A 127,457-nucleotide genomic window follows, 5' to 3' on the forward strand; every position below is an offset into this window, starting at 1 on the left:
TTTCCATATGAATTGTAAAAATTTTTATTCTAATTCTGTGAAGAACGCCATTGGTAGTTTGATAGGAATTTCATTGAATCTGTAGATTTCTTTGGGTAGTAGAGTCATTTTCACAATATTGATTCTTGCAATCCAAGAACATGGTATATTTCTCCATCTGTTTATGTCATCTTTGATTTCTTTCATCAGTGTTTTATAGTTTTCTGAGTACAAGTCTTTCTCTCGGGTCCATTTTCAAGGGTGTTCAAGCCATTCATGAGGGCTCCACCCTCATGACCTAAGCACTTCCCAAAGTCCCCACCTCCAAATACCATCAAATTAAGGATTAATATGAATTTGGCAGGTTGGGGATGCGGAGAGACACAAACATTCAGTCTATAGCAACTATCAACTCTTTGAAACCCTTTGTGTGTCTCTCTATCCCATCCCCCTCTCTACCCCAGAAGTAACCATTATTTCAAATTTTGTTTGTCACTTCCTTGATCTTCTTTATCATTTTGAGATAGATTTCTAAGTAATACATAGTTTTGTTTTTCATGTTTCTGCCAAAGAAGTGGTAAAACCTACGTGCCTTTATACCAGGTTGAGCAAAGAGGTGATTGTGGAAAAGTAACTAAACTGTGGAAAGACAGGAATTATTTTAATAAGGTCTGTTTCACAGAATTTTCCAAGTCTTAACTTCCCATCCTTGATGATAAGAATGTTACTTTCCTTCTGGTAGGAGGTGGACACATCTTCCATATGAAGGTCTTATCTCCTGCTTTCAGGAAGAAAAAGGGGAGAGTCAGAGCATCCTTCTTGCACCTACTGGTAAAAATACCTTTAGCGCAAAGTAATTTTTATGTCAAAGAGGCATATTTTGGGGCAACATATTCTGGTTTCCTTCAATAGCAACATCTAGACTGGTGTTTGACCAGACAACTGGGCACACAACCTAGCTAAACTGGCACATAAAATGAACCATCAGAGCCACAAAACCCCAAGAGGGCGGGTGCCCATTTGCTGCGATGGTTTTCATGGCAGCATTCATACCTGGGCCTGTAAAAGGGTTCTTGGACTCCATTGCTATGTATGTGTGTTGCAGGGCGGTCCCCACACTAACAAGGAATTCTTGGGGCACCAGCTGGGAGTCTGAGAATTCAACAAAATTCCACTCAATTCTGACACTATCTACCCAGAGGTAGCATCAGATTACACAGTTTAAGGGCTCAGTCTACAAGACTGCCCCCTCCCCCACTACAGAGACCAGTCAAAGCCCAGGTTAACACCTGTGTTTTTGATCAACTGGCTCTAGATTGGAGGTTCCAACAATCCCCTCCTCGGGTTTGATTAATTTGCTGGAGTGGCTCACAAAACTCTGAGAAAGATTTTGCTTGCTAGATCACTGGTTTATCATAAAAGGATGGCACTCAGGAACAGACAGATGGAAGAGAGGCACAGGGCAAGGTATGGGGAAAGGGCAGTGGAGCTTCCATCCTCTCTCCGAGGGCACAATTCTTCCTGAATCTCCAACCCAGAAGTTCTCCAAATCCCGTCCTTTTGAGTTTTTATGGAGACTTCCTTACAGTCATGACTGATTAAATCATTGACCATTGGTGTAGGAGGTGGGGATGGTGAGACTGAAAGTTCCAACCCCCTAATCCCTTGGTTGGCTCCAATGACAACCAGTCCAGAACCTCAGAGTCACCTCATCAACATAACGAAAGACAACTTTGTTGCTCTCCTCACTTAGGAAACTCTAAGCATTTTAGGAGCTCTGTGCCAGAAATGGGACAAACACCAAATATATATTTCTTATCATAAATCACAGTATCACAGGCTGCACTCCTGGGTAATCCTTCCCACTTTCCCTTTTTTACCCCTGCCCCTACTCAGGAGTATTATGGGATAACTGAGCAAAAGGGAAGGAATGTGCTTTGTAAGAACATATCTTGGGGGAAGCTTGGGGAGCCAGAGGGTAGGAGGCATTTGGGGTCTGGGACCTGGCAGCCTGCAAGCGCCATGTAATGTTGCAGAGTCCACTTCCTTGGTTCTCTGTGGCCAAGAGGGGATCAAGCCTATCTGACCTATGCAGGCTCTCTTAAAGCCCAAGCCACCTCCATTTCTCAAATTAAGTAGTATGTGAAAACCAAAGAGAAGCAAAAGCAGGGTTCCAAAATTGTGGCACGATTGAAATAGATACATTTAACAAATGAATGCTTTTAACAGGGAGACGTTACAAACCTTTATAATTTTGATAGTCATGCAATAATTACAGGGTTTACAAAGTTAATCCCTGAGGCAGAATGCTGTAATGAGACACCGGTTAAACTGTAGGCTGAAAGTCTCCTTCCTTTACAGTGGGCATGTCTCTGGCTGAATATATGACCAACCCCCTTTAGAGGACTGTTCAAAACCTACATTTGAGGCTCTTCGTGAATGAGGCCCAAGAAAAGAATCCCTCTCGCTCTGGCTAGGCTCCAGATACAGCTTTAACATGCCTCAATTTCTAGTTATTCTTATGACCCTAAGGAAGGGGTCCGAGACAGAATTAATAATGTGGTCATGAGTCACATCCTCAGCTCTGGACTCATACTTTTTTTCCACACTCAACTGAATTTATAGTTCCTTCTAGGACTATAAGTTTCCCAGGACTGGAAAGGGTTCATTAATTTATTAAGTTAGCTTAAATCATCTAAGATCCTACAGCAGTCTGCTTTTCCTGTATTTGGAAATACTAAAATTTAGGACAGTGTACTAAGTTCAAAGTTCATAATACTTTGAAGTATTTTTATGCTCTGAATGTTTACATTTTCTTGTCAGTTTCTTGCCATGTGGTAACTATACAACCTGCCTAAAGACGAATATTTTTCTACTGGTATTTCAATTTGTGACCTAAATGTTTAGGCATTCAGAATGAGAAAACTATCCAGAGTTGAGAAATGAGGCTTTATTTATAGAGGTTTTTAGTAACTTATAAAACTAACAGCGTTTGACAAAGTTTGCCAAGCTTTATAGTCAGAGATCAAGGGCTGTCCACAGCAGGGAAGAACAGTTTAGAAAAATTATGAGCTATCCTATTTTTAGGTAGGTTATGAATGTTATCTGTCTGAGTTAATTCTTATGCCTTGGTCAGAGGTAATAGCTATACAAAGGAGTTGCTTACCTTGGCTTTCAAGTCTGACTTTAAAACTGCAAATTTTGACATAGTTTAGTTTATTAGCAGCCTTCTTAGAAGGTTCCAATGTATAATTATTTAGCTAAAATCACTAGCTTTGGGAATTGTTTAATTGATAATGCTGTTCATTGTGATTTTTACCTGTAAGCAGCCTACTTTAAATTATTTGTTATAGCCAAGAGAAATGTCTCTAAAAACAGTTTTATCATTTTTAGTGTACATCTATCCATTGTCTGCCCCTATGCTCTATTTTTCCTCCTGGTTACTTATGGCTAGAATGGGCATTCCTGTGTAACTGGTCCAGTTGATTGCATACGTAATGGATGATCTACCTAACTTATGTTGTCTTAGAAGTTTTGCCCTCGAGGAGAAAGTATGGGTCACTTTCTTTGGCAACAGGGCTTGTAAGGTGAGAGGTTTGGTGGCCTTGTTCTAGGTCCTTTGGTGGAAGCCAGCCTCTGCAGGTAGAGAATGCAGAGCTTGGAGATGGACATCATTTGAGGTTATGTTGTGGAGAGATTTCATGGTGGGAGTTTGGTAAATGAAAGGTCACACGGAAGATTTAACTGAGATGGTGAAATGGCATATCTACAGACTCGTGTTTTCCTATCTATGAAGTGAAGTATTGAAGTGGGTCTGTTTTTCGAATTCTGGATTACAGCCCCTTCAGCGGTTCAGGATCAGCATTAATCACTGACACCTCCCCACACAGAAACTATCGGTGCGTCTTATGAAATTTTTTCTTGGTACTTTTGTTTCAGCAATATATAGGTGCACTGGTGTCACCAGTGTTCGGGGCCTTGTGGATTTGGTAGAAGCAGCATGCATCCTCGCTGCTATGGTTCCACTCAGTCTAATTGTTTGAAAAGTCAATAATGCATCGCTTTAGAACCTACTTGGTGGACCAGGGAAATGAGACGGTAGAACACTGCCATCAGTTGCTGTAGTAAGGGACCTCCTTTTCATCCTGTTCCACCTATCTATGTAGTCCTGTGTAAAGAAAATGTTTATGTCCGCTTCAGTGACTCGGTGAAAAGCTACTAAATTGGGTCCTTATCTCAGGCTTATTTTTAAATTGGCTTGTGCTGTGGTGCTTCTGATTAATTCTAAAATGGAGCTTGTAGTTCTTAAACCTGTTGTGTGCTAGAAATACCTGAGACTAGCTCTGCTCCCACCCTGAACAATACTAAAATTGAAAACTGGGAAATGTGTCTCAGGACACTCTTTTCAAAAGTTCCCCGAGATGCTTCTGACACAGCCTGTCATCACCAGTTGGTGGAAAGTTTAACAACTTTGGACCTACATCTAGTTTCAGTTGTCTTAAAACTTCATGTCATTTTGTATTATCTTTTAACTTGTTCCATTTCTGTTTCAGGCTATACTCTTCAGTGAGGGGAGAGGGTTGTGTATTTCATCACCAGCAGAGGACTTCCATATACTTGAGCATAGCAATGTGACGACTGCTCTCTCTTATCACTGTCTGTAGTCTTTAGACAAGGTTTTGTTGCTGTTGTTTGTTGTTGTTGGTAAAGTTAAAATATATAGGCAGTAATGATGCAAAAAAGTTAATATGCAATGTCTAGTAATATCTTACTAATTTATATGTGGACATGGCATATATGAATTAAATGTATGAAAAGAAGAAGAAGATGATAAGTGCTATGGGAAAAAAGAAAAAGCAAAAGTAGATCAGGGCAAATGGGATCCAGAGTGTGCTACAGTATTAAATAGGGTGGTCATGGTGGGTCTCTCTGAGGAGACATTGAGAAGAGTCGAGTGAAGACCGGAAGGAGGTGAGGAAGTCAGCCTGGAGGAAACCCGGGACAGAGTATCCGCGGCAGAGGTAACATGATGCCAAGGCTTGGTGTGTGCACGGATGTGTGTGCCTGATGTACTGGAGAATCGGCAGAGAGGCCAGTGTGGTTGGAACTTTCTGTGCTCAGGGAGGTAATGGGCCTGATCTCATAGGGGCATATGTAGGAATTTGATTTCTTCCTCTGAATTAGTGGTTGTCAACTTTTTAAAAATTATCATGCCCCTTAGGAAACTTTCTAGACAATTTTATTTTCCTAATGGCTATCCTTTCATAAACTGTTAATACCACAGATATAACATATATTCGTTTACGTACTGTGGCCCTTTGGAGGGCCACTAACCATTGTACAATAATATCCAAGATTCTTTTCACTCCCTGCCCCCCACCCCAAACCATTTTTATCCCCTTGGAGACGATACTGCTCCTGTTGAGAATATATGTTCTGAGTGAAATTTTATATAGTTGGTCCTGCCTGTCACAATTGGGGGACATCCTGGAGTGCTGGGTGATGGCCCTGAATCACTCTGAGAGGCTGCTCAGGACCCTGGCAGGAGCGAAATAAACTTTACTTTCTCACAACCCATAATTCAGACCCACATTTTTTTCGTACATTAAAAAAAATTCGAACGTGGACATGAATTTACCTCTTGCCTCTTTGGTAGGAAAACCCCTCCCACAAATCCCATGCCCGTTGCTCTCATTTTTTGTTTCCTTGTGCTTTATTTCACTCCCCCCCATGACCAAGTGAGTAATTGTGATCCTCGGTGGGGGACCCGTTTCACCTCCTCCCCTTCACACCCACCACGTGGGCACCAGTGCACTTGCACAGAATTCCTAATGCTATTGATCATGCTTTCCTGCCCCAAATGCACTGAGAGCCCAGAGTGGGGAAGGGCAGTAGGGAAAGGAGAGGGAGTAGGGTAGAGAGGAGGGAGAAAAACAAAGGAAGAGACAAGTAAAGCGCGAGTAGGTCAGGGTTGGGAAGTGTTTGGGATGAGAAGATGCTAATTATTCCCACACAGCTGGTACCCTGCAACCCCCTCTCGCCTGATAGGGAGACATCTCAGTGATCCTGTAAGCCCTCTCCCAAGACCACAACAAAAACAAAGCTAGGAAACTCTGAATTCGGTTATAAGTCTGAACTCTCTAGTCAGGTTTAAAAAAATACTTCATGATCTGGCTGTAATCTTCCATTCTGGCTGCATCTTCTGCCTCTGCCTTCCTGGGATTATCCGTTTTTCTCTCTCTGCAGGTGGCACTTCTGTCTGGGATGCTCTTCCCTCCCTCCTCTGCCTATCTGTGAACTATTTCATTCTTTAAAGCCCTCTTCAAACCACCACTTCCTCTGGGAAGACTCTCCTGTGCCCAGAATTAATCGCAGGGTCCTCTGTGCTATTCTAGAAATTACAGCATCATACTGCAGCTACTAGTCTGTAAGCTGGGTTCCCACTTTAGCGCTGAGCTCTTCACAGCATTCTAGCAGCGTGCCTGACCCAGCCGTTGATCTATGTTTGCAGAAGGAATAAATGAAAAGAGGTGGGTAGTTAGAACACTCCCTCACATCATACACAAAAATAAACTCAAAATGGCTTAAAGACTTAAATATAAGACAGGACACCATAAAACTCATAGAAGAGAATGTAGGTAAAACATTCTCTGACATAAATAGCAGCAATACTTTTTGGATCCGTCGCCTAGAGTAATGGAAATAAAAGCAAAAATAAACAAATGGGACCTAATTAAACTTAAATGCTTTTGCACAGCAAAGGAAACCATAAACAAAATGAAAAGACAACCTATAGAATGCGAGAAAATATTTGCAAACAACGTGACTGACAAGAAACTATCGGTGTGTTTCAAACAGCACATATGGCTCAATATCAAAAAAACCCCAAACAACCTGATTAAAAAATGGACAGAACTGAATAGACATTTTCAGAGAGGAAATGCAGATGGCCAACAGGCACATGAAAAAATGCTAAACATTACTAATCATCAGGGAAATGCAAATCAAAACCACAGTGAGATACCAACTCACACCTGTCAGAATGGCTATCATCAAAAGGAACACAAATAACAAATACTGACGAGGATGTAGAGAAAAGGGAACCCTCGTACACTGTTGGTAGCAATGTAAATTGGTGCAGCCACTGTGAAGAACAGTATGGAGGTTCCTTAAAAAAATAAAAATAGAACTACTGTATGATCCAGCAATCCCACTCCTGGGCATATATCTGAAGAAAACCATAGTTTGAAAATATACACACACCCTAATGTTCATAGCTGCACTACTTACAGTAGCCAAGACATGGAAGTAACCTAAATGTCCAGTGACAGATGAATGGATAAAGAAGATGTGGTACATATATAAAATGAAATATTACTCAGCCATAAAAAAGTATGAAATAATGCCATTTGCAGCAATATGGATGGACCTAGAGGTTATCATACTAAGTGAAATAAGTCAGACAGAGAAAGACAAATACCATGCACTATCGCTTATATGTGGATTCTAAAAAAATGATACAAATGAACTTATCTACAGAAATAGAGTCACAGATGTAGAAAACAAACTTATGGTTACCAGGAGGGAAAGTGGGGGAGGGATAAATTGGGAGATTGGGATTGACATATACACACTACCATATATAAAATGGATAACTATTAAGGACCTACTGTATAGCACAGGGAACTCTACTCAATACTCTGTAATGACCTATATGGAAAAAGAATCTAAAAAAGAGTGGATATATGTATATGTATAACTGATTCATTTTGCTGTACAGCAGAAACTAACACAACATTGTAAATCTATACTCCAATAAAAACTATACTCCAATAAAAATTTTAAAAAACAATGCAACAATAAAATTCGTATACATGTGAAAAAAAATAAATTTGTTCATATTATAAAAGACTTAGAAATTAGGAGAAAAGGCACCAACAGTCCCAAGACCTCAACTACAATCACTATTATTATTATTTTTAATTAATTTATTTTTTATTTATTTATTTTTGACTGTGTTGGGTCTTTGTTGCTGCGTGTGGGCTTTCTCTAATTGTGGCGAGCGGGGGCTACTCTTCGTTGTGGTGCGCAGGCTTCTCATTGTGGTGCCTTCTCTTGTGGTGGAGCACGGGCTCTAGGTGCGTGGGCTTCAGCAGTTGTGGCACACAGGCTCAGTAGTTGTGGTGCATGGGCTTAGTTTCTCTGCAGCATATGGGATCTTCCTGGACCAGGGCTCGAACTTGTGTCCCCTGCATTGGCAGGCGGATTCTTAACCACTGCGCCACCAGGGAAGCCCCACTATTGTTATTTTGATGTAGTTTATTTCTCATATTAAAATGTATTTTTAAACATGGAAAAAAAAAAGAAAAGATACATACACCCCAACGTTCATAGCAGCACTGTTCACAATAGCCAAGATGTGGAAGCAACCTAAGTGTCCATCAACAGATGAACGGATAAAGAAGACATATATACATTTATGTATGTATATATACATACATAAATGCAATACTACTCAGCCATAAAAAAAATGAAATAATGCCATTTTCAGCAACACGGATGGACCTAGAGATTATCATACTAAGTGAAGTAAGTCAGAGAAAGACAAATATTATATGACACCACTCATATGTGGAATCAAAAAAATAGTACAAATGAACTTATTTACAAAACAGAAACAGACTCACAGACATAGAAAACAAACTATGGTTACCAAAGGGGAAGGGGGCGGGGAGGGATAAACTGGGAGTATGGGATTAACAGAGGCACACTACCATATATAAAATAAACAACAAGGATTTACTGTATAGCACAGGGAACTATATTCAATATCTTGTAATAAACTATAATGGAAAAGAATTTTAAAAAAGAATATAGATATATACATATATATGTGTAACTGAATCACTTTGCTCTATACTGGAAACTAACACAATATTGTAAATCAACTATACTTCAATTTTTATAAATAAATAAATAAGAAAAGAGATTGGTGAGGAGGGAGAAAGAGGAAAGGAGAAAGAGCAGAAAAGGAAGAAAACCGAACTAGTAATCAAAGGAGGCAGGAAGTAGAAGAATAAGAGGAGGAGAAAAAGAACAAACAATCATGCCTCATCCAGAATTTGTAATGTGCATTTTATGTCTTCAGAGCTTTTGCAGGTTATATTTACCAACTCAACCACTTTGTAATGTAAATAAGGTAGATATGATTAATTTCATTACAGAAGAAACAAGTTAAGCAAGTTATGCAAGATATACAGTAAGTAGCTAGATATTAACAGTGGGTATGACCTGAATCCAGGATTTTTGAGGGGAGTGGTGGAGGTGTATTATGTATTTCTTTGCAGAGATAAGGAAAAAACAGATTGTGAAAGGAGAAGACCACCCCCACCCATCCACCCCTCCCCAAAAAAGGAAGAAGTAAAATATTCAGGAATTTGGAAGGGATGGGGTGGGTTTCATGTCTGTTTTTCTCTTAAGTCAATAGTCACATTTAGCTCCTCAACCATACAACTCTAGAGGATGGATTTGAGGTTATTTGTTTTGGAGAAATGAAGGCAGAGGAGGTAAGAGGGAAAGAAAACAAGTTGAGTCTTGGGGTTAAGGAAAATAGTGACATCTAATTCTTTTGTCATTAGGACTAGATGCAGCTTAGGACAGTGCAGACTGGAGCCCAAAAGGTGCAAAAATGGGAAGTAAAAGAAAGCATGATGGGTTTTGTGTAGGGTCCCTAGATGAATCTGCATCCCTAGGGCAAAGAGATGGAGGAGGTTTGTTGATGAAGGCAGTTAACATTTTAAAATCTATTTTAAAAACCAAACAATACAGAAGAATTGTAGCAACATTAGGAAACATGCATAAGCAAAAAGGTGAAAATAAAAGTTACCCACAATCAGGGCTTCCCTGGTGGCACAGTGGTTAAGAATCCGCCTGCCAATGCAGGGGACACTGGTTCGAGCCCGGGAAGATCCCACATGCTGTGGATCAACTAAGCCCGTGCAGCACAATTACTGAGCCTGCGCTCTAGAGCCTGCGAGCCACAATGACTGAGCCCACGTGCCACAACTACTGAAGCCCGCGCGCCTAGAGCCCATGCTCCGCAACAAGAGAAGCCACCGCAGTGAGAAGCCACCACAATGAGAAGCCCGCGCACCACAACGAAGAGTAGCCCCGGCTCGCTGCAACTAGAGAAAGCCCACGCGCAGCAACAAAGACACAACACAGCCAAAAAAAAAAAAAAAGACTAACAGAAAAGAGAAAACTATCACAGGACTTGTGACTTAGCTCCCATTTAGAAAAGAAAAACAGACACAATATCTATAGCGATTATTTTAAATAAAAGTATATCCCAAGCAGCCAGCATCAAGTACAAGTCTTGAAGGCATCTGAAGAGCAGGAAGGTAAAATAGAAAAGCTAGCCAGTTGTTCAGTGATCATGATCTCTGTGAACTCAACTGTAAAGTTGGCATCAGACTAATTGTAGCACTTGCTTATCATGCTTTTGAGAAAAGTCCAGCTAATTTATCCCTCTCCCCCTTTCCCCTTTAGTAACCATAAGTTTGTTTTCTATGCCTGTGAGTCTATTTCTGTTTTGTAAATAAGTTCATTTGTATTTTTTTGATTCCACATATAAGTGATATCATACAGTATTTGTCTTTCTCTGTCTGACACTTCACTTAGTATGATAATCTCTGGGTCCACCCATGTTACTGCAAATGGCATCATATCATTCTTTTTTTATGGCTGAGTAATATTCCATTACATATATATACCACACCTTCTTTATCCATTTGTCTGTGGATGGACACTCATGATGGCTGCTTTAAAAGTCCTCATCAGATAATTCCAACATCTGAGTAATCTTGGTATTGGCACCGGGTGATTGTCTTTTCTCATTCAAGTTGTGATTGCCCTGGTTCTTGGTATGATGAGTGATTTTCTCTTGTATACTGGACATTTTAGGTATTATATTGTGAGACCCCAGGTCTATTTAGCAGGCAGTCACCCTGTTTAGGTGTAGCATGTAGGTCCAGGTAGGGGGGGGAATGTTCAGCTCCCTTTGGGCTCTGCTGATGCCACCCTGGTGTAAGTGGAGCACCAATTCCCATGGTCTTGTTGCCTCCAGATGAAGGGGGAAGTTCAGGTCCACACTTTGCACTACTGACATTAGGGTGGGGGAGTGCAGTGCCAACCAGCATTTCTTCACTCCATTTTTTCCTGCTGTTTTGCTGCCAGGTGGGAACAGAAGCTCAGATCCCTCCTGGAGTCAATTTTATTTTGATTAGTGTATATGTTACTTTGAATTCTTTATACCCTACAAAGAACCCAGTAGATATCTTGCAAATGGAAATATTCTTTAAGAATATTCAGCAGATGGAATAAATAGTGGAATGAATACCACTTTAGAGCAAATCAGCTAAAGATTTATTTCAGAATTCAGGTTCTCTTCCTCATCGCTACAGTATTCTTTAGAATTCTCTTTACTCTGCTACAGTTAATAATTCTTTATGTTAACTTTCCCTGTTCCAATTAATGTGTGATTTCTTTCTCCTGATTGGACACAGACTGATACACTAGTAGTTCCTAATGAATCCCTTTTTTGACATTTCTCTTTTTTGCAGTAATAAAAATAGCCCTGGAATTTCAGTGGCTGTTTGACACAAAAGTTTATTTTGAACTCACCTGAAGTCCAGCCAGTGTCTGGGAGCAGCCTTCCACACTGCTGTCCTCCAGGCTGCTACTCGAAAAGCCAGGTCCCTTTCATTCTATGTCTCCACTGTCCCCTAGGGCCTCCCCAGAGGTCACTACTCGTCTTCTGCACCCAGCCCACTGATGAGCTGAGACAGAGAGACAGAGACAGAGACAGAGAGAACAAAGGATTGCATGAGATGTTTGATGTCCAGGCATGGAAATGGTATGCATCTTCACTGCCCAAGTTCCAACGACCACAACCTATTCACGGTCCAAACAGGGAATTTGGGAAACACTGTCTTCAGGAAAAGAAAATGCAACTAGCTAGCCCCCACTTCCCATCTTTCTAATGTATTTACATTAATTTTAGACATAGTAATCTGTGTCTAATATATTTTATAATTATATATTTTTATAATTGTATATTTTTCTCGTCATAGTCAAAACTAATACTGTGATTTAGTTTCTTGTATAGTGATTCGTATTTCCTTGTCTCTCTCTTTCTTCCTTCCTCCCTCTTTCCTTCCTTCTTTTCTTTCTTTCTTTTCTTTCTTCCTTTTCTTTCTTTCTTTCTTCCTCTCTCTCTCTTTCTTTTTCTTTTCTTTCTTTCTACTTTTCATCAATAAATATTTATTAAGCACCTGTGATGTCCAGGCAGTGTTCTAGGTTCTAGGAAAATAGCAGTGACCAACAAGAAAAAAAGATTCCTGTTTTGAGGTGCATAAACTCTGGTGAAAAGACTCAGAAACAAGTAACAAAATAAATATACATACGACTCCGAAGAATGAAAACTTTTGTGAGAAAAAGTAACGTGAAAGTTCAAGATGACGATGGGGAGGAAGATGTTTCTGAGGCCGGGTCATGTGGGCTGAGTCCAGAACAATATGGAGCCAGCTCTGTGACCATCTTGGTGATCATCTCTGTCTCATGCAACCCTCTGCCTCTTTTTCCACTACACCTCTGCAGCTGAACATGCTTGGAGAAAAAGTTCAACCACACTGAATGTTCTCACTTTAAAACCTCAAGGGGGCCTAATGCTGCACAATAATCACGGTGGTTCTCAGAATGTGATCCCCAGACCGGCAGCATCAGTATCACCTGGGAGCTTGTTAGACATACAACTTCTCAGGCCCCACCCCAGACCTACTGAATCAGAAATCCTGGGGAGGAGCTCAGTCTGTGTTTCAACAAGCCCTCCAGATGACTCATGCACACTGAAGGTTGAGAGCCACTGCACTCATCCCACCGTATTTCTCTCTCCTGAAACCTTCCTCATCCTCACACTCAGCTGATGACTTAACCTATTTTCTTGGACAAAACGAAGCAAAAACTTTCCATGCTCCCATCTACAACTGGTCCTTCCACTTCAGCCCTAAACCTCATCCCCTCTTGCCTATTCAAGAATATCACTCTTGGGCTTCCCTGGTGGCGCAGTGGTTGAGAATCTGCCTGCCAATGCAAGGGACACGGGTTCGAGCCCTGGTCTGGGAAGATCCCACATGCCGCGGAGCAACTAGACCCGTGAGCCACAACTACTGAGCCTGCGCGTCTGGAGCCTGTGCTCCGCAACAAGAGAGGCCGCGATAGTGAGAGGCCCGCGCAACGCGATGAAGAGTGGCCCCCACTTGCCGCAATTAGAGAAAGCCCTCGCACAGAAACGAAGACCCAACACAGCCATAAATAAATAAATAAAATAAAATAAAATTAAAAATTAAAAAAAAAATCCAACACCCTTTAAAAAAATAGAACATCACTCGACCAATTTTCCCCTCTCCCTCCTAAATCATCTTCCTTCTCAATAGCCTTATTTCCATCACATTCCCATTAGCATAGAGACATGTTACTTTTTACTTTACTTTCACATGCTTAAGTATTTTCAAGTGAATTACAGACATCATGATGTTCCACCCCCAAATATTTCAGTATAAACCTTTAAAAAAAACAGAATATCTTTAAACATAACCAAAAGTAGATTCTTTGCATCTAATACCCAGTTCATAATCAAATTTGCTCAGTTGTCCTTCAAGAGTTTATACAATTGTGTTTTCAAAGCCAAATCCATTCCAGGATCTGGTGTTTTGTCCCTTGATTTTTTTTTTAAATGCAGGCCAGTCCTTTCTTTTCTTGACCCTGATGTATGGAAAAGCCAGGGCCATTTTGTCCTGTTAAATGTTCCACCTCTGGATATTTCTGATTGCTTCCTTATGGTGGCATTTAGTTTGTCCTCTATTTCTTGTATTTCCCATAAACTGGAATTTAGAGTTAAAGGCTTGATAGATTTAACTTAAGCATATGCGTTAAGTGATGTTAAATTCTGTTTGCAGCACATCGGAGGATGCAAAGTATCTGATTGTTTACCATTAGTGATGATAAGAGTGACCCCTGGGTAAGAGGAAAAACGCCTGATCCCTCCACAGTACAGTTATGTTTTCCTCTTGGGGCCAGAAAGGAACCCTGTATTATTTTGGCATTGGAAAAATTCCAGAAATCCTCATTCCCATCCTCCTAATTATTTTAACACAACTTATAATTATTGCATGTGTGTATATATATATATATATATTAATGAGTGCACATAATTTAAAATTTTATTATAAAATAAAACATAGAGCAAATGCATAAAACAATTTAACAAATTGTTATAAAATGGTCACCCATATAACGTCCACCCAAAATAAGAATGAAAACATGACCCTCAGTCCAGAAGCCCTCTGGTACCGTGTCTCTCCACAGTTACAACTCCCTCTCTCTCTCCCATTATTCTAGGTGTACCCATGATTCTAACTTTTATAATATTTATGCCCTCATTTTTCTTTATCATTTTGCCAACTTATTAGGCATTCCTAAACAATTCATGTGAGTTTTGCCTGATTTTCAGCTTCATATAAATGAAAACATACTCTATGAATTCCACTGTGTCTGGCTTCTCTATTCAGTATTATATATTTAAGATTCATCCATATTCTCTCATGTAATTGTAGCTCATCCATTTCCATTGTCATATGGTCTTTCGTTGTATGATTGTATCACACTATATTTTTACATTCTACTGTGGATAAGACTGCTATAAAAATTGCTACTGGGCTTCCCTGGTGACGCAGTGGTTGAGAATCTGCCTGCCAATTCAGGGGACACGGGTTAGAGCCCTGGTCTGGGAAGATCCCACATGCCGAGGAGCGGCTGGGCCCGTGAGCCGCGATGAAGAGTGGCCCCCGCTTGCCCCAACTAGAGAAAGCCCTCGCACAGAAACGAAGACCCAACACAGCCATAAATAAAATAAATAAAATGAAACTTAAAAAAAAAAAATTGCTACCATAGGGGGAATTCCCTGGCAGTCTAGAGGTTAGGACTCTGCTTCCACTGCAGGGGGCATGGGTTCCATCCCTGGTTGGGGAACTAAGATCCCATGAAGTACAGATGGTTTACAATGCTGTGTTAATTTCTGCTGTACAGCAAAGTGACTCAGTTATACATATATATACATTCTTTTTTTTTTTTTTTAATTTTTGGCCATGGTATTCTATTTATTTATTTATTTATTTATTTTTGGCTGTGTTGGGTCTTCGTTTCTGTGTGAGGGCTTTCTCTAGTTGTGGCAAGCGGGGGCCACTCTTCATCGCGGTGCGCGGGCCTCTCACTGTCGCGGCCTCTCTTGTTGCGGAGCACAGGCTCCAGACGCGCAGGCTCAGTAGTTGTGGCTCACAGGCCTAGTTGCTCTGCGGCATGTGGGATCTTCCCAGGCCAGGGCTTGAACCCGTGTCCCCTGCATTAGCAGGCAGATTCTCAACCACTGCGCCACCAGGGAAGCCCCTACATTCTTTTTCATATTCTTTTCCATTATGGTTTATCACAGGATACTGAATATAGTCCCCTGTGCTATATGGTAGGATCTTGTTGTTTATCCATCCTATATATAACAGGTTTGCATGTAACTTTTGAGTCCATATGAGTATGTGTTTCTGTAGGGTGTCATCTGGCAGTGGTTTTGCTGATCAGAAAGTAGGTGTGTCTTTGACTTACTGGATTCTGCCGATTTTTAAAACGTGGTTTTACCTGTTTACTGTTTTACCAGCAGTTTCTTATTGTTCCACATTCTTGCCAGCATTTGATATCAGAATTTTTAAATATTTGGCAAAAATTACGGGTGTGTACTAGTGGCTCACGCGGTTTTAATTTGAATTTCTCTGATTATTTACAAGAGAACACTAATTTTTTAACCTTGGATATTTGGAACCTGATTGAGCTGGCACTGCTGGCTGAGTTCATCCTTTCCCCGTAGCTCTGCTGTGCATCTTTGTCATAAATCAGGTGTCCATATGTCCATCTGCTTGGGGGCTCTCTATTCTGTTTAGTGAATTTGTCTCTACCAGCACCAATACCACCCACCCAGTCTTCATTACTATCATTTTGTAATAATTCTGGATTTCTGGTGGACAAGACCTACATTTTTTAGGTCCTTGACCCATGTTCACTCCACTTTTTTTTTAGAAGGGCTTTGGCAGTTTTTGATCTTTTGTGCTTCCATATGAATCTTTTAATCAATCTGTGGAATTACAAAAAAAGAAATTCCTTTTGGGATTTTAATTGTGATTATATTGAATTTGTAGTTCATTTTGGTTTCAAATTAGATACTATGAACATGATATACCGTTCCATTAATAATATTTTTGTTATTGATTTCTAATGTAATTGCCTTGTGACCAGAGAACACATTTCATATAATTTAAATCTTTTGAGATTTGATGAGACTCACTTTTTGGCCCAGTATACAATCAATTTTGTAAATGTTCCACATGTATATTCTGCAACTGATAGCTTTATTGTCTAAATAGGATGGTTTTTATTTTGGTTCCCGGCCAGGGATCGAACCTACGCCCCCTGCAGTAGAAGCTCAGAGTCTTAACCACTGGACTGCCAGGGAAGTCCCATAAATAGGATGGTTTTTAAATCATGCTGTTCAAATCTCTTACATCATCACTTACTTACATATAACATAATCTTTTGTTTACTTATTTTACCAATTACTGAGAGACATGTATACAAATCTCCCAGAACAACTGTGAATTTATTTCTCTGAGTATGTGCACATTTTGAAGTTCACTTTATTTATTTAATGCCATATTGCTATTTAGAATTATATCAATATAATTATAGCAATATAATAATTATAGCAATATAATAAATGACATATCCCTGGCAAACTGAACTTATTATCATTATGAAGAAACCTTTCTTATTTCTAGAAATGATATTTGCCTTAAGGTCTATACCAACTTTCTTTGTTACTGTTTGCATGGTTTATCTTTTTATACTAGGTTTGTCTGAATCAGGATTCAAATAAGATACACACAATTGCAATTGGTTGAGTTGTTTCCATTTCTTTTAATAATTATGGTGCTATTCAGTTACCTATTGCATATTAGGTGAGTTGTAATAGTTTGTGCTTTTTAATGAATTGGTTTATCCCATTTAAGATGTCAAATTAATGTGCATGGAGCTGTTTGTAGTATTTCCTTATTATACTTTTGATGCTTGCAGAGTCTGTAGTGATAGCCTCTATTTCCTTCCTGGCATTGGTAATTTTTGTCTTCTCTTATTTTTCATTTGATTTTTCTATATTTTCAATCAACTGTGATTAGATATGGAATTTTCAAGAAATTCTTTGGCTTTGTTGGGATCTTTGAAACAATAGATAGATGCCCCTCATTAGATCTTTAATTATTTCTGGGGAATTCTCAGCTACTGTTTCTACAAATGTTTTTTTCTCACTATTTTCTCTAAGTTCAATCAGGTCCCATTTGTTTGTTTTTGCTTTTATTTCATTTACTTTAGGAGATGGATCCAAAAAAACATTGCTGCAATTTATGTCAAAGAGTGTTTTGCCTATGTTTTCCTCTAGGAGTTTTATAAGTGAAAAGACAACCCACTAAATGGGGGAAAATACTTGCAAATGAAATGATTAATATGGGATTAATATCCAACATATTAGCTCATAGAGCTCAACATAAAAAAACACCAAAAAACCCAAACAACCTGATTAAAAAATGGGCAGAACTGAATAGACATTTTTCCAGAGAGGAAATGCAGATGGCCAACAGGCACATGAAAAAATGCTAAACATTACTAATCATCAGGGAAATGCAAATCAAAACCACAATGAGATACCAACTCACACCTGTCAGAATGGCTATCATCAAAAGGAACACAAATAACAAATATTGGTGAGGATGTAGAGAAAAGGGAACCCTCGTACACTGTTGGAACGTAAACTGGTGCAGCCACTGTGGAAAACAGTATGGAGGTTTCTCAAAAACAAACAAACAAACAAACTAAAAATAGAACTACCCTATGACCCAGCAATTCCAATCCTGCATATATATCTGAAAAAAAACTCAAAACACTAATTTAAAAAGATACATGCACCCCTGTGTTCATAGCAGCATTCTTTACAATTGCCAAGATATGGAAGCAGCGTAAGTGTCCATCGACAGATGAATGGATAAAGAAGATGTGGCACATATATACAATGGAATATTACTCAGCCATAAAAAAGAAACGAAATTGAGTTATTTGTAGTGAGGTGGATGGACCTAGAGTCTGCCATACAGAGTGAAGTAAGTCAGAAAGAGAAAAACAAATATCGTATGCTAACACATATATATGGAATAAAAAAAAAAAAAAGGTCATGAAGAACCTAGGGGCAGGACGGGAATAAAGACACAGACCTCTAGAGAATGGACTTGAGGACATGGGGAGGGGGGAGGGTAAGCTGGGACAAAGTGAGAGAATGGCATGGACATATATACACTACCAAACGTAAAATAGATAGCTAGTGGGAAGCAGCAGCATAGCACAGGGAGATCAGCTCAGTGCTTTGTGACCACCTAGAGGGGTGGGATAGGGAGGGTGGGAAGGAGAGAGACGCAAGAGGGAAGAGATATGCGGATATATATATACGTAGAGCTGATTCACTTTGTTATAAAGCAGAAACTAACACACCATTGTAAAGCAATTATACTCCAATAAAGATGTTAAAAAAATAAATAAATAAAATAAATAGAGTTTGCATGTGAACCGCCCCTGCCAAAAGTGGCTGGTGAAAAAGTCACATTTCCCAGACTTTCTTGCAACTAGGGATTGTCATGTGACATACTTCAAGCCAATGACATTTCTGAGTTGGGCTTCAGGAAAATTCTTTAACAGGCAGAGAGACTTGGCTTTTGCCCTTTTCTCTTTCTTTTACTGACCTCCTAAGATGCAGCTCTGGTGCTGGGAGGGAGCAGACATCTTGTGACCATAGGAAACAGAGCAAATGCTAAGTTTGGTTGAAAGGAAAGTTACAGGGAGCCAGCGTTCCTACTGGGATCACAGGTCTGCTGTGCCCCCGCCCCCAGGCTGCCTTCTTCCAGACTTCTCCTTATGTGAGACACACAATTTTTCTCTAATTTGTTTAAGCTCCTGGGTTATGTTTATTTGTTTCTGTACTTCAGAGCTGAATCCATGTCATATTTCACACAATTGTGGATTTTTCAGCTTATTCTAATTCAAACGATTTTTCTTTCACATGATTGAAATCTGTATTATTACATGCATACCAAAAAAAAAATTGACACAAAAGAGCCAACATCAGGGCATCACTTGTAAAATCACTGACCTTTAAAAATAAAGAAAGAATCCTTTGGGCATTTAAGCAAAACAGGTTTAAGTCACCTATAAGAGAAAATTTTAGATTGACTTAGATTAATAAACAACAACATTGAACACTAGAAGACAGTGGAACAATGCTTGCAAAGCCCACAAACTATAAAAAAAAAATAAAATAAAAATAAAAATAAAAAATAAAAAATAAAAATAAAAAAACAAACCAAAAACACCCAAGAATTTTACACTCACATCTTCAAGGAATTCATGGAAAAGACTCTGACAAGTACAGGTTTCTGGTAACTAACTATACTGCTGAACTGAATGAATAAGCATTTTCAGAACTCTAATGGAAAACTGATGAACTCATAAAAGTGCTAACAAAAGATCAAGATGAAAAAAATTAATTACATGGGACTGAGTGAACTGATGAGGATGATTGTAATTTTTGTGACTTTCTGTTTGAATTAAAAAAAAAAAAAATCCCACAAGGACTCAGAGGCAAAAAATATGTAAATCAATTTTCACTGCAAAGTAAAGGAGCTGTTACAGTGGAGGATTACTGGACTGAATGTCAATATTATGACATAGTATGAGGGTGTTTCGTGTTTGGTAATTGCAGTCATTGTTGCTTTTGTTGTGGTCATCCATTTACAATGCTTGGTGTCAGTCTATTTATCTCTTGTAAAAATAAAATACAGTGTGTATGTGTGAAAAAAAAAAATTGTTTAATTCCACCCATGAACTACGCTGAACATTTCCCTGGACTCCCCTGGTCCAGGCATTATGCTATTTGTATTCATTAAAACTGATTACGGTTTTCTTCATATTTATCACCAGTTTGACTTCCATAGCTGAGGCTTACTCTGCTATCAGCAGGATTCCTTGTCTCCTTTGGAAGTTTTCAAAGTGAAAATCCAAGAACACAAATGAATTCTGGCAGCTGGAAGTCCTTAATTTAGTGTGTGGGTTCCAGTGAGATGAGAGGAACTGTATTTTAGGATAAAACAATTAGATAATCCTGAATTAAACTTGTGGTGTACTCATCACATTCTTTTCTTGGATTCACGTGCAATGTACATGTACTTGACGTGATTCAATTATGTCTTAAGTTCCTGATTGCCAAAGCTAATTGAATAATAAAAGTGTAATGTACCAGTCATATTTACAAAAGTTGCATAGAGCCAATGACCCTGGAAAGGGCACCTTACCTCTAATTGTGCATTATGGGCCATGTGGCCCCTACAAATCATAAAGAATAATCATTAAAATGCTAAAACTCAATTATGAGTTCAACAAAAGGTAGGGACTCTCCATTACATTTTATTAATATTGAAGGAGGATGAAGAGCATGAATGGGCATCTTTTTTTTCTGGTCTGTTGTGTGGTTCCAACCTCAGGACACTTACTGTGATCACAAATGCCTGTAATCCCTTGCACATCTGAACAATCTCATTAAAGAGAAAGGTGTCCTGAAAAAAAAAAAAAAGAATTTTACACTCAGCTAAAGTATTACACAGCTATGAAGGCAACAGACCAACATTTCAAATACGTGATAACCCAGGAAATACAGCTGACTTTCTAAAAGAACAACAAAAGTCAAACTTCAGTCAAATAAGAGATTACTGATATGATTCAGCAATTCTACTCCTGGGTATTTACCTGAAGGAAAGGAAAACACTAACTCAAAAAGATCTCACCTCCAGGGCTTCCCTGGTGGCGCAGTGGTTGAGAATCTGCCTGCCAATGCAGGGGACACGGGTTCGAGCCCTGGTCTGGGAAGATCCCACATGCCACGGAGCAACTAGGCCCGTGAGCCACAATTGCTGAGCCTGTGCGTCTGGAGCCTGTGCTCCGCAACAAGAGAGGCCACGATAATGAGAGGCCTGCGCACCGCGATGAAGAGTGGCCCCCACTTGCCGCAACTAGAGAAAGCCCTTGCACAGAAACGAAGACCCAACACAGCCATAAATAAATAAAAAAAAAAAAAAAAAAAAAAATCTCACCTCCAGGGCTTCCCTGGTGGCGCAGTGGTTGAGAATCTGCCTGCTAATGCAGGGGACACGGGTTCAAGCCCTGGCCTGGGAAGATCCCACATGCCGCGGAGCAACTAAGCCCGTGAGCCACAACTACTGAGCCTGCGCGTCTGGAGCCTGTGCTCCGCAACAAGAGAGGCCGCGACAGTGAGAGGCCCGCGCACCGCGATGAAGAGTGGCCCCCGCTCACCGCAACTAGAGAAAGCCCTTGCACAGAAACGAAGACCCAACACACCCAAAAATAAGTTAATTAATTAATTAAAAAAAAAAAAGATCTCACTTCCATGTTCATACAGTACTATTTACAATAGCCAAGATATAGAAACAACCTAAGTGTCCATCAATGGATGAATAAAGAAAATGTGGTGTATATACATAATGGAATATTATTAATCCATAAAACAGAAGGAAATCTTGCTATTTGCAACAACCTGGATGGACTTTGACAGCATTATGCTAAGTGAAATAAGTCAGACAGAGGAAGACAAGTATCGTATGGTCTCACATATATGCAGAACCCCACTCTCCATCCTTGTGCGAGAGAATTCTTTTCCCTTAATAAGGTACAACCTGTCACAGTCACACCCACACCTTCACATCTTGGGTCTTAAATGATGCCTGTGTCAGCTTCAGTTTCTTCCCGATTTCTTTTATAAGAACAAAAGACACTTTAAAAAATTTATTCACAGTTTTTGCCTTTCAACTCAAAAGGCAAAAATGCATATAGTTTTTTGAAACTTGTAAAGTCAAGAAAGTAAATAAATTTTTTTAAAAAAAGTGTCCTCTTCACCTTTTAAAATAATAAATAAATAAATAAATAAAATAAATGTCCTTTGACAGATGAATGGATAAAGAAGACGTGGTGTATATATACAATGGAATGTTACTCAGCCCCAGGAGGGTGATTCCTTTGGACCACGTCACCCAGGTGCCTTTGCCCCCTGGTTTCCTATTGGGACCTGCCAATGGGAGACACCTGCTGATCGAGGGGAGGAGATCCCCTCCTTGCTGAATCACCTTGGGCTGCTGTTTTCCTCTACCAAAGGCCTTCTCCCTACAACTAGGGCTACTTCTTCCAGTTTCTGGTAATTGTTCCCTCTCTTTGCTCCTTCAGGCAAATGGGCAACAAGGACTGCACTCTTGCTAGCCCAAGATGCCCCACCTCCCTTGTCGGCGTCCCATAATCCTCCCCATTCCTTCAGAAATGGTTCCTTTATTAAACTCTCCTCCATTCCCTCAATTTGAGAGTGTCATCTGTCTCCTGCCCTGACTGATACAAATAGAAACTAATCTCCCAGAATTTACTAAAGTTACTTAATTAATTTAAAAAGAGAAATGGCCTGATTGCACGGGCCCATGTGTACCAAAGAAATAAGAGAAACATGTAGATGCATTATAATGAAAGAACATCAAAGACAAAGAAAATCCTAAGAACTTTCCAAGTAAGAGCAAGTCGTGTACAAAGGAACAAGATTCAGATTGTTATTACAATGGTGACAATGAAGTAAAGTGTTGTAGAAAAGAATCTTGAACCGGGAGCCCCCCAAGGGGTCCCTGGAGGTCCGTCTGCAGAGGACCCCAGCCCCGCCGGAGAGAAGAGCATCCTGGGAGACGCTGTGGGGGTCGCGGAAGGAGGACAGAGTTGTGACCCAACCCACGTCCAAGACCCCCAACCCCTTCGTGCTGGGTCCCTCAGCCCCGCCCCCGCCCACTGCAGCTGGCCCAGCAGCCCGGACAGCAGCTGGACCTGAGCTCAACCCTCCCCAGACCGTCCTCAGGACCCTCCCTCCCCCGTGACTATCCCCTCCCCACCCCACTGCGATCCAGCAGGGGGTCGCGAGAACGCGCTCACCCCGTCCTTCTGCCCCTCGGCGACCCCAGAGCCCTCCTTCCCCAGTCCAGCCGCACGCACCCTCGGGCTCGCCCCCTGGCCCGACCCTGACACAGTTCCCAGTCCCCAGCCCGCCGGAGCCCTCTTCCCCACCCCGGGGGGTCCTGCCGCCTGTCCCCGTGGCCTGAAGCTCCCCGCCCGCCACAGCCCAGCGCCCACTCCCAACCCTCCGGGTAGCCCAACGAAGGCCAACAGACACATGAAAAGACGCTCAACATCGCTAACCATCAGGGAAATGCAAATTGAAACCATAATGAACTACCGCCTCACACCTGTCAGAATGGCTGTCATCAAGAAGACAACAAATAACAAGTGTTGGAGGACGTAGAGAAAAGGAAACCCACCGTGCCCTGTTGTTGGGAATGTAAATTGGTGCAGCCACTATGGAAAACAGTATGGAGATGCCTCAAAAAATTAAGAATAGAACTGCCATATGATACAGCAACTTCACTTCTGGGTATTTATCTGAAGAAAACAAAAACACTAATATGAAAAGGTATATGCACCCCTATGTTCATGCAGCATTATTTACAGTACCCAAGATATGGAAGCAACCTAAGTGCCCATCAGTAGATGAATAAAGAAGATGTGGTATATATAAACAATGGAACATTACTCAGGCATAAAAAAAAATGAAATCTTGCCATTTGTGGCAACGTGGGTGCATGTAGAGCGTATTATGCTAAGTGAAATAAGCCAGAGAGAAACTAACACCATATGAACTCACTTATATGTGGAATATAAAAAATAAAACAAACAAAACAAATGAAAACAGACTCACAGAAACAGAGAAGAAATGGGTGGTTATCAGAGGGGAGAAGGTTGGGGATGAGGGCAAAAGAGGTACAGGGGATTAAGATGTACAAATCTACAGTTATAAAGTAAGTCATGGGGATGTAATACACAGCATAAGGAATATGTTCAATAATATTGTAAGAATTTTGTATGAAGACAGATGGTTACTAGACTTATCATGGTGATCATTTCATAATGTATGCAAATGTCAAAACACTATGTGGTACATCTGAAACCAATGTAATATTGTATATAATCTATATTTCTATAAAAATAAATAAAAAGTACAGGAGGATTGTGTAGGTTATATGCAAATACCTATGTCATTTTATGTAAGAGATTTGAGCATCATAGAAATCTGGTATTCACATCCTCGAATAAAAAAGATCATCTACAGACTAGAGAAAATACTTGCAAACACACATCTGATAAAGAACTTGTAACCACAATATGTTAAGATCTCTCGATACTCAATAACAAAAATTCCAACTTTTAAAAATTGGAGGGGCTTGCCTGGTGGTGCAGTGGTTAAGAATCCTCCTGCCAATTCAGGGGACACAGGTTTGAGCCCTGGTCCGGCAAGATCCCACATGCTGCGGAGCAACTAAGCCCGTGTGCCACAACTACTGAGCCTGCGCCCTACAGCCCGTGAGCCACAACTTCTGAGCCCACGAGCCACAACTACTGAGCCTGTGAGCCAAAGCTACTGAGCCCACGAGCCACAACTACTGAAGCCCGCGCACCTAGAGCTGGTGCTCCGCAATGAAGATTAACCCTTGCTCACTGCAACTAGAGAAAGGTTGCGCACAGCAACGAAGACCCAACGCGGCCAAAGATAAATAAATAAATAGATCATTTATTTTAAAAAAATTGTACAAAAGATTTGAACAGATATTTTATCAAAGAAGAGATACAGATGACAAATAATGACATGAAATGAAGTTCAAAATTATTAGTCATTAGGAAAATGCAGATTAAAACCACAATGAGATACCACTACAATACCCAGAATTGGTGAGGATGCAGAGCAACTAAAACTCTCACACTTCACTGATGGGGATGAAAAATAGTATGACCACTTTGAAAAACATTTTGACAATTTCTAATACATGTAAATACATATGTACCATATGACCCAATAATACCACTGCTAGGTATTTACCCCAGAGAAATGAAAGCATGTTCTCACACAAATTTGTACACTAATGTTCATAGCAACTTTATTCATAATTATCCAAAACAGAGGGAAAAATTGTCCCTCAGCTGATCAACTGGTGAGTGGGTCAACAAGTCATGGTACATCCATACAATGAATACTACCCAGCAGTAAAAAGGAATCAGCTACCAATACACATAAAGATGTGGACAAATCTCAAAAGTACTTTGCTAAGTGAAAGAAGCCAAACTCAAAAGGCTACATACTGTACAATTCCATTTACGTGACAATCTGGAGAAGGCAAAAGTATAGGGACAGAATTCAGAGCGGTCATTGCCAAAAGTTGGAAATGGGAGGACAGTATTGACTACAAAGTGGCATGAAAGAACGCAGGGTACTGGAATATTCTTTGTCTTGACTGTAATGGTGGATACACAGCCCTATACCCTTTAAAACTCATTGAGCTGTAATACCTAAAAAGGATAAATTTTACTTTATGTAAATTATGTCACAATAGACCTGAATTAATAAAAAAGATACAATTATCTAAAACAACAAACAATATGCTATTAGGAATAACGTGAATAAATCTAATAAAAGAAATGTAAGACCTTTTTGAAAAAATATAAAACTATTGAAATTATTTTATTTTATGCCATGGTCATGAATAGACTCAATATCATAAGTTAAATATGTCAATTCTCCTCAAATTAGACCATAAAGACATACCAAACCAATAAAAATCCCAACAGGTTTTATCATGGAAATTGGCAAGCAAATTGTAAAATGCAAACAGAAGAGCAAAACACCTAGACTAAATGAGATTTTGAAGAACCAAAATTAGATGAGGGTCTTGCATACCAGGTCTCACATCTTGATACTAATTAAAAAGTTACTGAAATTAAGACACTGGCTTTGGCACCAATAGAGCAATGAGAAGAGAGCATGGAAATATATCCTTGCGCACGTGGAACCTTTATATATTAGAGAGATGGCATTACAATCCTACGGGGAAGGATAGCCAGGACAATTGGCCATCCATCTGGAAAAAACTAAATTCCAACTTCACACCTTACACAAAAACAAATTCCACTGGATATGATTTAAAACTTAAATATGAAAAGCAAACTTTTAGTCTTAAACAGAAAATACAGGAGGCTGTCTTTATGACCTTAGGAGTAGGACAGGATTTCTTAAGTAAGACACACAGAGTTAGATAAACCTGAAAAGATTAGATTTAAATTTCTATAGTTCAAAAGCACAATAAAGTGAAATAACTAGCCTCATACAGAGAGATGATGTTTGCAACATATATAATCAGCAGAGAATTAGAATTCAAAATATCTAATGAACGACAAATCAATTTAAAAGTAGAAAAATACATTACCGAACCTGGTTCATTTGCCCAATGCACAGCAGGCAAACCATGGGACACCAAAGTTTGCAGAGAAAAGGTTTATTCACAAGGCGGCCAAGCGAGGAAACAGGAAATCTGCCTCCCGGAAGGGGTGGGGCTCAGGATATTGATGGGATAAAGATGAGGTTTGGGGAGCTTGGGGAAATGTGATTGGAGGTAAGAAAAGGGTGAGGGAATTGTCCTGCTGTGCAGGTGCAACTAAGCTACAGAACGTTCAAGAAGTCACCTCCTTAACCCAGTGGCAGTGGAAAGGAGGTTGTTATAAATAACAATATACTCATTTCACCTTTATGGCTCTGAAGCAATTTCAAGAACGGAGGATAAGAGACCAAACATTATAACAAAAGATGTTCCTATTGCTCTTATGGCTCAGGAATTTCCAAGCGTTTTGGGAGCTGTGAGTCAGGAACTGTGGAGGAAAACCACATATATATGAGAAATATGTTTTGGTCATCCGAATCACCAAGTATATATATTTCTTATCAATCACAATATCGCAAGAATAAGAGGCAAGTTGCAAATGAGTGTGTCCTGGCAGATACCTTGCATCAATCATCCAGTCCCCAGGGGCCCAAAGGTAAAGCCTGGGCTTTAGCCAGCCTCCAAATCTCTGGTGACAAGAGACAAAGCCCGGGCCAGAGCAGGGTGGAGATCAGACGAGATCTTTGCATAAAGCCAGGACCCCTAAATCACTGACCCTCAGACAGTGAGCCAGAAGAAAAAGAACTGCCATGAAGGGAGAGGTAGTGGAGACTGATTCTTCAGCCATAGCTTTAGAGAAAAGCATGAAAAATATCTTCCCTCAGAGCATCCCTAACCCTCACTCACACTCTCGAGGGTGTAGGCCAAAATTTACAATGCCTGTGAGGCTTGAAAAATATAAGCCAAAAATGTCATTTAAAGTGACCCTCACGCGTAGTATACCTGTACCCAGCAGATGTAAAAACAGATCCCCTCTGGAGGAAGGCCCTTACACCTAGGCCTCAAAGAATTCCCACAGATTAAGTTCCAAGTAAGATGAAATATCAATTAAAAAACCATCAAACAGGACTCCCCTGGTGGCGCAGTGGTTGGGAATGCGGGGGACACGGGTTTGAGCCCTGGTCCGGGAAGATCCCACATGCCACGGAGCAACTAAGCCCGTGTGCCACCACTACTGAGGCTGCACTCTAAAGCCCACGAGCCACAACTACTGAGCCCGTGTGCCACAACTACTGAAGCCCATGTGCCTAGAGCCTGTGCTCTGCAACAAGAGAAGCCACTGCAATGAGAAGCCCATGCACCGCAATGAAGAGTAGCCCCGGCTCGCCACAACTAGAGAAAGCTCGTATGCAGCAACAAAGACCCAACACAGCGAAAAATAAATAAATAAAATAAATAAATTTATTTTTTAAAAAACCATCAAACACAACAAAACAACTGATCATGAGCAAAAGAACTACAGAAACAATTAACTGCAGAGTTAGACCTTCAAAGATTGCTGATATTAGAAGTATCTGACACTGCTCATAAATCAACATGTGTAAAGAAATAAAAGAAGATATTGGAAGTATGATGAAACAAGAGAATGTAAAACTGACCAGGCAGATTTTGGGGAAAAACACAAATAGAAACTCTACAAATGTAAAATATAAAAATTGAAATAAAAGAGTAAATGGGTACATTAAACAGCAAATTAAATACAGCTGGAGATAAAATTTGTGGGTTGGCTTAAGATAGGTCCAAAGACATTGTCAGAATGCAGCATGGATGTACAGAGAGGGAAAATATGAAGGAAAAAAAAGTCAAATATAAAAGACAGAGTTAAAAAATGTCTGACGTGTCTAATAATACAACTTCAGAAAGAGAGACTAGAGAAACTGGGAAATAAGCAGTATTTGATAAGAAAATGAATTTTCCAGTATTGATTCAGGAAGCCCAATAAATTCCAAGCATAGTAAATAAAAAAGTCCACAACCAGAAACATTCTAGTCTAACTGTAAAATACCAAAGACAAAGAGATGTTAATAGTAGGGAAAATTTAAAAAAACAAGTATCTACAGAAGAGCCACAAATAGACAGCTAGGGACTTCCCTGGTGGTCCACTGGTAAAGAATCTGCCTTCCAATGCAGGGGACATGGGTTTGATCCCTGGGCGGGGAACTAAGATCCCACATGCCACAGGGCAACTAAGCCCCCGCACCACAACTACTGAGCTCCCGCGCCTCAACTAGAGAGCCTGCATGCTGCAAACTACAGAGCCCATGTGCCCTGGAGCCTGTGCACCACAACTAGAAAGAGAAAACCCGCACACCACAACTAGAGAGCAGCCCATGTGAGGCAACAAAGAGCCCACGTGCTGCAACGAAAGATCCCGCGTTCCGCAACTAAGACCCAATGCAGCCAAAAATAAATAAAATAAATAAATAAAATAATAAATCTTTTAAAAAATATATACAGCTAACTTCTCACTGGAACCCAAAAGATAGTGCAATGTTATCTTTGAAGTGTTGAGAACAAAACTATGTCAACCTAGAATCATGTAGCCAGATAAGTTATTTTCAAGAATTCTAGCAAAATAAAGACATTTCCAGACAAAATAAAAGTAACAGAAAGAAGTAAGGTCTGAGGTACAAAAGGGAATGGTGAGAAGAAAGAAGCAAGCATGCAGATAAATCAAAAGTAATACTGAGCTTATAAAACAGTAACAATGATGCCTAATTTGTGGGATTGAAAATATCAAGGTAGGAGTCCCAGGCCTGGTTAAGATGAGTAAACACACTCCACACTATCTACCCCCCACTGATTACAACTAAAACCCTGGACGAATACATGAAGCAACAATTGGAAGACCCTGAAAAGTAAGGACTAGCAGACAGATTGGAGAGAGGAATCAAAACTCATGGAAGGGTATGGCAGTGAGTTTATGGTTTGGTTTGGTTTGGTTTGGTTTCCTCCCGTATCTCTCAGCTCAGACTCGGCGCATCCTGAATCCCAGAACTGCGCAGCAGGCACAGGAAGAAAAAGCTCCCACAAAACCCTCTTTTTCTGATCAGAGACCTAGGACAGAGAGAGTAGGAGGAGAATCCTGGTTTTATTTGTAATCCCACCCAACCCTGCCCTGAGGGAAGACCCAAAGATGCACTCTCACGGCAGTAGTGGCAACCCAGAAGCAGCAGCAGCACCCACGCCCACCCTGACAGAGCAACTAGGAGAGAGAAAAAATCCTTCTCTCTGACCGCAGAAACCTTATGTCACTACTACGTATGCTCTCGAGGCTACTGTGCTATTGTATCCTCACGGTGGGAAGGCTGTACAATAACACATGCTGTACATTTCCTCCTGACTCACATTCAGTGATTTCACATTGGTAGTTGTATTATCTGCTCAGGCTGCCAGAGCAAAATAGCACAGACGGAGTGGCTAAAAAAACAGAAATTTATTTCTCACAGTTCTGGAGGGTGGGAAGCCCAAGATCCAGGTGCTGACAAGGTAGGTTTCACCCTGAGGCCTCTTCCCCTTGGCTTGTAGGTGGCCGCCTTCTTGCCCTGTGTTCACAATGGCCTCTGAGCGCAGACTCGTAGAGGAGGCAGAGGGGGCACTCTGGGGTCACTTCTCATGAGGATATTACTCCTATTGGGCCAGGGCCCCCTCCTCATGACCTCATTCAACCTTAAGCATTTCCTTAGGGGCGCATCTCCAGACACAGCCACACTGGGGGTTAGGGCTTCAACATATGGATTTGGGGTGAGGGGGGCACACAAACAGTCAGTCCATACAATAGTTAACTTGACACATGGAAATTGGAAAAGCCTACAAATCAGGACTCCTTTTCTGGGGATGGTTTGGTGAACACTTAGCAGCACACTGCTCTGAGGGGAAGTGCAGAAAATGATCTCCTGGTCCCATTCTTCTGAGTATCCTTCACTTCTCCCAGCCTGGGAGCTCAGCAAGGTTGGGGGTCAGCCTTTGATCCCCAGTTCTCAGCCCTCTACTCTCATCTCCTTAGAAGCCCAATCAGCATTTGTCAGATTGACCAGGAGCTGAAATGCATGCTGGTGGCATGAAAAGGAGGCTGACAAGAGAGGAAGTCTCGGTCCCACAAATATGAAATTTGTGAATATGACAGAAGCAGGAACTACAGACACAGGCTCTGGAGTCGACTGTGGGGCGGATGACTTCCCTTCCCTGAGCTTCGGGTTTCTCATCTGTAAAGTGGGGGTAATAACAGTACCTCGCTTGGAGGGTCCCAGTGAGGACAGGGTGAGGTAACACTGAGGACCCTCCACACGGCCTGGAAAGCTACATGGATCATCACACAGACACCCATCCTTTAAAGACCTCTCCTTCTTCCATAAACATTCAGTCAGCACTGACTGCCCCACTCACTGTGCCACGTGACAAGGACCCAAAGCCCCCTGAGCCAGTGTCCCAGTCAGTCCTCAAGCTTCTCTCTGTGTAGCAGGAAGACAACACAGAAAAGGGAAGCATTGGTTGTTAATGGGACCAGAGAGCTGTTGACCTTCCTCACTGCGTGGGGAAGTGGTAGGGAGCACGGGCTCTGGGCTCAGACCCAACGCTGCAGCGGACATTTACATGTGATGTGACCTCAGTTAAATCTCATAATCTCATTTGGGACCTGAGTTTCTTCCTGCATAAAAATGAGGATCAAAATAAACCCTGCCTACCTCCTGGGGTTGTTGGGAGAGTTAAGAGCTATTTTAAAACATAAGCTGGATTTGGTAAATTGGTGCAGCCACTATGGAAAACAGTATGGGGGTTCCTCAAAAAACTAAAAATAACTACCATGTGATCCAGCAATTCCACTCATGGGTACATATCCATGAAAATGAAAACACTAACTTGAAAAGATACATGCACCCCAATGTTCATAGCAGCAATATTCATAATAGCCAAGACATGGAAGCAACCCAAGTGTCTATCAACAGATGAACAGATAAAGAAGATGTGGTGTGTGTGTGTGTGTGTGTGTGTATAATGGAATATTACTCAGCCATAAAAAGAATGAAATTCTGCCGTTTGCAACAGTGTGGATAGACCTAGGGAGTATTACACTCAATGAAATGTCAGACAGAGAAAGACAAATACTCTGTTATCACTTATATGTGGAATCTTAAAAAAGACACAAACAAATGTATATGATAAAACATAATTAAGACATTCTGCCCTGCCATGCCCTGCTCTCAAGAGACACAAGTCATCTCCCCCAGTAAATGGGCCCGGCCTGCGGAGGAGGGCGCCATGCGGCTCCGCTTTGCCCGGCTTTCAGAGCACGCCACCACTCCGACCAAGGGGTCTGAGCGCGCCGCGGGCTATGACCTGTACAGTGCCTATGATTACACAGTACCACCTACGGAGAAAGCCCCTTTGAAAACAGACATTCCTTCTGGGTGCTATGGGAGAGTAGCTCCACGTTCTGGCTTGGCTGCAAAACACTTCATAGATGTAGGAGCTGGTGTCATAGATGAAGATTACAGAGGAAATGTTGGTGTTGTACTGTTTAATTTTGGCAAAGAAAAGTTTGAAGTCAAAAAGGGTGATCGAATTGCCCAGCTCATTTGTGAACGGATATTTTACCCAGAAATAGAGGAAGTTCAAGTTTTAGATGACACTGAAAGGGGTTCAGGAGGTTTTGGTTCCACTGGAAATAATTAAGATTTATGCCAAGAACAGAAAATGAGAAAATGTACATTTTCCTTGAAAATAAAGACTTTGCTTAAAAAAAAAAAAAACATAATTAAGGGATTAAGAAATATAAACTAGGTATAAAATAGATAAGCAACAAAGATATATATATGGCCTGGATTTGTTTTAATCAAGTATGGTGAGACACACAGACACAAAATTGGCTGTTATGAAGGAAGCAGTTTATATTCACAAAACCATAAAAACAAGATGCCCAGCACTCCACGCAGGGCCATGCAGGGAGGCACCAGGGTCAGTCAGGAGGCAGAGGGAGGGAGGGGGAAACGTGGGCAGGAGCCTTTGTTGTAGGTTCTGTGAGAGGGACAAGGCAAGGGAGAGCAGGCAGGTTTAGGATCAGCTGGTATGAATGATGTCTGCGGGCGCTGGGAATTAGGGGCTGTCCCTAGTTGCCTGGTACCTGGCCCTGGGATGAATACGGCAGAAGAACATGGGCCTCCTGGAGCATGAGAGCCACACAGAGGAGGTGGTGGGGAGTGTGGGCTCTGGACTGGTTGGTTTGCATATGACAGGTGAGCTCCTGGGCACGTCCATTGCTTTTCTAAGAACTGGCAGCCCTGGGAGGGACAGTCTCTCCCTGGTCAGTGAGGCCCCGGATGTCAGAGCATCAAGAATACAGCAAATAAGGAAACATAGCCAACACGAGTGCAAAGCACCCGACACACAGGAAGTGGGAGATGTCATCCCTGCCTGTTTCAACTTTGTGGGGCCTGGGTCTCCCTCTACTTGCTTCACATAGTGAAGCAAGCTGAGAGTCTTCCCTTCCCAGCTGGACTCTAGTTTCTGGAGGGCTCACTGCACGCCTGCACCCAACCAGGGCAGGAGAAGCCTTCTCTGGGCCCCTCCCTGCCTGCAAAACAAGAGGAAGTAAACAGAGTGCTGATGTCAGCAGAGGCCCGTGGACAGCCCATGGGAAAGAGCAGAGACCAAGACCTTGCCCTTCGTCCCTCCCCCTTCCCTGTGCTCTTTCTTTGCCTCGTGTGTCCTGCCTCACCTCAGGGGCCACACTCACATCCCTCCTGCCTTTGTTTCCCCAGACCCTGAGAAGTGGCCAGCTGAATGAAGCACAATGAATGACCCTTCAGGATGGGCTGTGGAAGGAAGGGGAAGTGAGGGAGGTTAACGGGGGTGGTTGGTGGTGCAGGGGCAATCGGGGCAATCTTGGGTAAGCGCCAAGCTCACGAGGCAGACAGACCTGAGTGTGGTCCAGATCCAGACGTGGAGGGAACCAGAGTAAGTGAGGTCACCTCTCTGAGCCTCAGTGCCTTCCTCTGTCAGATGGGAATCAAATTCCTTTATCTCACAGGATTGCTGTGAAAAGTAAATGTAACACACAAAGCAAGTTCCCAGCATCAGTCCTTGCCCCAGGGCAGTGGTTCTCAAACTTCAGCAGGTCAGGCTGGGGCCTGAGAATTGGCATTTCCCACAAGTCCCAGGTTGATGCTGCTCGTCAACACTGTGATACCTGTGAATGGTATGACTATGTCAAACGGTAGATGTATGTTCAACTTTTTAAGGAATGGCCAAAGTAGTTGTACCATTTCACATTCCCACCTGCTGTGGATGAGAGCTCTGGTTGCTCCATGTCCTTGCCAACAGTTAGTATGGTTGGTCTATTAATTTTAGCCATTTAATAGATGTATGGTGTTATCTCATTGTGGTTTTCATTTGCATTTCCCTAATGACTTATGATGTTACACATCCTTTCATGTGCTTATTTGTTACCTATGTATCTTCTTTGATGAAGTATCTATTCACATCTTTAGCTCATGTTTTTTTAAAAAATAAATTTATTTATTTTTATTTTTGGCTGTGATGCGTCTTCATTGCTGCGCGCGGGCTTTCTCTAGTTGCGGCGAGCGGGGCTACTCTTTGTTGCGGTGTGCAGGCTTCTCATTGCGGTGGCTTCTCTTGTTGCAGAGCACAGGCTCTAGGCACGTGGGCTTCAGTAGTTGTGGCATGCAGGCTCAGAAGTTGTGGCTCATGGGCTCTAGAGCTCAGGCTCAGTAGTTGTGGCACACGAGCTTAGTTGCTCCGTGGCATGTGGGATCTTCCCGGACCAGGGCTCGAACCCGTGTCCCCTGCATTGGCAGGCGGATTCTTAACCCTGCGCCACCAGGGAAGCCCTAGCTCATGTTTTTAATTGGAATTTTGTTTTCTTATTAATCTTTGAGAGTTCGTTATATATTCTGGATACAAGTCCGTTGTTAGTTACATGATTTGCAAATATTTTCTCCCTATCTATATCTTGTCTTTCACTTCCTTGACAGTTTCTTTTGAAGAACAGAAGTTGTTAATTTTGATGAACTCCAATTTTTCAATATTTTCTTTTATGTCATGCTTTTGGTGCTGAATCTAAGAAATCTTTGCCTAACCCAAGGTCACAAAGATTCTCTCCTATGTTTTTTTCTTCAGTTATATAATTTTAGGACTTATATTTAGGCCTACAATTCATTTTGAGCTCATTTTTGAATATAGTGTAAGTTCTGTTGTTTTTTGTTTTTTGTTTTTAATTTAATTTTATTTATTTTGGTTGTGCTGGGTCTTATTTGCGGCTTACAGGCTCCTTAGTTGCAGCACGTGTGCTCCTTAGTTGTGGCCGGTGGGGTCCTTAGTTGTGGCATGCATGTTGGATCTAGTTCCCTGACCAGGGATCGAACCCACATCCCCTGCATTGGAAGGCGGATTCTTCACCACTGTGCCACCAGGGAAGCCCCAGTTCTGTTAGTTTTTGTGTTGGGTTTTTTTTGTATATAAATATCAAATTGTTCCAGTACAATTTGTTTAAAAGACTATCATTTCTTCACTGAATTGCCTTTGCATCTTTGTTGGAAATTAATTGATCATACACGTGTGGGTCTATTTATGTACCCTCTGTTCTGTTCCAGTAATCTATTTGTCTTCCTTGATGCCAATACATCTTGATTACAGTAGCTTTGTAATAATAAGTCTTGAAGTCAGGTAGCATAAATCCTCCAAATTTGTTCTTCAACTGCAAAGTTTTTTTTGGCTGTTCTAGGTAGCTAGTTTTCTATAGGAATTTTAGAATTGTCTTGTCAATTTCTACAAAAAAAATCCCAAACCTACTGGGATTTTGACTGAGATTGTGTTAAATCTACATATTATCCGGGGAGAATTGCCGTATAACAGTATTTAGTCCTCTTATGTGTGAAGTCTCCATTTATTTGTCTTCTTTAATTTCTCTCAGCGATACTTTGTAGTTTTCACTGTTCAGATTTTGCACATCTTCCATCATATTTATTCCTAAATATCTGGCATTGTTGATAATATTGTATATAGCATTGTTTTCATCTCAATTTCCAATTATTTGTTGTTAGTATATATAAATAAAATTGATTTCTGTATACTGATCTTGTAAACCTGCTTAACTCACTAATAGTTCTGGTAGTTTTTTTGTAGATTCCATTGGATCTTCTACATAAATAACCAAGTCATCTGTGAATAAAGACAGTTTTACTTCTTCCTTTTCAATCTGGATGGCTTTTGTCTCAATTACTATACCTGCAGGATTTTAATTTATAGAGGTGATTGACTGACAACTCAGAGAGGTCATTGAAAGAAGATTTTTTTTTAAGATTTATTATTTATTTATTTATTTATTTTATTTATTTTTGGCTGCGTCGGATCTTAGTTGCAGCACGCGGGATCTTCATTGAGGCATGCGGGATCTTTCATTGCAGCGCGCGGGTTTCTCTCTAGTTGTGGCATGCTGGTCTTCTCTCTCTAGTTGTGGCACGCAGGCTCCAGGGCGTGTGGGCTCTGTAGTTTGCGGCACGCAGGCTCTCTAGTTGAGGCGCAGGAGCTAGTAGTTGTGGCGCGTGGGCTTAGTTGCCCCGCGGCACGTGGGATCTTATTTCCCTGACCAGGGATCGAACCGGTATCCCCTGCTTTGCAAGGTGGATTCTTTACCACTGGATCCCCAGGGAAGTCCTGAAAGAAGATTTTTATTACTTATATTTCCCAAGGGGAGGGTGTACACCACCCCTTATAGGTGGGGAAGCACCAGAGTCATTCAGGAGGCAGAAACAAGAATGAGGATAGGCACTTCCCTGGTGATGCAGTGGTTAAGACTCTGCGCTCCCAATGCAGGGGGCCCGGGTTCAATCCCCGGTCCGGGAACTAGATCCCACCCATATGCATGCCGCAACTAAGAGTTCGGATGCCCAAACTAAGGAGACCACCTGCAGCAATTAAGACCCACTGCAATCAAATAAATAAATATTTTTTTTAAAAAAGAATGAGGATAAAGAAAACAATCTTTATTATGTTTTCTGCAGGAAAAACAAGGCAGGACAAAAAACAGTTTAAGATTGGCTACTCTGAATAATTCTGGTGGGTGTTGGGCTATAGGTGCTTTCCTTAGTTGTCTGGCAGCTGGCCCTGGGTTGATTTAGGGCAGGGGAAATATCGGGTTGCTGTGTGAGAGTTAGATAAAGGAGGTGGTATAGAGTATGGGGCCGGGAGTGGATAGTTTGTATATGAAAGGTGTGTTCCCAAGAAAGCCCTTTGCTATCTATCTCTAAGAATTAGCTAGATCTGGAAGGAGCAGTAACTCCCTGGTCCGTGAGCAGTAACTCCTGGTCTCCCAGATATCAGAGCTTCAAGAATACAGAAAGTAAGAAAAGAGAGTTAGTACAATTGGCCCTGTGATAAATGGATGCCAAACAGATAAATATAGAATCTAAGAAAATACAGCTAGAAAATTTTTATTTCTGTTTCTTGCCTTATTATATGGGCTAGAACCTTCCAGCACAACGAATGGAGATAGTGAGAACGCACATCTTTGCCTTATCACTAATCTTTGGGGGAAAGCAAGAGTAGGGTGAGGTGCCATGGAAGGGGAAGAGGCTGGGGCAGTGACGGACGTGGCCAATGAGGAAGGGAGGATGGAAACTTGGGAGAAAGTGGGGAAGATCTAAGGCAGTGGTTCTCTCTCTCATGTGGTCCATGGCTCATAGCCCTCACCTGTCCCTGCTGCTATCACACAGTTTCTGACCTCTCCCTCATGTCTCCCTCATGTCTACCTGGGCTAAAGGGCTGCATTTAGGCTCTGCCCATCTTTGAATCACAAAACTCCAGGCCTCCTCCTCCCACAAGCCTCCTCTGTGAGTAGAGCCACAGCACCAGGCTGCATCCCAGGCCCTCCCATGCCTACTGGGGAAGGGAAGATGAACAAACCTAGAGACCACGTGCCATCCCTGAGCAGAAACCACACCTCACAAATCCTACCCTCATGGGGCTCCAACTGGGTCCAGGGGCCTGAACATGATGTGAAATGTGCAACTTGCATCTAGGGAGAACTTCTGTGGAAGCAGCGGGGCCTGAGGGCACCTGGACAGTGGGTGCTTGCAAAGGTTCCCCAGAGCCTGTTTTGTAAAAATTCTGTGCTGCCTAAGAGAATGGGCAGTGGCGCCCCCTGGCGGGGTCCAGCCCCCTCCTCCGGAGGCCAGGCAAGGAGGAGACATTCCAGGTCCCAAGCTAGTGGGGTGAGGCAGGAATAGAACCCAGATGTCTCCCCACACACAGGGCAGGTACCCTCTGAAGGCACTGCCAAGAAGCCGGTGGGTCCCTTTTCCTCTCTTCTGCCCCCCTTTCCAGCTGTTACCAATTCAGCCCAAGCATCTTTCACAGCCCAGAGGACTCCATGATATTAAGACTCTGTGCCTCATTTTCCCCCTGGGTAAAATGGAGATAGGAATACATTCATCACAGAATGTTGTAAAGCTGAAAAAGAGAAAATGGATGTTCAAGGCCCGACTCAGATAAGAGGGCTCCATGAAAGTGCAGAATCACTCTTCTCGGGCCTGGGAGGAGAGGTAAGAAAAATAGATGCAAAGGCAGGGTGGAGGCTGCTTGGCTGGCTATGGGAAAATTATGGAAAAAAACTATTAGAATTGGGGGAAAACTAAGAAAAGGAGAAAGGAAGCTGGTCTGTTTTTTTCCACCTCCAGAGAACTAATGCCACTTCCTAATGAAATCATGTCTTCCCCTGCCCTCCTTCTACCCAGTACCAATGCCAACGTCATCCTGGGGAGGGGGTGAGCAGAGCCTCCATCCCAGCCAGCCCTGGGGGGGGGGGTCACCAAAGTTCCCAGCCCCCAATCTCTCACCCCGCCCACCACCAGTCACAGGCGGGCAGGGCCTCCATCAGAGAGGGTCCCAGGGACTGTCACCAGGATGGCTCATGACTGCTCTGACCTTCATCCCCTCTGTCCAGGGAAGGCTCTGGATGAGCCAGGGTCGCACAGCTGCAGATGGAACCCCCTGAGAAGCGTTATTAAATACAGCCTCCGGGCTCACCTCCAGAGCTCCACACTCACTGGGTGAGGCCCAGAGATTCTGTGGTGCAGCCAGGAGGAAGCATCCAGAAGGGGCAGAAGGCCCGGTGGGCTCAGCAAGACTGGAGTTCAAGTCCTGGACCCGCCACCTCAGAGTCCTGGACGTGGGGCAGGGCGTGTCGGAGCCCCGGTGTCCTCCTTGTAGAGTGTGAGGACAGAGGGCCCTGCAGATCCAGTCTTGCCTCTGTGGGTGGAGGCGTGGCCTCCAGAAGGCCTACCCTCTGGGTAGGTGGGAACCTGCGCCCACCCTCACCTCCTCACCTCAGGGAGGGTGTGAGACTGCACACAGGGAGCAGAGCAGGGCGGGAGGGGCCTGGTGGGCCTTGGTTCTACCTGGGGACTGAAGGGGGGCACTGCAGTGTCCCCTACCTGGAGAGAGAGAGACCACTAGCATGCTGGGTGCCCCTGGTGCCTGGGCTGGGGGCTGAGGCTTGACCACCAGCAGCTCCCTCCTCCTCCTCCTCCTCTCTAAGGGGCTGTAGCTGGGCAGGGACTCAGGGCCGTGGACCTCTCCCTGAAGGAGCCTGAACTGGTCCTGCTGTCGCCCCTTTCCCTGGGAGGAGAGAGACACTCCGAGAAGCAGGGAAAAGAAGAGAGAGACACACAGAGACACAGAGACTGACTCCTAAGGAGATGCCAAGGGGGTGGCAGAGGCAGGGAGCTGAGGGAGAGAGGCGAGGCCCCAGCTGGCCCAGGTCAGGACCAGCCCCTCAGTGCGCAGAGGGGGGCAGGGAGCCCTAGATCATGGTTCCCTTTGCACTGACCAGAGAGGCCCTTTTGCAATATAGGAAAAGAAGCCACATTGATAAAGGAAGTGCCAGTCACAGCAGGGGCGGGCGGGTTTCAGGAAGGCCCCTACCCTCCTCAGTCCTCTGAAGGAGCCTGGTCGTCGCTCTCCTGGTGCTGAGATTCCCCGCAGGCGGCCCCTCCACAGGCCTCTCCTCTGGCCTTGAAGGCTCTGCTTGTCTTCTCATCCCGGGAGGAGGGCAAGGCCATGGGTCTGCCCTTGCTGCTGTCCCTGCTGCTGTCCCTGGCATCTCTGCAGGCAGGTGAGAGGCCGGGACTGTCCTGCCCTGCCCAGGGCCACAGGGACCACCCCCCCAGGGAGGGGCTATGGCTGCGTGTCCGTAGAAGTGTCCCCTGGGGTAGCCGGCCAGGCCTCCCACCCCCAACAAACAAAGAGCTGGTCCCACAGTGCCGGGTCCCCCCAACCCCTCACCCTCCTCCCCGCCCCAAGCCTGGAGAGGGGCTCACCCAGGCCAGAGGGCCAGTCCTACCACCTGTCACACATCCCCTTGTAGGTGAGGGTGGCTGACAGTCTGGGGTCACCTTCAAAGTCTCTCCCTCTCCCTCCCTCCTCTAGGTCACTGGGCAGAACCCAATCCAAACATTGACTTTGGGATGAACCAACCAAAGGAACTCTCAGCCCCCAAGGGTGGCTCCATCCACATCCCCTTCTCCTTCTATTACTCCTGGGCATCAGCCAAGGCTCCCAACGTGAGAATATTCTGGAGATGGAAACACTACTTTGGGGAGTTCATCTACAACACAACCCCGCCGTTCATCCACAAGGATTTCAAGGCCCGGCTCCTCCTGAACTGGACAAAGGGTGGGCACAGCGGCTCCCTCCAGATCTCGAAACTGCGGTGGGAGGATGAGTCCAGGTACTTCTGCCGGGTGGAGGTGGACACGCTGAGAAAAGGCAAGCAGACGTGGCAGTCCATCGAGGGAACCGCACTCACCATCATCCCCAGTGAGTCCCGCTGTCCTGCCTGAGGCTCTTGGAGGCCACTGGGGTCTTGTCTCCCAGGCCTGGCCCAGGCCCCCTCTTCCTCTCTTCTCTCAAACTCCTCTCCTTGCCCCCTCTACTCCTCCCCAGGCCTCTATCAACCCCTTTTCACCTTAATCTTCCCAGCCCTGGGCTGCCTCCCTTGCCCATCCTCCTCTCTGCCCTCCAGATCCAGCCCCCTCCCTCATCCTCAGCCTTCCACCCTCTGGGCTCCCAGCTATTCTCCTTTCTTGCTCCAAGCTGGGGCTGCACCCTCCCCTGCCCTCACCCCATGTCCTCCAGGTGACTTGACATCTTTGGGATGCGGCCGCCTCCCCTTTGTCATGTGTCCATGTGTGGAGGCTCAGCTACCCCATGTCTGTCTCCCCACGGCCATGAGCTCAGCCCACACACACACAGTAGGTGTGTGGTGACCACCAATGGTGGCCCGAGGTGTCCCGTGTCCCCATCACCTGTTTCCCATCTCCCCCTTCCTTCTGCTGCTCTGCTCCCCAGAACACGGCCCTCAACGCTCCCACCCCTACCCCATCTCTTTCCCATCTCCTCTTCCCCCGCTTCCATCCTCTTTACCTCCTTGCCGCCCCCCACCTCTCCCTGTGTGCTTCTCGTCACACTGTCCCCGTTGTCCACCCTGATCTCGCTCCTCTGTCCTGGTCATGACGAGGCAGCAGCAGCGGTAACGGCAGCTCCCGCTGACTGTGCCCTGCGTCCCGGCTGGACACCTTGGCAGCATCAGCCCAGCTAAACCCCAGCTAACCTTCCCCACGACCCCGGTAACAGTCGGCCCTGCTGCCATCCTCCTGTTACAGGAAGGGAGACCGAGGCTCGCACAGCAAACACCTGCCCGAAGTCACTCCTGGTGCAGGTGGGGTTTGACCCCAGTTTAACCCCAGAGCCTCCCTTGTTAACCATGAGTTGCTCGGCCTCACCTACTGACCTCATCACCTTGTTGTCTTGACCTCTTTTTAACCTAATAATGGACACGCTGCATTAACAGATCTCTGTCTGTCACTCAGTGGGGCATTGGAACTTGCACCTCAGTGTAACTATCTCCAGAGCAGGGGGGAGGGGGTTCTCTCTGACAGGCAATGGCAATAAGGGTGTTGTTGTCTGTAATTTTTTAGAAAACTAATAATTGACTAAGACAGTCTGCTCTTTATAATCACTTGTGCTGGCAGTTGTAAACAGTGTCCATGATGGATTACTGCTGTTGGCCGGAAAGACACTCTCCCTGTCTCCCCTCTTGGAAAACCACCGCCCCTTCTTGACCACTATGCTCGTTTAAGAGCAAACAGATAGTGACTCACAATCCGAATTAAGTAAGACAGCCTTGGATTAATATTTCCTGCACCTCCTCCATATTCCCTTAAATCAGGGGTCCGCAGCCTGTTAGGAACCGGGCCGCACAGCAGGAGCTGAGCAGCGGTTGAGCGAGCAAAGCTTCATCTGCCGCTCCCCATCGCTCCCCATCACTCTCATTACCAACAGAACCATCCCTCCCCACTTCCGAGGAAAAACTGTCTTCCACAAAATCGGTCCCTGGTGCCAAAAAGGTTGGGGACCACTGCCTTAAATGACCTTTTCTGACAGATTTTTGGTCTCCTTAGATCCCTCTTCTTTTTTTTCTAATTCCCTAATTTCCTCTCTATTCTTTATTTTTATTATTAACGTACAACATTATCTTTTGAATGTTTACTTTTTATACTTTTCATTGTAAAAGTAAAGCATAAATTCTGGCCAAGATAGAGAGTTATATGCACATGTTTACCTCCACTCCCTCCCAAAATCTACCAAAATGACAGCAAAGGGAATTTTTAAGACAAAAACCAACAAGGACAAAAAAATTGCAAGCTAGGACAAAACCAAAATTTGGGACACTGGAACAGTCAGCTCTACCCACCACCAGAGCCTCCCATCAAGCCTCTTAGATAGCCTCAACCACCAGAGGGCAGACAGCAGAAGCAAGAAAAACTACAATCCTGCAGCCTGTGGAACAAAAACCACATTCACAGAAAGATAGACAAGATGAAAAGGCAGAGGGCTATATACCAGATGAAGGAACAAGATAAAACCCCAGAAAAACAACTAAATGAAGTGGAGATAGGCAACCTTCCAGAAAAAGAATTCAGAATAATGATAGTGAAGATGATCCAGGACCTCGGAATAAGAATGGAGGCAAAGATCGAGAAGATGCAAGAAATATTTAACAAAGACCTAGAAGAATTAAAGAACAAACAAACAGAGATGAACAATACAATAACTGAAATGAAAACTACACTAGAAGGGATCAATAGCAGAATAACTGAGGCAGAAGAACGGATAAGTGACCTGGAAGACAGAATGGTGGAATTCACTGCTGCAGAACAGAATAAAGAAAAAAGAATGAAAAGAAATGAAGACAGCCTAAGAGACCTCTGGGACAACATTAAACGCAACAACATTCGCATTATAGGAGTCCCAGAAGGAGAAGAGAGAGAGAAAGGACCAGAGAAAATATTTGAAGAGATTATAGTCGAAAACTTCCCTAACATGGGAAAGGAAATAGCCACCCAAGTCCAGGAAGCGCAGAGAGTCCCATACAGGATAAACCCAAGGAGAAACACGCTGAGACACACATTAATCAAATTGGCAAAAATTAAAGACAAAGAAAAATTATTGAAAGCAGCAAGGGAAAAATGACAAATAACATACAAGGGAACTCCCATAAGGTTAACAGCTGATTTCTCAGCAGAAACTCTACAAGCCAGAAGGGAGTAGCATGATATACTTAAAGTGATGAAAGGGAAGAACCTACAACCAAGATTACTCTACCCGGCAAGGATCTCATTTAGATTTGATGGAGAAATCAAAAGCTTTACAGACAAGCAAAAGCTAAGAGAATTCAGCACCACCAAACCAGCTCTACAACAAATGCTAAAGGAACTTCTCTAAGTGGGAAACACAAGAGAAGAAAAGGACGTACAAAAACAAACCCAAAACAATTAAGAAAATGGTCATAGGAACATACACATCGATAACTACCTTAAACGTGAATGGATTAAATGCTCCAACCAAAAGACACAGGCTTGCTGAATGGATACAAAAACAAGACTCATATATATGCTGTCTACAAGAGACCCACTTCAGACCTAGGGACACATACAGACTGAAATTGAGGGAATGGAAAAATATATTCCATGCAAATGGAAATCAAAAGAAAGCTGGAGTAGCAATACTCATATCAGATAAAATAGACTTTAAAATAAAGAATGTTACAAGAGACAAGGAAGGACACTACATAATGATCAAGGGATCAATCCAAGAAGAAGATATAACAATTATAAATATATATGCACCCAACATAGGAGCACCTCAATACATAAGGCAACTGCTAACAGCTATAAAAGAGGAAATCGACAGTAACACAATAATAGTGGGGGACTTTAACACCTCACTTACACCAATGGACAGATCATCCAAAATGAAAATAAATAAGGAAACAGAAGCTTTAAATGACACAATAGACCAGATAGATTTAATTGATATTTATAGGACATTCCATCCCAAAACAGCAGATTACACTTCCTTCTCAAGTGCGCACGGAGCATTCTCCAGGATAGATTCCCATATGACCCAGCAATCCCACTACTGGGCATATACCCAGAGAAAACCATAATTCAAAAAGACACATGCACCCCAATGTTCATTGCAGCACTATTTACAATAGCCAGGTCATGGAAGCAACCTAAATGCCCATCGACAGACGAATGGATAAAGAAGTTGTGGTACATATATACAATGGAATATTACTCAGCCATAAAAAGGAACGAAATTGAGTCATTTGTTGAGATGTGGACGGATCTAGAGACTGTCATACATAGTGAAGTAAGTCAGAAAGAGAAAAACAAATATCGTATATTAACGCATGTATGTGGAACCTAGAAAAATGGTACAGATGAACCGGTTTGCAGGGCAGAAGTTGAGACACAGATGTAGAGAACAAATGTACGGACACCAAGGGGGGAAAACCGCGGTAGGGTGGGGATGGTGGTGTGCTGAATTGGGTGAGTGGGATTGACATGTATACGCTGATGTGTATAAAATTGATGACTGTTTAAAAAAAAAAGTCTTCTCTAAATAAGAAAGAAGCAAAAAAAAAAAAAAAAAGCAGCAGCAGCAAGAATCTATAGGAAAGAAAAAAAAAAACCACAATTGGGGCCTTCCCTGGCGGCACAGTGGTTAAGAATCCGCTTGCCAATGCAGGGAACAGGGGTTCGAGCCTGGTCCAGGAAGATCCCATATGCCACAGAGCAACTAAGCCCGTGTGCCACAACTACTGAGCCTGTGCTCTAGATTCTGCATGCCACAACTAAAAAAAATAATAATAAAAATTTAAAAAAAATAAAAAAATAAAAAAACTTTGGGACGCTGGAAACAGATAGATGAATGTAACTGGCTCAGGAGATCAGAGTGGTTAAACACTAAGCCACCAGCGGGGACACCAAGAAGGAAGGTGATTTACACTGGAAAAAGGGTCAGGAATGGCAACCCCTAATATCCCTGAAGGTGGGTATGGAAGCAATCCAGATTATGATTGAGATTAGCATAAGGTTTTTTGTTTTTTGGCTGTGTTGGGTCTTTGTTGCTGTGCGCAGGCTTTCTCTAGTTGAGGTGAGCAGGCTTCTCATTGCGGTGGCTTCTCTTGTTGCGGAGCACGGTCTGTAAGCGCACAGGCTTCAGTAGCTGCGGTGTGTGGGCTCAGTGGTTGTGGCGCATGGGCTTAGTTGCTCCGTGACACGTGGGTTCTTCCTGGACCAGGGATCGAACCCATGTCCCCTGCATTGGCAGGCGGATTCTTAACCACTACGCCACCAGGGAAGTCCCTAGCATAAGGTTTATGTTACTATTTTACAAAATGAATTAGAATTGCATTATTTTCCATATTTCTATGTTCTGGAACCTTCTGTCTGGGAATTATCTACTCCTTAAATTTTCACAAGAATTTATCCATTAAACCTTCTGAGCTTGAAATCTCTATGAAAGGTAGTTCTTTAATACTGTTCTCAATTTCTTCTTTGTCTATCCATTAAAGTTTACTATTTCTTAAATTAATTCTTTTAAATTTTTCTTTGTCTCAGAAAATCATCCACTTCTCAAAGGTTTTTAGATTCTCAACCTATAATTGAGCACACATGCACTCATAATTTCAACAGACTCTTTGTCACTATTAGGTTTGCAAGAGTCTTGTCTGTTTTCTTATTTGTTTTTCCCTAAATAACCACTTCCTGAATTTTTTAATCCTTCTGCTGTTCTGTTTCCTTAAAAATGTATCCTATCTAGGTTTTCATTACTTTCTATGAAAACTATGAGTTTTCTTAGAAACTCCTCTCTGTTTTGGGTACTCTTTTCTTGGATACTGAACCTTTCATTCATTTAAAAAATATCTTCACATTTAAAATAATGAAAGTTTTTAATACTGTGAATTCAACTTTGAATGTAGCTTTAGTTTTGTAGGGTTTTTAACATGCGTTCCTATCACTTTTATTTTATCTGACATGTTAGTATAATTAAGTAATTTTTCTTTGATTAAGTAATTTTTAAATTATAAAATCTTAGTTGAGGGATGGTATTTACACTTTTATTATTAATTTCTAATAAGAGTGGACAGTGAATTTGGTCCACACTAACCCAAAGACTTTATTGGAATTTAGGTTTTTTTCCTTTTGGTTGGGTATTAAGTAATCTTTTAATGGTCTATTAAAAGAGGTGCAATCTGTTTGTAGGACTTAATAAGTTAACCTTAGAAACGCATTCCAATATACATTAGGTGCAGACAAATACTGTTTGATTCGACTTATAGGAGGTACTTAGAACAAGCATATTCACAGAGTCAGAAAGCTGATTGGTGGATGCCAGGCTGGGGGAAAGGTGATGGGGAGTTAGTATTTAAAGGGGACAGAGTCTCAGTTTAGAAAGGTGAAAAATTCGGGAGATGGATGGTGGTGAGAGTTGTACAACAGTGTGAATGTACTTAACGCCACTGAACTGTAGAGTTAAATATGATTAAAATAGTAACTTTCATGTTATGTGTCTTTTACTACAATAAAAAAAAATTTTTTTAATCCTGTGATTTAGTTCACCTATGGGTGGGTGATAAAATGAGGTTCTGAGATCACGGCACTGATCAACGGTAGGGTCAGGATTTACACAGAGTGATGAGGATTCAGAGCTTCCAGCATCTGCCCTTGTTACTCCCCTCCCTGTGGGAGAGCTTCAGAGACTTGCTCCCCACCTCCCCACATTCCCCAAACTAGGGAACAAGATGTGACAGCTTCACCCAGATACCTCCAGCCCTTTAGTGAATAATTTGCATATTTCTCATGTCTTCCCAGCTGCTAAGCCAACCACCCTGGGCTCCACTACACCTAGCATCAGGGTCCCAGATGGCAAAAAGAGTTCAGAGTTGTGGTCCCTAAGTATGGAAACTACAGTTGGGTTGTCATTGGCCAGCGCTATGCTCAAAATCGCGATTTTGGGATGGATCATGTACCTCAGGTGGAAGAGAAGCAAAGGTAAGTGGTCTGGGACCTCCAACCTCTCCCCAGGATTCCCAGCTAGGTGTTTCTCAGAACCCTCCTGCATCAGAATGATCCAGGTGTCCATTAAAAATGCAGATCCCACATAAGACCATAAAAATGAAAACAAAACAAACAAACAAAAGAAAAAAACAAACAAAATGCAGATCCCTGATGGGCCTGAGGTCTGGGCTTGGGAATCTGCATTTTTAATGATCTGCTTCAGGTGGTATTTGTGTGTCATCAAGTTTGGGAACCACCACTCCAGACCAATCCCTCTTCATAAACCTGATCACTTTCCAGTTCTGGATGCTTGACTTAATCATTTCTCAGTCCTCGCTTTTGGTTCATGGGAGGGACACTCTGCCCTGGGAAAAGGAAGGTGAGAGCAGAAGGAACAGGAAGTTGGCTCCTATTTCCCAGGGCCTGGCTTGTAAATGGAGATGCAAAAGTAAATAAAGCACAGGCCCTGCTTTCAAGGAAATGGGGGATAAGAGGATATGGGGAGGACAGTTGCCTCAAGGGCTAACTGACCCACTTAGGAAGAGCTAGGTTGGGAGGGGAAGGAGGGGTAATCAAGGAGGACTTCCCAGAGGAAGCGACTCCTGCAAAAAGTCTCAAAAAATAAGAAAGAATTAGCCAGGCAAGTGGTGAGGGTGCTGTAGAGGTCACTGTCCTTCCAGGGGAAGGAAACCATTCTGGGAATTCTAAGTAGCTCAGGGCTGTGGAGGAGGCAGGAGATGAGAGAAGATGACCTTGGAAATCACACCCCAGAGCCTCTGATCCCAGAGGCAAAGTGAAGCAGCAAAGTGGAAACCTTAGCTTGGCCTTGCAGATACACAGTCTGCGGTAGAGGGGCCGGAGGTGGGCCAGCCTGGGGTCACTCTAATGCCATGGCAGCGTGGATGGAGGGAGAGGGCCAGATCCTGGAAAAGTTTAAGAGGGGAAACCAGTAGGACTTGATGATTGGATTGATAGAAGGATAAGGGAGCAGGGCTTAGTCCCATGTTTCGAACTTGGGTGAGTGAGGCCACGGTGAGCCCAAGTAAAATAGGGGCAGAGGAGGTCAAGGACCATGATTGGGAGAGAAGGATGATTCTTGAGTTTGGAATAGTTTATATTTGTGTGGCATGTGAGTAGAGATGCCCATCAGAAATTTGGATGTATGCATTCACAGCTGAAAGAGACCACAGGGTTAGAGGCATTAATTATTTATGCCACAACACCCACCAAAATTGATTTGAAATAATTTTTTAAAAATGTGCAATGAGAGATGAGCCCTGTGAAATGGTAAAGCTCAGAGGTTGAAAAGCATAGAATCTCGCATGACTGCAGCCAAACCTGCTTCACACCCTGGCTGGGTAAACTCTGGCACTATGATATGACTGCTCTGAGCCTCAACTTACTCATAGGTAAAATGGGAATAAAAATAGTACTTCCCTGGGGTTGTCATGACAAACAAAAGGCATTTAGAATAGATCCTGGTGCAGAATAAGCACTATATGAGGATGAGGACTTATAATTAATAAGTTACAATAATTAAAATGATGTAATTCTGGCATATGATAGATAAACAGATGGAATAAAAGTGAAAAGTCAAATACAAGCAGGATGAAAACAGATCCAAATATATGAGGGAATTTAGCAGGTTAAAAGGAAGCATTTCTAATCTAGGGGGAAGGATGAATAGTTCAATACATGGTCCTGGAACAATGGAGTAGCAGCTGAGAAAGAATAATGTTATCTCCCTACCTCATAATTTGCACCAAAATTGAAGATATAAATGAGGAAAAAATAACCCTAGTACTAGTAGAAAGCATGTGAAACTATTTTACAACCATGGATTGAAGATGACCAGCCTAAGTATGAAAAAGTCATGAATAAAAATATTTATAAATTCAATTACATACAAATTGTTTTTTAATTCTGCAGAGCAAAAACCACAGTGGTTGTGTCCTGGGAGTGAGGATGAGGGTCAGAGACAAAGAGAAAATGTGACGTAGTCACTAAGGAAATGCAAGATGGTATTTGAGGACCAACTCAGATGAGAAGACATAAATCTGTACAAGCATCATTGCACATGATTATGTTTTCCCCCAGCAGTATTCAAGCATGAAGGTTTAGAAACATTTAGGAATTACTGGTTAGAAGTTGTGTTCAGCTGCTAGCACCAAAGTCCAGAAGGAACAGTAAGTTAAATAACACAGAGTTTACTTTTTTCCCCCATATAAAAGGATGTGGAGCCAGAGAGCAGAAGCTACCACCTATAAGCACTCAGGCTTCTACCTTTCTGCTCACTGTCCTGGATCCTGGCTTCTATCCTAAAGGTTACCTCATGGTTCAAGATGGCTGCTAGGATTCCAGCCATTATTTCTGAATCCAATCAGGGATGAAGGAGGAAAGGACAAAAAGACAATTCCCCAGCTGTCTGTCCTCCTTTTAAAGAGCATCTGTGAAGTCCTACCCACAACTTCCCTTTATATCTCACTGGCTATATTTAGTCATAGGTCCCACATCTATCTGTAGGGGGGCATGCTGCCACTCCAAATAAAATCAACGTTCTGTAACTGAATAAGAAGAAGCAAATGGATATTGGGATAAGCAAATAGCATTCCCTGCCTTAGGACACATCCAGGACTGAAGATGTGTCAGCAAGTGTGGCAGAAGGACAGGGGAACACAGGAGGTCAAGGAGCCAGTGAGAGGGCAGAGATGGAGAGTAGAGGGCTCAGCAGGGAGCCTGGATAACCTGAAAGAAAGTGGATCATCAAGAGACAAGAGTTAGTGAGGTTAAGCACAGGTACAGAGGGATGATGACAAAAGAGAGCTGGAAGGAAAGACAGTAGTAGCATAAAAATGATACTAGCATTTACTAGGTCAGAGGTCTCAGCTCGAGTGATTAAAAAAAATAAAAGGCCCAGGGTGTGGCTGAGTGGAGCAGAGGTCACTGGAGCTGGGGGAAGTGGGCAAGTCCAATGTGTTCAGAAGGTGAAGGGGCGCAGGGTGCAGGGAAGAGCTGCTCTCCTGATGGGTGTTGAGGACAAGGCAGGACAGGTGTGGGCAGCCTCAGGGTGCCTGCTGGGTGCAGGCTCAGGTCCCAGCCCTTCCCAGGTGGGTTTCAGCTGAGCTGCTTCGCTGCTCTGGTCTCTCCAAGGATGAGCTCAGGGTGGGACGGGGCAGAGAAGGCAGGCAGGAGACCGGCCTCCATGGATGACACATTGACACACTGTTGGTCCCCCTACAGGTCTGCAGACTAAAGCCAGAACCCCAGCCAGGTGAGCGCTTCTCCTCCAAGGGGCGAGGGGGGTGCTGTTTTGTGAAGCAGGAAGTTTCCTTCTGAGAACAGCACTAGGGAGCCTTTCACAGCCCCTCCCCGACTGGACTCTCCATCCACACCCTCCCAAGTCCCCTAACAGGCCAGGCTCTTCACTTCCGGAGGCTCCAGCTCTTTAAAAAATCGAGAACAGTGGACCAGCACTTTCTCTGATTCTTTCCCGGAACATCTCCCTCTGTCTTTCTCTGGCTCCCCCTTTCCTCCTTCATCCCCAGTTCATCCTGGCTTCTCTCCACCTCATCCTTCCTGAACACACCTACCACCTCCACGTTCTGTCCTCTTTCTTGCTCCTCATCCAATCTGTCCTTTTCCCCTGTGACGCGCGCGACCTCCAGCTGCTCCGCCCTCTGTCTTTTCTCAGAGCAACTTCCCTCCCGGCTCCCAGCCTGGCTCCCTCTCCTGGGGCCCCAGCTCCTCTTCCTTTCCTGAGCTCTCACCCTCCTCATGGCCCCTCTCTTTCCTTTCTCCATCTTTCCTTCCACTTCCACGCTTTTCCTTCTCGCAGCCCCTCCCTCCTTTCTCTCCCTCCTGACTCTTGACAGCTGCCCTCCTCGGACCCATCCCCATGGCGATGGCGTCTCCTCTGGGGACCAAGGCCTGAGCACCGCCCAGGGGACCTGAGATTAGCTTCCTGGTTCTCATGCTCCAGTTTTAACTGAGGCGCTGCGGCAGAGAGGACAGGAGCTCCCCCTCCTGCTTCTCCTCCCTGTGCCCCTGCAGTAAAGCCGCTTCTCCAGAACAATCCACCTCAGTCAGCACTCAGGGACAGGGCTACACCGCAAATGACCCCTCAACCCCATCCAGGCGGCCTCCTTCTGAGAGCCTCAAACCTCTGCCTTCATCTTCCGAGTGCGCCCGGGCAGGTCACAGAGCCCCCACCAAGAGAACCAGCCCGATGCAGGTGGTAACTCTTTTCTGTCCAGCCTCTGACACATCGCCCCCCTCCTGTTCCCACACAGGGGATCCTTCCAAAACCCGGAGGAGAAATACGAGAACATTGGGAATAAAGGTAGATCCTGCCGCCATCATCCCTGCTCTCCACCTGGGCCTTCCTTCCTCCCCACACACCCTCTCCCCACACACGTGCCCTCAGCATCCTCCTCTCTCCCCTGCCTCACCCACCCTCCCCCAGACCCTGTTCCTGACCTAAAGATGACCTCACTACTGGAGCCCCCTGCCCACTTCTCTACCCTTGCTGCCAGGCCACCTAACCCTGGCACATCTTGATTTTTTCTAGGACAACATGCAGGCCCCAAGCCTGTATGTTTTCCAAGCTGGACACCAAGGTAAGCAGCTCAGATTAGGTCCTGAAAGAATTAAAGGGAAGTTTGGAGAAGGTGGGGTGGAAGAACAGAGGGACTGTGGTTTCGGCAGGGCATCAGCTGTGGGATTGCGGCTCTGAGATGGGACAGCTCCCCCTCTGCTGCCTAACCCCCTCCCCTTTCCATTCTCCCCCAGGATGACGACATCTTCTATACCTCCCTCGCCCTCTCCAACTTGACCTCACCAGCAGCGCCTCCCCACCCGCCTCCCCAAGAGGGCCCCCAGGAGGAGACGCTATACTCTGTCTTAAAGGCCTAAGGAGTGGGACTGAGTGAGGACCTGCTTAGAGTCAGCTGCACACAGGGATCTCAGTTCCTCATAATCACCCTGGACAGACACAGACGACTCAGAAGCCAGCAGGTGTTGAAGGCCACCAAGGACCTGAGAGACACACAGCCACCTGCTCCAGTTCCCTCTTCAACTTCCTAGCCCTTGACCACAAAAATAAAAGTCCCTGTACAATTTGCCTGAATGCATCTAAAGAGAAAGCTGACATCATCTTCAACTTCTGTCCTTCTTGCCATAAATGAACCATAATAGATAGCTCACACTCAGATCCCTCCCCTAGTCCTTTTGTTCAGTGACTGCCTCAGGCCAGGGACCAGTAAATCCCCAAACACTGGTAGTCAGTCTGGAACCCAAGGTCTGTCTCCTCATTTAACCATTCTACTTCCCTTATGATAATAATTAGCATGCACTGTTAGTGCTTTGCCTCATTTCAGCATCATCAAGCACCCTATATGGCACTGGAGGTACCATCTGAGGCAGGATAACAAGACCCAGAATGGTTACGGTGCTTTTCCCAAGGCCATGTAGCTAATAGGAGGCTGAGGCAAGATTTGAACCCAGACCTGCCCTTCTCAGTGTCCTTCTCCCAGGACTCTGGTGTCATCACCTTCCCAGTTCCCTATACTGACAGGCCTCCCACCAGAAAGCACCATGGGCCACAGTGACACGGAGGAGGAGGGAGAGAAGCCAAAAGAAAGCAAGTGGTTGAGACGAACCAAACCAACTAAACCAGTAACCTGGTTCATTAACATAAACTGCACAACTCTGACCTTAGCCAACCAACCTCACAGCCAATGAACAAGCCCAACATTTATCGGCTTCTCGGGGCTCCTCTGAGAGGCTCTGCCTCCTGCTCCCACAGAAGGGATGAGAGAGCAGGAAGGCGGAGCGAGCCCACAGCTATTCCTCACAGGAGGCCACGGCGAGCCCCCCCGCGTCGTCTCTGTGCTGTGGCTCCGCCCTCTGCTCCGGCTCTTCTCCAACATCCGCCATGAGCTGCTCCAGGTCCAGGTCGCTGGAGGCTCCATCGTCAGAGGGGACACTTCCAGCCTCCTGAGGCCGCGGCTCCTGGGGTGCAGGCCCTTCTTTCCCCACCATGGGACAGGCCCCGGGAGGAGCTGGTGGGGTCAGGACCTCTGGCACTATTCTAGCTTCTTTTTCCTCAGATGAGTCACTTACTGGGGCCTTGCTTTGGGGAGCTTTAAATTTTTTCTTAGGGCCTAAATGAAAAAGTGACAAAACTGAGAGTCTTTAAGTTTTACATATCAAATTCCTAAATTTCTAATTCCAAAACAATCTCCGGAAAAGATGACATTTTTCAGTAGACAGAAAATGGGCTTTGGAGTCAGAAAGACCTGGATTTAAGCCAGAGAACAGTCACAGGCTAGACACTGGTCTTAAGGAAATTTTAAAACCTTTGAGCCTCAGTCTCCTTACCTTTAAAATGGCAAATATCCAATCATAGAGATAATGAAAGAAGTAAAGGGAAATAAAGGGAACAATCATAGAACTATGTATCTAGCCAGCCCACAGAAATGTCAATAAATGTTAGTTCCCGCCTCCTCACCATTCTCCTGTCCCTGGAACAAATAAAATCACTAACCATTATGTTTCTACAATATGTGCTGCATTCATATAAAATGCTCAATTAAGACCACAAAAGGCAGAAAAAGAGTGTAAGACAAAAACAGCAACAAAGAACAAGGGCAAAAAAACCAGTAAGGAATGTTGTACGTATTAATCTAACTGTATTCGTAATCACTTTGAACGCCAATCACTTTGGTCTAAGTGAACCAATTAAAAGCTAAAGATTGTCAAAGTGGATCAAAAAAACATTGCCCACCTATATGTCGTCTACAAGAAACCCACTTTAAAGATAAAGACACATATATGGGACTTCCCTGGTGGCGCAGTGGTTGAGAATCTGCCTGCCAATGCAGGGGACACGGGTTCGAGCCCTGGTCTGGGAGGATCCCACATGCCGCGGAGCAACTAGGCCCGTGAGCCACAACTACTGAGCCTCCGCGTCTGGAGCCTGTGCTCCACAACAAGAGAGGCTGCGACAGTGAGAGGCCCGCGCACCGCGATGAAGAGTGGCCCCCGCTCGCTGCAACTAGAGAAAGCCCTCACACAGAAACGAAGACCCAACACAGCCAAAAATAAATAAATTAATTAATTAATGAATTAAAAAAAAAATCATGACTGCAGTTTAAACACAAGAGCCAAAATCCATGTTGCTTTAAAAAAAAAAGAATCCGCCTGCCAGTGCAGGGGACACGTGTTCAAACCCTGGTCCGGGAAGATCCCACATGCCGTGGAGCAGCTAAGCCCGTGCGCCACAACTACTGAGCCTTTGCTCTAGAGCCTGTGAGCCACAACTACTGAGCCCGTGTGCCACAACTACTGAAGCCCGTGTGCTCTAGCTCCTTGTGAGTCAGTTTTCACATAATTGTCTAGAAATTTGTCTATTTTGTTTAGTGAAATGTATTGTCACAGACATAACTTTTCATATCTGCACAAGCTCTAGTTATGTCTCCTTTTTCGTTTCTGGTATCGACCCACTCATGCTTTCTCTCTTACTTAATAAATCTTGTTAAAAGTTCATTAATTGTCTGAGTCTTTTCTTTTTTTTAATATTTATTTATTTATTTGGTTGCATTGGGTCTTAGTTGCAGGATCTTCATCACGGCATGTGGGATCTTTCGTTGTGGAGTGCAGGCTCTGCATTGCTGCACACGGGCTCCTCTCTAGTTGTGGCGCTCGGGTTCTAGAGCGCTCAGGCTTAGTTGCCCCGTGGCATGTGGGATCTTAGTTCCTCCACCAGGGATCGAATCAGCGTCCCCTGCACTGGAAGGTGGATTCTTAACCACTGGACCACCAGGGAAGTCTCCTGAGTCTTTTCAAAGAGTCAAATTTTGGCTTTTTCTATGCTTTCTACTTTGTTTGTTTTCTATGAAATTACTCATTTTATCTTTATTATTGACTTCTTTCCACTTTGTTTGGATTATTTTGCTCTTCTTTTTCTAACTTTTTGAAATAGATATATATAGCTCAGTCCATTTCAGCCTTTTTTTCTTTTCAAATAGAAGCATTAAGGCTATAAAACTTCCTACATCCTGCTTTAATTGCATTCCCCAAGTAACTATGTGGTCAGAATGTTATCTCATATCCATTTTTATTTCTTCTTTGATCCATACATTTTTAGAACTGTGTTTCTTGATTTCCCCAAATGACTTTTTCTTGTTTATCTTTCTGTTATTGTTTTCTGCAGGGGAAGTAGAGTTATTTGAAAGCAAGAAGGCCATTCTTGTAAGAAGGCAGAGGTGATACCATTGTTATTTTTTTTTTCTTTTATTTGAAGACATAAACTTCTGCTTCATGAAGAACAGCTGCTACCTTCAAATAAATATGGTGGTGACTCAGACAACAGGCTGATGAGTGACAGCCTGATACAGGTAGGACAGAACTGCTGGGTCCTACCTTGGTGACTGGAAATCTCCTTCCCCTTAGAAAGTGAAGGAAACACAAACCACTGATAGATTCTTCTTTCACTACCCACAGGTCCTCTATTTCAAGATGTCCTGGCCTGACAGTAACATCCCTCAGCCCCTGGGACCCTACTCTGCCTCTAAATCTGCCTCCAAGTTCTCAGAATCTCCCTTGCTCTTGGACTTTCTCCTCCAGGAGCTCTCAGACCTGACCCATCTTCTGTACTAGCCTCCAACCGTGGGCGATGGTGAGGGATTTTTGAGCCTCCACGAGCCCCCAGACCTTCACCTACCACCTAAGGGGTCCTGCTTAGGCCAACTGTGCCCTGGCAGGCTACCTGGAAGCATCCTTGTGACCACAGACCACCAAGAGGGCAGACCCATGACCCACAGTGGAGATCTGCTTTGGGTCCTGCCCTGAAGCCCAGGGTCCCTGGGGATATCCAGGATCTGGAAATGGCACATACCTGCTATCCTTCCCCCTGCTCTGGTGCAAGTGCAGCTGATCTACTCTAACAAAGTAGTTGGTGTTTTGGAGAATATGAAGAAAGCAAAGGACCACAGTAGATTTCATGGGGCATTTCTATGGAATTTGAAAACAAGTTAATTAGAAAACACCAAAACTGACATACAAGAGGAGAGAGAGAAAGAAAGAACAGAGCATGCACGAGCTGTTGGTAAACGTCCAAGGTCTAACATACTGGTAACTGGAATTTCAGAAGAAAAGAGTGAAAAACAATGCAGAAGAAATATTTGAAGAGACAACGTCTAAAGTTTTCCAAAATCAATTAAAAAAAATCAACCCACAGATCCAAGAAGCTCAGAAAACTCCAAGAACACACACACACACACACACACACACACACACACACACACACCCCCCTAAACACATCATATTTAAACTAATGAAAACCAAAGAGAAAAATTCAAGGCAACCAGAGGAAAAATATGGCATCTCATACAAAGAGGAACAAAGATAAGAATTACAACAGGCTTCAGGTCATAAGTTAGAAGAAAATAAAATGACATCTCTGAAGTTCTGAAAGAAAAACTACCAATCCAGAATACTATACCCAGTAAAACTAACTTTCAAAAATGGTGACAAGGGACTTCCCTGGTGGTGCAGTGGTTAAGAATCCATCTGCCAATGCAGGGGACACAGGTTTGAGCCCTGGTCCGGGAAGATCCCACACGCTGCAGAGCAACTAAGCCCGCGAGCCACAATGACTGAGCCCTTGTGCCACAACTACTGAAGCCCCCACGCCTACAGCCAGTGCTCCGCAACAAGAGAAGCCACCGCAATGAGAAGCCCATGCACTGCAACAAAGAGTAGCCCTCGCTCGCCACAACTAGAGAAAGCCCACGCGAAGCAATGAAGACCCAACGCAGACAAAAATTAATTAATTAATTTTAAAAAAACATTCTGGGCTTGCCTGGTGGCACAGTGGCTAAGAATCCACCTGCCAATGCAGGGGACACAGGTTCAAGCCCTGGTCCGGGAAGATCCCACATGCTGCGGAGCAACTAAGCCCGTGCACCACAACTACTGAGCCTGTGCTCGAGAGCCCGCGAGCCACAACTACTGAGCCCACGTGCCACAACTACCGAAGCCCGCACGCCTAGAGCCCGTGCTCTGCAACAACAGAAGCCACCATAATGAGAAGCCCGCGCACCACAACAAAGAGTAGCCCCCGCTCGCCACAACTAGAGAAAGCCCGCGTGCAGCAATGAAGACCCAATGCAGCCAAAAATAAATAAATAAATAAATTTATTTAAAAAAAAAAACACATTCTATCTACTTTAAATAAATAAATAAATAAATGCATTGATAATCTGTCAAATTTTAAAGGAATTATCAGAGGGCAAAATCTAAATGAAACTGGGAACTCAGAGAGTAATACACTAAAGACTGCTTTCCCCTTGAGGGCATTTGCCAAGCTCAAGAAACTTGAGATTTGGTGTGCAGGAAGCCAAGAGCAGGATACAAACCCCGAAGTCTTTGACAATGTGGTGAGTCTAATAGGAAATTGCCCGCCTGGCATAAAGTCAGGGTCTCAAAGTTCTACACCCTCATATTGTGTGACCTGGAGACCACCACCCCACACTCAAGCAGAGGATTTCAAAGAATTTGACTGTCTTCGACCTTGGTCCAGAACAGACAGAGAAAATTCTTTCTGGAGAATTTATACCCACAAGCCAGCCCTTAGGTAGATGTGCAGTCCAAATTCACAGAACCATTGGTCTGAAAAATCTCAACCTGTGTTAATTTAACACACTCTAGGACGTTATTAGCCTAGATTTTTGTCAGAAGCAAAAATTTTCTTTGGAGAAGCCCACTATCAGGTGGGATTCTTCTATGCCTATTTGGTAACCTCTGAATTCAGTACCAAATTAATAGAAAATTCAATGCCAGATTAATGAGCAAGGGATCTTACTTGGATCACATTTAAATTAACCATAAGGTGTTGCTATTAATAGGGGTAACTAACCCAGAGCCAAACATGCTTATGATTTAGATCCATTAACTGTTCCTCACAGTCTCTGTGGCCTTCAAACCAGCTTTCCCATTTGTTACTTTTTGGCCATCTTTCCAATTTCTTCTTTTAGTTTTTTGCTCTTGTTAGCAGCTTTGACTTGAATTTGTCATTCCAATATCTAATATTAAATTAACTGCTTTAAAAATTATTTTTCCCCAGCTTTATTGAGGTAAAACTAATAAAAATTGTATATATTTAGGTTGTACAGCGTGATTTTTTAAGGTGTACAACATGATGGTTTAATATATGTATACATCGTGAATCAAGCTAATTAACACATTCATCACCTCACATTGTTACCTTTTTCTTGTGTATGTGGCAAGAACACCTAAGATCTACTCACTTAGCAAATTTCAGGTATACAATACAGTGTTGAGTATAATCACCATGCTGTACATTAGATCCCCAGAACTTATAACTGAAAGTTTGTACCCTTTGATCAACATCTCCTCATTTCCCCCACTCCCCAGCCCTTGGCAACCATTTTATCCTCTGGTTCTATGAGTTCAACTTTTTAGATTCCACATACAAGTGAGATCATACAGTATTTGCCTTTCTGTGTCTGGCTTATTTCCCTTAGAAAATGTCCTCCAGGTTCACCCATGCTGCCAAAAAATGGCAGGATTTTCTTTTTTAAGGCTGAAAAATATTCCTGTGTGTGTGTGTATACATATGTGTATCTCACATTTTCTTTATCCATTCATCCATTAATGAACACTTATGTTGTTTCCATATCTTGGCTATTGTGGATAATGCTACAGTGAACATGGGAGTACAGATATCTCTTTAACATACTGAGTTCATTTCATTTGGATACCCAGAAGTGGGATTGGGATCATATGGTAATGGTAATTACCATGGTAATTTTATTTTTAATTTTTTGAGGAAACTCCATACTGTTTTCTATAATGGTTATACCCATTTACATTCCCACTAACAGTCAGTACACACAGGTTCCCTTTTCTCCTCAATCTCGCCATCACCTGTTATCTCTTATCTTTTTGATAATAGCCATCCTAAACAGGTGTGAAGTGGTATCTCATTGTGGTTCGGATTTGCATTTCCCTGACGATTAGTGATGCTGAGCACATTTTCATATACCTGTTGGCCATTTGTATGTCTTCTTCGGAAAAATGTCTATTCATGTCCTTTGACAATATTTAAATTGGGTTGCTTCTTTGCAATTGAGTTGTATGAATTCCTTATATATTTTAGACATTAACCAATTATACAGTTTGCAAATATTTTCTCCCATTCTGTAGGTTACCTTTTCATTTTGTTTCCTTTGCTATGAAGAAGCTTTTTAGTTTGAGGTAGTCTCACTCGTTTTTGCATTTGCTGCCTTTGCTTTTGGTGTCATATCCAAAAAAATCACAACCAAGGCCAATGCCAAAGAGCTTTTTCCCTATGTTTTCCTCTAGGAGTCTATTGCTTCAGGTCTTACATTTAAGTCTTCAGTCTGTTCTAAGTTAATTTTTGTGTATGGCATAAGTGTCTAATTTCATTCTTTTGCATGTGGTAACTAGTTTTCCCAACACTACATGGTAATTCACAAAATTGAATACTACGCATGTGAAAATGAATGAATTACAGCTACCCACAATAAATGGGTAAATCACCCCTCTTCTGGAGGTGAGCCTGGGTGCAGATGCAGAGTTTTCTGGTAAGGTGGCTTGAAGCAGAGATAGCAGGGACAATGGTCTTTGCTTTCTCTGTGAAGTAAGTGCTGCCCCCTTCCGGAAGTGAAGAGAGAATGATGTGATGTGATTGACAGGTGCTTTGGGCGATGGGAGAAGGCATAAAAGATTGCATTTAAGAATGTATATAGGGGCTTCCCTGGTGGCACAGTGGTTAAGAATCTCCCTGCCAATGCAAGGGACACAGGTTCGAACCCTGGTCCGGGAAGACCCCACATGCCGCAGAGCAACTAAGCCCCTGCGCCACAACTACTGAGCTTGTGCTCTAGAGCCCGCGAGCCACAACTACTGAGCCCACATGCCACAACTACTGAAGCCTGCGTGCCTAGAGCCCGTGCTCCGCAGCAAGAGAAGCCACTGCAATGAGAAGTCCATGCACCGCAACGAAGAGTAGCCCCCCGCTCGCCCAATTAGAGAAAGCCCACATGCAGCCACGAAGACCCAACATAGCCCAAAATAAATAAATTAAATAAATAAAATTAAAAAAAAAAAAGAATGTATATAACAAAACACGGGAATTCCCTGGCAGTCCAGTGGTTAGGACTTGGCAATTTCACTGTCGGGGCCTGGGTTTGATCCCTGGTCGGAGAAATAAGATCCCACAAGACACGTAGCGCAGCCAAAGGCGGGAAAAGAAAAGGAACGTATACAACAAAACAGAAACAGGCTCACAGATATAGAGAACAAAGTAGTGGTTATCAGTGAGGGAAGGGAAGGGAGAAGGGGCAAAATAGGGGTATGGGATTAAGAGATCCAAACTGCTATGTATAAAATAAATAAGCAACAAGGATGTATTGTACAGCACAGAGAAATACAGCCACTTGTAATAACTTTAAATGGAGTACAATCTATAAAAATATTGAATCACTATGTTGTATACCTGAAACCAATATAATATTATAAATCAACTATACTTCAATTTAAAAAATCAAAAAATAAAAATAGAACCTAGGATAACCACCCCACCCCCCAAAAAAGAAGGGGAACTTTTAGCATCACCAATTCGTGCACTAACCCATTGTGGTATGTTGCAACAGAAAAAATGGCAACAAATTCTTTGCAGCTCCTTCTGTCAAGATGGAGAGGCTATTTCCCCATCCCTGAATCTGGGCTGGCCTGCTTTGGTCAACAGAATGTGATGTAAGTGATATTGTGCAATTTCTGAGCCTAGACCTCAAGTGGCCTTGCAGCTTCTGCTCTCAAGGGGCACAGTGGGGAGAGGACATTTCCAGAAATAATGACCAACACCAGGTATCACCTAATGCTAAGTGAACAATATAGAGAAGGCATAGCTAGACTTTAAAATAAGGTTGGCACATTCAGGGGAGGTTTTCTGTAGGAGATGAGAGAGCTGAGCCTGGGTGTTTGAGATGGTGGAGAAAAGCGAGAGGATGGGGAGTGGGGGGGGGAGTGGGCTCAAAGGCCCGCAGGAGAGGAGGATGTGGGTCTCTGAAAGGCGGTAGGCAGTCAGCCAAACTGGAGCGGAGAGCTGTTCTTGGGGAGAACTGGCCAAGAAAGCCTGGGTTATTCTGCAGCCAATGTCTGCCAGTGACTTGTGAGGAGAGGAAGCTGATCATATAGGTCCAGTTTTCCTAAGAGTTTTCACAAAAAAGAAGTTTGAAAGAAACAATCACTCTGGGCCCAACCTCCTAATATCTTAAGCACTTTTTCCGTCTGCTGTCAGCCCCACGCTGTTGTCCTCACTCCCTGTCTCTAAGGGATCATTTCCATCAGTGTTTGTATCCATTCACAACTCATCTTGTAAACAGCTGAAAACACAGTCAGAACAGCTTAGGCACGAAAGGAGTTGATTAGCCCAGGTGACTGATGAGTTAGCAGCGGATCTGGCTTCCCGTGCTCACACCTGTCATCTGGTCTGTTTCTCTTCACTGCCCACTTCTGCCCCCTACCGTTCAGCTTCATTCTCTCATTCTCAGTCCCTCTTAGGTGGCCCCAGCAGCAGCGGGCTCTTCCAACAAGGGGGCAAGATGACCCATCCTCCCATGTCAGTCTTGCAAGAAAGAACGAGACTTTTTCCCTTAGCTCCAGCAAAACCCCTAAGATTACTAAGGTGACCCGTCCATCCTGGAGACAATCAGTGTGGCCAAAGGGATGTGTTGCTCTGGGTGACCAGCCCTGAGTCAAGGGCAGGATACCCATGTTCTAGAAAGTAAGTCGAGACTGGAACTTTTATCTGTTTAACTTGAGAGTGTACAGCTCTAAATAACCCGTCCCCTCCTCTCTCATCCTCCGTGCAGCCCTGAAGCCAGTGGATCTACACACCACGTATCAGTTGGGTTCTCTGATGGCCGTGGACACTGCTCGGGGCATAGTGCGGCAATGGCACGCACAGCTGGCCCCTGCGCTCCCTCCACACACCAGTGGCCTCATTACAATTGGTGGCCCATGAATTGGGGGTGGCCTGGCTGGGGGCCCCCACACCGTGGTGGTGCCTAGGCACCCACTTCACCACCTTCCCTCCGTCCATCTTTGTGCAACGACTGGCAGGGATCCGGGCCGCCGTGGCTGCACTGCTGGCCTGGGAGCCCCGCACTCTGGTGGTCATCAAACTGGCCAACACCGGCTACAAGTCCACGTACAGCAGCAACTGGTTCTCCCTCCAGGTGAACCGGCTCCTCTGAGCTGCCTCTGCTGACCATGTGGCCTTCGTGGATGCCTGGGAAGTGACCTCCAGCCTGGCCCTGCATGACGGCATCCACCCGGAGAGGCTCATCGTCCACAACAAGGTGGACTTCCTCCTCTCCTTCCTCTCCCCAACCTGAGTGCTTCTGTCCATCCTGGGGCTGTGTGAACAGAGGGCCCAGGCACGGGGACCCAGTTGTGAAGAGGACCACAGCCACAGTAGGACTTCTGGGATAAGGGCAGGTGCCATCAAGCTCTCTCACCTGGAAGACCGCAATGGCTTTCGATCTAGTCCAGCCCATTCTACTGTTGCCCCACTCCAACCCCTTCTCCACTCAGAACAAGAGTGAGTATTTTAAAACATATATGAGACCAGGTCAACGGCCTGGTCTTTTGTATCAGTATAAAGCCAAAGCCTTCTATCTCAGGACAAATCCAAACCCCTCACTATGGTTACCAAGGCCCTGCAAGATGGCGCTGCCTAACTCTGTAGGCTCATTTATTGCCACTCTTCCCCAGCGTCCTGCAACCCAACCCCAAGGTCTTCTTGCTGCTCAAGTAGGTCAAGCCTGCCTCGGGGCCTTTATACCTGCTGTTCCAGCGCCTGGAATGCCCCTCTCCCATACCTCCATGTGGCCAGCTTTTTCTCATTCAGTTCTCTCATCAAACATCACCTAGGAGGCTTTTCCTGACCACTCTCCCACCCCAGTACTCTATACCCTTCTCACCCTGCTTTTTCTGCATATCAGTAACCAGAACCCGTAATTATTTGATTTACTACTATTATTATTTACCTGTCTCCTTGAGTTTGTCTGGCTTGCTCACTGCTGTATCCCCGTGACCTCGAGCCGTGCTTGAGACATTGCAGGTGTGTTAAGCAGCATTCATTGAACGAATTAATAACTTAAAGTCAGATGACTAGAATGATACCTGTCTGCCCTGCACCTTCTCTCAGCAAGCTGCCTCCTCTGAGAAACAGGCGATGTATCGCCAAAGTGTCCCCTTGTTGCACTTGTTGGATTTTATCTGCATGATTATCACTATGAATGCTTCACATTTACATTTAGGGCAGTATGACTTTTTTTCTTTTTTCTTTTTTCTTGGAGAATAGTTGAAGGGCAGTATGATTTTCAATGCAGTTTCTACTTTTATTTTGGAAGACTCTCCCAAGAACATTCTCCCATTTTACTAATGAAGCCCGAGAGGTGGCACACAGCTGAGCCAGTCCTCGGTCCTAGTGATACTGGTGACAGCTGTGGCAAAAGTACTCTGTCCTCGCTGGAAAACTGGCCTCCTGGAAGGGCTGGAAGTGACAACCCATGACTCCTCTCTGACACGTCCTCTCGTGTCCTGGACGTCAGTTCCTTGTCTGGGGGTGGGGGGCTGGGGTCCCTGAAAGGAATCCAGTCAAGACTGGGGTTTATCGGTGCACCGTGGGCTCCTTGTCTCCGATCACGAGATCTGGCCGTCTGTTCCCCAGACTCTCTGTCTCTGGCGCCGAGGCTTCCCTGATCACCCTAAAGGGGGCTCCGTGACCAGGCACGACCACGTCGGCAGTGCCTAGGACCCTCTTCCGGCTGTGCTCCTGGGACACCGGGTCTTCGCTCAGCGCCTGCCACGAGTCCTCGTCCCCATCACGTTCAAACACATCGCCCACTACCATGACGGTACCCAGGGCCGTGCCAGCCACCACCACGCTCACGTCCCGCTGGCCACCATGGCCGGGCGTGGCCCACACCTCGAGTCCCGGCCCCAACCGCAGAGGCTGCTCCTCAGCCAGCCCGTGGGGGAGGTAGCGGCCCCCGGGGAGGCAAAAGTCGTGCGAGACCAGCAGGGCCGCGCCGGGAAACAGCCCCAGGTTCCCGATGTGGTCCGAGTGTCCGTGGGTCCCCACCACCAGAGTCACATCTCCCGGGGCCACGCCCTGCCCCGCCAGGGCCCCCAGGAGCGCCTCTCGAGCCCAGGGCCCCGCGGTGTCCACGAGGATGGGGCCACGGGCCGCCTCCTCCAGGGCGGTCTTCGCCTCGTAGCCCTCGGGCGGGGGGGGCTCTCGGTGGCCGGAGGCCGTGCCCCAGGCCTGGGGCAGAACAAGGGTCACGGAGCCGTCGGCGCGCACGGCGTCGCCGACCCCCTCGGGCTCCGCGTAGCCCTGCAGCAGAACCACCACAGAAAAGGCGTCGCCGGGCATCCGCAGAGGAGGCTCCCCGCGCAGCGGCTCGGTGCGCACTAGACCGCTCATGGCCGGAGAGGGACGGGCTGGGGAAAGGAAGTGGGGCCTTCGGCGACTGTCCGCTCCCTTCGGATTTCCACACTCGCCCAGCCTCCGCGGAGTGAATCTCAGTTCCTTGCCACCCCTCTCACACCCTTAAGTTGGCATCGCCCAACTGAACTTCGGCGAGAATGCACCCGTCCCTCAGCGTCTTCGGCCACCACCCCGCTCGCGTGTGAGGGCCTCAACCGGCACCTTCCGGAGATAACCTTGTTATTTTCTTCATTCTAACCGGAGCCGCTCTCTACCTTGGACCTAGTTTTAGCGCCTCTTAGGTCTTGCCTCACTCTGAGGAAAGAAGAGACACCGGAAAAGCGCGTGGGAGTTTGTCCTCTGCGAGCTCCCGTAACCCAAGTATGGCGGCCCAGGCGTCGCCGCGCACGTAACTTAATTACGGCGCGTTTTCAGGCATGCGCGGACCGCGGCTGCGCAGTCCCAAGCCTGAAACCCGATCTCAGCCCGCTGATCCGTGCCACCCTCCTTGGGCTGGAAAACTACAAAGCACCGTTAGCTTTTAACAGGACGGCGACCAACGGCCCTATTCACTGGGCGCTGCCGTACCGGCCAGCTAAGATGTGTGCACGGCAGTTGTTTGAAATTTGGGGCTCAGCTGATATTTAAAAAAAGTTTACTAGCGTTATAGAAAATTTGGCACCTTTGCTATTACGTGGTGGCCCCGCAGTGAAATTAATATGAAGTAGACCAAGTGTCTACCCCAGCTAACTTATCAGTGTTACTCCTTCCCCATCCAGTGTCCCCTTCCCGTTCACAGATTGTTGGCATGTAGCCTCCTAGACGCCGGCAGCGTGTATAGGTCGTAGAGAATGTCCATTCTGCTTCTTTGTTATGAGTCTAAAAACAGACCCTCGAGGGGCAAAGTGACTTTGCCAAGGTCCACTGCTTCTAAGCCATGTTGACCTCTGGGTCCGGTGGGGAGTAGCGGACATATTTAAATATCTCAATACTGTCACCACACACACCTGACAAGGGGATAAATGGCAGGTAGAGGACTCATCTGTCGGCGCCGGGCTTCCACCTACTGCTCCCACTTTTCTCCCCATAGCTATGCCATGCTGCACCACCAGGATCCTGCCTGAGACTACACGGGAGAGAAGAGCTACAGGCTCTAGGGTGGGGTCACTCACACATACACACACTCTGAAAGCTGTGGGGCAGGGAGCGCTCAGACTTCAGAGGGTTCTTCTCCAAGACCCCTGTCCCTCCTGGGGGCTCAGAGGCAAAGGTCAGAGTTCCTCTGGGTCATGCTTGGGGTGGCCTGGTGTGTTAGTCACCTCCTCCTCCTCCTCCTCCTCCTCTTCCGTCTTCTCTTGCCCATCTGTGAGCTTCTCCTTTCCAGTCCAAGTTTCCTGTAGACATGCTAGGTTGGGTGATAGAAAACAATTTAGACATTGGTCCTGGGGAGAGGGAAGGTTGTGGCCTGGCAAGAAAGGGGCCAGCCCCAAGGCTTACCAGTTTCAGTAGCTCGGAGCACATGACCTTCACAGAGAAAATGCTGAAGGGGCTGCTCCTGATGGTGGAAATACCAGTCTCCCACGACGTCTTCAAACTCCTCCAGCATCGTCTCACACTGGTCAGGTGGAAAGGTCAGAAGGGTAACTGCTCTGCTGGCCTCTGCAGACCCTCCTCTCTGCTCTTCACTCCCTGTCTCCCCACCCCACTTCAGAAAGGCAGGGAACCAGGAGGTTAAACTTGGCTCATTAGATGTGTGATCCTCATTCATTCAACAGACATTTACCAGCACCTACTCTGCCAAGTAAGTTATTATACTCCGAGTCTCAGTTCCTTGCCTGTAAAATGGGAAGTGGTAATAGTACCTACCACATCAGGTTGTTGTGAGGGTAAAATGAGGCAGCAGCTGGAAAGTATGTGGCCCCAAATCGGGCACACAGTAGGTGCTCAGTAAGTGGCAGTATATATCATTAGCCTCCATTATTACTTCTTGATATGCTCCTGGGCCCACTTCAGTCAATGGCAGAGTCCCTGCTCTGCTCAAAGACGGACCTCCTTAGGATCTAGCTCCCCTCTCAGGTTCCCTTCTCACCTCCCTGGGCAGTGCAGTATCCTATCCTACCTGCTTCTTGAGGAACGTGACCTCCACGCTGGGCTCATCCCACAGCTCCAAAGGGATCCCCAGATCCACCTTCACCCCCTTCTGCACCAGGCCTTTCAGCGTTGCCATGGTCTGACTCTGCCCCTGAGAGATGGGAATTTGAGATCAGCCCAGGCCACTGCCCTGCCTCCTCCCCTTTTTGCCATATCAGCTTTGTCAACTACTGGAGACCCCGGTGAGTTCCACAGGGAAGAGACGAGGGAGTCTACGATGGGGAGGGGACACTCCAGAGCTGGGGGGAGCTGGGCAGACATCGTGAGGACCTCGGGGTACAGGTTGTAGTTTCTGAGAGATGGGATCCTGCCCTGGAGAAGAGTCTGACCTTGGCATATCTCAGTGAGCCCTCGCGCTCGGCATGAACACTGTAGTCCAGGATCCGCTCACATAAATTCTCCAAGGCCTCTTCCAGCCTTGTCTCTCTGTGGGAAGAGGGGAAACAAAGACTCCCTGGATGCTGTGGGCGCTCCCAGGGCTCCTTCAGGGATTGGAAGGTGGAAGAACACCAAGAAGAACTCACGAAACACTGTAAGGGATGTGTCTCTTCCTCTTGCCTGTGTCCAGCACCTGCCCCAGCTCCAGCACCTCTCGAGATCGGCCAGTGCGACTCAGCTCTTCCTGTAGCTCCAGGCTCAGCAGTTTACATACTAGATGTCCAAGGGGACGTGAAAGACAAACAAACATACCAGCAACTCATTCGGCAGATAAGCAAAGGCAGCAGAGCACAATGGTTATGGGTGCAGGCTCTGGAGCCAGCCTGGCAAGGCTGGAATCCTGACTCAGCCACTTAGTAGCTGGGTGACAATCCTGCTGTGCCTTGGTTTCTTTACCTCTAAAATGAAGATAATAATAGTACCTCCCTCACAGGGGTGTGGTGAGGATTAAATCAATCAATCTATGTAAAGCCCCAAGAATAGTGCCTGGCACGTGGTGAACACTGCCTAAGTGTTTGCTGTTTTCTGCAGTTATTTATTGAGCCCCTTCTGGATGCACAATAGCAATACAGAGAGCAATAAGACCCATGATCTATCCACAGGACGTTACCAATGTCTCTGGGGATAGATAAAAAGATAATGACAATATTGTGTAATGGACTCTACCAAGAGACTTAATCTCACTAGGAAATGCAAAATTCATTCAGTGGTCATTCATGGACTTCCTACTAGCCTACGATTTCCTCAAGGATGAGCATTGTGTCTCTTCCACCACTGTCTTCCCAGCACCAGTGGGTCCCAAGAAAAGGACAGGCCTATACAGAAGTGCCAAGCAAACTAAACACAGGGGCAAGGAGCCAAAGTGTCCCAAATGTGCCTATGGCACTATGCTAAGGATACACAGGGAGACACAGGTACTCTCCTTCCCTCCAGTGCAGTGGGAGGTGACAGATAAGGAAGGAGGCTTCCAAAGGAGGTGACATTTAAACTGGGTCTTGAAGAACCAAATACAGAAGGGCAAGGATCATTCCAGGAAAAGGAAAACAACAATGTGCAAAGGCAGAGAGGTGTGAGAGGATGAGGCAGCCTCAGTGACCGCTGAGAAGTTCAATATGGCTGAAGCATGGGCACTTTGGGGATGGGAGGTGGGGTATGGAAATGTAAGAAAGATGGAGGCCAGACCACAAACACTTGGATGCTATGCCAAAAACGTTGGCTGTAGTCTAATCACAGCAGGAGGCCTGAAGAGGTGTTAAAGCAAGGACGTACACAATTGAGTCCGTGTTTAGAAAGACTGACAGGTGTAGGGGGTTAAGAGTAGGGACTCTTGAATGAAAGGAGAGGAGAGATGAGGACCAAGTCAGGAGGAACATGGCTACTGAAATGCAGCATGGAGTGAGGTGAAGGGGAAAAGAATCCAGGAAGAAATTAAAGCCAGGGAGGCAACAAACCAGGGAACCAGGGCACTCTGAAGTGCCCCCTCCCAGCTGGGCCCCATAGGTGATACAGCCACAGAAGATGCTGCTCACTGTAAAAGCCATACAGTGCACACACCCTCTGCAAAACCTCACAATTATGGGGAACCTCTCCCAGTTGTGTGGCCTCCTCTTTCTTTTATGAGCTTCAAAGGCTGACATACTCACTCCCAAACCCCCTCAGGAGGGCGTGGGGCCTATAATTTGGGAGCGTCTCCGCCGGGGTGGAGAGAGGATGTCCACAGGTAATGAGCCTGACACCTCACTCCTGCAGGCTCTTCAGATTTAGGTCTGGTGGCATGGAGGAGACGCACACACTCACACACACGATGCTCAGTAAAGTGGTCAGTCCTGGGCCGATAGTCTCTGCACTACAATTCCCACAAACCATTGGGGGGCCCAAACCAGCAAGAAAAAGCGGGCTCCCTCTGGATGTCTCATGGGACTTGTAGTGCCATAGTTTTGGGGTAGCGCTATGTGTTCCCTCCGTTGACCCCATTCGAATTCCACCAGGCTCCATCAGAACCTCCCTCAGGTCCTGAAGGAGGTCAGGTGACCCACCCATCACGGTCCATTTGATCTGGCCCAGACGAAGGTGGGGCAGAGGGATGCGAATAGGGGCTACTCCCTTTAGATACCTTCGCATTTGCTGGGCAAGCGTTCTGTGTTATCGTCCTCCTCCTTCGGCGTCCCAGACACAGTCAAAATGAAAAGCAACATTCCCAACCGCACAGGTCCCATGATCAAGTGCCGTCCACAGCCAACCACCTCCTGCCTTCAAACCAACTTCGGGCAGGCAGCGGGCCCTTTAAATCCCAAGGCTGTCGGCTGCAACTTTAATCCAGCCTGGCATGGGAAGCGCAAGCGCAGTGCCGGCTCGAAGTGGGCGGGGCTTCGCTGCGGGGCGGGCTTCCCCGCCTGGTTTTGTGGCGCCTCCCAAAGGTCCTGGCTGCCGGATAGTGAAGGAATAAACTGAAGTAATTACAGCAAGAGGGTGTGCTCCTTACACTTAGGCACAGAGACAGCATTTTTATATAATTTCAGGCCGTGAGCCTAGGGGGCTTATTCCGGCTCGTGGAAGGGGCAGTGACCTGCTCTCGGTCTCTGCCAGGACCTGTTCCTGGAGGGGGCGGGGCCAACATGGCGCCGAGCGCCGGGTGAGCGGCGCTTTGGCGGCGGTGAGAGGCTTTTCCTGCGTTGGGCGCTCGACTGGCGGGGGCGGGTCTGAGTGGTACCCGGGACTAGACCCTTTGAAGGGCCCGTGTGGGGTCCCGGAGGAGGACGGTTGGTTGTGTGTCCGTGCGCGTGGGGACGGTGCGTGTGCCTTGGAGGGATGTTGGGGGGATGAGGTGGGCTCTCTACGCCTTCTTTCTCGCTGTACCCATTGCCTGGGGACCTTAGACCTGCTTCCCTGCTGGGGAAACTGCTACACGGATCTAGGTCAAGTTAATCTTCTGGGAAGCCTTCCTGCCGACTCCACTGATCTGAGGTTTCCTGAGGCCGTGGCGTGTTATTTGAGCCTTTACTGGCAGAGGGTACCGCGGGGTATTGAAGGATTAGTAGGAGTTCGCCAGGGAACTGGGACATGACCGCCTCCTGTATACCCGGCTCCAGGCACAGAGTATGTTGAATAAATGTGTTCCCTGCAGATAAGGCTTATAAAAGCGGGGGAGGAGACCTGGGATGGTCTGAGAAGAACTAACTTGTATTTCGCCCCCATCTTCCCGCCCCTCCATCAGGCCCACACCCGCCCTCCACATACACCTCGCAGTCAGTTCAAAACACTTTTGACATTAGTCTTCCTAATGCCAGCTTGAAGCGAGCCACTTTCCTTTTGGACACAAAGTAGATTCCAAGCTTGGGCCTATATCTTGTTCATTTGATAACAGTGGTACTGAGGGTTTAGTGAGCATCTAATTCCTAAGCCTTACAGTTCATTCATTTATTCAACAGGTATTTATTGAGTATCTAGTGTGTCTCAGGAGCCAGTCCGGGGTCTCAGAATACATCAGTGAATGTAACAAAGATCTCTGTCCACACAGTGTGGGAAGGGGAGATGTGGTGGTGATAAACAATAAGAAATAATACAATATACATCAACAGATGTTAAATTCCTTGGGAATTTTTTTTTAAAAGCAGAGTGGGGGTGGGGTGCAGTATTAAACGGGGTGATGGGAATAGGCAGCCAGGGAACATCTGGGGAAGAGCATTCCAGGCAGAGGGAATAGAGCAAATGTTTGAACAGCAAGGAGGACAGTGGGGCTGGATCAACGTGGAAGAAGGAAGGAAAGGAGGTCAGAGATGCGATGGGGAGAGAGTAAATCACGAAGGAGCTTGTAGACCATAATAAGGATTTCGAATTTACTCTGTGGCACATTGGGAGCCAGTGCAGGGTTTTGAGCAGAGAAATGACCCAATGTGGTTTACTTTTTGACAGAATCACTCTGGTTGCTATGTTGGGAATAGATGTAGGGAGCAAGGATGGAAGCAGGAAGACCTTATCAGGAGGCTATTGAAGTTCCCCAGGGGCTAGATGCTGGGGAGCTGGCCACACAGTGGGAGTGGCGGATCAGGTTGGATCACCTGGTGGATTTGCTGTGAGGGCTCACATAATGAATGAGCGCCTGGATGAATGGCGTTGCTATGAAGATGAGAAAAGCCGAGGCTGGAGCTGGTGGGGTGGGGGTCATCAGGAGTTCAGTTTAGAAGCGATTCTAAGTAGTCAGTTTGATATACAAGTCTGGAGTTAGGAAGAAAGCTCTGGGCTGGGGATATAAATATGCCATCATCAGCCTATAAGCGATACTGAAAGCTGTGAGAATGGTTGAGGTCACCAAGGGAATAAGTATAGCTCATAGCTGTACAAGGACCAAGCCCAGGGCACTGCAACATCAAGCAGACGAGGAGAAGAGGAAGAACCAGCAGAGGAAACGTAGAGAAAGTGGCCAGTGAAGGAGGAGGAAAACCAAGAGCAGGTGGGGTAGCAGTGGTGTCAAGACAGTGTCTCCACAAGGTAGTAGGCAACTATGCTCTGTGCTGCTGAGAGGTCGAGGAAGATGGGGAAGGAGATGGGACTTTGGATTTGACAATGTAGAGTCACAATGACCTTGATGAGTGGTTTCAGGCACCTGATGGAGTCAAAAGCGTGACTAGAGTAGGTTCAAGAGGAATTAGAGATAAGACAGCTCTTTCAGGGAGTTTTGTTGCAAAGAGGAGCCAAAAAAAACCCCCAGAGTATCGCTAGTAGAGAAAGTGGGATGAAGAAAAGATGTTTTTTTCTTTTTTAAATTATTTATTTATTTATTTATTTATGGCTGCGTTGGGTCTCCATTGCGGTGCGCAGGCTTCTCATTGCGGTGGCTTCTCTTGTTGCGGAGCACGGGCTCTAGGTGTGCGGGCTTCAGTACTTGTGGCACACGGGCTCAGTAGTTGTGGCACGCGTGCTCAGTAGTTGTGGCTTGCGGGCTCTAGAGCGCAGGCTCAGTAGTTGTGGCACACGGGCTCAGTAGTTGTGGCTCGCGGGCTCTAGAGTGCAGGCTCAGTAGTTGTGGCGCATGGGCTTAGTTGCTCTGCGGCCTGTGGCATCTTCCCAAACCAGGGCTCGAACCCGTGTCCCCTGCATTGGCAGGCAGATTCTTAACAGTGCCACCAGGGAAGTCCAAGATTTTTTAAAAATTCTTAATTGTGAGATACACATAACATAAAACGTACCATATTAACTATTTTTAAGTGTACACATTAGGGGCATCAAGTACATTCACACCCATCACCACCATCCATCTCCAGAATGCTTTTCATGTTGTAAAACAGAAACTGTACCTATTAAACAGTAACTCCCCCTTGTCCCCTTCCCAGCTTCTGGCACCCACCACTCTGCTTTCTGTCTCTATGAATTTGACTACTCGAAGAACCTCATATAATTGGAACCATACAGTATTTATCCTTTTGTGACTGGCTTATTTCACTTAGCACAATGTTCTCAAGGTTTATTTGTGTTGTGGCGTGTGTCAGGACTTCCTTCCTTTTTAAGGCTGAAAAATATCCCATGGTATGGGTGGACCACTGTTTTGTATTTTGAAGATGGGAGAAATAAGTGCATTTTGTAGGGCTAACGGGAGTGATCTGGTAGGTCGAGGAATTGACGATGATGCAGGGAGGGTGGGGAATGCTGGAGGGATGCTTGAGTTGGGGAGGGGCATGACCAGAATCTCTACAGTGACAGGGAAGGCAGAGCATGTGGGCGCCGGTGCTGCTCAGTGGGTGGACGTGGTGGTGGGAGCCTGGGGAGGTCTCTTCTCCTGGCCAAAAATCAGGGAGGAGAAGAGGTGTCAGATGAGACAGAGGGAACCTGGCTGCACTGAAATGTAGGACCATCAGGCAGCATTAAGGGCCCGTTTGAAGTTCGTGGCCATGAAAAAAGTGCACATTGGTCAGGATGGTTGTGCATTTTCTCATCACGTTCAACTGTAAGGGCACACAGGCTCAGACAGGGAGAGTTGTTTTTAACCAGTGTTGTCTTTTTGTCAAGTGTGAATAATGATGCATGACGGAGCAAGACACATGAAAGCAGGCACATTAACAACCTTAGGGAAAAAAGATGCTTTCCACATTTTACAGAGAAGAAACCCAAAGCTGGGAGAATTTAAGTAGCTTGCCCAGGTAACATAGCTAGGTAGTGCTGGGGCTGGGATTTAAACTGAGAGCTGAGATCATTCCACTATACCTCACTTGTACTGTGCCTGGCATAGAATCAGCTCGATAAATTGTGTCGAATTGGGTCCAAGTGCTACCTCCTCCTGTTCAGCCCGTGCTGCTCACGTGGGGATGGACAAAGGGCACCCCCCGAGCCCCTTCCCTCCTCACTTCTCCACTGTCCTCCCTTTGTTGTGGCCCCTCCTGAACGGACAGCCCCTCTTCTTGGGATGTCACTCTCACGTTTCCTCTCACCCCCCTGCCAGGGTCTCCATCTCTCCGCCCTGGGGCATCTTCCTTTGGGGGAGGGAAGGAGGGGCTCCAGAATGGCTGAGGAGAAGAAGCTGAAGCTGAGCAACACCGTGCTGCCCTCGGAGTCCATGAAGGTGGTGGCCGAGTCCATGGGCATCGCTCAGATTCAGGAGGAGACCTGCCAGCTGCTGACAGATGAGGTCAGCTACCGCATCAAGGAGATTGCACAGGTACCCTGGCCTCCCCGCACTGTATGGAGGGTGCTGCCCAGGCCGCCTTCCTCCCCAGGGTCTCGGGCTGACGTCTGTCCTCCCACCCCTAGGATGCCTTGAAGTTCATGCACATGGGGAAGCGGCAGAAGCTCACCACCAGTGACATTGACTACGCACTGAAGCTAAAGAACGTCGAGGTGATGGGAATGCACAGGACTGAGGGGGCAGGGTACTGAGACCTCCCAGACGGTACATTTGCCTCAGCCAGACCTGCCTGCTTGGGCTCCCTTCTCATCCCAGCGTCTCTCTCCGTCCTGTTGTAGCCACTGTATGGCTTCCACGCTCAGGAGTTCATTCCTTTCCGTTTCGCCTCTGGTGGCGGCCGGGAGCTTTACTTCTACGAGGAGAAGGAGGTTGATCTGAGCGACATCATCAATACCCCTCTGCCCCGGGTGCCCCTGGATGTCTGCCTCAAAGGTTGGGGAAGGGGAGGGGAGAGCAGGGGATGGGGAGGAGGGGAAGGGGGGAAGGAGCAATGCGTATGGGTGTGAGGAAGCACACGGTGAAGGAGCCCTCAGTGTGAGATCCCTGCTGAGGAACAGGAAGGAAAGCACGCATCCCTTAGTGTGGAGGGCCTTCCTGATGTCTGCGCTCAGCCGTTCACCTTGACGCCTTCCTTCCTTGCAGCTCACTGGCTGAGCATTGAAGGCTGCCAGCCAGCTATTCCAGAGAACCCACCCCCAGGTAACCTCCGTGCCCAGCGTCCAGCACCCACCCCTCTCCCTCCTCCTCCCTTTACATCTCCTACCTTGACCGCTTTCCCACCAGCTCCCAAAGAGCAGCAGAAGGCTGAGGCCACAGAGCCCCTGAAGTCAGCCAAGCCGGGCCAGGAGGAAGACGGCCCCTTGAAAGGCAAAGGTCAGGGGGCCACTCCAGCTGACGGCAAAGGTCAGTACTGCTGGGCCAGGCCCCTTGCCCCAAAGCCAGATGGTCATTTGTGAAGTGGGTGAGGTCAGGGCAGAGGGCGAGACCTCAGGCCAGGAGCCCCAGAGAGGACCAAGAAGCGCAAGGGAAACTGGGTCTCCCTGGGTGGGGGAGGTGAGGGTTGAGGTTTGTCTGGTGCTGAGGCCTCCTCTGGAGCTTTCTTTTCTGAACCTGCCTTCCCACTTCACACAGGGAAAGAGAAGAAGGCGCCACCCCTGCTGGAGGGGGCCCCTCTGCGGCTGAAGCCCCGGAGCATCCACGAGCTGTCTGTGGAGCAACAGCTGTACTACAAGGAGATCACAGAAGCCTGTGTGGGCTCGTGTGAGGCCAAGCGAGCGGTGAGGCCCCGCCCCCGTCCTGGCTTTACCCCTCGGAGGCCCCCCGCCCCGCCCCCCCCAGTGTCGGCCCCTCCTCACTCGCTCCCCTCCCCCCACAGGAGGCTCTGCAGAGCATCGCCACGGATCCGGGGCTCTACCAGATGCTGCCGCGCTTCAGCACCTTCATCTCAGAGGGGGTGAGAGGACGCGGGAGGGGGGCACCTAGGACGAGGTTCCGGGGTGAGGAGGGAGAGGAAGCTCACCGGAAGGGTCCCGCTGCCCCATCGCTTCCCTCCCCGCAACCAGGTGCGCGTGAACGTGGTGCAGAACAACCTGGCCCTGCTCATCTACCTGATGCGCATGGTGAAGGCGCTGATGGACAACCCTACTCTGTATCTAGAGAAATACGTGAGTGGACCTGCCCGCCCACCTCTCATCCCAGGCTCTGGGGACCCTGCCGCCACCCACAGGAGACCACTTGTCAGAATCAGCTGACTCGAGGCTTCTGCCTTAGGTGCACGAGTTGATCCCGGCCGTGATGACCTGCATCGTGAGCAGACAGCTGTGCCTGCGGCCAGACGTGGACAACCACTGGGCGCTGCGGGACTTTGCCGCCCGCCTGGTGGCCCAGATCTGCAAGCACTTCAGCACGACCACGAACAACATCCAGTCCCGCATCACCAAGACCTTCACCAAGGTGAGCCGCTGCCCATCACTACCCGGGGTTGCCACCAGAACAAGGAGAGCTTCACTCAAACCAGTGTGGCCGCAGGAAGTGATGCTGGAAACCAGGGGCAAGAGGGCGGGGGGCGGGGGGGGACTGGGACTTGGGCTGCATCTGTAGTGTCTTTTTTTTTTTTCCTAATTGTGTGATTCCATTTACTTAAAGTTCAAAAACCAGAAAAACTAATCTCTGGTGGTAGAGGTCATAATAGTGGCTACTTTGGGGAGGAGAGGTTGGCTGGGAAGGAGCTGTTATGTCTTAATGGTTTACAAGGAAAATGTGTGTATGAGAGACTTTGGTCCTTAGTAGTTAGCTTTTCACACCCCTTTGTTTGGGTTTATTTTCCATCCCCTTACAGAGCTGGGTGGACGAGAAAACCCCGTGGACAACGCGCTACGGCTCCATCGCAGGCCTGGCAGAGCTGGGACACGACGTTAGGCCCCAGCGCGGGGAGCCCCGGCGGGGGGGGGGATCGTGAGGTCAGAGTGGGCAACGGCCCCCTGATCCGGGAGACCCTGTGGTGACCCCAGGGCCCCGGCTTCTCCCCTTCTCTTCCAACAGGTGATTAAGACTCTGATTCTGCCGCGGCTACAGCAGGAGGGGGAGCGGATCCGCGGGGTCCTGGATGGCCCCGTGCTGAGCAACATCGACCGCATCGGGGCTGACCACGTGCAGAGCCTCCTCCTGGTGACGAAGCCCCAACCCCGCCCTCCCCCACTTCTTCCCGCTGATCCCCCTCTCCACCCCCCACCACACACACACACACACACACACACACACACACACACACACACACAAGGACAATGTTTAGCAAACATACAGCATCTTCCATTCATCTACCCCATCTTCGCCTCTTACGTTCAGGGCACACCTCAGAGTCCCATATTGTTTCGCAGCTGGAAAAACTGAGGCACTAAGGGGTTAAGTAAGAAATAAGAGTCTTAACTCTCAGCCTGTGACTTCAAGCCTGCACTGCCCCTGATGCTTCTGCATCACTCTGGCCCATTCTGTGCAAGGCACATGCCCTGTGGACCGGCTGGCCCTTAGATATCACCAGCGTAATTACTCAGCAAGTTCTCCACTCCCACCAGCTGGTGCCCAAGTTCTCTATGAAGAAAAACCACAGCATTCCTTACACACTGATAACCCAGCACAGCCTGGCTTCCAGCAGGAACACACTGAAATAGTGGGTGACCTCCTTTCTCACCCCTTCCCCCGTCACGATTCTCAGTCACTGCCCTCCCTCTACCTGGCTGCTCTTCTCTGCAGAAACACTGTGCCCCTGTTCTGGCAAAGCTGCGCCCACCGCCTGACAATCAGGATGCCTATCGGGCAGAATTTGGGTCCCTCGGGCCCCTGCTCTGCTCCCACGTTGTCAAGGCCCGGGCCCAGGCTGCTCTGCAGGCTCAGCAGGTCAACAGGACCACCCTGACCATCACCCAGGTCAGTACAGGGTCCGGGGAGGACAGGTGAGCACGCGGTACGGTGAAATGAAGAAAAACACGGCGGTGGTTCCCATCCGGGCGGGACGCACAGACAGACACCACGTACTCGGGCACACACACTGACTTTTGTAAAACACAGGGCCCCCTGAGTCAGCCGTCTTTGGGGGTGTCTAGGCCCCCTTTGTGATGATGCCCCAAACCCAGTGAGACCCACTGAGGAGCAAGAGGAGCCCTTCTTTCCATAGTTGGTAGTTTTCGTAGATGGTGACGTTTTCTTCCTGCTGCTTCTTCCTATAGCCCCGGCCCACGCTGACCCTCTCACAGGCCCCCCAGCCTGGCCCTCGGACCCCTGGCTTGCTGAAGGTCCCTGGCTCCATCGCGCTGCCTGTCCAGACACTGGTGTCCGCTCGAGCTGCTGCCCCACCTCAGCCTTCCCCTCCCCCAACCAAGTTCATCGTCATGTCATCCTCCTCCAGCGCCTCATCCACCCAGCAGGTATGTGGCGCCGTGTGGGACCAGGGGTGGTGGGGGCTGTGTCACCAGGTCACTGATTATTTGGCTGAAGCAAGGGAAGTACCCCCGGCCTTGGGTGTGGGGAGAGTACAAGGCAAGCGGCACTGCCTTTCTTCCCGCCCAGGTCCTGTCCCTCAGCACCTCGGCCCCTGGCTCAGGCTCCACCACTACCTCTCCTGTCACCACCACCGTCCCCAGCGTGCAGCCCATCGTCAAGCTGGTCTCCACCGCCACAAGCGCACCCCCCAGCACTGCCCCCTCTGGTCCCGGCAGTGTCCAGAAGTACATCGTGGTCTCTCTTCCCCCCACAGGGGAGGGCAAAGGAGGCCCCACCTCCCATCCTTCTCCAGCCCCTCCCCCGACCTCAGCCCCCTCCCCGCTTGGGGTCAGCGCCCTATGCGGGGGGAAACCGGAAACTGGGGAGAGCCCCCCTCCCGCTCCAGGGACTCCGAAGGCTAATGGCTCACAGCCCCCCGGATCTGGCTCCCCTCCGCCTGCGCCTTGATGCTGTCACACGTCTGCTGACCTTCTTCTCTCCCCTGTATTCTCTCTCTCTCTCTCTCTCTCTCTCTCTCTCTCTCTCACACACACACACACACACACACACACACACACACACGCACAGACGCTGGGTGGAAGGAAATAGTAGTCAGCTTCCCCCACGTGACTTTCTCTTTCAGTATTGTACAGTCAGTTCCTCAGAATAAAAGCTTGATTTTTAAATTGTGATCCACCTCAGTCCTTCCTGGGTCAGATCCCACGGACGGGCGGTCGGACCCGTGGAGTCCCCCTACTCTCTAGGAGTCAGGACTCTTCCAGCCAGAGCCACAGCCACAGGCCAGGATGCTGGGAGAGGAAACATCGTCCTTCTCCTGATGCACAGATCACCTCCTTTGCCACCTGTGTCGTCGTTTGGGAGCCTCAGATCCGAATGACGTAGGCATCGCTGTGGCTTAGGTGTCGCACCCACTTGTGGGGATTGGCGTTGCCGCATGGTCTGAACGCCAGCCTGAGGAAGCGAACCTGGAGGCCAGAGCATGTATGCCGGGGAAGTTCAAACGAGAGGCTGGCGGGGCCCAGCCCCAGAGGAGGAGCCGAGGTGGCGGGGCCTTGGCCGGGAGGCCCGGGGAGGCCCGGGACGTCCATCTGTGAGGGGCAGAGGCAGGAGGAGGGCGCTGAAGGCCTCAACAGGAAGGAGGGCAGGGGAGCCAAGGGGCCAGGAAGCTGACCGCGCTGACCGACCGCGTTAGGAGGCTATGGGTCAGGGCTGAAAATGGAGGTGGGAGGAGAGGGCCTTCGAGACTCAGCGGCTGATACCTGGAAAAGGCCTGAGAGCTGAGAGCCTCCCTGCACCCGAGGCAGGTCCCAGCGAAGGGCTCCCTCCCCCAGCTCTGCCTTCTGCTCTGGGCTGCTCAGCTCCTGAGACAGGCTGGAGTCGGGAGAGGAAAGGTGCTGGGGTTAGCCCTGCCATCCCACAGCTCCCACTCTCCTCCCCCAGTGCCGTCCTGTTGTCCAGAGAGGCTGGTAAACCCACCCGCGGGCCCACGGTGCGTACATGCTCACCTGACCACCCCCCGTGGCAGGGGAAGGTGCAGCCTGACGTTGAGAGCCTGGCTGCAAGGGAAAAAGGAACAGAGTCACAGCCCCAGGAGGTCGTGACGTGTCCCCTCTTCATTAATGTCACGACTGGAGTTCTGCACAAGTGCCACCCCACCCCCTTCCCAAACTCCAGAGCCTCTAAACGATTCTGAGGCTGGTGGCTGCACCTGAAGGTGGAAACAGCAGGTACCTTGGCCTTGTCTCCTACCCTACGTAGCTGGACTAGGCTTGGCTACCCCCACTTACCTCTTTGGGGGCAGGTCACATCGTAACTTCAGATAAACCTGGAGTCTGGGTGGGAGGGTACAACACCGTTACTCAGGCCCTACCCTACCGGCATCTCACCATCCCTCACACAGGGCCCCCACGTGTGGCTGTGTGGATTTTGCCCCAAGAAGGAGAGAGAAGGGCTGAAATCCACCCAACTCCATGAGCCATTACATTCACGGAGCTGGGTTCACTTGTGGGGGAGGGTGCCTTTACTAACTCGGAGCCAATATCACCACCACCACCGCTCCTTCACAGCCAGTCCGAGAGGTAAACAGATATGTGTATGTATGTGTGCACACACACACGTACATGCGTACACATGTTGGCTTGGGCTCCAGAGAAGTTCTAGAACAGGGAAATGGTCTCACCTGCCTGAGCCTCGGTCCCAGTGCACGGAGGGAAAGAGCCGGAAGGGGAGCGGGGAGGGGAGGTCATCTGAGAGTTGATATCTCATCACGGTCAGCTGAGACCAGAGAGGAACGGAGGTGAGTTTGGTCTCCTCACACCTGAACTGCCTCCCTTCCCCTCGGTAGGTGGAATGTGCTAGGCCAGCCCGATCCTGACCTCACCCTGAGGTGGCTGCAGGCGGAGGACTCGATGAGATTCAAACTCATCCAGATGCACCGAGCTGTGAAATGAGACCTCATCCACCCGAATTCCTGGCCCATAACCTGCAAAGAGAGAAAGACCCCTCTCCTAACCGATATTTTGGGAGGGGGTGGGGATCTGTCTCTAACTTCCCTCCATGAAACCTTTGACAGTGACCTCGACCTAGGAGAGAAAGACCCACTTTCTCCTCACCTCTCAGTTCTGACTTCCCCACACAAAACTCTTCCGTCAAGCCGATGCGCATCTCTGTCAGAGGAAAGAACAGAAGAAGAAGCTGCCAAATACCCCATACATGCCGCCAAGGAGCCTGTCCCAAACCCCACCCTGGTCCAGTCTGCAGGCTGCTCACCAGAGCCGCTGGGCAGAAAGCTCTTGAGTCGGATCTCTCCCTGCACGTCCACCTTCAGCAGCGAGCCCTGAGAGTGACAGGAGGTCAATGCCCAGATGTGACCTCCCCAACACACTTCCCAAAGGCCGCCTGTCCTCAGCCACAGGGCTGGGGGCCCAAACTTACGTTAGAGGCTATCAGGACGGACAATCTCTCGACCACATCCAGAAACACTTCATTCTTTTGGCTCTAAGGAAAGAGGGATTGGGGACTGATCTGTCTGTGTTCTAACGTGGACGGGCAGAAAGGACAGGACAGTGGAGGCTGGAGCCCTGGGGTGGGGACACGGGTAAGGAAAGGGATCATCCACGTCTAGGGGAGGTGGAAAGATATGCTGGGATCTTGGACTCTGGGGGCTGAGAGAAAAATCCGAGGATCTGAACCCATCAATCCCTCCCTCACCTGGTCAGAGCGGCTGGACAGCACCGGGCGGCCGGCTGCACTGCTGGGGGCCACTTTGCTCTGTTGTGTCTCAGCCCCGAACTGAAAATCATCCAAAGCAATCAATCCTCACGTATGACACTTCCCACTAACCCTCCTCAATCCTGGCCTCATCTGTCCCTGGACTGACCAAGCCAACGCTGCTGAGGTCAAAGAGGCTGAAGGGTTTGCTGACCACGGCCTCCGTCTGGATGAAGTTCCTCAGCATCTCCGTGGATGTGGTCTGTACATAGCCATAGTCCTATGGGCAAAGGAAGGGCAGTCTTTGGATGGTCGGGGGGGAAGGGGTGAAAATGAATGGACTCAGCCTCCCAACCATGGGATGCATCTTCAGGGAACGGGGGACAGGGAGGGACATCCTTGGGCCTCACCAGCACTTCATCCAGAAGTTCGTAGACCAGAGCCACGTTGCGGGAGATGGTCCCCTCACCCAGGGAGCCACAGTAATCACCCAGGAGCGAGGCTAGCCTGCAGAACAGGACAGAGTGGGCATACCCTCCTCCTCTCTGACCCCCACGCCCGGGTGCCCAGCCCCGCCCTCCTCACCGGGAGAGCAGCTCTAGGAGGCTGAAGGGAGAAATGTTTTCTGAAGTCGTGGCCACCAAATACAGACCGCTGTGTCTGATGTGAATAAAATGACGGTCATCGTGGTGCTGAGGCAGAGGCAAGGGGAAAAAGCATTAGCAAGAAAGAGTTGTGGTGATTCCTGGCCCATGAGACCTGGGCTGGTATCCTGATTCCTCTACTTACTAGCAGCGTGACTTGTGCCACGTACGAAACCTCCCCAGGGCCCAGCTTCCTAATGTGTAAATGGAGTTAATAATAGTACCTACTCCAGAGTGGCTGAGGATCGAGACGTGCGGGGAGCTGTGCCTGGTGCATTGTGAGCGCTCAATAAACTTCCATTAATATTATTTAGAGGAATGTACCCCCCAACTGGAAGCTCTCAAGGAAACAGCCCTGGGAGGAGGCGCCCCCCACCCAGACACACCAAGCTCATCCCCTCCACCCCACCCCCGCCAGTGGTTACCATGACAACCGGAGACTCGTCTCCAGGCAGTCCCGTCAGCTTCCGGTAGAAGAGCTCGGCCACATCCCGGCCGCCGCTGTCTCCGCGGACTGACCGGGTGGAAGGACAGCTAAGGAGCTGGCGACACTGGCTGGCTGGGGGGCACTAGTCCCACCCAGCCCCTCCCCCCCGCCCCGCTGGCCAAGGATACAGTCCTTGTAGATGAGCGGGTCCCCCATGGAGGACAGAATGAAGAACTGGGAAATCATGGCCGTTCTGGAGAGCAGACCAGGAGACAGCGAAAGTTGGTCCTGCCCCGCCCTGCGGCCCCGGAACAAAAGGACGCGAGTGGGCTGGCCCTTTAAGAGCGATTCTCCTTCGACCGCGGGAAACCCGGCGCCCGCCCAAGCCTCGCCCAGCCTTTCCCTCCTGACCCCCGCGCCGCTCCCCCGTCACTCAGCCCAGGTTGGCCCACTGATTGGTCGTGGCAGGGGCCCGTGGCGAGTGGGAGGGGCGGAGGGCTCTTCTCCGATTGGCCCGCACTCAGCGGCGCTGGTCACGTGGGGAGCGACGTTTCGCGCCAATTTCGGTTGGTCGGCCGCAGTCCGCCGCGCGGACGTTTTTAGCTGTCCGGGGAGTGAGAGCTCAGAGCCCGCCAACTGCTGCCGCACAGCCCTCGGCAGCAATGGCACTTAAGGACTATGCGCTCGAGAAAGGTGAGGGTCTGCAAGTGTGGGAGGGGCGTCCTGCGCGGGAAGTTTCCTGGTCAACACCTGTTTGGGTGAGCTGGGGTCCCGGGGGGCCGAGTTCGGCGCGCGAGGCCCGAGGCAGGGTCGGGAGGTGGCGGGTTAGAGGCACACGGTGCTTGCGATGCGCACGGGGCGCCGAGGTCGGGGGAACGCTGGTAACCGCGTACGGGAAAGAAGTAGGAGTCGTGTTGGGTGGGCGGGCACCCCGGCTCTAAGTTCCAGAAGGAAGGGTCGCGCCAAGGGGAGACCAGGACCTCAGGGGACCCTGTCAAAGGTTCAGGGTCGGCCACCCCTAGTCCCACTTCCTTCCGCGCTCTTAGGCGCTCGGAGCGCCCGAGACGCGCCGAAGCCCGGGGGCTGGGCAGGCCGGCCGCTGCGCTCCGGGATTGGCCGCGTTAGGCCCACCTCCAAGCGGAAGTGAAGGCGGGCGGAAGTTGCGCGACGCCGCTGGAAGGAGTGTCGTGTGTAAACAGTGTCCTTCCGCGCGGTGGCCTCGGAGAGAGCTGCTGAGGGTGGGGGCCTGCCTGGAATTGGGGTGCTTATCAGAGGCAGAGGGAGGAAGTGGTGGGGTGGGACGGTGTGGCCCTTGACGAGCCGGCCAATCGCCGGACGGGCTCCCGCCCTGGGCGGAGGAATCCCGGGCTGTGAGGCGGCGGCATCTGGGCCCATGTGCTTCTTTGTTTACTAAGAGCGGAAGCCGTGGCGGGAGAGGGGGTGGGGCGGAGGACGGGCCTGGTGGCGGAGATCCCAGTGAGAGCAGCGGTTTAGGGGATCGAAAGAAAAGGAGAACAAAACGCGTAGAAGAAACGCTGAGAACCTTGAGACCTGAGTGTGTTGCCGGCTGTGGGAGGCCCTTAGGAAACGGTACTGAGATTTCTAACTAAGGCAGAGAGTGGAATTCCTCTGCGGGGAGGGTATTGGTTAATACTCTAAACTGCCCGGGGCCACTTTTTCTTCCCTAGGCCAAAACAGGCTTGTGAAAAAGAGTTCTGCCCTGTTTGGGGAGAATTAGGTAGGCTTATTTGAATGTTGTTTCGATTGATGAGTTCATCGATCTCATTTTAAATGGAGGTGAGTTTCTTAGATTTCTCTCAGACGGGTTTTGCAGTAAGGTATCTGAAGAAAGGTTGATTCTCACGGTTTTACGCTTTCTTTATAGAAAAGGTGAAGAAGTTCCTACAAGAGTTTTACCAGGATGATGAATTTGGCAAGAAGCAGTTCAAGTATGGGAACCAGTTGGTAAGTTTAAGGTTGGGTAGAGGGAATGGGGCGGTGACTTCAGTTATAAGAGCTGTTAGCAAATGCATTTTTCGGTAAGTGACAAGTTTAGCACCATACCTGATACCTGTGTATCACTAGATTCACAATAATTAAGGTATTTTCAGGAGTTCGGGGGGCTGAGTAATGAGTCTTGTTCTGTCTCACACTGCTGTTTCTCCCACGTGGGGCCTGGGACCTGTGTGCTGAGCTTGTGGTGACAGATTTTTGCTTGTCAACACCGGTAAGGTAAATTTGGCCCCGTGGCTATCTCCTCCCCACCCCAGGTTCGATTGGCTCATCGGGAGCAAGTGGCAGTGTACATAGACCTAGATGATGTAGCTGAGGATGACCCTGAGCTGGTGGATTCAATTTGTGAGAACACCAAGCGCTATGCCAGGCTCTTCGCTGATGCTGTACAAGAGCTGCTGCCTCAGTACAAGGAAAGGGAGGTGAGAAAAATGCAGGGCATGGACCTTAGGTTTTTTTCGAGAAGGTTCTTGGGGGCAGAAAGCTGGCTTTCCAAGCTGGCAGAAAGGGGGCGGTGATTTCTGCCTGGCCCCCTTTATGCGCTCTCCTTTCACCATCCTGATTTTTTCCTATTTTCCTTTCTTTTCCTTTAGGTGGTCAATAAAGATGTTCTGGATGTTTACATTGAGCACCGGTTGATGATGGAGCAGCGGAGCCGGGACCCTGGGGCAGCCCGGAGCCCCCAGAACCAGTATCCTCCTGAACTCATGCGCAGATTGTGAGTGGTCTCGGTGGGGAAGGGTGTGGGGTTTGATCCCCAGAGCCTTGCTAACGACGATTTTTTCCCTCAGTGAGCTGTATTTTCAAGGCCCCAGTAGTAACAAGCCTCGTGTGATCCGGGAAGTACGGGCTGACTCTGTGGGGAAATTGGTAACAGTGCGTGGAATTGTCACTCGCGTCTCTGAAGTCAAACCCAGGATGGTGGTGGCCACTTACACTTGTGACCAGTGTGGGGCAGAGACCTATCAGCCGGTATGTATGGAGCAATGAACAGTGGTTTTTGTAAGAATTAATTTTGTCTGCTGATGTTCACTTGTTATTTTCTCTGATTTTTGTAAAACATGCTGGTGTGTTCACTTTTCATCTTCATTCTAGCGTGGAGTGGTCTTTCTATACATTCTGTGTTTTTTGTGTCTGTTGATATCCACCAGGAATAACTTAAGACATTCTCAAAAGTTCCATGGTTTTTGCGACAAAGAGGAATGTGATTCAAGTGACTGACCCTGAGGAGCTCCTTTCCTTATGATTTCCTTTGGTGCTTCCTTTTTTGCATCCTAGATCCAGTCTCCCACTTTCATGCCTCTGATCATGTGCCCGAGCCAGGAGTGCCAGACCAACCGCTCAGGAGGGCGGCTGTATCTACAGACACGTGGCTCCAAGTTCATCAAATTCCAGGAGATGAAGATGCAAGAACATGTAAGTTTGGGGTGTGTGGTCCAGGACCCAGGGAAGGTGGAGCTTGGGAGTCCACTGGAGTAGAAGGAAGAAAGCAGAACAAGAGAGAGAGGAGCTGAGGCAGAGAAGTCATCAAGAGCAGCAGGGAGGTTTAACTGGAACTTGCTGATTGAGTTGGGAGGAGGTAAAGGAGAGCTCAGCGTCGCTCCTGTCGGCTTCTGTGAGGCTGAGTAGGCCAGGAAGCGGTAGAGCAGCGTGCCTGGGGAGGGGAGGTTAGTCCTTGGAGGTCTCACGTACCCTTCTCCCCCAGAGCGACCAAGTGCCCGTGGGAAATATCCCTCGCAGCATCACGGTGCTGGTAGAAGGAGAGAACACAAGGATTGCCCAGCCCGGGGACCACGTCAGCGTCACCGGTATCTTCTTGCCAGTCCTGCGCGCTGGGTTCCGACAGATGGTCCAGGTGAGAAAGGGAGTTTAAAATGAGGAGGTGGTTTTCCCTGTTTCTCCTCATCCCCTAATTCTTATCCAGCCCCACAGAGAAAAGTGTCAATAGCAGAACACCAAGCAAAGCAGAACGAAAGGTTTTGTCAGGAACTCCTGAGGGAATCATGTGGATGGGCAGGTTAAAGAACTTCATTTATACCCTGGCATCTTCCTGCCCAAGGGTTTACTGTCGGAAACTTACCTGGAAGCCCATCGGATTGTGAAGATGAGTAAGAGTGAGGATGACGAGTCGGGGGCAGGAGAACTGAGCAGGGAGGAACTGAGGCAGATTGCAGGTGAGGGGTCAGGGGAAGCACTGGGAGTGTGAGTTTCATCCTAGCACCTTTTATCCCCCGGGGAACACTCTTACTTTTCCCTCTCCCACAGAGGAGGATTTCTATGAAAAGCTGGCAGCCTCCATCGCCCCAGAGATCTACGGGCACGAAGACGTGAAGAAGGCGCTGCTGCTCCTGCTGGTGGGAGGGGTGGACCAGTCTCCTCGAGGCATGAAGATCAGGGGTGAGTGCAGCGTTCAGGAAGAAAGGATGGGTGACCAGGGCCAGTGTCCCATAGGTCACAGAATAAAAGAGCAGGCGTCTTGGCTTCATGGGCACGGGGTGGGATTAAAAGAAATGGTGCTGGGCATGATGGGGGCAGATCTCGAAAGCACTTTTCTCTGTGTTTGGACAACTTGCATTGAAGGAATAGTCATTCAGGGGCTTCCTTCCCTTCCTCCAGGCAACATCAACATCTGCCTGATGGGGGATCCTGGTGTGGCCAAGTCTCAGCTCCTGTCTTACATTGACCGCCTGGCCCCCCGCAGTGAGTAGTCAGACCCTGGGAGAGGCAAACTGAGGACAGGAGTAGGACCACCACGCTTCCGTGTGTGTCCTCTTCTGGGAGCGTTGGGGAATGGAGATTGGGTCAGCGCCACCACCCACAGCCCTGCAGCTGCCTCGGGAAGGCCTGGCTAGGTCAGAGCAGTTCAGTACAGGCCTTGCCTCACTAGCCCTGTTTCTTCTGTCCTTTGCCCCGTTGTTGCTCCCTTGTTCTCTTCGCTTTTTCTAAACACGTCTATTTTCTTTCTCCCTGGCCCTTTTGTTCAGGCCAGTACACGACAGGCCGCGGCTCCTCCGGAGTGGGGCTCACAGCAGCTGTGCTGAGAGACTCCATGAGTGGAGAGCTGACCTTGGAGGGTGGCGCCCTCGTGCTGGCTGACCAGGGTGTGTGCTGCATTGATGAGTTTGACAAGATGGCAGAGGCTGACCGCACGGCCATCCACGAGGTCATGGAGCAGCAAACCATCTCCATCGCCAAGGCAGGCATTCTCACAACGCTCAATGCCCGCTGCTCCATCCTGGCTGCCGCCAACCCTGCCTACGGGCGCTACAACCCTCGCCGCAGCCTGGAGCAGAACATACAGCTTCCTGCTGCGCTGCTCTCCCGATTTGACCTCCTCTGGCTGATCCAGGACCGGCCCGACCGAGACAATGACCTGAGGTGAATGCAGCTCAGCCCTCAAGGAAGACACCCCTTAGTGACAGTCTCTGGAGAGGGAGGAGAGATTAGAAAACTCTTCATTGTCTGCTCATGGAAACTCCAGAACCTTTCCCTCATACAGCAGGGGCTGGTCGACAGTTGTTAAGAGTGGGTCAGGGTTGAAATGTTGATGGTCTTTTAATGGGAAAGTTTGTCCCTGCCAGGCTTTGAGGTGGAGAGCTGAGGGGCCAAGATGTAGAGTTCGGGTGTGACGTGTAGCACCAAAGAGACAGGGTTCCTACTTGCCTCCCCTCTTCCCAGGTTGGCCCAGCACATCACCTATGTGCACCAGCACAGCCGGCAGCCCCCCGCCCAGTTTGAACCTTTGGACATGAAGCTTATGAGGTAGGAGAGCTGGGCGAGGACTGGTGTACTTGTCCCGGTGCCATGGGTGGCAATGTCTTGGCCTGGGTGTGCGTCTCTTGAAAAGCTTTCACTCCTCCTCCACCATATGTCCTGGGTCTGAGAACAGTGAGTCTAGGTCCCCCCAGCCTGGCCATGGGAGACCATGACGCAGAACCTGCCTTTCATGCTACCTCCACCACCTGCCCATCTCAGGGTTGAGACAGGTTCAGATTTTTGGCAAAGCTGCGTCCTGCTGCACGGATACTTGATAGCACTATTCTCTCCATGGAGTCTGTCCAGGGGCTCCCAAGTTTTTCTTCCTTTTACCTATTCTCTTGAAGTTAACAAAACCGTCATATGGATTTGTCATATTCATGCAAAGGCCATTTTCCTAAAAATTTGGGAATAACTTGAAATGCAGCATTTGGAGAAATCCATCAGTGATATTTAAGCAAGCAAATACTCATCTGCTGACTTTGTTTTTCCTACTTAAAAGTACCCCCTGCCCCGCCGCCAAAGTCTTCTTAAATGGAAAACTCTTAATGCAGAAAAAACATACTCTTTGCACCCCCCCCCCCCCCCCCGCTCCTGCTTTCCCACAGACGTTACATAGCTACGTGCCGGGAGAAGCAGCCCACGGTGCCGGAGTCTCTGGCCGACTACATCACAGCAGCGTACGTGGAGATGAGGCGAGAGGCTTGGGCCAGTAAGGACGCCACCTATACTTCCGCCCGGACTCTGCTGGCTATCCTGCGTCTGTCCACTGCTCTGGTGAGTGCCAGCCTGTCCTGCTGGAGGGTGGTCCGCTTGGGCTCTCCTGGGCAGCCTGCCTTGACGTGGCCCCTCTCTCGCTGCCCCCCCTCCGCTCAGGCCCTGCCGGGGCTAAAGTGCTGACAGTGCAGATAGTGGTCCTGTCCGTGCTACCGCACTGTGGGTACTTGCTGCCCCAGCAGGGCGCGCCCCGCGTCCGTGGAGGGAAGGGCCTTCTCCCTGCTGCTCCGACCTCACCGAGGGGGTGGGTGGGTTAACTGCACTCCCTGTGTCCTAGATCCTGTGCTAGGAACCTTCATTTCTGTCCTCACATCTTGGACCTTAGTCCTGGGGGCTCCAAAGTGCTGTTCGTGCAGGTAGTGTGATTACCTGACCTACTGCTGAGCTAGCACTTCCCGAGCCCCAGGGACACTACCTCTCTGCCAGTTGCTTTCTTGGCTGAGCTCCCCAAGCTCCATCTGTCGTGGTGGGGAGCCCAGTGGAGTTCAGAAGGGTCTGGTCTCCCTCACAGGACAGCTGAACACCGGGACTGGCCAGTGTTGAGAGGCGGAGACTTGGGCAATTGCTGGACGCTGCCCTGGGCATTGCACTTGTCTCGGTCTGACAGTGCCGGCCCCACACTGCGGATGCTTGGCGGGAGGGGAGGGGCCTCTACTCCTTTGTGAGTAGGAACACATGGGTTGCCCAACCTTAGAGCTGGGGGGGGGGGGGGCGCGTCCCTGACTTTGTTCCACCCCCCTCCTCCCGTTCCCATCTCTCCCTACCTTCCCCTTAGGCACGTCTGCGAATGGTGGACACTGTGGAGAAGGAGGATGTGAATGAAGCCATACGGCTAATGGAGATGTCCAAGGACTCACTTCTGGGTGACAAGGGGCAAACAGCCAGGTGAGTGGCTTAGTGAAGGATGTCAGGGGTCACCTTGACCTTCTTGAGCAGAAAACTTATCCTGTGGCTTCTGCGTCCCTGTGTCTGTGATGTTGGCCTCAGAATTCTAACACTGACCATTGCTGTTCTGTTGGTACTGGGTGTTCTTGTTGTACCCCGACCTTACACACCCATGCTTGCACACCCATGCTTGTTTCCTCCAGGACCCAGAGACCAGCAGATGTGATATTTGCCACTGTCCGTGAGTTGGTCTCAGAGGGCCGAAGTGTCCGGTTTTCCGAGGCGGAGCAGCGCTGTGTATCTCGCGGCTTCACACCTGCTCAGTTCCAGGCGGCCCTAGATGAGTATGAGGAGCTGAACGTGTGGCAGGTCAACACTGCCCGGACACGCATCACTTTTGTGTGATTCCAGTCGCTTGAGACGCTGGTATCTACTCTGCATATCGTCCTAATCCCCCTTCCTTTAAAGATCTGGAGATGCCCTTGAGGGGAAAGGAGGATCCCCTCTTTTTCCCAAACTGTACTTGTATTACTCATTCTTTTTGCTAATAAAGTGTTTGTTTGTAGATTTGCTGCCTTCTGTTAAAACAGGGTATTTTGAGTTTTCTAGGTTCCTATCTATCTATCATCATCTTTTCCCTTTACGCTTGTCTCATTCCAGCCACTCGTAAGTCAGTCTACTCGGGGGTTCCTGCTCTGCCTGCCGGGCGCGGATGGCAGAGACTGCACTGGGTCTCCACCCCCACCCCCACTCCAGTTTACAGTCCAAAGTATGGACACGAGTACCTCTGCCTTCTGGGGTTCAGGCACGTACCTCCCTGTGGTAAACACTCAGTGCTGCAGTAACTGAGAAACGCCTCCCCCTCGGCCAGCCACCGAGCCCGTAGGGTCAAGGCTTTAAGATCCAAGAGTGTGGCACCTAACAGAGAGGACAGAGCCACTAGAAGGGGTGCGGAGGGGCTGCTCCCCTTTTATTAGCAACAGGTTTCTCTAAACGGAGTGTAGCGCCCTCCTCTTGACAGCTGTCCGACCCCCGTGCTGCATCCTTTCAAGTATCCTCTCAGAAGAAGAGCCCCCGCATCCGCCTGCCAATGCCTTGTCGGTCATAGAGGACGTTGAACTTGTTCACGAACTGGTTCATGGTGTTGCATGTCTTGGTGATGGTGCCAAGGTAGGCCATGAGCCCCACGTCATTGCATTGCTGCGAGGGAACAGAAAGAGCCAGTTCCCCGGGGCTCTGGGTCCCCCGCTGCATGCCCAGGGAACAGCCAGGTCCCAGGTCCTGCGTGCAGAAATGACGGCGCGAGCCCCACCTCCCTGTCCTGGGCTTTACACTCACGTCGTAAAAGTCTGTCTTGAACTTGTCTGTGCTGAGCACTGGGAGGCAATGACACAGAGCATAGGCCTCGCGCAGGATCTCGTGGTTAAAGGGGACCTCTCCTAAAGGCACAACAAAGGCTGCGTTAGCGTGGATGCTGTCGCTTCCCCAGGAGGGAGAGGAAAAGGGGTTCAAGTGCCAGGGAGACACCTGTCCTACCTGCTTCGGAGGCCTTGACGTACTCCAAGATGAGCTTGACGCGGCTGTGCAGCATCTTGATGGCACTGTGCTGTGCGATCAGGTGTTCGGCCACTGCAGGGGGGCAAGGACAGGCCAAGGTGGAGAAGGAGTGGGGCCACACCTTCCACCCCCCCACTTACGAAGCCCCTGCAGCCTCCCTTACCAGTGGAGTTCTCTCCACTGCCTGTTGCTGTCATTCGCGCCACGTGGTCCACACCAATGCGTTCAGCTTCCTCTGTGGCCAGAGTGTAAGTCAGCTCAGCAAACAGCATTGTGGCCTACAGGGCACACACAGTCAAAAGGAGGAAACGCCAGGAGCAGAATCTGAGGGTTGAAGGGCAGGGCATTACCTACCTCTCCATTGATTATATCTATGACAGACTCAAAAACGCTGACGGGAAGCTGTAAAGAAGAGATGGGAGAACAGCTCTTACATCAAACACACCTGAACCTATATATTAAGTGCCAAAAACTTGGGCCTTGGCCCTTTCACATTACATTTTCTCATCTAATCTTCCCAAGGACCTAGTGAAGTAGGAATTACCCCATTTTACACAACGGGGAAAATGCACTTTAGAGGTTAAATGACTAACCCAAAGTCTCACAGTTGGTAAACTGCAAAAGAGAGATTCAATTCAGTAAAGATGTCATACAGTTTAAGATAGCAGGGGATGAGAATGAAAGATGGCCATAGCGATGGACAAGCAGGAAAAAGTGGGCACGGGGTCAGTTTTACTCACATCTGTGTGCTTGGTCATAGGGTTCAACTTAAGAAACAGAGGGCTCTCAATTATCTCGCACACCTGGAAGAGGGGGAGGATGCACACGAGTGTCAGGGCCCATCTTCTTCCCCTCCCCCTCTAGTCTCTGCCCCAGCATGCACAAGTGTGTGTATACCTGCTTATGGACGTGGATGTCGGAGGGGTCAGGCGGCCCCCCTGTGGTGTACCAACCGAGGAACTCCAGCTCCTTGAATACCTGTTTAACTGCAGAGGAAGGGGCCAGAGTATTTCTTTAAACCATCCTTCCTTAATTTGAAGCTCCTGGTGTATTTTTACCAGCTTCTCCTCTCCCCATGCTGGCTCAATTTAGAATAATTAATCTCAGTCTTCTCTCACTTCTTACCTTCTTTGCAGGGAATAACTGAATGTGTCCTTTTTCTAAGGTCTCTTCAGCTACTCTCTCTTCACTTTTCCTCTGTTCTCGTCCTATCCTGTTTATTTTTTTCCCCAACCCTCTCCATCTTCCCCACTCTGCTTTTTTTCCCCACTCCCACTCCTCTTCCCCACGTCTATTCCCCTCTCACACTGCTCCTCCTTGGTGTAATAATATTCCTTGTCAATGATAATCTTCTCTTCCACGGTGTGGGACAGCAGCTCAAAGGAGTTCATCACCTCGATATTTCGGCCCTCCTGCTTCCCGATCAGAGCCCCAATCACTGGATGAGAGAAGGACACATAAGAGGTGAGGGTAAGGAAACCCCAAACTTCCCTAATCATTATACCTTGAGGGTCTGAGGTCAGTGTGAACCAAATATTAGGGAAACGGTGATCTGCGGAGGAGGAATTGGCTTCAGTAAAGGAAGGGGAAAGACCACCATTTGGGGGAGGTGACCAAGGACAGGAGGCTGGAGAATTACGCCGAACACTCACCCTGCATAGGCCGCCCCTCCTGCGAGCGCATGCGAATCCAATGATCTGAGATGTTGAGAATGACGAGGGGATGAAGAGCGACTGAAACGCTGCCAGTCACTCCGGAGGCCATCACGCTGGGCACGACTAAGGGAAGAGGAAGAGGGGGTGAGAGTCCTCCCGGGAGACGGGAGTGGGAGACGGCAGAGTCGGGCCATACATCCCTCCCGCAAGTTAACCCAGGGAGCTCGCTTTTGACCCGCCCCCCCCGACTTCTCCCGGGAGTCCAGGACGGCCTTGATGTGCCCCCAAGTAAGTCTCCAGAAGCCGCTCCCGCGCGGCCCATTACCTGCTGCATCCACCTCCATCCCGCTGCTCCCTCCGGTCCCGTTCGCCGCAGGCGCCGCCGCCGCCGCCGCCATTTCCCCCGCGCCCGCCAGCGTCGGCCCCGCCCCCTCCCTCCCTCCATCCCACCCTCCCTCCCTCCCTCCCGGCTTCCGTAGGCAGAGGCGCATGCGCAGTGTCGCCGTGGCGCGCGCACGCCCCGAACCTGGGCTGCACCGGCTGTATTTGCCTAGCCTCGGTGGGTGGCGCGGGCGGCCCTGGGGTGGGGAGAGCCGGCAGGTTTTCGTAGCCCCTCTAGCCTTCAGCTGACCTTGAACAAATTACCTAACCACACCCTGATCGTCCTCGTCAGTAAAAGTGGGATTAGACTACCTAGTTCCTAAGGCTGTTGCAGAATGAATGAAACGTCCCGTTGCTGCCCTCAGAATAAAACCCAAACCTCTAACCACGGCCTGCAAAGCCCTGCAAGATCCGGCCCCTGCTGCCAGTCACTCCGGAGGCCATCATGCTGGGCACGACTAAGGGAAGAGGAAGAGGGGGTGAGAGTCGGCCCTGGCCTCTGCTTTTCTGCTTCTCGGTCCCCGTGCTTCAGCCACACCGGCCCTCACGTCTGTTCCTTTCACACGCCTCACTCACCCCCACTTAAGGGCCTTCTGTCGCCTTCATCACTGTAACCCCTGTGACCAAAACTGTACCTGACACATGGGCACCTAAATGATTTTTGAGTGAATGCTTTGGCGGTGGCGCCTGGTATTGAGAGGCTCCATCCACACATCCTATCTTTCCTCCTTCTGTATTACCTAGGGCACTAGGAACACCCCCTAGTGTTCTCTAACCTCTTCCAACCTCCCTCTACCCTCCATCTCCATCATCCTTTCCAAACTCACCTCTGGCAAACCTGGCCTACTCCAGCCCTCTCCCCAACCCTGCACCCAAGCAAGCTGTGTACACTGCGTTTACTCCATCTTGTTGCCCCTACAATTTCGCTGGCTCTTTTAGTGTGCGTCTGCACTGAACCCAAAGTGTTAGCTCTTAGAGAACAGGTAGAGACCTGTATCTTGACCCTACGGAGCCTACTCGTGCCCAGAACCAGCAGGTCCCAGGAGATGTTTTCTGGTGATGATGGTGCCTTCTGTGAATTAAGCAGTCTTTCCTAAATGGAGCCTGAGTGAAGGGAAGTTAAAGGGCAAGCAGCCCTCAAAGGAAGGGGCCTGAGAAATCCTGCAGGGAGAGACGTCTTCTGGCCAAAGGGAAGTTAAGAGTTTCTCTCGTTTTAATCCCCAGCAAGTGAAAAACCTCCCTGTCAACTGAGAGGGTTATGGGAAAACCTCACTTCTCTATATATGCCTCACTTCTCTTAGGAAAAGTGAGGTCAGAAACATGTATCTCTTAAATAATAGGCAGCTTCTGAGGACTTGTAATGCTTCTCAGCTAGATTGAAGACTCAAAAAAAAAAATTATTCTGGTGTTGAAGTTGCTAGTTTGCATTGCTGTTTCAATCATTAGAGAATTCCTTTGTCTTTTTGTTGTTTCAAATGCTTTTGAAACATTGTTCAGATAACTATACAACACATAAAACAGTGGTTATTGTGAAATTTAAAGATGACTTGGAAATTGAATCAGTTGTTTATACATGCTTTGGAAGTAAGCTCAACTGAGCATTTCTTTAAAGTGCATTGTATTTTAAAAAACTACCATCAGGGACTTCCCTGGTGGCGCAGTGGTTAAGAATCCACCTGCCAATGCAGGGGACACGGGTTTGATCCCTGGTCCAGGAAGATCCCACATGCCGCAGAGCAACTAAGCCCCTGCACCACAACTACTGAGCCGGTGCGCCTCAGAGAGCCCGTGCTCTGCAACAAGCGAAGCCACCGCAATGAGAAGCCTGCGCACCACGACGAAAAGTAGCCCCAACTAGAGAAAGCCCGTGCGCAGCAACAAAGACCCAACACAGCCAAAAATATAAATCAAAAAAAAAAAAAAAAAACTACCATCAAAACCTCAGGTTGAAATGATGGTGTTAAAGCAGCTATCCCACTGTTCTTTTTCTCCCTTCCAACAAAACTAAACATACTGTATCACTTTGTTGTTTTGTTAACTTTTCCTTCCGCAGAGTGGAGGTGACTGGGCTGGTGGGGAAGAAAGCAGAGGATCTGCTCAGAGAGCCTGCAAAGGAGGCACATGTGTGAAAGCTGCTAAGAGAGTACAACTTCATTTTTTAATTTTTTTTGGCCACACTAAGCAGCTTGTGGGATCTTAGTTCCCCGACTAGGGATTGAACCCGGGCCCCCGGCAGTGAAAGCACAGAGTCCTAACCACTGGACCACCAGGGAATTCCCGAGAGTTCATCTTAAAAGTTCTCATCACAAAAAAAGTAACTATGGATGGTGGTGGATGTCACATCCCAGTAACTATGGCTTCTCCTTTTCTCCAATTATCCCCTATTTCCAGACCTTTTGTTCAGAAGGGTCAGGTGTGAGTGATGAGGCATTTTTACAAAATTTACAAAGACCCATTACTCTGGCCACCGTGGCACATGTATTTGTTTCCCATCGTTGCTGAAATAAATTACCACAGACTTCGTGGCTTAAAACATCACACATTTATTGTCTTACAGTTCTGGGGGTCAGAGGTCTGAAATAGTTTCCACTGATCTGAAACCAAGTGTCTGCAGGGCCACATTCCTTCTAGGGGAGAATCCCTTTTGATGTCTTTTCCAGCTTCTAGAACTGCATTCCTTACATTTCTTAGTTCATGGCTTCTTCCTCGTCTTCAAATCCAGTATTTTAGCAGTGTCTTCAAATCTCTCTCTTTGTCCTTCTATTCCCATTATCGTATTGCCCTCTGTTGTAAAATCTGTCTCTACCTCACACTTGGGATTACATTTAGTGCCCACTGGGATAATCCAGGATAATCTCCCCATCTGAAGATTCTTAACTTAATCATATCTTCAAAATCCCCTTCACAGGTTCCAAGGATTAGGACCCAGAGATCTTGGGGGCCACTGCCCAGCCTGCCACAGCAAGTGTGAGCCACTATAGGGGGGCTGGAGACAGCAGTGTCCTCAGTCACATGATCTAGAACCACATCAACCCAACAAGAGAATCCTGATGGCTGGGCCAGAATTAAGCTGGAATTCTCTAGGCTCCCTTTTGGCTGGGCTGTACTCAAGACAGTCTACCAGCCAGGCTGGCCTAGGGTAGCTATTAGGGGAAAGAAAAGAAATGCCATACCTACAAGTGGTCAGGGCAGACTCTTTGATTTTCAAAATAAGTCTAGAAAGCCCCCCATCCCTTTCATCCTGATCATTACCCAAGAGATGGCCAACCAAGAAGGGACAGCCACATTCAGTGAGCAGGCTGCCTTACTACAGTGTGTGGACCAGAAGGAAGTGCGGGAAGTAGAGCTGACTTGAAAGAGGTCATTCCAGTGCTTGGTACCCAGATGCTGTGGGTGGTAGGGAGTGTGGAATGTCCATCCAACACCTTGACTATTGGCCCCCGGTGACTGGCTTTTGTAACAGAAGGTGCATCAATATCAGACTGTAGAGGATCTGCAAAGCCTAAAACATGACACAGTTTCAAGGGCTATAATGATGTGGCCTGAGTCAGCCGACTGGACTGGAACAGGGACACCAGCATCAAGAGAGCCCACAGCAGGTGTTCAAGGTTCGATGGAGTCAATTTACCAGGAACAGGAGGGAGCTTCTGGGCGCTGCAGCCTTGATCAACAGCCAGGGAGTCTTATCAGAGACTAGGTCCCCACTCTGGGCATCCACATGAATGACCCATCTGTCAGGTAGGACCAAGGTGTGATTCCATAGTTTACCGCCCCAAGCGTGTGTCTTTAATTCTCCATATCTGTCATCTTCCAAGTGAGCCAAGCAGCCAGGCCATTGGCTAGCAGCCCAAGTCAGTAAAATGTAACAAGGTTCATCAAGGGGAGTGCTGGCCAGACTCAGGATGAGAATGGCCTTGACTTCTGCCCATGGTGACATCCACTTTCGGTTTTACGTATCTGGCCATGAAGCTGGATGGCAGTGGCCTCCCAACGCACCCATCAGGTTTCACCTTGGCTAAGTCATCAGTGAACCAAGGCCGGGCATTTAGGGGAACCTGTGACACTTGAGGGCCCCAGATTCAGGACCTTGTTTCAGGTGGTTTCTCCCAAGGCAGTAGCTGCCACTTTTTCATGTAAAATCTCTCAAGGGCCAGGCTGACTGCGCTTTTAAATATACCATTTCTATTTGACTAGCGAGGCCTTTTAGGCTCTTCCCATCTTGTTAACTGTCAGGTTCGACTTGACTCATCCCAAAATGGGGTATCAGGCTGGAGCGCTACAAAGCATCCTGGGTCTGGAGTTCTTCAGTGGCAGAGGTACCTTGTGGCTGTGTCAGCAGGTGGCGCTGTTGCAGGGAGAGGGGCCTCTCTGAGAGCACAGGCAACAATCCCGTTTTTAAGAAAAGCTGTGATTTCCCTTTCTTGCTTCACAGTCTTTATTGTTTCTGTTGGACCATCGGAGGTGGAAGGAAAGAGGGTTGGGGAGTGATCTCCGTGTTCCACTGTCACCCTCTACATATAGCAGTCCCTGAATGGGAAAATCCCCTCTAACACTTAAGGGACTGGAAAAGTGCAAGCATATAAGCCATCAATTCCTGCTACGTATACAGGTGCAGAAGCATCAGTTGAATTCAGACACCTCTTCCCCTACAGGAACAAGGACCAAGAAATCTAACACCTTTGCCAGGGGCAACAATAACCACCAGCTGGAGACCCCACTAATCCTCCAGCTGAGGCTGCAGCGGGGAAAGCTAGCCTGCAGGGCACGGTGGAGGCGGCAGAGGGGAAACCGAACCCTCAGCCTTCTCCTTCTTGGGCCTCGCACTCCAGGGTCAGCACCCACGATTCACTGCTGTCCCTTCCCTTGCATGGAGGGTTGGTACCTCCTGGCCTCCTGTAAATGCCCCAGCCCAGGGGGCCCCTTTCTTTCTGCACCCATGCATGTTGCTGCATTTCACCCTGCAGTCCTTAGGACCTTGCCCACCCCTGTGCCGAGCACCCTGACCTTACTACCAGGAGCCAGGTACTGCGGCTGGGTTGTGAGCCCAGCCCAGCAGATACTCAGGCCACTGGCTTTGGCAGCACTGGCATAAGCCAGTGGCCTGAAAGGTGACCTGTCCGGACACCCTTGCCTTGCACAGAGGGGTGACGACTCACAAGGCCACCATGACTGCCCCCTCCAAACCCACAATGATGAAAACAAGTGGCCTTGTTATTGGGCTGGGGCTGCACAGGCCCCCTGGGTCACTTGTGGCAGCCCCCCATGTGGCGGGAAGAGAGGACGAGCTGGCCAGCTTCAGTTCATAGAATCCTATGGTGCCGGCCTTGAGTACATTCCTGGAACACACAACGGGCTAGTAAGCTGTGGGCAGGCCACATATCCTGGGCACTTCCTCCCCCCCACCCCGGAACCCCACACCCACCACACCCACACACACACCCACACACACACACACCCGCCACTGAGCTCTTTATCCAGGAAGATAAGCCAAGAGAGGATAGGCATTCACCCTTCATTCAGGCCTGGAGGCGGCCAGAAGAGTTTAATCTAGAAATAAAGCATCATTAATTTTCTAATTGATTAAGGCTCTGTGGGGGTAACTAAGATAAATTTGCCCACATGTCTCTCCCCTGGGAATTACAATCCAGAAAAAGAGAGTGACTAGTATTCAAATGTTGCAGGAACTAGTAGACTCTGAGTGGATCCCAATGCAGTGAAGGTCAAAAAATTATCATCTCTTCTAGTCCTCTGGGTCCCTCATTCTGGGCGTTTAATCCGTTGCCAAGTGCTCTTGGTTTTACCTCTATGAAATCTCCCATACCAACCTCCTTCTCCCCGTTTCCAACGACGCCACCCTAAAACCACGCAGCCTGCTGGCCATCCAAGTGCCGAGGAGTCTCTGCTCACCTGTAACTCGTCCCAGGCACCCAGGCTGGGCACCTGGTCGGAAGCCCCTTTTTCCTCAACCCTGACCCCTCCACTCTCACCCTGCCTCCTGCTTACCAGGAAATAAAGGCTCTTTGGTACGACTTACGTCGACTTCCTGATCTCTAACAATCCTAGCGGGTATATACATCTCTCTCCACCTCCTCACCTGTAGTTTCAGAGGATGAATCTTACCTGGAGTTTCATCGGAACATCTTGCGGGAGCCAGTCACGACTCGAGGGCTACAGGCAGGCCTTACTGGAACAAGCAGCGGCCGTGGAGATAAACGGAAGGGCCGCAGTCAAGTGTGGCGGCCACTGGGAGGTGACCTGCCAGGCGCGGGTGCAGGACGCCCGCCCTCCACCCACAGGAAGCAGACAGACTCTGGGCTCCAGCCCAGCCATAGCCGTTCATAGCATGTGCCATCCAGGGAATCTGGCTACTTATCCAAAATTGAAAACTTCATTTGCAAAAAACCCATATGAATTTTTGCCACAGCTGAAAATAACTGACAAGTGAGCTGACCTCCCAACAGAGGCCTTCCTGTCCTGTGGCCACCAATGGGACCCACTCCTGGATGTAAAAGCGCATTATCTCCCTTCCTCTGGCCTCAGAGAAGCCTTCAGTACGGACAAGAAAGGGTGGCTGAGCGTCCTAACTAATCCTGGGGTCCTGTGCGCATGCGCATGAGTAAGCGGCGTGGGCTCCTAGAGAGGAGAATGGAATCGACCCACAGAGGAGGAAGCTGGGTCAGATCGCTTAGGGAGTGCCTGCTTCCCTTAAAGTTCCTTGAGTTCCCAACTCTGAGACGGATCCTGCCTTCGGATTCTGCGTGCTGTCCGGGGCCCTTCATCACCCTCCTTCCCCTACTTTGCACGAGTTAGTCTGGAGAGGCTAAATTACACGCGCGATGAAGCACCGGATTGCAGCGCTAACACCTCCCTGAGGCCAGGAACTTCCAGTTACTGAGCAGGAAACGCTTACAGCTGGATGCCCCAGAGCCGCTGTTGCCCTGGGCTGTGCGGTGTAAAGTGGTGATCCAACGGGATTAGCACAGCAGTTCTGACCAAAAGACAGGATTAGGGGCCTCTCTTATTCCAGGGATGTGAAGAATGCCATCCCCGTACAGAATCTTAGGGCACTTGACGTAAAGGTGAAAGAGAACTATAGAATCATGCATCCGTTTCCAATAACCACTAAAAACTAACTAGAGTGCCCCTCTAATTCAGTTTGGGGTCCAGGTGGATCCCCTAAGAATGCTCACACGCACAGAGCTGGAATAGAAGGACATCCAGACGTCCTGTCTGTCCCTCTCCAGAGCTTCAAGCCTGCTCCCTCCCACTGTCCCGGATGCCCGGAGTACTTAGACCCTGTATTTTTTTTTTTTTAAAGAAGCAGCATTTTATTTTTATTTATTTATTTTTAATTTAAATTTTTTTTTTTTCTTTTTGGCCAAGCCACCGGGGCATGCAGGATCTTAGTTCCCAGAGGGATCGAACCCCCCTGTGCCCCCTGCAATGGAAGCGTGGAGTCCTAACCACTGGACCACCAGGTAATTCCCTAGACACCTGTCTTGAGTCCTCTTGGGTCCTATACTGAGATGTTGGACAGGAGGGGCCAGGTGATGGGAAGAAACTGGCTTGGTGATGGTGGTTCCTGAGCACAAGGGTGGAGTGGAAGTCCTTGCTCCCAGGCTGGCCTTGGGGCTGGCACAGGGTCTTACCCTCAGGGCAGCAGCTTTTGCAGGCCAGCTCCTTCCACAGTGTGTCACTGGATGAAGGCAGCTCGCAGACAAATAGGCTAAAACCTTTTTTCTACATCCTGGGAGCCAGGTTGCCCTGGAGCAGAAAAGATGGGGCAGCTTCCTTGTCAATTGTCCCTCAGGGATGGGACTGCAGCTTGAGCTCAGTCAGCTGAGGAACTTGGTTGAATCTCTCTCAAAGGAGACAAACTACACGAGCAACAGCGCTATTCCCAAAGCCACGTTTGGAGTGTGGTCATGGAATCTGGTACTCGGCTCCAGCTGCTACTTCCAGAGCCAAAGTGCCCTTCCCCAGCCTCACCAGTTCTCTGAAGGAAGGCAGCCATCCTAACTAATCTCAGGGAGAGACCTTTTCACCCTAACCCAGTGGTTCTCAGCTGGGGGCGATTCTGTCCTTCAGAGGTTTGGTTTCATAGTTCTATGTTTCATGAGTCCTTATCATATGGGCAATTATACTATAATTATTCTGTAAAATAAATATTTACATAAAAATACTGAATTACTATAATGTACACCTGAAACTCATATAACATTGTAACTCTACTTCAATTTTTTTTTAAGTGTGAAAAATAATATTTACACAAAAAATGATGTTATGTCTGGGATTTGCTTCAAAATAATCAGGAGGAGGATGAGTGGGACTGCAGATGAAACAAGATTGGTACCTATTGATAACTGATCGACTTATCATAATTCTCTGCAAAAAAATTGTATATAAACTGAAATTTAATTACAGTTTTCTATGAACATAAGGCTTTAAGTATTTTAAAAAATTTCTCCTGGATTGGGTTATCATGATAAGTAGGACTTCACAACTGATCAAAATAGAAATGTACAACAGGGACTTCCCTGGTGGTCCAGTGGTTAAGAATCCACCTTGCAATGCAGATGACTTGGGTTCTATCCCTGGTTGGGGAACTAAGATCCCACATGCCACAGAGCAACTAAGCCCTTGTGCCCTAGAGCCCGAGTGCCACAACTACTGAGCCCCCTTGCTCTGGAGCCTACGCACCTGCTGCAACTAATGACCCTGCGTGTCACAACTAGAGAGAAGCCCGTGCACCGCAACAAAAGATCCTGTATGCCGCAACTAAGACCCGATGCAGCCAAAACTTAAATAAATATTAAAAAAAAGAAAAGAAATGTATAACAAATCTGATCTATGAGTAACAAAAAGTTATTTTTATTAGAATTTATCTCAGTGAGATACAGGGAACTGTCTTGTTTTTCTCAATAGATGGGCATTACTTATTACCGGAATGAAATATTATGTCTATTACTACTTTTGGGGTTTTTTTTTGTTTTTTAAATAGATCTTTATTGGGGTATAACTGCTTCACAATACTGTGTTAGTTTCTGTTCTACACCAAAGTGAATCAGCCATATGCATACATATGTCCCTATATCCCCTCCCTCTTGAGCCTCCCTCCCATCCTCCCTATCCCACCCCTCTAGGTCATCGCAAAGCACGGAGCTGATCGCCCTGCTACTTTTGTTTTTTAATTTAATTAATTTATTTATTTATTTAGGCCGTGCCCCGCACAGCTTGTGGGATCTTAGTTCCCCGACCAGGGATGGAACCTGGGCCCCGGCAGTGAAACCGCCGAGTCCTAACCACTGGACTGCCAGGGAATTCCCTACTTAAGTGAGATGAGTGGTGAAAGCAATATAGTTATAGCAATGTCAATTTTATCTGCCAAAATCATATTGTGATCTATCACCAGCGATGGCCTTGTCCTCCTCTCATTTTTTTTGGAGGGAAATAATAGGAAATCACTTGAATCACAAAGGATTTATTCACCTACTCGATATTGGCAGCAAGATTCCCAATGAATACTTTTGTTTGGTACCCCAGAAGTTTTGGGGTACCAAGAAAAAGAATAAAATACCTAGGAATAAACCTACCTAAGGAGGCAAAAGACTTGTATTCAGAAAACTATAAAACACTGATGAAAGAAATCAAAGATGACATAAACGGATGGAGAAATACACCATGTTCTTGGATTGGAAGAATCAATATTGTGAAAATGACTATGCTACCCAAAGCAATCTACAGATTCAATGCAATCCCTATCAAACTACCAATGGCATTCTTCACAGAATTAGAACAAAATAGTTAACAATTTGTATAGAAACACAAAAGACCCCAAATAGCCAAAGCAATCCTGAGAAAGAAAAACAGAGCTGGGGGAATCAGGCTCCCTGACTTCAAACTATACTACAAAGCTACAGTAATCAAGACAGTATGGTACTGGCACAAAAACAGAAATATAGACAAATGGTACAAGATAGAAAGCCCAGAGGTAAACCCACGCACATATGGTCACCTAATTTATGACAAAGGAGGCAAGAACATACAATGGAGAAAAGACAGCCTCTTCAATAAGTGGTGCTGGGAAAACTGGACAGCTATATGTAAAAGAATGAAATTAGAACACTACCTAACACCATACACAAAAAATAAACTCCAAATGGATTAAAGACCTAAATGTAAGGCCAGACACTATAAAACTCTTAGAGGAAAACATAGGAAAAATGCTCTTTGACATAAACCACAGCAAGATCTTTTTTGACCCACCTCCTAGAGTAATGAAAATAAAAACAAAAATAAACAAATGGGACCTAATGAAACTTAAAAGCTTTTGCACAGCAAAGGAAACCATAAACAAGACGAAAAGACAACCCTCAGAATGGGAGAAAATATTTGCCAATGAAGCAAAGGACAAAGGATTAATCTCCAAAATATACAGACAGCTCATGGAGCTCAATATCAAAAAAACAAACAACTCAATTAAAAAATGGGTGGAAGACCTAAATAGACATTTCACCAAAGAAGACATACAGATGGCCAAGAGGCACATGAAAAGATGCTCAACATCACTAGTTATTAGAGAAATGCAAATCAAAACTACAGTGAGGTATCACCTCACACCGGTCAGAATGGCCATCATCAAAAATCTACAAACAATATATGCTGGAGAGGGTGTGGAGAAAAGGGAATCCTTTTGCACTGTTGGTGAGAATGTAAATTGATACCGCCACTATGGAGAACAGTATGGAGGTTCCTTAAAAAACTAAAAATAGAACTACCATATGAACCAGCAATCCCACTACTGGGCATATACCCTGAGAAAACCATAATCCAAAAGCACACATGTACCCCAATGTTCACTGCAGCACTATTTACAATAGCCAGGACATGGAAGCAACCTAAATGTCCAAGTACAAATGAATGGATAAAGAAGATGTGGTACATATATACAATGGAATATTACTCAGCCATAAAAAGGAACGAAATTGGGTCATTTGTAGAGATGTGGATGGACCTAGAGTCTTTCATACAGAGTGAAGTAAGCCAGAAAAAGAAAAGCAAGTATCATATATTAACACATATATATGGAATCTAGAAAAATGGTACAGATGAACCTATGTGTAGGGCAGGAATACAGACGCAGACGTAGAGAACGGATGTGTGGACACAGTGGGGGAAGGAGAGGGTGGGACAAATTGGGAGATTAGGATTGACATATATACACTACCATGTGTAAAATAGCTAGTGGGAACCTGCTGTATAGCACAGGGGGCTCAGCTTGGTGCTCTGTGACCACCTAGATGGGTGGGATGGGTGGGGGGTAGGAGGGAGGGCCAAGAGGGAGGGGATGTAGGTATACATATAGCTGAATCACTTCATTGTACAGCAGAAACTAACACAACATTGTAAAACAATTTTACTCCAATAATAAAAAATATATATTGGCCGCAAGATTCCCAGAGAATCCTTTTGTTTGGTACCCCAGAAGTTTTGACACCCTGAGGGCAATGCACCATGCAAGATTTGGGGGTGAGAAGCCTATCTTCTGCCAGGTAGGGAAGGCGACCAAGAAAGAGGGTGCCCTGGCCACTGGGATGCTTTCCAGGAGAGCAGTTTTAAACGTGAACAGATAGAAAATAAGGATCTGGGGCAAACATGGCACTGAAAGCTGTGGGGACTGTGCAGGGCCGAGGTCTGCAGTCTGTGCATCGTCTCTGTCGCCGTGGCACACTGGCCCGGCTCTGCTGTCGGGTCGTAAATTCACAGACAAACATGAATGGGTAACAACAGAAAACGGTGTGGGAACCGAGGGAATCAGCAATTTTGCACAGAAAGCTTTGGGAGATGTTGTTTACTGTAGTCTGCCTGAAGTTGGGACAAAATTGAACAAACGAGGAATTTGGTGCTTTAGAAAGTGTGAAAGCTGCTAGTGAACTCCACTCTCCTCTATCAGGAGATGTAACAGAAATGAATGAAGCTCTAGCAGAAAATCCAGGACTTGTCAACAAATCTTGTTATGAAGATGGTTGGCTGATCAAGATGACATTCAGTAACCCTTCAGAACTAGATGACCTAATGAGTGAAGAAGCATATGAGAAATACATAAAATCTACTGAGGAGTGAAAATGGAACCCCTAAATAAACTACTTTGAAACAACTTAAAAAAAAAAAGAAAGAAGGATCTGGGAACTGATTCTTTCAGAACTGGCTGTGTCCTCACACTCTGTGGGAAGATTTGTGTGTTCTCCACCCTCCCCCTTCCCTATGCCCCCTCCCCCAGGTCCTCATATCCTTGTCTGAAAACGGCTACAGTCTGACATGAGACCCACAAACGGCCACCAGTACCCTTCCTTCTATGGACCTCTGATAAGGCTTATTATTTTTAAAATGAAATTAATATTTTTACTGCTTCATCAAGGACATTCTTAAATGAAACTGGACTTTTAAAAAAACTACGAATGGGCTTCCCTGGTGGCACAGTGGTTGGGAATCTGCCTGCCAATGCAGGGGACACGGGTTCGTGCCCTGGTCTGGGAGGATCCCACATGCCGCGGAGCGACTGGGCCCGTGGGCCACAATTGCTGAGCCTGCGCGTCTGGAGCCTGTGCTCCGCAACAGGAGAGGCCGCGATGGTGAGAGGCCCGCGCACTGCGATGAAGAGTGGCCCCCACTTGCCGCAGCTGGAGAAAGCCCTCGCGCAGAAACGAAGACCCAACACAGCCATAAACAAATAAATAAAATTAAAAACAAAAATCCAATACCTCTACACAGTAGAAAAAAAAAATTACAATAAAAAAACTACGAATGCATGGCAATGAAGAATATAATAGTTCAGTTTTGTGCCATTACCTGAATTTATGCTAAGGCATTAGCAGTTTCACCCACCATTACTTTTGTAGCATCACTGCAAAGTCAACACAGTGAAAAAGACAAAAAAATCTATCTTATGAAAACAGTTTTGACCTCCCAGACCACCTGGTTGCAGGGACCCGCACAGATCCACAGAACATACTTTGAAAACTGCTCAAAATTAGATACTTCAAAGATAAGATAATGTTACAAATAATATCATACCAGAAGATTCGAGATTTTAGATGAAACAGATAAATTCATAGAAGAAATTAACTTACCAAATCTGATTCAAGAGGAAACAGAGATACGAAAAATTCTAACCCAAATTCTAGGCTTCTGTGGAAGTCTCTTCTGAGATACAGAACAAGATAGATACAATTTTGTTCTAATCTGTTTGCAAAGCCACAGCTGCAGCTTACTTTAGGACAAATGGACTGTTTCATGACTTTAATATTTATTTATTTATTTGGCTGCGCTGGGTCTTAGTTGTGGCATGTGGGATCTAGTTCCCTGACCAGGGATGGGACCTGGGCCCCCTGCATTGGGAGGGCAGAGCCTTAGCCACCGGACCACCAGGGAAGTCCCATGGCATCACTTCTTAATGGTCATTTGGTTGGCCCCAGGTGACAGGAGGGGGCAGGGCGGGGGCGAGTGGGGGCCCCCGGGCTCCAGCCAGGTCAGGAACTTCCTACTCAGAGCCGATCAAGCCTCAGCGGCTGTGCTTACCAAGGCTTACATTTTTTACTCTATTTTTTCCCCTTTCTTTTAGATTAAAGCTATATGGAAGTTTAAATGTTTTCTTCCCCACCTTGATGGACTGCCTTGGGTATCCCCTCCGTGACTCATGGCACTTCTAAGTCCACAGACTCAAGAAAAGCATTAATAGCAGGGCTTTTGAGAACTTGCTGGGAATTAAACCAGGCGGCTGCAAACTGACTTCTAGGCCGCAGAGTAATAGAGTTGATCGTATTGACGGTGCTGGGACTCTAAGAGCTGTTTCCTGAAGGCTGTCACTAGGTGAACGTTTACAAAACATACAATCCCACTTTGAGGAGCACCACTCTGCTCCACCCTTCCCTCCTCCCCTTGCCACTGCCTCCTCCTTCATCTCTGTTCTTGTCCTGGAGAGAGGAGTGGAAGAATAAGGTACTGAGAAGAGGAAAAGAAAAGAATGCCTTTGTGCGGGGGGACCTGAGACTACTGAACGGCTTGGCTATTCCGAGTATGTGCTCAGATTCTCACTGGGGTCTGGAAGGACTGGAGATGGGTCACACACCCGCACCTCTCAGGCCACCCTCAGGTTTTGTTACTGTGAGTTGTTCTCATACCTCGGGAGCTTTGCCCTGGCTGTTGCCTGTGCAGATAACACTCTCTCTTCCCCTCACCAGCCTGCATCACTGCTGGAAAGTCTTCTCACCTCCGGACAGGGTCCTGCTCTTCATCACCTTTTCTTAGCACTTACCGTATTTTCTTGGAATTGATTAGATTACTGTCCTTAGAGTGAAGTCCCGGAAGAGTAAGGTCTGTTACATTGCAGAGCTGAATGGGTGCGCTATAAATATTGGAGGCAGTAAAAATTGAGATCAACTGCGAGGCAGGGCCATAAGGGAAATCAGGAGATCACAAGAGTTCATTTTGTATATCATCTGAAAGACTTGATTCTCTCACTACCAGGATTCCTCCTGTGAGGGCATAAAAGTGAGTGAACCTGAGTGAGCCACGAAGCCTCACTCCTCATTCCCTCAAGCATTTCACGTGTTTCACACCTTCTTCACAGTGATGGGGCTTCACCAGTTTTCTACGATCTGAATGGATCTACATCGGTAACTTCCCCGTCTTTTCTGCTCGCTTGCCTTGTACAGGTTTTGTCCTCACGTGAACTCGCTGATGGGCCGGAATGTTTTCTTCAGATTTTAGTAATTTAAAGGAGGCATTTTTACATGAAACAAACACAAAACTTGGTTTGTTTGGAAGCATAAACTTGGTTTATTTGGAAACTTCAAGTAAGGGTGAATGTTCTATATTGAATCCTTCCAGCGTCCTCCTGTTTGCTGCGTGTCGGCTTGGGACTCCGCTCCCTCGGACACGGTGAGTAATGCTCGGCCCTCGGCGGCCCCGCGGGAGACCACGTGGGAGCGCAGCCAGGACCCACTCAGCCCCCTGCGCCCCGTCTCCCGCGCCCCGGCCGAGCATGCGCCCTGACGACCAGGTGCGCGGCGCCCCACCCGGCCTGGCCAGCAGGGGGCGCGGCTGGCGGTGCGGCAGGCCTGGAGTATCGCGTCGGTGCTGGGCCCCGGCGCCCAATCAGCAAACCACCGAGAGGCGAACACCTTCCATTTTCCTAGAGGGAACAAGTGGATGTGGGGGGACCGGGGGAGGTGGGGGTGGTGGTGAAAGGACAGACCCGGAAGCGAAACGGAGGGAACTTCCGTTCTTTGTTCTGTCCCCGGTGTGTGGGTCTGTGACAGGGTCCGACGGGGCCTGGTCGGTGTCCGGCCCCTCAAATCTCCCGTCCCTGCCCCCAGGGTGAGTCCGGCCGCCCCCGGGGCTCGCGGTGGGACGGAGGCAGTGGTCGCCGGGGAAGGGGTGGTGTCCGTGCCGCTGCGGCCCGCGGGGTCCCCAGGCCCGCCCCGGGTAGGGTGCCGGGAGGCTCTGGTCCTGACTCCGCTTCCCCAGGGACCCCGCCCCCCAGCGGGCCCTGTGTCGCGGGAGGAAAGGGGCTGCGGTTATGGTTCTGTGACAGCGCCCAACTCGAGTACTTTTAAGTTCTGGTATGGCTGGATAGGCGTTCCTCTCTTTAAAACAGCTGATGACAACGACCCTAACTTGGTCGTTCCCCGAGACGCTTTCATTTGATGTTAACACAGTTAGTTATCCGCGCCCGCGCAACGAGAGAGGGTCGATTTTTCACTGGGCTGGGTCTGAGGACCAGAGAATGAGGAGTTCAACGAAGTGTGCGCAGTTAAAACTATTCAGATTCCAGAATAATCCCCTTGGCGCCCAGTAAATCGAGTCTTTTTCGTAGAGTGGTACAACTGTGTCCCATTTCCAGTTGTAATAGATCCCTGATTTGATTCGCTTTTCAAGTGGGACTGAACACCGACCGGTGTTTCCATTCTGAAGGGCACGTGTAAACTCCAGGAGAGGATAAGCAGGATGCTGAACCTGAAGTCTGGGGGATAATTAGAGGAACTGAAGGTATTTATCCCCAAGAAGAGAAGTTTGTGGAGTGGGCATCGTTTGGTTTCAGGTGTTTGGTGCAGAATTGTGTGGAAGGAGAAGATTCTATCATTGAAGCTCCATAGGGCACTAAGCCTCTGAGAGGTGAAGGTCCAAGGGGCAGGTTTTTAGTTTACCATCCGAAGACCTCTCTAATGGCTAAGCTGTGCAGCAATGGGGCAGACTCCCTGCTGAAGCAGCTGAGAGTGTCTAGCAAGTTAGCTGCCAGAACCTTAGGAACTTGAGAAGGTGTTTGTTGCCCTGGGTGGGAGGTTGACCTGGAGAACCTTGACTTCTGTTTCAGCTCTAAGGGTGCAACACAAATGCCAGTTGTGGTCTTAATCAGTACTTATTAGCATATGTCCCCTCTCTTTCCCTCTTACCTCTAAATATCTAGATTAGAAGTGAAGTTTACATAAACATTTAAAATGCCTTTTTTTTTTTCCTTAGTCCTACAGCATTGGCATCAACTAAAGTCATAATTCCCAAGAACTTGAACAGAGGCTGCCAAGTTCCCAATAATTGCTACTCTGGTCTTTTACAGACCAACTCCAGAGAAGGAAGGAAAGAATCCAGGAGGTAAAGCTTTTCATGACTTGTTCTAACTGCCAGGTCATCTTTCCCAGTCCCCAGGAGCACTCCAGAGAGTGGGGTTGGCAGTGGAGCAGGGGAAGGGCCCTGCCAGGACCTGAAGCTCTGGGGGCACAATGGAGGTTTTTCTTTCTATGAGAAACATTGTTTACTGATCCAGACACCGGGGACTTGTTCTCAACAATATCCGTTTGAGCTCCAGCTTTGGTTAACCCAGCTGGGAGGAGGGAGTGTTGCTTTCTTCTCCGGAGTCAGAGCCTCTGACTTTCCCTTCCTTTCTAAAGGAGAGTTTAGACTGAGAGCGGATTTGTTGGGGGTGCCTGCTTATAACCAATCCTGGAGATTGTAAAGTTCGTTGACAGAAAAAGATGGCTGGCTCTGAGAAAGAGTTGAAGGGCCCCAGCCAAGAGGGTGATGGTGGCAAGAGGGTGTGTCACCTTGATTGTCAGTGGGTCTGGCTTATGCCTGATTCATTGCTTTTCACTGTGTAATGGCACTGGTGATGGGCCTTCTACATCCCCTTGCTGCCCAAAGAATAGAGTTCTCTGAACTCTGAGTGACTCTCAGGGCCCCTCCCCTTTCTATGCCTTAATGTGAATGCAATAGTCTGTAATGATGAAGCAAATACCTTTTGCATTGCTGATTTTCTTACTCCTTTCAGTAGTGCTTTGCATTGTTCATTGGCACTCAACAAATGTTTGTTACAAGAGCAAATGAACAAAGAGGGAGGCAGACAAAATCCAGGGGTTTTCCCTGTTCTTGCCTCAGTGTAAGGATGCTCTGGCGGCTGCCGCACCTATTTTCCATCTGTTGATTCTTGCCACAGCGTTCGGTTGTGAAAAACAAACTTGTACTTGAGATCCAAACCTTAGTCTAGGTACTAACGTTACATCTTATTCCCTGGAGCCACAGAGCACAGCAACCAGGGAGTGGGGACCTTAGGAGGGACAAAAATGGAGTAATAAATAATCTTATGCTTTTTAAAAAGCATTGATTCTTGCTTCAGGGACTTACATTCTGATCCAAGGAAATCTCTTATGAGAGAAGGGAGATAAAAAAGAAGGTTGGCTGCTACCTTCTCGGGGAGAGGAAACACAGCAACTGGGGCTAATCTCTCAGAGCCTGGCGAATATATACACCCACCCCTGTGATGAGACGACACACGGACCACAAAAAGGGACTGAATCCTTCAATAACATCCCACCTTTGACTGAGACTGGAAGCAGAAAACTTATCTTTTTTTTCTGGCCACACCACACAGCTTGTGGGGTATCAGTTCCCTGACCAAGGATTGAACCCAGGCCACAGCAGTGAAAGCGTCGAATCCTAACCACTAGATTGCCAGGGAGTTCCTGAATTTATCTTAATTTAATAGATCTGAGCTATTTGCCCTGGTTCTGTGAGACAGGTATTGTTTCCTCAGGGTTTTTAAATTAAGACAGAACTTATGGAAACTCCCCACAGTCTCTGTTATTTGGGTGCTTTTTCATGGTCCCTCTTCCTCTAAGGATAGCATCTACATTTAATATAACAGCTAGAAACCTACCACAGTAAGTTTTTTTTCTTCTACTAATTCTAACATTTATGAGGGTTTTTTAAAAAAAATCTGTATAGGGCTTCCCTGGTGGCGCAGTAGTTAAGAACCTGCCTGCCAATGCAGGGGACACGGGTTCGAGCCCTGGTCCCAGAAGATCCCACATGCTGTGGAGCAACTAAGCCCGTGCGCCACAACTACTGAGCCTGCGCTCTAGGGTCTGCGAGCCACAACTACTGAGCCCGCACACTACAACTACTGAAGCCCGTGCGCCTACAGCCCATGCTCCGCAATAAGAGAAGCCACCGCAATGAGAAGCCCGCACACCGCAATGAAGAGCAGCCCCTGCGCGCCTCAACTGCAGAAAAGCCCGCGTGCAGCAACAAAGACCCAGTGCAGCCAAAAATAAAATAAAAAATCTCTATACATTAGCTTTATCCATTATTCCAACTATTCTTTTTTTTTTTTATTTTTTTTTATTTATTATCCATTTATTATTTTTATTTTTGGCTGTGTTGGGTCTTCGCCTCTGCGCGAGGGCTCCCTCCAGTTGCGGTGAGCGGGGGCCACTCCCCATCGCGGTGCGCGGGCCTCCCACTATCGCGGCCCCTCCCGTTGCGGAGCACAGGCTCCAGACGCGCAAGCTCAGCAGCTGTGGCCCACGGGCCCAGCGGCTCCGCGGCATGTGGGATCTTCCCAGACCAGGGCTCGAACCCGCGTCCCCTGCATCGGCAGGCAGACTCCCAACCACTGTGCCACCAGGGAAGCCCCATTCCAACTATTCTTAAAAGTTGATATGATACTTACATTTTGCAATCTGTGTGTAACACTCTTTTTCACTTTAATATTTTTCATTTGAGTAGTTGCTTCATATTTCATTCTGCTAATGGCATCATTTGGCACCCGTGTTCCCCATTTTTGTTGTTAGAAATATCACTCAGTGTTGCGGGGGGAGCCTAAAGTGGGATTTGGTCCAGGAACTTTGGCCTTTGACCTAAAAGGCTAATCCCAGTTGCTGCATTTCCTCTTTGCTGCTCTGGTACTGACTGAAATGCTAGTTCCCCTCTGTCTGTATTCAAGAGGGTTTTTTAAAATTATCTTTGAACCTTGAACTTTTCCTTCTACAGTGCTTCCTCATTCTCATTCAAAACCTGCTTCCTGCTGACTCTGCAAATAGGAGACCAGAGATCCGAGCTTCAAGCCCGACCCATGGAAACTCAGGCTGATCGAGTATCTCAGGAACCTCAGGCTCTGCTTGAGAGTGGTAAGGAATCAGGGTTCCCTCGTCTTTTTATTCAGCCATTCAGCAATCACCTGTTCAAATCCCTCATTTACCAAGTGCTGGGCTAAATTCTGGAATCCAGACTGGATAGGACATAGTCCTTGCCTTTCACTAGCTCCCCGCCTAGCGGGGAAAGGCGGAATGAAGCCATTAGTTAAGTATAGCTTGGAACTTCCCTGGTGGCGCAGTGGATAAGACTCCATGCTCCCAGTGCGGGGGGCCTGGGTCGATCCTTGGTCAGGGAACTAGAGTCCGCATGCCACAGCTAAGAAGTCCGCATGCCGCAACTAAAGATCCCGCATGCCGCAACAAAGACCTGGCGGAGCCAAAATAAATAAATGTTTTTTTAAAAAAAAGAAATACAGGAAAAGATATATGATCAAGCACAGAAACAGGAAACATTTGTAGTGTGTAGATTTGATCTGGGGATAGAGAAAAAAGAGAAGAGTTGTGGGCAATGTGTCTTCAGTCAGGGCTGGGATGAAGCCCGTTTTCCTCGGTCAAGAATTTTGTCCAGGGGCTTCCCTGGTGGCGCAGTGGTTGAGAATCTGCCTGCCAATGCAGGGGACACGGGTTCAAGCCCTGGTCTGGGAAGATCCCACATGCCGCGGAGCAACTGGGCCCGTGAGCCACAACTACTGGGCCTGAGCGTCTGGAGCCTGTGCTCCGCAACAAGAGAGGCCGCGATGGTGAGAGGCCTGCGCACCGCGATGAAGAGTGGCCCCCGCTCGCCACAATTAGAGAAAGCCCTCGCACAGAAACGAAGACCCAACACAGCCAAAAATAAATAATTAATTAATTAGTTAATTAAAAAAATACATGCTCTGAGATTTAAAAAAAAAAAAGAATTTTGTCCAGGAGTTTGAGATGTGGAGAATGACGGAAGGGACATGAACAGGATAGCCTGTGTTCTGGCCAGGCTTGGGAGGATGGACGAGAATACGCTAATCACTAACAGTAGTTCCGGGCAGATGTCATGGAGAGTAGAGTGACTGGAAAGAAAGAAAGGCACCTGGGGCAGACCAGAGAGCCTGGGTCACCAGGGCTTTGGGCATCTTTCCTCAGGCAGGAAGGCCCACGCTGAGCATGCCGGCCGTAAGCGTAAGCACCTTCCGTAGCTGCAGAAGGAGTGCGCTTAGAAATGTAAGAGGGGGTGGGTCCTTGGTTGTCCCAGGACCTGTGAGTTTTCTGTAGGTCGAGAGGCTCGAGTGCAGATCGACTGACTCATGGACCCTTTAACTGTCCTCAGCTCTTCCTTCCTCAAAAGTTCCTGCATTTTCTGACAAGGACAGTCTGGGGGATGAGATGTTGGCAGCTGCACTGCTAAAGGCCAAGGCCCAGGTAAGCTGTGCTTTTCTTTATCCTCCTTTCCCTTCCCATTTTGCAGGAGTTTTTTGTGTAGCAACATCCCATTCAGTGCCCTAAACTATGATTCCCTCTGTCAGGACTGTGGGCGTTTCCTGCTAAACAGTGGAACTTCACTTTATCTCAGACTCTCTTCTCTCCTCCTCCACCCTGACCTCCTCTCCCACTTCCCAATATGCGTTATTCAGCCCCATCCCGAATTAGCTTTTGGCTCTGCCAGTCCCATCCCTCAGCCTGAAATTGCACGGGAGAACATGTTGTTTCAGGAGTTGGTGACCTTTGAGGACGTGGCTGTGTATTTCATCCGGAAGGAGTGGAAGCGTTTGGAGCCTGCGCAGCGGGACCTCTACAGGGATGTGATGCTGGAGAATTACGGGAACGTGTTCTCCCTGGGTAAGGAGCGATGCTTCCTCAGTAAAACTCCCTTGCCATTTCTCTGCTTCCTTGTTTGCTAGTAATAGTTGAGTCACTGAAAATCATTAGCTAAGGACTGACTTAGTCTCAGAAAATTCTAACAATAGTAGCAACTCCCATTTGTACAGTAATTTGCAGTTCATAAAGAGTGTTCATAGATATTCTCTCATTTAATCCTCACCATGATGCAGCTATTGAGGTAGCCAGAATTAGCCTCATTTTATAGGTGAGGAAAGAGAGGTCAGAGGTCTTAAATGCTTTGCACACAATCATATTGCTAGTGACGGGCAGGACTCGAGCCCTGGCCTTTTAATTCTACCCTTCTTTTTAAATCTGGCACTTTTTTCCATGTTATTCTTAGGACTTAACATTAACATATAACCCAGAGATTTTCCCAAAAGATTACATATTGGGGTCCCTAAACATGTGAGGTACTGCTCAGTGCCCAAGTGAACATTCTGGAACTCTGTCTAGCTCCTCCCCTTCTCTGTCGGACTTCCTTTAGGGATCTGTTGATTTGTGGATGGACCTAGTGTAACTGCTGCTCTTGTAGAAATTTCAGCTTGTGTTAGGGAGCAGTTAGCTTCTTAACCTGTCGTCTGTGGACTCTTCATTCCTTTACCCTCACCTGCTTTCAGTGAGGACATTCTCCTGGGCAAGGCCAGGGGGTCTTCCTGACTCCCATTTGAGAACTCCCCATGCATTTCCTCTCTGTCCCCTGCAGATCCTGGGTCTGGGATTGAGCTCTGGGGCTGTTTGGTATGAACAGGATAAACCTTGTCCCATGTCTTTCCCTGTGAGCAGGATTCCCATTTCTGAATTTTGACATGATCTCTGGGCTGGAGTGAGAGGAAGAGCCGAGGGTCCTGGGTTTGAAGGGCACTGAGCAGAGAGGTCCTGAGAGGTACCTGTTCAGGTGAGGGAGATACAGCTCTTTCTGTCCCTAACACTCACTGCCCTGCCTTTACTCTTAAAATGTTGACAGATTAAAAATGTTAACAGTCTGGACCCTTTACCCTTGTCCTCTGTGCCTGAAGTTCCCTTAGAAACCCCAGAGCAGTGAAAATAGCGAAGGCAAACCTGGAAACTGTTGACATAGCCTCACATCGTAGCACAGCTTTCTAGGCCTGGGGCCCAGAGATGGACTGACCTTTGTCTCAGGCCTGTTTCCATAGACTTGGCATATAGTTGCCACGACTACAGACCCGAGTGTCCTTTTCTCCTGGGGCTACAGGGCTTCACCCTTGTCGCTTTGTATTCATCACCTTCCCACTTTTCTCCACACCATCTGTGGTTAGTTTCGTGTACCTGCTCCCTACTTCATCCTCTAACTGTTCTGCAGTCACCATCTCCCAGGTTATCTTCAGTCTCTGACCTCTAGGACTTTGTCACTTCATTAAACCGTATGTCCTGTCTCTTCTGTTTTTGGTTCCCTGCCTCTGCCTGATCCAACTTTCTCTACACTTCCACCTCTTTTCTCGATTTTCCTTCCTGCCTTTCTCCTTCCCTGTTTCCTTGGCCCAGTTCTCTTATTCTGCCTTAGCTACATACAGCCTGGGTAGGCCTCTTTGCACACAGATAAGAGGCATGTGCTTTTAGCCTGTGAACATTATGTGATTATACTGTCTCTGGTTTTGATTCTTTTTCCCACAAAGAACAAGTGACATTTGTGTTTTGTATTGTGCCAGATGGTGAGACCAGAACTGAACATGGTCCAGAAATTTCTGAAGATACAGGATCACACGGGGTACTATTGGGAAGATTCCAAAAGGATATTTCTCAGGGTCTTAAGTTTGAAGAAGCCTATGAACAAGAAGTCAGTCTGAAGAGGCAGCTGGGGAGCTCCTCTGGAGAGAGACTGAATAGGAAGATACAGGATTTTGGTCAAGTGACAGTTGAGGAAAAGCGAACCCCCATGGGAGGGAGAAGTGAGAAATACAGCGATCTGGGGAACAGCTTCACTGTGAGTTCCAACCTTATTTCCCAGCAGAGACTTCCTGTGGGAGACAGACCCCATAAGTGTGATGAATGTAGCAAGAGCTTTAATCGAACTTCAGACCTTATTCAGCATCAGAGAATCCACACCGGGGAGAAACCCTATGAATGTAGTGAGTGTGGGAAGGCCTTCAGCCAGAGCTCACATCTTATTCAGCATCAGAGGATCCACACTGGGGAGAAACCTTACGAATGTAACGACTGTGGGAAGACCTTCAGTTGCAGCTCTGCTCTCATTCTCCACCGGAGGATCCACACTGGAGAGAAACCCTATGAATGTAATGAGTGTGGGAAAACCTTTAGCTGGAGCTCCACCCTCACTCACCACCAGAGAATCCACACTGGAGAGAAACCCTATGCTTGTAATGAGTGTGGGAAGGCCTTCAGCAGGAGCTCCACCCTTATTCATCACCAGAGAATCCACACTGGAGAGAAGCCCTATGAATGTAATGAGTGTGGGAAGGCCTTCAGCCAGAGCTCACACCTCTATCAGCACCAGAGGATCCACACTGGAGAGAAGCCCTATGAATGTATGGAATGTGGAGGGAAGTTTACCTATAGCTCAGGCCTTATTCAGCATCAAAGAATCCACACGGGGGAGAATCCCTATGAATGTAGTGAGTGTGGGAAAGCCTTTAGGTACAGCTCAGCTCTTGTTCGCCACCAGAGAATTCACACTGGAGAGAAGCCTTTGAATGTAATGGGAGTGAGCAAAAGTTCTCTCCGAGTTACTCCTGAATTAAATATCAGAGAGTCTACGTGAAAGAGAGCCACACACCTGTTTTCCTCACTTCCTCTGAGTTTCAAGAGCTCCTGCCTTACTATATAAGTATGAACAATTTGGGACGTGTCCCTTCCGACTCCATCCTTTCGCCTTAGAGAATGGGGCATATTGGGCAAATCATCGTGGCACAGTGGTTAGCAGCCTAGTCAGTTTTCCCAGGAATGACACCAGCCTTGAAAAATTAGGGTGCAAGCAGCAGATTAAGTGCTGGGAGTAGAGGGAAGCTCTGGGACCAGTCTCCTTCCATTTGGGAAGGGAGTTTGCACTAGACCATTTTTCTCACACCATTTCCAAGGTGGGGATGGAAGCACAATAGGAATAAAATTCCAAGGATTCCTCTAATTGGAGTCAGCATAGCACAGAAGAAAGTGGAAAGAATGTTCTGGGTCGTGTTTTTGCTAGAAAGGGGAAATGGAGGCTGTATTTCAAAGCCACTGCTTCTAATCCAGCTTTAAATTTTGATAAGGAATGTGCTATTTTGTTTCATGACTTCATTAATTATGGGAATCTGGTGCTGAGGGATTTGTTATTTTGTTGGGCATGGGGGAAGACCCCAAGAGAGGTTTTCTGTAGTGACTGTATATCCTTCAGGGCTCTTGGAGCAGCAAGACCAAGTTTCCAAGAGCAGTCTGACGATTTGGGTGGAGAACTCACTCTTCCCTGTTGTGACGGTGAGTCTAACATGAGGGAAAGGATCAAAAGCATTTAGCACTGGCCTCTGTCTCGTTCCCTCCCCTCTCCCTCTTCCTCCTGCCACTCCTGTGATGGAAAGTGATTTAATCTAAACCCCTAGCAACTAAGGACACTTTTAGGATCTTGCTCAGCCAGCTTGCCCTGCCCTCTGATACCGATGACCTCTGACATCTGGCCCCAGCAGCCCGACCTCTCCCGACCCCACCTCTGACTTCAACAGCCAAGTGTGAATGCAGAGAGCACAGCCCAGAGGAGGAAGCTCGGGCCTGAGCCTGGCATCAGGGCTCCTTGCTGGCTTAGGATGGAGCTCCCCGAGTTTTCCCAGCGGAAGGGATGACCTTTCATTATATTTTCCAAATCCTCATCCTGTCGCATAAATGAAATGCACTATTAAACAGAATAGTTTTTCAGAAGGACAGATGGAGTGTGTTTTTGTGCAGGGGCCAAATTTATTTCGGTTTAAACTAGAAACACTAGTGACTGTAAATGGAATCTTTAAAAATTAATCTTTAAAACTTTTTACAGACAGCCATTTCTCTTCTAGTCTCAAATCTGTGACCTCTCTCCCTTGACTCTGTCCTTTCCTCTGCACACTGCCACAGACTATCTCATTTACACAGCCACTTACACATTCGTACCCACCTTTAGGATTTCAGGTGCTGCGTGGCGTTCTGTGTTGCACGATACTTAACACCAGCAACCAAAACTAGAAAGGTGTTTCTGATTATGGGGTTCTTGACAAGAGCATACTTGGATGTTGGGTAACAGTAGGCATATTGAGGGAATTCCCTAGTGGCCCAGTGGTTGGGACTCAGTGCTCTCATTGCCAGGGCCCCGGGTTCCATCCCTGGTTGGGGAACTAAGATCCCGCAAGCAGCGTGGCTTGGCCAAAAATCGCCCCCCCCCCCCAAAAAAAACCCAATAGGCATATTGAGATTTCGTGGTTTGGCTCTTGGTGGGAGGCTACAGTCATGGAGAAGGCTGAGATGAAAGTCTGATGGAAAAGACGAGGAAATGTCTGGAACTCTGACATCTGATAAATTTTGGATCATATATTGTGACTGACTACCTAATATGTTTTTAATTTCTTAAAACTACCATGAAACATCATTTTTGGCTCTTCTTTGACACCCACCACAGACTTGAGATTGACTGAGTGTAGACCATGAACTATCATAGCAGGGTCACGAGGCTGCTTGTTAGTAATGCAGGTGTCTGAGCTCCAAGTCAGACCTATAAAGTATAATTCCTGAGGGTAGAGCCTAAACATTTACACTGAGAAGGAAGAAACAGTAAGGAAATGGAGGACATTTCTAAGAGATAAACCTGAGCTAGGCCTTGTAAGACCCGTGTGTAAAGGAGAGGAGGTTCCAGGCAGGACAGTTCGGGGTGGGCCTGAGCCTGGCTGCTCGTGTGCAGGTTCAACTGCGAAGCTCTGGGAAAGACCCCTGAACAGGTAGAACTGCGGGGTGATGGACAGTCACTGCACAGCAGGGTCAGCCTTCTGACCACCCCCGACCCCGACCCCTAGAAGACTTTGTGACACTCCTCAGAGCATCTCGGGGGGGGGGGCCCTGAGACTGAGCAGGGCCATTATGTGAAAAATATGTTTTTTAAAAAATATCTTTGAGGGCTTCCCTGGTGGCACAGTGGTTAAGAATTGGCCTGCCAATGCAGGGGACACGGGTTCAAGCCCTGGTCTGGGAAGATCCCACATGCCGTGGAGCAACTAAGCCCGTGAGCCACAACTACTGAAGCCTGCGCTCTAGAGCCTGCAAGGCACAGCTACTGAGCCCGTGTGCCACAACTACTGAAGCCCGCGTGCCTAGAGCCCGTGCTCCACAACAAGAGAAGCCACCGCAATGAGAAGCCCACGCAACCACAACACAGAGTAGCCCCTGCTTGCGACAACTAGAGAAAGCCCGTGCGCAGCAACGGAGACCCAATGCAGCCAAAAATAAACAAACAAATAAATAAATAAATAAATTTATAAAAATATCTTTGAAACAGCTACAACATCTGATTCACCTGATTCTCCTGATTGTTCATTCCTTTTTCTCCTAATGATTCCTCTTTTCTCAGTCCCTAACTGAGCATTCCTTAATGTTCAGTCACCGTATCGGTGGTCTCTTCCTATGCCATTATCCTTGGAACCCATTTATTCCCATGGCTTCGACTGTTAACCTCTATTCAATTAAAGTGAATCTGCACATGGGGTACTGATCACTCTCAAGCTCCAGTCTCGGGTCTCTAGCAGACTGCGGGGCATTTACACTTGGTTCTTGCTAGAACTGGACTTTACAAGGAAGTGCACAGAGGGGCCTAAGAAAAGGTTCGGGAGCCTGAGTAAGGTTTGCTCAAGCAAAGAATCTTTGTCACATCGTATAGCAAGATGAGAACAAGGCCCCAAACACACCCTACATCCTGCCCGTGAGGTGGTTCACGCGCGGTGTGCCCACGTCCTGCTCCAGCTCCTTACCTCCAGCCAGTGAAAATCAGAGTCCAAGAGGGCCTGTTTCAAGGCGGTCTTCAACCTCCACTCAGTGCAGACACTAAACAATAGCATCCTGGGCGGACGGCTCTCGGGTCTCTGTGGTGGTCTCTTTAGGGATGGGAGGCTTGTGGCTACCCCAGGCAAAAGCAGGTGATTCCACCGTTGAGCTTTCTGACTGCTGGAAATTAAGTTGCGCTGCATGCCGCCTCCTTGTAAGCTTCTGCCTTCCACGGTTAGCTTTGCCTTCTCACCTGTGGAGTGATTCCGAAGGATATTATCAGTCCTAGCAAAAGCAATTTCCTTCCTGATGCCCCCGCCCACCCCAAGTCACGCCTGTCCGAGCTCCAACTGAAATAATTCTGAGAGAGGATGTTAAGTTTCCAAGCAGAGGAAAAGCCTGGTTTTACCTGAACACTGCAGCTGACAGGAATGTGAGCCACGGGGTGGTGGTGGAGAAGAACATCTTAACAAACTGTTCCTTTTCAATTAAAAGATTGTTTTTAAAAGCTCCCCAAAGACATTTCCTTTTTTTTCATTTTCATAAATTGTTTATAGAGCTTAAGGTTTCTTTCCACTTCAAAAAATAAAAAGAAAGCCCAGTCAGGTACATTATTTTTTTTTTTTAATTTTTATTTATTTTTTTACAACCTTGTCTTTATTTATTTATTTTTTAACATCTTTATTGGAGTGTAATTGCTTTACAATGGTGTGCTAATTTCTGCCTTACAACAAAGTGAATCAGCTACACATACACACACATCCCCAGGTACATTATTTAAAATATATCAACAATGAAGAACTGAAGATTTTTTAAATGAGTCCAAATTCCCATGGACCATTTTCTGCATACACAGATAAACATGGTCGCCAGAGTGGTTTCTCGGGAATGACAGAGGACTCAGTACCTTCCTCCACAGCACAGTTTCCCTCGTGTATCCCCTCCTCTGGTTGCTGAGAGCATCCACTTCCCAGTCAGCCAAGCCCCAAACCCGGGTCTCGTCTGGCTGCGCTGCTGCCCTCCATCTCCTCACCCTTCACGTCTCTCCCTGTCCTGCCTGGCCCATTCCTGGGACTTCTGCATTGGCCTAGGCCGTCTCTGACTTGTTCCCAGACTTTGGCACCAGCCTTACAGTAGGTCTCTTCGCTCCCAAAGTCCCCTCCAACCATTTGTCCTGCTATGAGTGAGTCATCGCTCCTAAATGCTAACTGGCTGACAGCACGTCCAAGCCTTCCAGGGGCCCCTTCTCAGCCCCCAGGTTGAAGTCCAAATTCTTCATCACAACACAGGGCTTTTCACTTCCTGGCCCTGCCTACTTCCCCGTTCCCCCTCCTAGCACCCCTCTCACCCCAGCACCCACCCTCCTGCCCTCCCATACACACTATACTGGAGCGATGCACAACTACAGTGACAGCGGCGCAGATGCTATTTAATGCCCCAGTGCCTTTGCACATGCTAGGTAATGCCCTTCCCTGCCTCGTCCACCTAACAAACTCCTATTCATCTTTGAAAACCTCCTCGTATGTAAGCTTCACCTTGTCCGTGGGGTCTTTCCAGGGTGTGGGGAACGGCACCTTCCACCCCCACCGAGTACATCATTTCCTTGAGCTGCCTCTGCATCTTGTATACATGTTCATTATTGTGTTCATCTCCCCGCTCCTCCATCTTTTACTTGTTTGCTCATACCTCTGACTCCCTCACTATGGTGGGGGGTTTTCCTACGTTTTCACACTTTTCTACCATAAATAAGTATGGCGTTCATAATCAGAAAAAAATATACCAAGAAAAAGAGAAAAGTAGTAAGAAGGAACAGCCATGGAGCACTTCTAATGTGTCAGGCATTGTTCTAAGCATTTTATCTGGTAACTCATTTAATCCTTGTAGCCATCCTGCGAGGTAGGTACTATTTTTGCCCCCATTTTTATTCCCTTTTCTTCAGGAAAGAAGAAAGGAAGGAGAGGAGGGAGAGGAGTTCTCCAGGCACAATAAATGGTGCAGTGAGACTCAGAGGCTTTGGAGCCCAAAGCCCGGGCTTGCCCTCCCTCATCACAGTCTCCCCAGACCTCCTGTCACTGATCCTTGAAGCCCTTCGCCAGCAGCTCAGCGAGTGCCATGGGGGGCACAGAGGCGAACCACCCATTGTTCTGCACTAAGGAGGCACCAGCCTAATGGGAGCCAGAGCAAGACCCCAGCAGAGGCTGGTAACCATCATGACAGTTGCCCTTTACTGACCACTCACCTACACGCCAGCATGGACCGTCTTCAGTACAGTATTATCGTCACACAGTCATACGTGCTGTTAGTCCTATTAACATCCCCCTTTTTACAGATGAGAAAACCAAGACACACAGTGCAGTGGAGCAGGGGTTCGAACCCAGGCAGTCTGGCTCCAGAGCTTGGGCTCTTAATTACACCACGGTACTCTCTCTTTACAAATGAAACGGGGGAATCAAAAGAAGCTAGCTTGTGTTCCCCATGGGGAGGGGTGAGGCACATGGTGGTCACCAAAGGCTTCATTGAGGAAATGGCATTAAAGCTGAGTTGAGAACGTGGGTTGGTAAATACAGACAACCATTCCTCTTTTAGTCACCAGGGTGTGACCTCTCTTTCCCTCAAGACTCCAGCATATTCCCCTGGATACCGCCCCAGATTATCTCGACATTACAGTCACCGCCACCTTCATGCCCACGTACAGAAATTGCTGTGCTGCGTGTTGTTCTGTGCGGTACGATACTTAAGGCCGGGGGCAGGCAGGCATCGTCTAGACAAAACTGTCCAGAACCATGAAATACCACTGCCACCTGCCCCCACCCGCCCCCGTCTGCCTCGTCACAGTGTGGACACCAGGTGAAAAGAAAGTTTATGTCGTCTCTTCTGCAGGAAGAAGCTGATGCACCATCAGAATCACAAAGAGTAGCAAGTGACAAAAAAGTTGCTTTTAAAGCTACTTACATTACCTGTCATGTACCCCAAATTAAACACAGAATTTCTTAGTAATACTTATCTGCTCTAATTACGCCATGGAAACACCGAACCCCAGCAGCTGCACGATTCCCTGGGGTAGCCCCGCCCCATTTTCTTCATGTCTCACACCTGTTCGAGAACTGTCACGCTGCCCCGTCACAGATTTCCGTCACTGACTCCACGATCTGCCATTAAGGCTTCTCCGCACACCAGCCTCCCCAGGACCCACCAGCACCTTCTCTCAAGAGTGTGCCACATACTCTCACCACCCTGCCTTTGCTGGTACTGTTCCCTGTTTGCAGTGTCCTTCCCTCCTTTCCCTGGTTGCTAAAATCCTAGTATGTTCATATCAGGGGAAAAGCATTCCAAGCAGAAGGAACAGCAGCTGCAAAGGGCTCTTGAAGAGGACCGTGTTTGCCACGTTCCAGGAACAGCGAGGGGCACTGAGATCTAGAAAGGGTTGCATTCTGAAAGTCAGATCATCAGATGGGAGGGGGTTTTCTCACACACAATTCTTGATCCTCAATCCAGTTGAAACTGATGGAAAACTTCCCTACGGTTATTACATGCAAGGGTAACTGCTGGCATGAATCTTTTCATGTCTTTTCACATCTGACTCCCCAGTGCATCTTCTACTAAGCAGCAGCCTGTGTGGGCATCCATGGGTCTCCTCAGCACGAACCCTCCACTGCTCCACCAAGGCTGGCCCCTCGGCAAAGGCTCTGTATTTGTTTGCTTGAGTTTGTGTGTGTTTTTTAAAAATAACTTTATTGAGAAATAATCCATACACCATATCGAGCAGTTTTTAGTATCCAGAGTTGTGTAACCAACTGTCACAATTTGAGAACATTTCATCACCCTAAAAAGAAACCCCATACCCTTTAGCAGTCACTCTCTACTTCCCTCCAGCTGCCCCAGCCCTAGACAACTGCCAGTCTACTTTCTGTCTCCATGGATTTGCCTATTGCGGACATTTCACATAACTGGACTCATAATCATATATGCGGCCTTTCGTGTTTAGCTTCTTTTGCTTAGTACGATGACGTCAAGTTTCATCTGTGTATGCTGTAATGTGAATCTGCACTTCATCCTTTTTATGGCTAAATAATATTCCATTGTATGCATACACCACATTTTGTTTATTCTTTCGTCCATTGATGGAAACATTTGGATTTGGGTTTTTTCTTCTTTTTGGCTATTATGAATAATGTTGCTTTGAACATTTGTATACAAGTTTTTGTGTAAATATGTTTTCATTTTTCTTGGGTATATATCTAGGGTAGCAATTTCTCAAACGCTCTATTTAAACTTTTGAGGAAATGCCAGGCTGCCTTCCAAAGTGGTTGTCCCATTTTACATTCTCACCAGCAGCATATAAGCTTCTGATTTCTCTGCATCCTCAGGACTTGGTAGTATCTTTTTTATCACAGCCATCCTAGTGGGTGTGGCGTGGTCTCACTGTGGTTCTGATCTGCATTTCCCTCAGAGCTATTTTGAGCACCTTTCCATGTACTTGTTGTCTGTTTTTGTGTCTTTTGTGGAGAAATGTCTATTTAGATCCTTTGCCTATCTTTTAATTGGTTGTCTTTTTTATTACTCAGTTGTAAAATATATTCAACATAGAAGTGCCTTATCATATATACATGATTTGCAAAAATGTTCTACCATTCTGTGGGTTGTCCTTTCACTTTCTTGACGGTGTCCTTTGAAGTACTTTGATGATGTCCAGTTTCTCTTATTTTTCCTTTGGTTCCTTATGCTTTTGTTATCTGTATTAGGTTAGACAGAGAGGTGGAAGCATCGCTGTTCACATATACTGGGGGTAGGATTGCTGGATAAGATGCCCAGTTACATCTGAATTTCAGGTAAACATTGAATAATTTTTTTAGCATAAGAAGTATGTCCCAAACATACTGTTTACCTGCAATCTAAATGTGCTTTTATTTGCTAAATCTGGCAGCCCTAGCCAGGGGTCCAATGTACATGTGTATCTGTGTGTCTAAATGTGTGTCCGTGTGTGACATATGGGGCAACACTCACAAACATCTTCAGACCAAGCCAGCCTCGCAGCCCCCCGGGACAGTGTCCTTCCCAGCCCACCAGGGGTCCTCAACCACTCTCTAGGAGCCAAGCAGGAACTGGCCTCCGAACTGTGGGAGGGGCGCACTGGGATTGAGCAGAGGTCAGGCATACCAGCTTCCCCCATTTGTGACCTGATGTCTCTGAAGGTCCCCAGCAGACCTGAGCACTGGCTGCCTACAGAAGAACCAGCTCAATAATGCGTCTCTTACTGGCTTTTCCTCCTCTCTCTCTCCTTGCTTCCTCTAGTCACCTTTTCCTGCTTCTCACTCCTGCTTCCTCTGGTCACCTCCCTTAGTAAACTATCTGCCCCCATGCCCTGGTCCTGGGCTCTGTTTTAGAGGAAATCCAAACTATGACAGTTGGTACTGGAAGTGCCCGAGAAGTGGAGCCCTCAGGATGGGATTCTGGAGCAGGTCATTTGCTGGTCAGATAGTAAAAAAAGGAGCCTGGTGATAAATGTAATGGTGGTAACCCCTGGCCTTCTACCCCAGGGCAGTTACTACTGTTCCTACTAGTTCCGGCAAGAGATGAGGTACAGGTACCAGGGAAAGCATCAGCTTATGCAACAGTTCTATAACCCAAGCATTACTGGGATAGTGGCAGTTATAAGGGCTGCAGAGTTTCTCTCTCTCAAGCTTTGAAGAAAGAAAATGATAGACTTGGGTCAGCCAACTATCACTTCAGGGCCTGTTGTGACTGCCGGAAGTCCTCCATGGCGGCGTTTGAGGAGAACCGCACCTTCTGTACTGAGAGCAGACTGGCCTGAAAATCAGGCGCAGGATTTAACTGTCAGGGTGGCAGAACTGCAAAGGTGGCTAAATGAAAAGCCCCACCAAGTCACTGATGCCAAAATTCCAGGCCCTGATCGGGAAAGACTGGGATCCTGATGTATGTGACACTTGGGTAGGTGTGCCTGAGCACCTGGAACCCTAAATTCTCAAGCCCTCTGGCCTAACAAAAGCACCTCCCTTCCCCCTTGATACAGGAAAGGAGCCTCTTTTTGCCTGGAGACCATGCAAAGATCTCACCTGAGGCAGATGCCTCTCAAGACAATGCTCATTCTCCTCAAAATCTCTCCCCACCTTCCCCAATACACACCGACTGCGATACTGTGATTTATAACAATAGGAATTTAGTCATTCACATGACCTGAGCAGGTCCAGAAGCCACAAGGCGTGTAAGCAGGGGGCTCAGACCCCGTTTCCTACCTTTGTTGAACTGATGCCTCTCCCCCTGCTCACACCTGTGGATTCAGTCCCCGTTGACTTGGTGGAAGAAACAAGTAGGGTTTGTGTTTCAGAGGGATCAGCTCAATATTTTGGTGTGTGAACCAAAAATGTGCTGATTCACACGGCCTTGCTCAGGAGTGGCCCTAAAGGCCAGAGTGAGGGGAATCTGGTGGGCAGAGCTGTGAGCAGTCTATCTGGCACCAACTTTTCATGGAGGGAGAAGTGGCCTGCTGGGCTGTGACTTGTCTAGACAAGGGGTCTGCAAAGAATAAGGCTGAAAGTCTGGAGACAAGTAGATCAGAGGAAGACTTCAGCTCGCAGATGGACCGATGGGAGCTGAAACGAAGTGTGTGGACCTTTGCCTCACGTCAACGCCCATCAGAAACTACCACTGCACAGAGTCAGGAAGGTAAGGGGCAGGACAGATGGGGGGCCCAGTCCCCTCTCACCAGAGGAGGATGAGGGCTCAGCAGGCTCCTCACAGCCTTCATCTGGAGCAGTTTCAGCGGGGGCCCTACAGATAGCCAGCTGCCACCTAATCACTAAATTCTGTGGGCCTCCGGGAGGGTTAATATACAAACAGGATGGCTCACACGAAATGTCGAGTCTAAGGAGCTGGCAGGGATGTCCAGATCGTCAGCAGGCCACCAGAACAGTAAGAACCCTTCAGATTTCAAGCACTATTGATTCTTTTTCAGTAATGACCCCCCTCCCCCACCCTAATATATTTGGCTGCTGCATAGACTCATTACCTGTAGTTTAATCTGATCCCAGGATGGCATACGAGGCAGTTTCCAGCGATCAGAACTGGTACTAGACATGACACTTTCTTG

At 47.5% G+C, this 127,457-nt stretch overlaps 8 protein-coding genes, 1 long non-coding RNA gene and 2 pseudogenes across 23 annotated transcripts; 7 read left to right on the forward strand and 4 right to left on the reverse strand.

Annotated features, from left to right (window-relative positions):
* Window positions 1-20,595: 20,595 nt before the first annotated feature.
* Window positions 20,596-65,062, reverse strand: MBLAC1 (metallo-beta-lactamase domain containing 1). The gene is made up of 2 exons (XM_082361399.1): window positions 63,115-65,062; window positions 20,596-20,783 (listed from the first exon to the last, which is right to left on the reverse strand). The coding sequence occupies exon 1, from the start codon at window positions 64,557-64,559 to the stop codon at window positions 63,741-63,743; it is 819 nt and encodes a 272-aa protein (XP_082217525.1). The 5' UTR covers window positions 64,560-65,062; the 3' UTR covers window positions 20,596-20,783; window positions 63,115-63,740.
* On the forward strand, window positions 31,779-32,389 carry LOC309612697 (deoxyuridine 5'-triphosphate nucleotidohydrolase, mitochondrial pseudogene; annotated as a pseudogene). The gene has a single exon. The product of its transcript is annotated as a deoxyuridine 5'-triphosphate nucleotidohydrolase, mitochondrial pseudogene (transcript).
* On the forward strand, window positions 36,537-52,133 carry LOC309613888 (paired immunoglobulin-like type 2 receptor alpha). 3 transcript variants are annotated; one of them, XM_082361400.1, is made up of 7 exons: window positions 36,538-39,717; window positions 40,032-40,421; window positions 46,829-47,008; window positions 50,255-50,285; window positions 51,304-51,353; window positions 51,582-51,630; window positions 51,803-52,133. In XM_082361400.1, the coding sequence occupies exons 1-7, from the start codon at window positions 39,663-39,665 to the stop codon at window positions 51,843-51,845; spliced, it is 798 nt and encodes a 265-aa protein (XP_082217526.1). In that variant the 5' UTR covers window positions 36,538-39,662; the 3' UTR covers window positions 51,846-52,133. The 3 variants fall into 3 exon arrangements, 2 of the variants coding, with proteins under 2 accessions (XP_082217527.1, XP_082217526.1); XM_082361401.1 differs by lacking the exon at window positions 51,582-51,630 and having other exon boundaries at window positions 36,537-39,717; window positions 51,803-51,923; XR_014235923.1 differs by lacking the exons at window positions 51,582-51,630; window positions 51,803-52,133 and having other exon boundaries at window positions 36,542-39,717; window positions 46,829-50,121; window positions 51,304-51,320.
* On the forward strand, window positions 53,182-63,108 carry LOC309613183 (NXPE family member 3-like; annotated as a pseudogene). The gene is made up of 2 exons: window positions 53,182-55,939; window positions 61,916-63,108. The product of its transcript is annotated as an NXPE family member 3-like (transcript).
* Window positions 65,063-65,200: 138 nt separating the features above from the next.
* Window positions 65,201-69,486, reverse strand: CNPY4 (canopy FGF signaling regulator 4). Of its 2 annotated transcripts, XM_082361402.1 has the most exons (6): window positions 69,265-69,483; window positions 67,238-67,364; window positions 67,043-67,139; window positions 66,682-66,804; window positions 66,060-66,177; window positions 65,201-65,967 (listed from the first exon to the last, which is right to left on the reverse strand). In XM_082361402.1, exons 1-6 carry the CDS (start codon window positions 69,365-69,367, stop codon window positions 65,834-65,836), a joined length of 702 nt encoding a protein of 233 aa, XP_082217528.1. In that variant the 5' UTR covers window positions 69,368-69,483; the 3' UTR covers window positions 65,201-65,833. The 2 variants fall into 2 exon arrangements, with proteins under 2 accessions (XP_082217528.1, XP_082217529.1); XM_082361403.1 differs by lacking the exon at window positions 66,682-66,804 and having other exon boundaries at window positions 69,265-69,486.
* Window positions 69,487-69,715: 229 nt separating this feature from the next.
* TAF6 (TATA-box binding protein associated factor 6) lies at window positions 69,716-78,494 on the forward strand. Of its 5 annotated transcripts, XM_082361344.1 has the most exons (17): window positions 69,716-69,804; window positions 70,067-70,247; window positions 73,155-73,285; window positions 73,585-73,800; window positions 73,893-73,979; window positions 74,106-74,259; window positions 74,470-74,526; window positions 74,611-74,730; window positions 74,959-75,104; window positions 75,203-75,280; window positions 75,390-75,491; window positions 75,598-75,780; window positions 76,166-76,240; window positions 76,369-76,494; window positions 77,077-77,250; window positions 77,550-77,747; window positions 77,890-78,494. In XM_082361344.1, the coding sequence occupies exons 4-17, from the start codon at window positions 73,645-73,647 to the stop codon at window positions 78,268-78,270; spliced, it is 2,037 nt and encodes a 678-aa protein (XP_082217470.1). In that variant the 5' UTR covers window positions 69,716-69,804; window positions 70,067-70,247; window positions 73,155-73,285; window positions 73,585-73,644; the 3' UTR covers window positions 78,271-78,494. The 5 variants fall into 5 exon arrangements, with proteins under 5 accessions (XP_082217470.1, XP_082217468.1, XP_082217472.1 ...); XM_082361342.1 differs by lacking the exon at window positions 73,155-73,285; XM_082361346.1 differs by lacking the exons at window positions 70,067-70,247; window positions 73,155-73,285 and having other exon boundaries at window positions 69,742-69,804.
* On the reverse strand, window positions 78,420-82,514 carry AP4M1 (adaptor related protein complex 4 subunit mu 1). The gene is made up of 15 exons (XM_082361391.1): window positions 82,293-82,514; window positions 82,103-82,191; window positions 81,619-81,725; window positions 81,444-81,540; window positions 81,203-81,313; window positions 81,034-81,114; window positions 80,758-80,820; window positions 80,593-80,659; window positions 80,436-80,489; window positions 80,199-80,305; window positions 80,003-80,097; window positions 79,611-79,655; window positions 79,329-79,379; window positions 79,083-79,194; window positions 78,420-78,911 (listed from the first exon to the last, which is right to left on the reverse strand). The coding sequence occupies exons 1-15, from the start codon at window positions 82,348-82,350 to the stop codon at window positions 78,687-78,689; spliced, it is 1,362 nt and encodes a 453-aa protein (XP_082217517.1). The 5' UTR covers window positions 82,351-82,514; the 3' UTR covers window positions 78,420-78,686.
* Window positions 82,515-82,638: 124 nt separating this feature from the next.
* On the forward strand, window positions 82,639-90,100 carry MCM7 (minichromosome maintenance complex component 7). 2 transcript variants are annotated; one of them, XM_082361341.1, is made up of 16 exons: window positions 83,519-83,694; window positions 83,793-83,901; window positions 83,990-84,069; window positions 84,375-84,539; window positions 84,711-84,835; window positions 84,909-85,089; window positions 85,396-85,533; window positions 85,823-85,972; window positions 86,177-86,291; window positions 86,383-86,514; window positions 86,734-86,817; window positions 87,102-87,495; window positions 87,796-87,879; window positions 88,482-88,650; window positions 89,426-89,535; window positions 89,739-90,100. In XM_082361341.1, exons 5-16 carry the CDS (start codon window positions 84,756-84,758, stop codon window positions 89,938-89,940), a joined length of 1,839 nt encoding a protein of 612 aa, XP_082217467.1. In that variant the 5' UTR covers window positions 83,519-83,694; window positions 83,793-83,901; window positions 83,990-84,069; window positions 84,375-84,539; window positions 84,711-84,755; the 3' UTR covers window positions 89,941-90,100. The 2 variants fall into 2 exon arrangements, with proteins under 2 accessions (XP_082217466.1, XP_082217467.1); XM_082361340.1 differs by lacking the exons at window positions 83,519-83,694; window positions 83,793-83,901 and adding an exon at window positions 82,639-82,797.
* A 382-nt stretch (window positions 90,101-90,482) lies between these two features.
* On the reverse strand, window positions 90,483-93,218 carry COPS6 (COP9 signalosome subunit 6). 2 transcript variants are annotated; one of them, XM_082361395.1, is made up of 10 exons: window positions 93,073-93,218; window positions 92,745-92,870; window positions 92,399-92,530; window positions 91,990-92,078; window positions 91,833-91,895; window positions 91,447-91,494; window positions 91,256-91,370; window positions 91,072-91,164; window positions 90,874-90,992; window positions 90,483-90,735 (listed from the first exon to the last, which is right to left on the reverse strand). In XM_082361395.1, the coding sequence occupies exons 1-10, from the start codon at window positions 93,143-93,145 to the stop codon at window positions 90,595-90,597; spliced, it is 999 nt and encodes a 332-aa protein (XP_082217521.1). In that variant the 5' UTR covers window positions 93,146-93,218; the 3' UTR covers window positions 90,483-90,594. The 2 variants fall into 2 exon arrangements, with proteins under 2 accessions (XP_082217521.1, XP_082217522.1); XM_082361396.1 differs by having other exon boundaries at window positions 90,874-90,974; window positions 93,073-93,217.
* LOC309613894 lies at window positions 92,880-95,666 on the forward strand. Its single transcript, XR_014235929.1, has 2 exons — window positions 92,880-93,035; window positions 95,182-95,666. It is a non-coding gene; the product is annotated as an uncharacterized lncRNA (long non-coding RNA).
* Window positions 95,667-106,756: 11,090 nt separating this feature from the next.
* On the forward strand, window positions 106,757-119,864 carry ZNF3 (zinc finger protein 3). 4 transcript variants are annotated; one of them, XM_082361365.1, is made up of 7 exons: window positions 108,373-108,506; window positions 109,068-109,178; window positions 109,650-109,778; window positions 112,452-112,588; window positions 113,856-113,947; window positions 114,238-114,364; window positions 116,074-119,864. In XM_082361365.1, exons 4-7 carry the CDS (start codon window positions 112,534-112,536, stop codon window positions 117,141-117,143), a joined length of 1,344 nt encoding a protein of 447 aa, XP_082217491.1. In that variant the 5' UTR covers window positions 108,373-108,506; window positions 109,068-109,178; window positions 109,650-109,778; window positions 112,452-112,533; the 3' UTR covers window positions 117,144-119,864. The 4 variants fall into 4 exon arrangements, with proteins under 4 accessions (XP_082217490.1, XP_082217491.1, XP_082217492.1 ...); XM_082361366.1 differs by having other exon boundaries at window positions 108,401-108,506; window positions 109,033-109,178; XM_082361367.1 differs by having other exon boundaries at window positions 108,402-108,506; window positions 109,104-109,178.
* Window positions 119,865-127,457: the final 7,593 nt, after the last annotated feature.

Source organism: Balaenoptera borealis, assembly GCF_965194805.1.
Source record: "Balaenoptera borealis genome assembly, chromosome: 16".
In the NCBI taxonomy this organism is placed as follows: domain Eukaryota; kingdom Metazoa; phylum Chordata; class Mammalia; order Artiodactyla; family Balaenopteridae; genus Balaenoptera; species Balaenoptera borealis.

What these genes read in the sequence shown, in the direction of transcription:
- LOC309613888 (XM_082361400.1), top strand. Translation starts at nt 39,663, where the DNA reads ATGGGTCTGCCCTTGCTGCTGTCCCTGCTGCTGTCCCTGGCATCTCTG. An exon ending in CAGGTGGAAGAGAAGCAAAG is followed by an intron (nt 47,009 to 50,254) that starts GTAAGTGGTCTG and finishes GTCCCCCTACAG; the next exon opens with GTCTGCAGACTAAAGCCAGA. An exon ending in CGAGAACATTGGGAATAAAG is followed by an intron (nt 51,354 to 51,581) that starts GTAGATCCTGCC and finishes GATTTTTTCTAG; the next exon opens with GACAACATGCAGGCCCCAAG.
- MBLAC1 (XM_082361399.1), bottom strand. Translation starts at nt 64,559, where the DNA reads ATGAGCGGTCTAGTGCGCACCGAGCCGCTGCGCGGGGAGCCTCCTCTG.
- CNPY4 (XM_082361402.1), bottom strand. Translation starts at nt 69,367, where the DNA reads ATGGGACCTGTGCGGTTGGGAATGTTGCTTTTCATTTTGACTGTGTCT. An exon ending in CACATCCCTTACAGTGTTTC is followed by an intron (nt 67,140 to 67,237) that starts GTGAGTTCTTCT and finishes CTCTTCCCACAG; the next exon opens with AGAGACAAGGCTGGAAGAGG. An exon ending in GCTCACTGAGATATGCCAAG is followed by an intron (nt 66,805 to 67,042) that starts GTCAGACTCTTC and finishes CCCATCTCTCAG; the next exon opens with GGGCAGAGTCAGACCATGGC.
- TAF6 (XM_082361342.1), top strand. Translation starts at nt 70,212, where the DNA reads ATGACCGCCTCCTGTATACCCGGCTCCAGGCACAGA. An exon ending in CGTGTGAGGCCAAGCGAGCG is followed by an intron (nt 75,105 to 75,202) that starts GTGAGGCCCCGC and finishes CTCCCCCCACAG; the next exon opens with GAGGCTCTGCAGAGCATCGC. An exon ending in ACGTGCAGAGCCTCCTCCTG is followed by an intron (nt 76,495 to 77,076) that starts GTGACGAAGCCC and finishes TCTTCTCTGCAG; the next exon opens with AAACACTGTGCCCCTGTTCT.
- AP4M1 (XM_082361391.1), bottom strand. Translation starts at nt 82,350, where the DNA reads ATGATTTCCCAGTTCTTCATTCTGTCCTCCATGGGGGACCCGCTCATC. An exon ending in ACGAGTCTCCGGTTGTCATG is followed by an intron (nt 81,726 to 82,102) that starts GTAACCACTGGC and finishes CCTCTGCCTCAG; the next exon opens with CACCACGATGACCGTCATTT. An exon ending in TGGGACCGAGGCTCAGGCAG is followed by an intron (nt 79,656 to 80,002) that starts GTGAGACCATTT and finishes CCTCCCACCCAG; the next exon opens with ACTCCAGGTTTATCTGAAGT.
- MCM7 (XM_082361340.1), top strand. Translation starts at nt 82,767, where the DNA reads ATGGCACTTAAGGACTATGCGCTCGAGAAAG. An exon ending in GGACTATGCGCTCGAGAAAG is followed by an intron (nt 82,798 to 83,989) that starts GTGAGGGTCTGC and finishes CTTTCTTTATAG; the next exon opens with AAAAGGTGAAGAAGTTCCTA. An exon ending in GGAACTGAGGCAGATTGCAG is followed by an intron (nt 86,292 to 86,382) that starts GTGAGGGGTCAG and finishes CCTCTCCCACAG; the next exon opens with AGGAGGATTTCTATGAAAAG.
- COPS6 (XM_082361395.1), bottom strand. Translation starts at nt 93,145, where the DNA reads ATGGCGGCGGCGGCGGCGGCGCCTGCGGCGAACGGGACCGGAGGGAGC. An exon ending in ACATCCACGTCCATAAGCAG is followed by an intron (nt 91,896 to 91,989) that starts GTATACACACAC and finishes CCCCTCTTCCAG; the next exon opens with GTGTGCGAGATAATTGAGAG. An exon ending in CGTCAAGGCCTCCGAAGCAG is followed by an intron (nt 90,993 to 91,071) that starts GTAGGACAGGTG and finishes ACGCTAACGCAG; the next exon opens with CCTTTGTTGTGCCTTTAGGA.
- ZNF3 (XM_082361364.1), top strand. Translation starts at nt 108,076, where the DNA reads ATGCTCGGCCCTCGGCGGCCCCGCGGGAGACCACGTGGGAGCGCAGCC. An exon ending in GGAAGGAAAGAATCCAGGAG is followed by an intron (nt 109,779 to 112,451) that starts GTAAAGCTTTTC and finishes TTCCTTCTACAG; the next exon opens with TGCTTCCTCATTCTCATTCA. An exon ending in CGGGAACGTGTTCTCCCTGG is followed by an intron (nt 114,365 to 116,073) that starts GTAAGGAGCGAT and finishes GTATTGTGCCAG; the next exon opens with ATGGTGAGACCAGAACTGAA.